Source organism: Sorex fumeus, unplaced genomic scaffold, assembly GCF_029834395.1.
Source record: "Sorex fumeus unplaced genomic scaffold, SorFum_2.1 ptg000051l, whole genome shotgun sequence".
In the NCBI taxonomy this organism is placed as follows: Eukaryota; Metazoa; Chordata; class Mammalia; order Eulipotyphla; family Soricidae; genus Sorex; species Sorex fumeus.
The window spans coordinates 5270644-5387871 of NW_026606108.1; the positions used below are offsets into that span (position 1 = coordinate 5270644).

Below are 117228 nucleotides of genomic sequence, written 5' to 3' on the forward strand. Positions count from 1 at the left end.
GGCCACCAACAGAAGCAAATGCAAACTCTGAATGGACTTGGGTTTCAGTTCAGGCCTGCCTTGCTGGTGGAAACCCCATCGTGAGACACAGTGATTTCAGGGGTGTTCCCGCGCAAGGATCTGAGGATGGGGCTCCGTGGTGTTTCCTGCCTGGATCCAACCCTCAGCATCAAGGGAAGGTGGGGGACGTGCCGGCAGCCACAAGAGGGCATTGAGGGTGTCTCAGAGCACACCTGGGGATGGAGCGCAGCTGCTGGAGGCCAGAGGGGTCCCGATGCCCAGGAGTTGCAGGCACCATTGATTGAATGAGGGTCTGCTCAGGGCCAGACACCCGTGGGTGCCCTGATGGAGTCAGCAGTCTTCCTGCCACTTCTGGATAAAGAGGCTGGAGTTGCTGGTCTGAGGCTCCGGGAGAGAGAAGCTTCTCGCCAGTGCCCTGACAGGCCTGCCAGTCATAGTCCCTGGGGTGCCCGGGGAGCTGCGACTGGGAACCCTGGGCCCCTGCTGGCACTCTTGCCTATGGGCACTAGACCCCTGCTGGGCACCCCCTTTGCCCACGGAGAAACAACTGATGTTATTTCATCTCCATCTGCATGAGGGCTTCGAAAACTCCTGAAACCCCATTGGGGACTGTGAGCTGATTCATTCCATCCATCCCCAGGCCTACTGACCTCAAAGGCAGTAGTGACACCCCCCTCTGCCCCGCTCCCACCATACCGACCCCCAAAGAAACATGTGGTCCTCAAGGGCCATCAGGGAGCGGCAGCCAGTCTCAAACCCCCTCCTGCAGGAAGGCGGCCAGGGTTTACGGATGGGCCCGTGCCAAGGCAGAAAGAAACTGCTCCTGCTCTGGTTGCACCGACCTGGTCCCGGCGTAAATCAATAAGGAAACCCGCGGGAGGAGATTTGATTGAGGACGTTCATTTTGGGAAGCTGGATTTCCTCCCACACTGGAGCCCAGATATTGCCAGGCCCTTCCTCAACAAATGGGAAGTGTAGCCCGAAAGGCCCAGAGCTATTAATAGCAGAGACTCCTATTCTCTCGAAATAAAAAGGCGGATATGTCCTCGTCTCCTCCTGGTCCCGAGGGCTGAGTTGCAGGGATGTCACGACGATGGAAAAATCCTCTGCGCTTGTCCCCGTCATGGCTGCTCTGGGGTCTGTCCGAGAGGCAGGACTATCTCATCCCTCCGGACGGGGCAGCTGGGTCTTCTGGTCCCGGCCCCTTCTCTCCCTATGTGAGTGCTGGGGGCATTGGGAAGGTTCTCAGGAAGTGCTTACTTCTTGGAGGAGGGCTGCCAGGTGATGCTGAGAGTGACAGAAGGTCGCATCTGACCACTGGCCTGTCCGGCACAAACTCACTTGGGCCCAGCAGAGGGCGGGGTCCTGGGGGGGGTGGGGAGGGCTTGTGTGTGCAGCGGGTGCTGCATTCCCTCTGTCGCTTCAGCCAGTGACACCTTGGTCCCCTGCAGGGCAGCAGGGGCTCGGGGACACATGGGCAGAGCTGTGCGACCGAACAGCACGGCTGTCTCCAAACTTGGGCTGGGCATCTGGGCTGGGCCGTGTGTGTGTGTGCCTGAGTGTGTGTGTGTGCTTGTGTGTGTGCGCATCAACACAATAGCCAGGGCAGGGGAGAAGCAGCGGAATGAAGTTCAGCGAAGGAAGGGCTTGTGGGGACGCGGTGCCCAGGACGGCGAGGAGCCCTTGGCCCGAGCGCTGGAGAACAAGGACCTGGCTTGTCCCTGAACAGCTCCCACCTCCATGCGGGGTGAGTCACGCCCGCAGAAAGGATGAATCATGTGGCTTACGAAACCCAGGAGTCCTGAGGAACTGGAAGACCTGGGAAAGCGGGTCCGGGATCCCGGCCCAGCCCCGCCGGCCCTCGCGGTCCTGGCTGAAACCTCCTCGCCCCGCTGTGGGCCCAGGGTGGCCAGTGACACATGCCAGACAGGCCCCATCACCCGCAAAGCGGACTTCGTGGCTTCCCAGCCCAGCGCAGGACTTTTCTCACGTCGGTTTCTGCGCGCCCCTCCCCCCCACCCACTTCTGTATTAAAGGTACAGACTTGCTTTTCCCAGGGGCAGTCGGACTCGAGTTGGATTTCAGTCGGGTCTGCCAGCTACACTCCTCTGCGCCCCTTTTGCTTAGTCCTGGGCTGAGCAGCCCCCAAGTTCTCCAGCAGGTAATTTTCCGCTGGAGTGGCAGCCGCTGCTGGCAAGCGCTGAAGCAGGGGGGCTGGTGCGGTCCCACCTAGGGGCCCCCTGCAGCCCAGAGCCGGATCCGATGCGCAGGCACGAGCCGGGTCGGGTCACCCTCCCGACAGCGCCACGGGGGCAGCTCTGGGACTGCGTGGACCGCTGGGGCAAGGGGCTGGGGCTGGGGGTGGGACCGGGCTGGGCAGGCGACCCTCCTGCCCGAGATCTCGCAGCGCGGCGGGGACAGACAGGCTCGGGGCCCCGCGCGCCCGGGCAGGGCCGGACCCCGCCGAGGGGTCCCGCGTCCAAGTCGGCGGGGCGGCGCGTGGCGCTGCGCCCCGGCGGGCGCGCGTTCCCTCGGGGACCCCGGGGCGTCGCGGCCAGCCTCGGGGAGCGGCCGGCGGCCAGGTGACGGGGGTCCCCGCCGGAGCCCGCCCCCGCCGCCCGGGCGCGGACCCCGGGGCGCCCGGCGCGCGGGCGGGGACGCGCCGGGCCGCCGCCTCCTCCCCGCGGCGCTCTCGGGCGCGGAGCGGCTTTAAAAGGCGGCGGCGGCCCGGCCCCGCGCACTCGCTCGAGCCGCCGCCGCTGCCATGCCCGGGCCCCGGCCGGCCGCGCGCCCCTGGCGCTGGCTGCTGCTGCTGGCGCTGCCCGCCGCCTGCCCCGCGCCGCCGCGCGCCGTCTACACCAACCACTGGGCAGTGCAAGTGCTGGGCGGCCCGGGCGCGGCGGACCGCGTGGCCGCGCAGCACGGCTACCTCAACTTGGGCCAGGTGGGTGCGCGGCGAGGGGCGCGCGGGCCCGGGCGGGGGTCCCCCGCGCGCACCTGCCCCCGCGGAGCCCCGCGCGCCGCCCGCGGTCGCTCCGGGAGACCCTGGGCGCGCGGGGCCGGGCCGGGCGCGGGGGGCGCCGCGCGGGGGTCCAGCTCCCCGGGAGAGGCGCCTCCGGAGTGACCTTGGATCAGTCACTGACCGGGTGTCACTGCTCCGCGCGGCCGGCGGCAGCGTGGACCCCGTGCGCCGGACCCACGTTGGGGGGCTCTGGCGGCGGGTGCCGGGCGGGGGTGGGGACCGAGAGCCCTCCCGGGGCCTGGACGCCCGCTGCTGTCCCGTCGCCTAAGAGGAGCCGCCAGGGCCACCAGGGGGCATAGCTCCAAAGGGACCGGCGACAGCGCGCGCAGGAGACCGGGACGCAGATTGATGGCCCCCCGGAGTGACCGCCGCAGGCGCAAGTGCGTGGTCCCCGGATGGGGGCGCCCCCAGCGCCCCCCTCGCTGCCGGGCGCCTTAAATCCGCCGGTGGCAGCCTTACGGGACTCCAGGGAGGTGTCAGGGAAGGGTCAGCTCGTAATGCCTCCCCGCCCCCCAGGCGGCCGCCTATGGAGCGTGGCCCCTGGGAAAGAAGATCCTGCACACAGCGTGGGCTGGTCTGAGCGCCGGCCGGCGGGTCCTGCTTTGGTATCTCTCAGAACACGGTGGGGGTCTGGATGTGACTCGGGCGGGCCACCGTGCTGTGGCTGGATCCAGGGCACTGCCTGGTTTTCCCAGCTTCACTAGGTAGAGTCCAGGTGGTCCCTGGACACCGCATGGTGTGCTCACTCTAAATACATATTGGGAGGGAGGTGGGCTTCACCGGCGGTGCTCAGGGTTTACTCCTGGCTCTGTGCTCAGGGATCACTCCTGCTGGGGCTGGGGAACCATATGGGATGCCGGGATGGAACCTGGGTGGGCCGTGTGCAAAGCCAGTGCACTGCCCATTGGACTATCTCTCTGGCCCCCACCACCTCCCCTCAATTCCTGTGTGAGGGAGACAGCAATGTGGGGTGCTGGAAACGACCTCCACCACTCACATTTTGGGGTGTTAGGGGAGCCTCCGAGCTGCTGCCTACAGCACAGCCAGGGGGCTCTATACGGCTAGGTGGGTGGCCCTGAGACCTTGGGGACAGGGACCAACAGACGGACTCCTGGGTGGGGACACAGCCCTCTCCAGGGCACAGTGGGAGTGCTTCAGGAACCCCAAACCAGCTTTCCCCGCAGCCCTGCCCCAGCACACTGTGCCTAATGGGATGTGTGTGTGTGTGTGTGTGTGTGTGTGTGTGTGTGTGTGTGTGTGCGCGCTGGCGGCCCCCTGGCCCAGAGCTGCTTTTCCTCTATCTGCAGAGGGTGCGAGGCTCCAAGTGAATCGCGGATATTCTTAGCTTGGGTGTATGGGTCAGAGTGCGGGGGGGGGGGGCATCTGCGCCCGCACCGTGCCAGTGCCCCCCACATGCTGCCCTGCCCTGTCACAAGCTGCAGCCCCGGCAGCCTTCCCCCTTCCAAACTTGTTTCTTTCTGGGGCCCCCAGTCTCGTGCCGTGGCCCATGGGATACCCTGGGGGCCCACAAGGGACCACCTGCTCCCCCTGAAAACACTGTTTTGGAGGGGCGATGATGTTTCACAGGGCCCTGCTTTCCCAGGGGTTCTTGCCGCGCTCCAAGTTCTGGCAGTGCTTAAGGCAGACTCCCAGCTCTGTGCTCGGGGCTCACTCCTGGCTCTGTGCTCAGGGATGACTCCTGCTTCTGTGCTTGGGGCTGACTCCTGGCTCTGTGCTTGGGGCTGACTCCTGGCTCTGTCCTCGAGGATGACTCCTGGCTCTGTATTCAGGGTTGACTCCTGGCTCTGTGCTCGGGGTTCACTCCTGGCTCTGTGCTCGGGGCTCACTCCTGGCTCTGTGCTCGGGGCTCACTCCTGGCTCTGTGCTCGGGGCTGACTCCTGGCTCTGTGCTCGGGGCTCACTGCTGACTCTGTGCTCAGGGATGACTCCTGGCTCTGTGCTTGGGGCTCACTCCTGAATCTGTGCTCAGGGAACACTCCTGGTTCTGTGCTCGGGGCTCACTCCTGGCTCTGTGCTCAGGGCTCACTCCTGGCTCTGTGCTTGGGGCTCACTCTTGGTTCTGTGCTCGGGGCTCACTCCTGACACTGTGCTCAGGGATGACTCCTGCCTCTGTGCTCGGGGCTCACTCCTGGTAGGGCTTGGAGGACCCTCTGCAATGGCAAGGATCCAACCTGGGCCAGTTGCCTGCGTGGCAAGTGGCTTTCCTACCATACTATCTCTCCAGCCCCATTTTTCCTTTCCTGCGACTGACTGTCTGCTTCTGCTTATCTTCCATGGTACAAAGGTAGTGGAGACTGGTGGTTATCGCCTCGGTGGAATCTCTGATCTCATTCAGTGTCTGATAAGGACCCCCAGGGGCCCTCCTGGGGGAGGCTGTCTGTTTTCCAGAACAGGAAGCATGAGCCTCTGGGGCCCTTCATTCCGACATTCATCTTAATACCGGGGGGTTGGGCAAAGGCAGCACGATAATGTTCTCTAAAGAATCCAACTGGAAACCTTGGGAGACTCGCCACAGGCTGGAGGGCACGTCTGTGAGCCAGAGACCCCGGTTCCATCCCCAGCAGCACCCTAAGCACCAAGCTGAGAATAACGGAGAGTTGCTGGGTGTGGGCCCCTCCCCCCAGAACAAAGAACAGCAGTGGAAAATTGGACAGCCCCAGGTCACACCTTGGATTGACTCATTTTAGTTTGGGGGCAACACCTGACAGTGCTCAAGGTTTGCTCCTGGTTCTGTGCTCGGGGTCAGACCTGGCAGGACTTGGAGGACCCTAGGGGATGCCAGGCAGGGAGCCCAGGTCAGCCTGTGCCAGGCAAGCGCCCACCTCACTCTTCTGTCGCTCCAACCTCGGCTTCTTTCATCATTTAATTTAGCTCCCTCCTCTGTCCTCCTCCCACTGACCATTGTCGGCGCCCGTGTTGTCACTCATGTGAGCCTGGCTGGGGTGCCACATACTTTTTTGTTTTGCTGGGGGTCACCCACCAGGTTTCAGATCTCGCTCACTCAGCCGGGGTACCCACGGAGATAGATACTCTTTTGTAAGGTGCTTACTGGGGTGCTTGCCTTTGGGGGGAGGCACAATCCTGGTGATGATGCTCACGGGAGCTGGCGCGAGGTCGAGCTTTCTGGCCAGACTGTCCACAGATCTGTCCCCTGGGGTCAGTGCTGGGAGAGGCCATGTGATTCTGTGATGCCCACACACACAGCAGCTGCAGCCTGGCTGGAAATTGCTTACAGTGCCTGTGAGTCACAGACGACAGGGCTGCCGAGATGGTCCCGAGCCCATGTGAGGCACCGGGAATTCAGACTCACGACCACATGCCTGACAGGCAGCTGTTCTCAGCCCTTTTGTTATTCCCCCAGGCAGGCAGGCCCATGTCACTTTCGACAGATGATATGACTCACTCACAGGGACAAGCCAAGAGAACCTGGAGGCTGCTGCCAACAAATGAGAGTCGGGGCGGCTGTTTGATGAACACAGACACTCAAAGGATGACAGAAATCAGAACTCGCTCTAGCGTAAACCCTATTAGAGACTTATGAATACTTATTTTTTAATGTGACCATTGCAAAGAGAAAATTGTGAAATATTTTATAGAGAACTATGAGGCGGAAGAGTCTGAGTAATGGGGTAACGTCCACTAAGTCCATAGATGGAAACTGAGGGGCACGGGGGTTCCCGACTCAACTGTCAGTTCCGAGCAATTTAGCAGGAATATGAAATCCCACCCACGAATTGTGTGTCTCTCATGGACGAGCCTCATCCCCCGGCACCGGAGGTAGTTCTGAGAAGGAAGGAGTGGTGTGCGTGCTCACAACCATACTGACCAGCCCTTGGCAGTGGCCCAGGGACGTGTCCCCCCCCCCGCCCCCCCCCCCCACCGTGGGATTGGCAGAACCTTGGTCTGTGCTGGAGCTTACGTGTGTGTCAGAGGAACTGGTGGCTCAAGGGTCCTGCATGAGGACCTGGCTGGATTCCTGCCATCCCAGGGTCCCCCAGGGACCACCTTGCAGGAGCAGCCACCACTGAGCATGGCTGAGTGTAGCCCCCAAACAAAATTCATTTCACCCCACGATTTTGTTAAAAAAAATTGCCACGAAATCCACAGTGATGATCGGGTATGACAGTGAGCACGCTCATTAAGAAGCAGGAAGGAGGGGGAAATGTTACCAGTTACCAGGATGATTTATCAGAAAAGAGAGATTCAGACCAGGGAGGAAACTGGGGTCGCAGGAAGGTGGGGAGCTCAGTGACTAGTCAATGGTTATGATCACTGAATGGTTATCATTCAATAATAACTGTTGCTCTGGAATCATTCGGTGAGTGTTGAATGATTCAGCGCTGGCCCCGCTGCAAGGCACTGTGGACCGGCAGGGACCAGCCACAGAATCCTGCTGACCCCCCCAGGTGTCTAGGATGGGGCCAGCGGGTACAGAGCTGAGCAGGGACTTCCCAGGGCTGAGGGCAGGAGTGGGAGTGGCATCGTTCTGTCCACAGCAGAGCGACTGGCAGCCCGTGTCCAGGACAGTGGCTCCCGGGTCCGAGGAAGAAGATCGTGTAGAGATTTTCACAAGGCAGGCGCTCTGCAGCGCTCAGGGAACCTGGGCCACTGGACCCAGCCAGGCGCTGCCCCCCACTCCGGGCCTAGCATGCTTGGGGAAGGACATCCCCTAGGGCGATGCTCTGAGCTTCATCTGGGTGCCAGGCATACGCACGCGGCCTTGGCATCACCCCCACACACCCGGACTCTCCAGGCATTTGTTTGTTGTTATTGTTTCGGTGCTTTTTTATGTTTGGGGCTATGCCTGACCATACCCAGGGCTGACTCCTGGCTCTGTGCTCAGGGATTACTTGTGGGCTTGGGGGACCATATGGGATGCCAGAGATAGAACCTGAGTGATTGCAAGGCACGTGTCTTATCCACCGTACTGTTTCTCTGGCTCTCCCAAGGCATTATAAATTATTTCATTCTTTCCTTCCTTTCTTCCTTCCCTCCCTCCCTCTCTCTCTTCCTTCTTTTTTCCATCTATCCTTCCTTCCTGTCTTTCTTTTTCTCTTTCTTTTCTTCTCTCTCTCTCTCTCTCTCTCTCCCCCCCCCCCTCCTGTCCCTCCACACCCCTCCTCTCTTTGGGGACCACTCCTAGCAATGCTCAGAAGCTATTCTTTGACTCAGTGACTGGGATGTACTGAGGTGCCCAGAATAAACCCCAGGTACCCCTCGTGTGAAGCCTGTGCCCAGCCCTTTGAGCCAACTCCCTGCCCTCACCCATGTCCAGGCTTCCCAGCTGGGCTGATCGTGTCCAGGCAGAGGTAGCAGTGGAGGCCCAGAAGCCTCGGCTGCAGACCCCAGGGTGGGTCCAAGCCAGCCAAGCCCAGGGCCCAGAGCCCCGACTTCTGCCAGGCTCTCCTTTCCTCGCTGGCGCAGAAAAGCCATTTCACTCATGTCAGGTTGATGGCGAGAAGGAGCCTCACACCCAGCCACACACCCTGCTCAGAGCTGCCTCTCATGAACTGCTGTTTATTCCAAAGAATGGGACCAGCGTCCCCGCCCTCTGCATCTTTGTGTGGCCTGGGGAATCGAGGTCATGTTGTGGGTGTCAGAACTGAAGAAAGGCAGGTGGGCTGCTGGGCCCTGAGACCCAAGAGACTTTCGTGGTTTTGAACTTGACCTGAAACAGTGCCCAGCCCGGAGCTCCAGGTGGGCCTGAATCAGCCCCTCGTGGGCACAGGGGACGACGGTGGTTCTACTGCCCGTTCTGAAGCACACGTTCCAGAATGGGCTGGAATGTTCCAGACAGGGTGTCTGTGGCTTTGGGAAACAATCACCCAACTCCAGGCTCTCTCCTGTCAGTCTTCTCTGGAGGCTGTATCCGTTTTTCTGGTTTTTGGTTTATCTCATTTTGGGACCACACCCCGTGATGCTCAGGACTGACTCCTGACTCTGTGCTCAGGGATCACTTCTGGCGAGTTCTGGGGACCATATATGGTGCCAGGGACCAAACCCAGGTTGGTCTCATGCAAGGCAGATGCCCATCTCCACTGTCCTATGGCTTTGGCCCCAAAGCTGTTTCTTTTATACCCATGGCAGCCCCCCAGCGGGGCTGGGAGTGGAGAGAGAGAAAAGCTGGTGGGTGGATGCAGTGGGAGGGCTGGAGGGACAAGGTTTTGGGGGCGCAGCATCTCCTGTCTCCTTGCTCTCCAGCCTGAATGGCCAGTGACAAACGGAAGCTGATAGGGCTTCATTCGCGTGAACTGCTGAGAAGCCACTGGGGCTGTGGGTTGGAGTGGTGTGACTAAAGCGGACTTGAAGTAGCCTAAACTTTGAAAGTAGAACTTTCTAGAACTTAGAAGAACTTTCTAGAATACTCTGGGACTTCTGGAGTCCAGAAGGGTCAGGCCTGAGTGGATGTTTCAGGGGACTGACACATTCTTAGGAAGGGTTTCTCTGAGTGAAACCAAGGCACCAGATGACATAGCGCTGTTGATGGGGGGGTGGGGAACCCCAAAAGCCGTCTCTGATCTCCTGCCCAGTCATGGGTTTGGGATGTCAACAGGACCAAGCAACACTATTCTGTCGAGATCTTTGGGGGCTCTGGACCTCGGTTCAGATTTTGCCTCTAAAAAGTAATTCCTCTGATTCTCTGCCACTGGCCTAGGCAGATTAAGCGATCCCTCCCCCCTTCCCCTTCCTCCAGCTGCCCTGTTCTTGGGGTCTTCCAAGTTATATGGGGTCAGCCTCCTGGCCTTCTCTCACACACAGACATACAGATGCTTACACACACAGATACATACGCACCTATACTCACACGCACATATACTGACACACCAGTACTCATGCAGACACACACATGCACACCAAGATACATACACACCTATCTCTCACACACACACATACAGACACACCTGTACTCACACACACAGAAACACACAGACACACTTGTACTCACACACAGACACACCTGTACTCACACACATATACTGACACTCACATTTACATACACACCTACACACCTGTACTCACATGCACAAACACAGGCATGCACACACATTTTCACACACACATGTAAGTCTACATACATAAATACATACAGACACACAGGCACACATATAGACACGTGGATGATTTTACACAGACACAGAGATACACAGATGAGACATAATCTACACAAACATACACATATACATAGTCATACATAGTCCCATAAACATGCATGCATATACACATTCTCATATACGTATGCATTATATATGTGATCATGATCATACATGCATACACATCCATGTGCATATATATGCTCTCACACATGCTTACACACAGACTTACACATATATGTGTACACACACTTGTACATGCTCCAATCCCCCACTCCCATCCCCACACTTCAGTCAGGAGAGCTCTGAGGTCAGGGGTCAGGGTTCATCCGTCATCCCTCCAGGACTCTGAGCCAAGCCCCCGCCCCCATGTGACCCCAGTGACCCCCAGCACTCCTGTCACCGGGTTCCAGCATGGTTGGCTGAGTCTTGCAGGAAGGGGCTCCAGCCCCCTGAGCTGTTTGGGAGCCACCCCCCACATCTCCCATGGGGTGGGGGGCCTGAGTCATCCTGGTCTCCCTAGAGGCCACTGTGGCCCAGCCAGGGGCACCCCCACTGTCCACACTGTCTCCCACTTCACGGCTGTCTCCTGTCCACTGTCCCCCATGGTCAGTCCCCCAGCGTTCCAGCTCGCTGCAAGCCCCACCCCTGCCCCTGTCTCTTGGTTCCCTGCTTCCGTGCCTGGACCTGGGCTGGGCCCCTGGGGAGCGGGTCTTCAGTCAGCTGGGCCTCCACTCCCATCTCTTAGAGGGCCCCAGCACCCGACCCCCACCTTGGCACCAACCTTGGACCTCTGGGTGGAAACTGTTCCATCCCACTCTTTCTTTCTTTCTCTGGGGGCCACACCCAGTGGGGCTCAGGGCTGACTCCCGGTTCTGCACTCCTGGTGGGGCTCAGGGGACCCGATGTGGTGCCCGGGATCCAACCCAGGGGGCCAGCGTATGCAAGACAGATGCCCACCCCACCATTCTATCCTCCAGCACTGCCTTTGAGCTAAATTCCCTGCTTTGGGGGTCCCAGGTTGCTGACTGCCCTCCCCCATTCACGGTCACACAGATGCTCGTGTCCCCTGCTGGGCCTGCCACACTCTCCCGTTCCACCTCCTGGTCCTTGAGTCTCTGCTCAAGGGTTTTGAAGACAGGGTTGGGGGCAGAGGGGATTCGGGAAGCAGGCGCTGGCAAGAATGGGGATGAATAGCCATCAGCTGTCCAAGCTCCAAGGATGGGCTTGGCCGGTGTTTCCATGGCAACCAGGCCATCAATGAGGCCAGTGTCAGGACCGGGAAGAAACGTCACATTGTCTCCCTGTCGCTGTCGGCTCTGCCAGTGGCTGCAAATGGACCCTGGGGGGCTCCCTCTACTCCGGGGGGAGGGGGAACCTCTTGAATTTCTGAGCCCCCCACAATTACATCCATCATTTTGGGGGTCCTCGGGGGAGTGGGTGAAGCTGTCCTAGCAGAAAAACCACAGCAGCCACAGAGGCTGAGATGAGGCCAGGCTGCCCTCACCGCGGGGCAGATCCAGCCTGGCAGGGGCACAGTGGGGAAAGGGGCCCCAGTTTCCGCATGTCCTCACTTTTCTTTCTAAACTTTGTGCCAATGCCCTTTAGAACGGATCTTATTTATTTTTTTTTTTTGGTGGGCGGTGGAGGGAGTGTTTAAGCCACACCTGGCGTTGCTCAGGGCTTCCTCCTGGCTCTGTGCTCAGGATCCCTCCAGGTGGGGCTCAGGGGACCCTCTGGGGTACTGGGGATTCAACCCTTGTTGGCCGCATGCCAGGCAAAGGCCCTCCCCGCTGTCCTAGTGCTCCAGCCCTCGGGTCTCAGTGTCGCCACCAGAACTGTCCTGAGGCCTTCCCTCTGCATCTGGGGTCTTGTCCGAGATGGGCTGGCCCTCAGCATCCTCCAGGCCTGGCCTGTGGGCCCCTGGGTCTAGGGAGAACAGCCCCTTAGTGGCCCCGTGGCTCCCCAGGTCTGGAAGCAGCTCCTGGCCACCTTCCCAGCACCCAGATGGTGCGGCCGGACCTTGACCCACCGTCCTTGCCCCGCTTCCCAACTGGCCAGCTCCCACACACACCTGCCCTTGGGCCCGGCTCTGCGCAGTGGCCCTCAGCTTCCTGATCTGTCACCTGACGCCTGGCTGCAATTTTAGGATTTTTTCATTTTTTGTTTTGGGGCCACATCCGGCAGTGCTCAGGGTTTCCCCTTGGATCTGCACTCAGGGGTCCCTCCTGGAGGACTCCGGGGACCCTCTGCGGTGCCAGGGAGCAAACCTGGGCCGGCTGCATTCAAGGCCAGCGCCGTACCTGCTCCCTCCTCCCCTGGTAGTGCTCCTGCCCACTCTGGTGCAGTGCTCACCAGGGCACACTTTAGCTGTGATCACACACAGTCTGTCAGCTCAGATCGCGTGCCTTTGGTGATGGAGGTCCCAGGCAGCAGAAGGGGCTGGAGGGTGGGGGTCAGGCTGAGTGTGCCTGGGCAGCCCTGGGAATTAAACCTGGGACGTCGGGACTGCAAGGCATGTGCTTTTCACTCCTGAGCCTGGTTTCTTTTCCTTCATAAAATTGCAAATGTGTTATAGAAAGACTCTTCGTTACTAAGAATGCCGCCCAGGCTGGATAAAGAGGGAAAGCCCCCATGCCCGCTGCCCCCAGAGCCGGCCACCACTGTGTTCCAGACAGACCCGCACACAGAGCAGGCCGTTGATTTGGTCGGGTCACCCTCAGCGTGGGCTCCATTTGTCTGAGGGACACACCCATGGTGCTCAGGCATACTCCTGGCTCAGTGCTCAGTCCTCAGAGGTCCCTCCTGGTGGGACTTGGGGGACCCGATAGGGTGCCAGCGATCAAACCCATGAAGTCTGAGCTCCAGCCTTTGCACGGTCTCTCAGCCCACATGTGCCTTAAGCTCCGTGGATGTATCCGTGGATTTTTCACTGACTGTGATTGTAATTACTCGATAGCTGGGTCTCACCATTCACCTGTTTCTGCCTGTTTGCGGTCTGCGTCGTGGGTTATTTGTTATTTTCTGCATCACGGACATGTCTGTTTCTGTGATCTCACTGGTTCATGCCTCTGCGCACTTGTGTGAGGATTTCCCCAATATACAGAGCAGACGAAACAGCCTGCATGGTGGGTACATGGTGGGGGCAGGTGGGTCGTTCAAGCTGACACAGGTAGCCAAGGCACAGAGAGGGCCAGCACTATGTGCCTGGCCACACAGCATGGCAAGCACTGCTGGTCAGCGCCTGGGCCAGGGTCTGAGTTGGGTGGCCCAGCTCCACGGGTCAGGACCTGCTGAGTCAGGGTGTAGGCAGTCTAGGCTGTATTCTGCCTAGGTGGGTCACTGTCACTGTCTTCCCATTGTTCATCAATTTGCTCCAGCGGGCCCGGTAATGTCTCCATTGTAACAATCTTTACTGTGTTTGGCATATCGAATACGTCACGGGTGGCTTGCCAGGCTTTGCTGTGCGGGCGAGATACTCTCGGTAGCTTGCCGGGCTCTCCGAGAGGGGTGGAGGAATCGAACTCGGGTCGGCCATGTTGGCCGCTTGCAAGGCAAACGCCCTACCCGCTGTGCTATCGCTTCAGCCCACCTAGGTGGGTAGACTCCAGAATTGTGAAGGGGGACTGGCAGAGGTGCATGGAGAGTCTCAGGTGGCACCCTACTTGCCAGTTCTTTGTTTGTTTTGGGCCTGGCAGTTCTCAGGGGTTACTCCTGCCTCTGCGCTCAGGGATTCCCCTAACCATACTCAGGGTCCTGCAGCCGCATGCCTCCTCACTGGCCTGTCCCTCAGGCCCCTGGGCTTGCTTCGTCCAGGATGGCGGTTTCTCCTTCCCTCTCCAGGCACCGGAAGCATGGGTTGAGGCACAGCACCGATCACGACTTGTGCTAAGGGGTCCTGGGCCCTGTGAAACCACAGAGGCCCTGTGTGTACCTCGACATGTTCCACAGGATCATTGGGAGCGAGGACTGATCACCCCCCCATAATGACGAGTCATGTCTTAATAAACAGAAATGGGGGAGCAGGGCAAGAGGCTCTTCTTGAGGGGCGCTCGGGCACCCGGGGACTCCCCCACACTGGTTCCCAGCCAGTCGGGCCGTGGGTTCAATGCGAGTGTCTGAGGGGTGGTGTTTTGAGGGCCCAGTGCTACCAAGGGTCATGTGACTCATCCCGGCAGAGTGGGGGTAGGGGGAGAGGCGGCACTCAGGACCCAAGTGTGCAGGGCCTGCCCCAGCCTCTGTCTGCAACCCAAAGCAACCCACCTGCCTCTCTCCCTTCTTCCCTTCCCGCTTCCTTCATCCCTCCCTTTCCTCCCCTTCCCTTCTCTCCCTTCCCGTCTTCCCTTCCCTCCCCTCCCCTCCCCTCCCCTCCCCTCCCCTCCCCTCCCCTCCCCTCCCCTTCTCTTCCCTTCCTCCCCTTCCCTTCCCTATTTTCTTTGCTTTATTCATTTTAGGCCATACCCAGACTGCTCAGGACTCACTTCTGGCTCTGTGCTCAAGGACCACTCCTGGTGGGCTTGGGGGAATCCCATAGGGCGCGGGGGTCAAATCTGGGTCAGCTGCGTGCAAGGCAAAATATTCTTCCCACCCCTCTCCTCGTGCTATCACTCTGGTCCCAAGGAGGTTCTCTTTCTGGCCAATGGTTTCTTTCCTCAAGCTCGTCCATCCATGCCCAAAGCCGAGCCAGGCCCAGCTTCCCCCCGAGAGACCGCTCAGTCCCCCGCCTGGGTCTCTGGTGCCCGCTGGCCTGGTAGCCTACCGTGGACAGGCTATGGAAACTTGTTCCTCGTGGGCTTGCCAAGGCCATCTGGGCTTTGCTTGTCCCCCACCATCAGACTGCCGATGGAAGGGGTCAGCCCAGGGGAAGCGGTGTGAGCTGAACCAGCACCATGGTGGACGCAGTGTGGGGGGTCCAGCCTCTGGCCCATCTCATCTGCCCATCACCGGGTCGGGCCTCTGAAACCTCTCCCAGGTTCCTATGTGCACACTTGCATAGCAAAGTGGGTCCCGGGTCTTCCTGTGCCAGCAGGCACCGTGCCTCAGTTTCCACTGCTGGTCAAAGGCTCAGACTACCCAGTGCTTCCCTCAGGGTGTGTGGCCCTTCTGCCCCCAAGCCCCACGCTGGCTTCTTCACCATCTGGGACATTGTGTCACCTCTGAGATGTTCTCCCACAAGGATCCCACGGCCGCTGGGTCACTGGCAACATCTCATGCTCATTTCTTCTTGTCAGTGGCGGGTCTCGGTTCCCTGGAGAATGGGAAAGCGGGCGTGATAAATCATTGTCTCTGCAGGACAGTCCCGCGAGGCTGGAAAGAAGCCTTCACTCGAGAACAGTGCAGTTTGGTTTCTGGAAGATTCCAGCACATGCCGGGCCAGTCCAGGCTGGCCTGAAACTTGGTCGGTCTGTAGTGGGTGCCTGTGTGTCTCCCTTCTTTGAAAGCTCAGAGTCTGTGGGAATGACACTTTTAGCACCTGTATGGTTACGTTTTTTTGTTAAAATAATATTTTTAAATGAATCACTGTGCACTACAAAGTTGTAAAGATATTTACAATTGAGTTTCATATATTGTTCCAACACCAATCCCTTCACCAATGCCTACCACCAGTATCCCTGGTTTCCCTCCTGCCCCCTCCCTTGCTTCTGTGGTGGGCACTTTCCCCCTCCCCCATTTTCCTAGTTCCTTTCCTAACTTAACTCCAACCCCTGCCCCAGGCTCGAGCTTCCTGCTGAAACCCAGTTCTCCTACTCTTCATTTCCATTGGCACTGGGCATTTGATATTTGAACCCCCACAGGGTTTCTTTATATCCCATGCATGAGAGAGATCATTGAGTTTGTTCCTTGCCCCTGACTGTTCCCCCCCCCCAACATGATTCTCTCCAGTTACATCCACCTTGCAGCAAATTGCATGACTTTATCTTTTCTTATGGCTGCATAGTATTCCATCGTGTGTATGTACCATAGTTTCTTCATCCAGGCTCTGCTCTTGGGCACTTGGGCTGTTTGAAGATTCTGGCTATTGTATAGAGTGCTGCAGTGGACATAGGTGTGCAGACGTCTCTTCTGCTTTGTGCTTTGGGACTCTTGAGGTGCCTTCCCAGAAATGGAGTTACTGGATCCTCTGGACGCTCAATTCCTAGCTTTTTGAGGAATGTCCAAATTGTCTTCCCAAAAGGCTGGACCGGTGGACATTTCCCCAGCAAGGAATGAAGGTCCTCTTCTGCCTGCATCCTCCCAACCCTGATTGTGGGACTCACATTGAAGGGAGCACTTTGCATCTTGGGAGAGAACGTCTCCTGCGACACTCTGCCTAGGACCCAAATGTAGATTGAAGTATGCAGGGCAATGGTAGGGGACTGGAGCCTCGCTCATGCTGGCATGTCCCAGAGGCAGAGGAGAGAGAGGCAAACACTTTCAACCTTTCCATGCCTGGGCACTGACTCTGGTCCATGGACCAGCTGATAAAAACCACGAACTGGAAAGCGCCAATAACTTTTTGGCAAAGTGGTGGGAAATTTCCATAGATTGGAAGCCCAGCAGTTCAGCCCGACTGTGATCGAGTAATTTTAATGACTCTTGGTGGTCAAATCCACGTGCTATTCTTGAAGCATTGGTGTGTGTCCAGAAATGATCATCAGAAGGTTGGAGCAGTAGTGCCGTGGGGAAGGCGATTCCTGGCATGAAGCTGACCCAGGTGTGATCCCTGGCATCCCTTAGGGTCCCCCAAGCACCACCAGGAGTGATTCCTGAGCACAGGAATAATGCCTGAGCATTGCTGGGTATAGCTCAAAAACAAAACAAAACAAAAGGTTCCTCAGGGCTGGGCACGTAAAGCATGTGCTTGTAAGAGACACAGATTTTTACTCCTGGGGCCCAAGAAAACCCACATAACGGAGATGGCACAGGAGTGAGGCTTACCCAGGTGAGCATGGAGCCAAGGCTCCACCCCTGGCATTGCAGGGCCCCCTGAGCACTACCAGGCACCGCTTGCATCTCACCACATCCTCTGTCAATCCAGAGTGTCATCAGGGGTGGGCCTGGCACCCCAGAGCGCTCCTTGGGAGCACCTCCCCTCCAAACACATAAAAAAGTTCATGATAGAATGTTGGAGAAAAGTTTCAGGATGGCGGTGTGGCTAGGACGAAATGTTTGACCATCTTGGGAGACAGGGTCCCAGGTGTGTTCAGACATGAGGATTAGCAGCTTCAGTGCTTGAGGGGAGACAACGGGACCCTCAGAGGCTGCTCCTCTACACAGTGCATTCTGGGGTCACAGCATGCCCCCTGAGCCCCCTGGCCAGCTGGTGTATCACGGTCTAGGTTTTGGCACCAGGGGGAAGCATCCAGAAAATGGGGGGGCGGGGGGAGCTGGCCTTTCAGCTCCTTCCTGCAGAAGTGAGATGCGCCACAGCCAATCCCTGGGCCGGCTTCTGAGCTGGGGGGACTTGCCTGCTGGTTCCCTGCTTGCTCTGGTCTGCGCTCTCTGGCACCAGCATCCAAGCCAGGGGCCAGTGATAGAGTCTTTAGGCTCTCTTGAGGGATCGAATTAAAGAGGGGGACCGGCAGACAGCCATCCAGGGGGCTGGCTCCCCCACGCGTGAATCCCGCCCACGGGCTCCCCACGGGCTGCCCCAGAGCTGGTGCCACAAAAAGAGAGAGACAGCCGTGGGACTCCTGAGGCGAACCTCTCTCTGGAGAGAAAAAGTTCCTGATCTGCTGGAGCCTTTGCTCCCAGTGGGGGCAGGGAGACGGGAGAAGAATGCAAGCATTATTCTAAGAAACCGCCTTTATTTATAGATTCTCCTAATTCTATTAAAATGAATGCCGGAGGGATATAAAACTTGGACGCCGTCACACATAATAGGAGCGGAGGGCTTCAGGGCCGAGAGGGGCCCCACGCTCAAAGGGGGCCGAGCCGAGCACCCCAAGCGAGAATGGGAAGTTCGTCCTGAAATAAAATCTCCTTGGCGCGCACTCGGCGGTGAAAGTGAATTAAACTAAGGACTTGGTTAGTGGAATCCTTGGAAGGAAACACGAAAATCTTTCATCATGAAAAGGAGAAAGCATTAAGCGGGCTCAAGGGGAAAACCAAGGCAGAGATTACACTAATTACGTTATAAAGACAAATAAGTAAAATGTCATTCTTGTAAAAGAGGAATAAAACTAATTAAGTACCGGGAGTGCCGTAAGAGGAGTTGGCATTGTGAGTTGTATCAAAGGTGCTCAAAGATGGAAATTTTTTGCCTGCCTTGTTTTCCCGGCCCGTCTGGAGCCCTGGCCTCTGTAGCTGCAACGCACAAAGCAAGGGCTGTTTGGTTCCTGAATGGGATCAGATGCAAAATCAGCAGCCGCTGTATTAGACAAGCGAAACCCCAGTGGACACTTGGACCTGAAATGAATGAGGAGTTCTGGAAGTCTGAAGTTTTTTGTTTTGGTTTTGGAGCTATACCCGGCGGTGCTCAGGGGTCACTCCTGGCTCTGCACGCAGGAGTCACTCCTGATGATTCTCAAGCGCCAAATGGGATGCCAGGGATCGAACCCAGGTCGGCCACATGCAAGGCCAGTGCCCTAACTGCTATGCTAGCGCTCCGGTCCCTTGACAAGTAAGAAGCTTTTTTTTATTTTATTGATTTATTCTTTGGTTTTGGAGGGCCGCCACTGAGGACTGACCGGCAGCACCCAGGTCTCTACTTTGCTGCCCTCAGATACGTTCTTTGATCCGGAGAAAATACTTGGTATCACCTGTCGCATGAAGCAGAGTGCTGGAACGGAGGACGGTGCCCTGCGGCCCCTGAGCTAGCCAGCCCCCAACACGACCTCTGTAAAGAGGTGAATCGAGGCAGACTCTGAGCCGGGGTCGGTCGATCCACATGAAGCAGCGGCTCAGGTGGGCCACAGATGCTCCGACTGTTAATGAGGATGATGAAGTGGAGGAAGAAGAGGGTCAGGGAAAGCCAGGTGGCAGCGGACGCAGTGGCCAGGAAGGGTGCGCCACCTCACTGTGGCCGCCTCCCTTGGGGAGGCAGTGCTGGCCGTTAGTGCTTAGCCAGCCTCGGTTTTACTTTCCTCACCGTGAGCCACGGACTGACTTAGCTCTGGGTGGCGGGGCAGGGTGCTCAGGCCACACTAGTCATATGGCCACCGCCACCACTAGGTAGTATGGCAGGCGGCACTGCAAGGACAGACAGTGCAGAGGCTAGAGACTTGGCACCCAGCCTTAGCCCCACAATTCTGTAGTGCAGCTGCCCCGGTGGGCCCAGAGACGCAGCAGCCACTGGCCAGCCCAGTGCAACGCCTCTCTCCGTGTGCCTGGCAGTGCACTGGGGGGATTTTTCTTAGAAAACGCTGCTGCTAAGAACAGCCTGTGCTTGCCTTGGGCGAGCCGACAGCCAGGCCCCCTCACTGTCCCGGCTCCTCCTGGGTGAGTGCCTAGACTCGATAGGGCTGGCTGTGTAGATGCTCGAAACCGATTCTCTGCTCGTGACTAGTGTGGGAAGTAGCTTTTCCCACTTGGCAAGTTATTTAAGTTCTGTCTGTAACTTCTGGCTAAACTGGTGAGTTAACTTTTACGTATTTTTTTTTTTTTTGGTGTGGGAGGGGGACATGCCTGCTGGCGCTCAGGGATTCCATGATTGGTGTCCTGGGGCGTCACGCCCAACAGGTCATACTCAGCTTCCTGCATGCCAAGTGCATGCTTAGCTCACTTTGACATAACTTTACCTATTGGTTTTTTTTTTATTCTTTTTTTAACGCAGGGCAGAGCCTGGCAAGCTCCCCGTGATGTATTCGATATGCCAAACACAGTAACAACAAAGTCTCCAATGGAGACGTTACTGGGCCCGCTCGAGCAAATCGACGATCAACGGGAGGGCCTTTACTTTACTTACTTTACTTTTAATGGTTTATCAGTTACAGTTCACGTTTGACCAGGAATGAGACCCAGGTCGGTCTCATGCAGGGCACATGCCTCACCCCTTCTCATTCTCCCCCTCTCTTGTGCTCTTGTTCTTTATGTATTTTTGGGGGGGCCCTCCTAGCAGCGTTTAGGGGACTGGTACAGTGCTCCGGGTTGAGTTGGGGTTGGCTGCTTGCAAGGTGTTAGCCCTCACACTGTCTCTCATTTGTGGTTTAAAAGTGCAGTATTACCAGGGTTTCTCTATTAAGATTGATATTTGTTAAATATTATATACATATATATGATTTTGGATGGGGTAGAAAATTTTAGCAGGATAACAAAGTTCTAGTCTCACTTGCTAATAGTCTTTGTCGTGTAGATTTTAATGTTTGTTTCTGGGCCTCGCTGGCTGCACGCTGAGTCAGCTCCCATTTGGGAGCTCACGTGTCGTTACCAGGGACTAGGAGGAGCAGAGGATCAAACCCAGGCCTCTCATGTGCAGGAATGTGCAGGCATGTGCAGGGATTTGCAAGGCATGTGCAAGTATGTGCAAGGCATATGCAGGCATGCTCTCTAGCCCTCTGAGCTTCTCTCCAACCCAAATACACCAAGAACAAGGGCTTTCCATGTTGCTTGAATTTTCTCCTGTGACTCCTAGAACCTGTCAGATATGGAATTACATCTATTTCCTTCCTTCCTTCCTTCCTTCCTTCCTTCCTTCCTTCCTTCTTTCCTTCCTTCCTTCTTTCCTTCCTTCCTTCCTTCCTTTCACTTTTTGGGTCACGCCCAGTGATGCTCAGGGCTTATTCCTGGCTCTGCACTCAAGAATCACTTCTGGTGGTGCTGGGGGTGGGGGGGCGTATGGCCTCCCCGTTGTACTATCAGCCAGATCTATTGAATTTCTAATGTCAATAAATACTTTCTAGAATAATTACAGCTTGACCATGGTGGAATTATTTATTTGTTTGGTTGCTTTTATGATTTGAGGCCCACACCCAGTGGTGCTCTTGGCTCTGCACTGAGGGATCACTTCTGGTGGGGCTCAGGGGACCCTCTGGGGGAATCAAATCTGGGTTGGCCGCATGCACAACAAGCGCTTTCCCCACTGTCCTATAGCTCCAGCTCTGTGAAATTTTTTTTCTTCATCTTGAAGCTGGTTTTCTGATACTTGAGCAAGACATTTTTGCTTCTGTATTTGTAAGTAATGTAGATCTCAGCTCTTCCTTCTACTGTCCATGTTCAGTTTTATTTTTGGGGGGGTGGGGGCATACCCCACTGTGCCCAGGGCTTACTTCTGTCTCTGAGGTACATAGTCACTCCTGGTTGTGCTCAGGGGACCATATGGGATGCTGGTAATTAAAACCAGGTTGGCTGCATGCAAGGCAAGTGTCTTATCTGATGTACAATCTCTCCAGCCCCCATGTTCAGTTTTAATAGTAAAGGTAGCCTGTGGGCCAGAATGATAGCACAGAAGGTAAGACACTTGCCTGTTATCCCTGTTATCCTATAGGACCCCCGAGCACTGTCAGGAGTAATCTCTGAGTGCAGAGCCAGGAGTAAGTCCTGAGTACTGCCCTGGTGACCCCAAAACAAGCAAACAAATAGTCCAGACATTCTGACCCTCGTCAAACTGGACTCTCTTGCATTATCTGAGAGTGTCTAGAGGCCAGGATGACCCACACCTTCCCTCACTGATTCTGAATGTGCCTGTGCAGCTGTGTGGTCTTGTCCTGTGTGAAAGAACGAGGAAATGGGTTTAACTAGTGTTTCCATTTCTTCCATGGAAAGCCTAGTCCTGTAAATTTGTCTTTTCCCATTGCTTCCACGCATTATCGTTCTCCAAGGTTCCCATCCCATTGTTTGTGTTCTCAGCTCAGTATCATCTGCATGTTTCCTTATTATCGGTTCTTCCCTGGAGGTTTTGGGCCGCAGACGCTCCAGTTCATTCACTGCCTTTTGTTTCCTTGCCGACCCTGGACCCTGGCTCCGTGGGCGGGTCAACCTGCTAGTCATCTGGAGGGCCGAGCTGGCCTTTGTTCGTTCCCTATACTCTGTGTTTATCTTTCCCCTGACAGAGTTCTGCTCCTAAATTTGTTTTTCCTCTCTTTGGTTTATTCTTCACGTCTTGGACAGTCTCATACCCCTCAGCATTCCTGCTTCTAAGCTCACTGGACACTGACACACGCTTCTAATGATGTAATATTCTCATTCATTCCCTCCAGAGTACTTTCAAATTCCCATTGTGATGTTTTCTCTCACCAAGTTTTTTTTCCTTTTTTCTTTCCTTTTCTTTGGGGGGGATTGGCAGTGGGGGGCACACCCAGGGATGCTCAGGGGCCCCTGCTGAAGCACTGCTCTGGTGACGTTCGGGGGATTATAACGTGCCAAGGATTTAACCCATGCCTCCTCCATGCAAAGCCCGCATGCTTGCCCCTTGAACTGTCTCCTCAGCCCTCACCCACTTATTTTGGGGGCTTTGCACCTGCCAGTACTCCGGGGTGTAGTGCTCGGTGAATGTGAGGTACTGGGGGTCGAACCTGGGGCTTCCACATGTGGAAAGCCTACACCCTGCCCTTTGCACCCTCTCCCTGGCCCCTCGTTTTTTCTTAATTGTAGAGGTTGCCAAGGACCAGTGCAGGACTGGCTGTGGTCCCAGAAACCAACTCACTTCTCGTCCCTTTCTTTGATCCTTCCTCCATGCGTCCTGGTCGGAGAGAAACCGACACGTGTTCCAGTGGAATGAGGGGACCGGGTCACCGCAGTGGAGCCTCTGGGGAAGGGGCTGCAGGGCAGAGGTGGAAGGACCCGTAGCAGTTCGTGTTTTGGCCCAGGGAAGCAATGTCAGAATAGGAGTCAGAGCAGGCAGAGCTGCTCGGGCGTAGTGAGACAGCCGGGTTCGGGCATGGACAAGCTCTCAGAGGGGTCACACGTGCGATCAGAGCCTGCTCAGACAGCCGGTCAGTGTTGGTGTCCATGGCTGGCCCTGGAGCAGAGCTAGAGTCTCTGTGGGGTTTGTTTGTTTTCTTGTTTAGGGGCAACACCCGGCGGTGCTCAGGGCTGACTCCCAGCTCTGTGCTCAGGGATCACTCCTGGCAGGGCTCAGGGGACCCTCTGAGATTCCAGGGATTGAATCTGGGTCAGCCATGTGCAAGGCCAGTACCCTCCCCACCGTCCTAGCACTCTGCTCCCCCCCACCCCAGGTTTCCCTCCGAACGATCACTGCCCCCTGGAAATCGCACAGTGGGAGGTTCTGCATGCTTCCTGTTGGCTGTTCGGGAGCCCTTCGGGGTGCGTGAAAGCAGGGAGGCTGGTTCCACTTTGCCCTGGGACATAGGAAGTGAGGCTTGGGAGGGGCAAACACAGGCTGTCCCGCCCGCAGCAAGGGTTCCCCGAGAATCCTGCCACCCCCCTCAAACCACAGACTAGCCTCCACCTGGCAGCCCTGATGGGGTGTCCCTCGAGTGGGTTGCGGGTGCCGCTGCCCCAGTGCCTTCCTCCTGGTAGACTATGACATTCACATCTGGTCCACCCTCTGGGTTCCGATGTGCTACAGGGGCCAGACTCGAACTGACACAAAACAGGAGTATGCCTCAGTCAGGCAGACCCAGCCTAGCTCAGCTCGGGTAGAGGAGTCCCGGGAGGTGGGGGCCTGCCTGGCGTGAGCGAGGCTCCCTGAGCACTGCCGGGCCTGAGCAGTACCACGGTGCAGGCCCTGAGGATTGAAGCATTTGGTTCCGTTGGCCAAGAACTGTTGGGAGTGGCTGCAGGGTATCTGCAGCCCCCCCGAAAGGAAGCAGGAGGCTGCAGGATGACTCAGGGGCCAGGCGAGTTCAGGTCATGATCGAGGACAGCCAAGGCAGTGGCCCTGCCCCCGCTGCCCGCCATGCTCTGGATTTCCCTGAGGGGAACCCCTGCAAGGGGGAGCACCTGCAGGCAGGCGTGGCTCGTCCTGACAGCATGAGGCCTGTCCTCTGTGCCCGCCACTGGCCACTGGCCGAGGAACTCAGCTCCCCTCTCCACCACACGAGGAATGACCGCCCTCCAGCAGCAGGGGCAGAATAGGGAGGGCTCTTTTCACTAACTTGAGACACTCATGACCTCGTCCATGTTCTCCAGCCCTCCAAGTGACCACAGGGCAGCCATCCCGCCCCCTCCCCCACCGTCTTCAGCCCTGTTTGCTTGTCCCCTAGAGCTCTGTGCTGTGAGCCCCCTCTTGGGCAGTCAGCGGTTTACTCTCTGCCTGTGACTGTCCACTCTGGGATCTGCTCTTGTTCTCATTCACTCTCGCTCCCTCTTGCTTACTTTCTTGCTTGCTCTCTTGCTCACTCTCTGATTTTCTTAGTGGAACATTTTGATTTCCTTATGAAGCACCAAGAAAAACTGGAGGCCCAACAAGGACAAACGATGGGCTCAGAGCACCATGACATCAGGACAGAAGTCAAGCTGAGGCCAGCGGTCTGGTCCACAGCCTTGTGGGGGACGATGCCTTCCAAGGAACCATCATTATCTTTCTAGGAAGATTTCATCTTTTTTGTGTGTGAAATTCCAAGATTTCTCCCCAACAACAACAATAACAACAAAGGTAAAGGTAAAGGCCCTCCCGCTGATCATCGATTTGCTCGAGCGGGCCCAGTAACGTCTCCATTGGAGACTTTGTTGTTACTGTGTCTGGCATATCGAATACTCTCGGTAGCTTGCCGGGCTCTCTGAGAGGGGCGGAGGAATCGAACTCTGGTCGGCCATGTTGGCTGCTTGTAAGGCGAATGCCCTACCCGCTGTGCTATCGCTCCAACAACAATAATAACCATTCACGCTCTAAAATCAGATCTTCGTAAAACTTGGCCCCCTGACAGTCTGCAAGCACGCAGACCTCGAGACCATTGTGGCTGGTGCCCGGAACGTCCTGTCCTTCCTCTGCGTGTCCTTCCTCTGCCGGCTTGGAAGTGCTGCAGTCTGGTCAGACCCTTCCTGTTTGCCTTGCACTCTCTCTCTTTCTCTCTCTCTCTCTCTCTCTCTCTCTCTCTCTCTCTCTCTCTCTCTCTTCCTCCCTCCCTCTCTGTCTCTGTCTCTGTCTGTCTGTCTCTCTCTCATATTCTCTCACTTGCAGTTGCTCTGTTGTGCCAAAGGGGTAACCATCAACAAGGCTGCACATGTCTCCAAGCCTGGCTGCCTGGCTTTGGCACACATCAAAAAGAACAAGAAAAGGTCCCTCCTTTCTTTATTTCGGGAAGAGTCTCTGGTGGTGTTTTGGGCTCTGAGAGTCACGCCTGGCACTGCTCAGCTTGTGGGCAGACCTGATGGTTGGGGGCCAGTAGGGCCCTACCTGAGGGTGCTGGGGAACAAACCCAGGTACTCAGACTCTCTCATCTACTACTAGGACTTCTGAGAGGAGGTGAAGATGAGCCACACCCAGAGGTGCTCTGGAGCAACTCCTGGCTCTGTGCCCAGGAACCCAGCTATGGTGCTGAGGATTCGGTCAGGTTTGTGACCAGAGCGGCACGCCCTGACTTCTGCAGTCCTCAGCCACTGGGGTTCTTTAGGGGAATCTGGACTTGTGCACAAGGAGCAAAGTTACCCTCCCTGGGCACAAAAGGTCAGGGGATACCCCCAAAACTCAGTCATCACATTACCAAGACTTTTTTTTTGCAACATTAAGAGAAATTAATTGCAATGCCTAAAAGCGAGGATGCTGGTGCTTTTATTACCAATTCCTGGGAGGGCAGGCTCGGTTTTCTCATTTTTCTTCCCCTCGCCCATCCTGGCCCCCAGCTCGGCCCTAAATCTCCCCCAGTCTGATCTAATCCTCAGTATCCTCTTGACCTGAACTTGCCAGGGTCAAGCCAGCTTTTCGGGGGAGCTGCCCTTCCATCTGGACGTGCCTGCTGCTTGCTCCCCGGGATGTCGAGCTTCTTCCCAGAGGTTACGCCAGGTGGCATCTGACCCCATGTTGGCCCTGTTTCTGATCATGGGAGTTATGGGGATCGTTGCTTTGTTTGGGTTTGCACTGTTGGTTTCCTGTGTTCCCAGCTTCTGGGAGCCCTGAAGGCCATCCCACCCAACGACACTTTGGATTTATTATCCGCCAAGCCTCTGGACGCAGTTTCCTGCCAGGGTGGTTATGCTAAGTGTCCACGTGGCCTGGTATTTGGCGCCTGGTGCCCTTCAGTCTGTCTCTGTGGCCTGTTTCTGTCTCTGTCACTTTCCACTCAACAGTGCTGTGGTGGCTTCTCTCACGCTTCCCTTGCCCTCCCCCTGGGATCTGTCCTGTTTCCTTTTAATGGAAAATGGTATTTAGAAGCTGAGATATGGGTTTTGTGTTAATTCAATGCAGTTGGGCTATTTCTGTTCCTATACCCGGTCTATTTGTAAGCTGAACATACATGCATAGATGCACACATACACTTACAAATATGTTTACCTGTTCATCCATCTACCCATCCACTCATCATCCATCTGTTCATCCATCCATCAACCCACTCATCTGTCCGTCTGTTCATCCATCTGTTATCTATCTATCCATCCATTCATTTATCTACCTATCTATCCAACCAGTCATCTTTTAATCCAACCATGAATCTATCCATCATCTCTACACCTATCTATCCATCATCCATCTGTCCGTGAATGCCTCTCTGTCCATCTTTCTATCCATACATCTACCTATCCATCTATACAGCCTATTTTCCATCCATCCATCTAACCAACCATCTATCTGCCCTTATATACACCCACTTATTTCATCCTTCCATCTGTCTGAGTACCTATATGTTCATCATCTATCCATGCATCTCACAGAGCATCCACCATTCCACCTGTCTATCCATCTACCCACCCATCCATCCATCCAATCATCTACCTGCCCATCCAACCATATACCCACCCACCCATGCATCCAACCATCCATCCATCCATCCATCCATCCAACCAATCATCCAACCATCCATCAACCAACCATCCATCAACCATCCATCCATTCATCCATCCAATCACCCAATCATCCATGCATCCTCCATCCATCCATCCATCCAACTATACCTCCAACCAATCATCCAACCATCCAATCATCCATCTAATAATCCAACCATCCATCCATCCATCCAACCATCCATCCATCCAACCATCCATTCACACACCCACCCATCCATCCACCCACCCACCTATTGTTTTACTTGCTTTCCTGCCTCTATTGAAATCTCAATTCACATGGAATTCAGTTCCAATCCAACCCCATAGCTGCCTTCTCCTTTCCCCTTCTTCTCTAGGGTTGAGAAACCTGGCAGCCATTATCGTGAGGCTGTCACCTATTTGATCAGTGTCCTGTGGACAAAGGGTTTATACCTCCTCCCTGTGTAGACCCAGAATGAGCTTCACTCCCCCAGGACACTTTCCCCAACATGGATACCTTCCTCATCCTCTCTGCATCTCCCTCAGTCTTCCTCTCCCGAGAGACCAGCTCTATGCCATGTGTGGCGTTAGGACTACACTTTTCCCAAGAAGGAATCTGATGTTTGATTATCCATCAAAATGAAGCAAAAATTTAATGAAGAAGGGGGCTTAGGAAGAGGAGTCTGGTGAAACAGTTCATTTTGGTTATAGAAGTGGGGACAGGAGGGGCTGGAGCGATAGCACAGCAGGCAGAGCATTTGCCTTGCATGCCGCTGACCCAGGTTCGATTCCCAGCATCCCATATGATCCCCTGAGCACCTCTAGGAGTAATTCCTGAGTGCAGAGCCAGGAGTAACCCCTGTGCATTGCTGCGTAGTCCCAAAAGAGAAAAAAAAAGAAGTGAGGACAGGAGAGATAGTACAGGAGGGAAGGCCCTTGCCTTGCATGCAGCTAACCCTGAGTCTATCCCTGGCACCACAGGGGATCCCTTGAACACCACAAGGGGACACTCCTGAGAACAGAACTGGGACTACCCCCTAAATACCACCAGGTGTGGCCCAAATGCAGCCCTCCCCCCGCCCCAAAAAAATCCACTAAGTCATTCCAAGTGAAGTCCCCCAAACTAATGATCATCTCAGATGAGGATTTCGGGTGCCACAAGCCTAGGGTGAAGACCAGGTCTAGAAGTTAACCCCATCCTGCAAAGGCTGATTCAGGGGAGAGAAACTGAGGTGGGCTCCATAGGGATGTCTTTGCAGGAGTTTGTAGGAAGCAGAGCCACTTCATCGCCTGCTCTGGGTGGGTGCTTGCAGAAAAGGCAATTTGAGGAGACTGGAAATTGCGCAACTCTCTAGACTGGGGTCAGCATCATAATTATTACAGTAACAGAAAGTGACTCTGTGTAGATGTGACAGAAATGGGAAGCGGGGGTTGGTTGTGTGTGTGTGTGTTTTCCTAACACTTTACAAAATAACTACAAAGCGGCTCATTCTCCCTTCCTGGACTTCCTTCATTAAAAATCCCAGGTAACCCAGCGCTGACTAAATATAGTCCTGGTCGCCGTCTCTATTTATAACCTTATCCTGGGCGGGAGGCAGCAGAATCCGGGGGTGTTACAGGTCCCAGTTATTATGTTTTCCTGCCGCCGACCACCTGGGATCAATGACATTCTATACCCCGATTCAGGCACCCGTCACTTTTAAATCTAGCCGCTCCCGACCGTGCCAAGGCCTCTGCCGGCTGAGCAGAGGACCGGCTTGCTTCAGCTGTGAGTGGACCCAGATCGGAACATCTGTTTCCAGCCAAGGGCGGGCTTGGGAATGATAAAAAAGCTTCTTTTTAATTTTTCCCTTCCTGGGTCTCAACGCTGCCCATTTCTTTCTGAGACCTTGAATTGTGACAATTTAAGGTTGCTTATCAGCTGTCCCCGAGGCCGGATGTCACTGTCCATCCAGTCCCTGGGGGGTGGGGGTGGGGGTGATAATTCTTGTGGCCAGATCCAAGGAGGCATGGAGCCAACCAACCCCCACACCCTGAAAACCTAATTTGCTGACTTGAGGGCTTTCGGCACAGCACCTGGGGCTGAGGTCACGTCCATGGGCGGGCGGACCTTTGGACGGACGATCACTCCACTGAGGTCAGCTTGGCCGGCGGGCCGGTCATTTGGCTGTGAATCAGCATAATGAGTGAAAGGGGCCTCGCCTTTCCTCAGGACGTGAGGAGCGGCGACCACTTCCTCCCCACCGGGCAGCCAGGGGCCCCACATCTGCTCCTCCTGCAGTTACGGGGAAAACAGGTGGCAGGAGAAGGGCTGTCCTGGAAATGCCCCCTGCCCCTGGCTTCTGTCCCTTTCCTGTTCAGCTCTGCAAGTGGCCGACACCCCCAAGGCCCTCCCGGGACCTGCGTGAAGATCACGGGGCCAGCTGGCTAGTGTGTCCTACTGCCCTGCTGGCCCCACACCCCGGGAGCGGGAGGATTGGGATTTGCACAGCTGGTCTGATCAGGGAATCGGCTTGACTCCACACCTACCAGCTGTGGAGGGAGAAAGCCTGCGCAATGAGATCCAGGTGTGGGCAGATTAGGACCTGGCGAGTCCAGGAGGGCTTCCTGGAGGTTGTGGCCTCCAAGGTGATGGCTCAAACCCGAGTCCGGGTGGGAGTATGTGTGCTGGAATGTTCTGCATCAGGTGGGGCTCTTGCCTGGCATGTGGCTGACCCAGGTTTGATCACTGGCATCCCGCCTGTACCCTGAGCACCGGCAGGAGTGGCCCCTGAGCAAAGAGCCAGGATTGACCCCTGAGCATTGTTGGGTGTGGCCCCCCAAACAGACAGAACTGAATGGGCAGCTGACTTATCTGAAATGGTGAGTGGCATCAGGGCCCTGACTGCTGGCGTCTAGAAGGTAAAGAGGGGAGCTAAGCTGTCCCAGACTGGTGGGGGTGTCTCGTGCAGGCCAAGCCTCCCAGGTACCCCCTCCATCCTCTGGTGGGAGGGCAGTGGGTACAGCCACCCTTGAGAACCAATTCTGAGGGGGCATGTGGAGGGTTCGCAGGCAGATGATGCTTCTGCCCAGGAAGAGGGGCAGATTCAGGGCACAGGGGGCCGTGAGAGTGGCCAGGGTAGGTGACCCCACAGATGTCTGCATTGGCTGTGGCAGTATCGCGGGGGTATGGCCACAGACACAGGGCAGGTCAGCTTCCTGCAGAGAGCCTGCCCTCTGCCGGCTTGGCTGAGTGGCTCCTGGACAAGGCAGTGCTGGGGACCGGACTCAGGGCCTCAAGTGGGTCAGGCACGCATCCTGCCCCTTTGGACTGTCCCCCCCCCCCCCCCCAGGCCCTCATTGTGCTTTTTTGCTAAAATGCAACCTTGAATATGTTCCTCAGCCACTTCCGGCTGCAGTCCCCGCTCTACAACATGAAGTGGGTCATAAGAGCAAGCTCACAGGCAGGTACAGGAATCTTTTTTTTTTTTCCGCTTGTTTGTTTTGCTTTGTTTGGGGGCCACACCTGGCAGTGCTCAGTTTACTCCTGGTTCTGTCCTCAGGGATTGCTCCTGGCGGAGCATGGGAGATGATATGGGATGCCAGGATCGAACCCAGATCAATTCAGCCTCTTGTAGAAACTTTGCAATAAAATTAAACTCCTCCCTTGCCCCCTGGAATGAGGAGGAGGCGCTCAGAAAGCATCTCGTCCCTTCTTCGTGAGCAGGGAGCACCCCATAAAAATTGGGCATCACAGTGACTGAGAGGAGAGGCAGGACGGAAGTTTATCTCCATTTATACTGTCTGCCCGTATATGATTTTCTGTTCTCTTTTTTTCTTTTGTTTTTGTTTCTCTTGTTTTTCAGCAGTGCTCAGGGGTGACTCCTGACTCTGTGCTCAAGGGTCACCCCTGGCAGGCTCAGAGGCTCCAACCCAGGTTGGCCATATGCAAAGCAAGTGCCCTACCCCTGCTGTATTTCTGCTCTGGATCTTTTTCCCCCTTTCTTATTCAGAAATGGGCATCAGGGTGTTTTTGAAGTGCAAACTCACATTTTAAAAACTGCAGATGAAGTTAATTATGGAACTAATCATGGCACACCAGGGAAGTGACACGTGCTGAGAAATACTCCATACCAGCACGGGAGCTACAGACTGGAAGCTTCCACGGTTAATAAAATCACAAAGAAACGAGCTCTCATGCTTCTTGAGGTGAACGTGAGAGTTTTGGCCATTTTACTGTCTTTCGACTATTGGCTTTTTTTAGTTTTCTTTCCAAATAGACTATTGATCACTTGATCACTTGACGTCCCGTTACTCATCGATTTGCTCGAGCGGGTGCCAGTAACATCTCCATTCATCCCTGTTGCGTGCTAGTGTAGCCCAATGGCGTCTGCTCACTCCAGGAACACGAAGAGCCTCAAACCATTTGTTCAGAGTCTTGACGAAGAAGTCTGACCTAATGTAGGCTATTAGGCTGATAAAAAGCAGGAAAGAGGACAATCACTTCCATTGCACTTGGACAAAAATGCAAGCTCCATTTATGTGATTTAGCCTAAAAGGTAAAGGTAAAGGCCCTCCCGTTGATCATCGATTTGCTCGAGCGGGCCCAGTAACGTCTCCATTGGAGACTTTGTTGTTACTGTGTTTGGCATATCGAATACGTCACGGGGAGCTTGCCAGGCTCTGCCGTGCGGGTGAGATACTCTCGGTAGCTTGCTGGGGCTCTCCGAGAGGGGCAGAGGAATCGAACTCGGGTCAGCCATGTTGGCTGCGTGCAAGGCAAACGCCCTACTGCTGTGCTATCGCTCTAGCCCATGATTTAGTCTATCTTATTTTATTTTATGAATTGGAAGGTTGGTGGGGGTCCCACCCAGCAGTGCTCAGGGATTATACCTGGTGGTGCTCTGGGGACTGGATGCAGTGCCTAGGATCAGTCAAATGCAAGATAAGCGCCTTTCCACCCCTTAATAGATGTTTTCTGGGGCTGGAGCAATAGCACAGTGGGTAGGGCATTTGCCTTGCACGCGGCCGACCCGGGTTCGATTCCCAGCATCCCATATGGTCCCCTGAGCACCACCAGGGGTAATTCCTGAGTGCAGAGCCAGGAGTAGCCCCTGTGTAACACCAGGTGTTACCCCCCCCCAAAAAATAGATGTTTTCTTCAGGCTCAAGAGCCCATTGCACAGAAACTTGGCTTCTCACTGACCCTCTGAGGTTTTATTTCTTCCCGGGATCTGACTGAGAATATCCAGCGAGGTCTCCCATGATGTTCTAATGATGAGCCACGTAATAATGTGTGTGCCTATGGACATGTGTGTGTGTGTGTGTGTGTGTGTGTGTGAGAGCCAAGACACCCACACCCTCCCAGGCAGCAGATGGTATGTGTCCTGTGCCCGACTCCTGTGGACGCATGGTGGGAAGAGCCAACAAGGGGCCAAGAAGGAGCATATTGATGTTTTATGTTGTGACGTTAATCCGTGGCAACCACAACACCGCGCCAGGATCAGAGTTGTTGGCGGGGAACAGGTGAGGAACGGAAGGGCTCAGGGCTGAGCAGGACTCAGAGGGCAAGTGGGAACCCCCACTTCTCCTGACAAAGCCAGCAAGAGAGAAGAGGCTCTAGCCCAAGACCAGCGCTTTGGTCATGGGGATGAGGCCACTTGAGGAGGTGTGAGGTTGGGGGTGGGGAACGTTCGGGGAACCCTGAAATGCTAGGGATGGAACCTGGGCTCCTTCGTGCAAAGCCTGCACTCAACCCTTTGAGCCATCTCCCTGGTCATTTCGTTTCATCTCCTTGGCACTTCTGGGAATCATACCCGTAATCATCTCATGTGCAAGCCAAGTGCTCTTCCGCTGAGGCGCATCTTGTGCTCAGAGAGCCTGTACCCAGGCCCTGGCCACACACAGCAGCCCAGGATGGCCTCTGTGGGGCTCTGGTGAGCCCCGACTTGGCATCCGAAGGCAGATGTCGAATGAACAGAAGATGGTTTCTTCCTTAGAAGATGACCATGCATTTCACAGACCGCTAGGCCAAGCCCCACTTCCCATCCATTCGTGTCATTCCCAGTTCTCTTCTACCCAGCCAGACCAGAGGACCCATGATAATCTGACCCCCTCTTTGGTGTCTGGATGCATTTGGGGGTTCAGTGTTGCCAGCAATGTTGTTGGTTTAGAACCAGGAGCCCTCCAGTGGCAAGAGAGATAGTACATCAGGGAGGAAGCATGCTTTGTATGCAGACAACACAAGTTCAATCCCTGGCACCCTGTATGGTTCCCCAAACACCCCGGGAGTAATTTCTGAGTGCAGAACCCCTGAGCATTGATGGGTGTGGCCTCAAAACAAAAATACAAAGAAGAGTCCCTGATTGAGCTTCAGATGCCCCCATCTTCCCATCTGTGCAATGGGTCCCTCCTGTGCTTCCCCTTCCCCACTCTCCGAATCTGAGTCATCGTGGGGGGTGGGAGCAGTCCCTGGAGTCTCCAGAGCTGGTCCTGAGGACCCCCAGCCTGCCCCACTCACCCTCAATCCCCCACATTGGAAGGAGCAGAACTGCGGTTGGTCATTGCTGTGGAAAGCCGACCGGCAGGAGGGACCTGACATTGGAGAGGGAGGGGATATCGGAAAAGCAGGCAGTAACTGTGGGACAGACACCTGTCATTCTGCTGAGGTGATGTGGCCAGGCCTCCTGCTCCTGCCCTAACAGGTAGACCTGTCCCGACCTTTGGCCCATGGAGTCGACCTGCTACTTCTGACTGTTGCTGAGCTCTATGGGCAGGACTGCATCCGGCAGAGGGACAGTATGAGGGAAGGTATGAGGAAAGAATTCTCAAGGGCCATGTGAGACAGGCTCAGTGATCAGTAACCACTCGGGACTGGGTGTCAGTGGCACCTCTACTTCTAATTGGCGTCCATCAGCCCAGGGACTAGGAGGTTCTACTCATCCATGCAACTAGTCAACTGTCCAGACACACTCTATCTAGTCCACCTAATAACATAACAAGTGTAGCTTGTGGGCCAGAGTGTCTTTGTGACGACCAACCACTCAACTCACAGTGAGTGAGTGTGACTGTGTCTCACTAAGTCTTTATTGACACAAACAGGAAGTGGACAGTCCCTGTCAAGCTTTATTGACACAAATGGGAAGTGGACACAGAGCCCCAAAGAATGCAAAGAATCTGACACTATACAGTCCCAACAGTACTCTTCACACCAGCAAAAAGGTGGAAGCAAGTGTCAGTTGACAGAGGGATGCTCATATGCCACACAGTGGAGTATTTCTCAGCCCTGGAAAGAAAGTAGTTTAAGGATGAGCTAGTTTCCCTCAACGCAGATGGATCTACTGTAAGATTCCACTTATGTGAATCCTCTCAGGTGTCAAATTCAGAGACTCAGGAAGTGAAAGTGTGGTTTCCGGAGCTGGGTGGGGGTGGGGGGACTTGAGGGTATCCATGTTTAATCGGGGTAGTTCTGTTTGGGGACAGAGAAAGGTGCATTGTGGCACCAAGTCTTGCTCTGAGAAACGGTTTGAGTCGAGCCTATTTGACCAGACTTTTAAAAAAGAAAATAACAGAACAAACAAAAGGTGGGCCAGGTCTGGTCTGTGGGTCACCGTATGCCAGCTCTTGCTTGGACTCAGTATCTTTTTCACGCAGCCCAGTCCGCAGCTTTGGGCGGGGGGGGGGGGAGGGGCGGCGGTTATCAGAGCTCCACATCTGAGCATCATGTCAGTTCATATCAAGAACCAAGGAGCTGGGGCATCCTGCAGAGTCTCTGTCCACTGGGCTCTGGACATGCTCCTGGGTCCTCTCCCATGAGTCTAAAACCACCTTTCCTCCTTCCCTCTTTCCCTTACCCCTTGGCGATTCCAGTATCAGGCAAATGTTTTGTCCACTGATGATAGCTACCCAGCTATTGTCAGCCTGACTCTGGGCTATGAGGGAGAAATAGGCCAAACTCATTCTCTCAGCTTTTTTTCATGAAGACCTCAAGGTGGGTGGAGACCCACAGAATTGTATTTCTTTACTTATTTGGGGATTTGGGGCCATACCTGGAGGTACTCAGGAGTTATTCCTGGCTTTGCACTCCGGGATCACGCCCAGCAGGGCTTGGGGAACCATATGGGATGTCAGGGTCTAACCTGGGTCGGCAAGCACCTTACCTGCTGTACTGTCTCTCCAGCCCTAGAGTTTTAGATGGACCCTGGAGAAGGGGCTCCTCCGGGGGTAGAACACTGGTTTGTTCAGGCACTGAACTTGGCCTCTCCCCCATTCATCATGCCTTCAGTGCCTGCTGACCTGTTTCTACATGACAGGAGCACCCTGGGACAAGTTTAAGGAGAAATGAGGTTCTTAATTCAGGGACAGAGAGGAATCTGTTAAACCTAGGAAAGGGAGGGAGGTAGGCTGTAGGTGAGTTTCAGTGAGAGGCAGGGTGGGGCAGCAAGGGGCTGGCAGGCTCACACCATACGTACCACCTGCATCTATATGCTTGGGCAAGAACCTGGCCATGGTCCCTCAGGGCTTCATATCCCTCCAGCTCTCTGCCTGGCCCTGTCTGCTCCAGTTGGGGGTCCGGTTTTAATGACAGTTCATAGCTGGGGCAGCTAATGGGGTAGTGAACTGGGGAGCCCCAAGTCCTGCTTCAACATCTCCAACATCATTGTTCTCATAAGGAGTCCAGATTCCTTATTCAGAGGAAGCGAATATCCCCTCCCAAGACAGTGCAACCAGGGGCCCAAGTGACAGTACAACAGGTAAGGCACTGGCCTTGCACGCAGCCGATCCAGGTTCTATCTCCAGCACCCATATGGTCTCTGAAGCACAACCAGGACTAATTCCTGAGTACTGAGCCAGGAGTAAGCCCTGAAAATTGCCAGGGGTGGCCCCAAAATTCCAAAATTTAAAAGAAAAAAGAAGAAAAAAAAAACAGAGCAGTCATGGGTGTGGAAACAGTGGACAAGGATGGAATCAATCTTCCTGATTGCAGGCCAGGACTCCTGGTGACCCCACATCACAGCTCCAAAGGATAGTTCATCATCCATTTACCCTTTTGTCCATCCAACGAGGGAAAAGCAAGTTGCATGGTCCAGTTCCAGGGCAACTTTGCAAGTCCTCTGCAACATTAGGTCTGTCCTCACTGACAAACTCTACTTCCAAGATGGTGGCCAAGTGGCTCCCTCCCAGCACCTGCTTTACAGGAAGCCCGTCCTCCGAGGACTGTGTCCCGACGCCAGGGTCAGCAGCAGCGACGCCCAGTCAGGGCTCCCGGGAGGACTGGCCCATGGTGAAGGCCGCCTCCATCAGCTTCTCAAGCCCGAGCCTCTTCTGACAAACGGCCACTGGCAGAAAACTGGGACACCCGTTTGGGGGCTGCGGGGGGAGCAGTGGGCTGTGATGTTCCCGTCTGACCTTTCCCAACCCGCCAGCAGATGGGTCCATGTGTTGTCCTTGGCTCGCGCGAGAACGAATGTTCATTCTTAGATATTTCAGTTTACCCTAGGGGTGGAAAAGATGAAGTTTGTTTATAAATGAACAGTTCGGTGCAGACCTAGCTAGACACTCACCGAGCTGTATGAGCAGGGAGGGCTGACTCGAAATGAATATTAATCCATGCTGACAACACTTGGCCAGGATTTCCTGGACTTGAAAGGATGTAAACTCATCCCAAGTTTCGGTCACCTGGGTGCTTCTTTGGGAATACTACCTATTTATTTATTTATTTATTTATTTTAAAATTTTTGTTAATTGGGGGATGTTGGGGGCAAAATGTGATGATGCTCGGGAGCTGTCCCCAGTTCGGGGTTGCTTCCAGCGGTGCTGGGGACCAAACGACAGTTGGCAACTTGCGTTGTTTATCCCAAAAGGATGGTTTATCCTCCCATTCCTAAAGTCTGACTAGCCATCACAGCTGCCGTGCAGAATGATAGCCTTGAGGAAATGTCCTATAGGAGCAAATGGCTCTTGGGAAAGGGGGCGATTGGGGAGCAGGGGGCAAGGTGGAGAATTTGGGAGTGAACTGATGATACAGCCTGCTTCTTGTTTTGCAGATCGGGAACCTGGAAGACTACTACCACTTTTATCACAGCAAAACCTTTAAGAGGTCAACTCTGAGTAGCCGAGGCCCACACACATTCCTGAGAATGGACCCCAAGGTACTCATGGCCACTCTGGGCCCGGGAGAGTTTCTGAAGTCAACGGTCATGGGGCCAGAGTGACAGAGCAACAGACAGGGCTTCTGTTTTGCATGCGGCCAATCCAGGTTTGATCCCTGGGACCCCTTCTGATTCCCCAGACCTGCCAGGAGCCATCCTGGAACACTGTGACAGGAGTAATCCCTGAGCACTGCCAAAAAGAACAATTCCTGAAGCCAACACTCTGTTTTGCTTCGTGTCTGGGTCTGTGGCACTGAAGGAGTCAGGACTTTCCTGCCGTGCTTGATTCTTGATTTTCCACCTCTTTTGCGTCAGATAGACAAACGGTAGTGACCAGTCAGACCATACATATGCTCCAAATATTTGAGTCTCCCATCACACTTGAGAACACAAATTCTATTATTAGTAACTTTTGTGGTGGAACAAAACCCAGGGCCTCATGCATGCGAAAACACATGTTCTACCACTGAACCATAGCCCACTGAACCACCGCCCACTGAATCACAGCCCACTGAACCATAGCCCACTGAACCATAGCCCTGGATCAAGAAATAAAATTCTTGGGGCTCAGAGATAGCACAGCAGCAAGGTGCTTGCCTTGGCTGTCAACCCATGTTTGATCCCCGGCACCCCATATGACTCCCCAAGCCCCGCCAGGAGTGATCCCTGAGTGCAGAGCCAATAGTAAGTTCGGAGTATCGCTGGGTGATTCAAATAATCACTGTCCTCCCATTGTTCATCGATTTGCTCGAGCGAGCCCAGTAACATCTCCATCATGAGACTTGTTGTTACTGTGTTTGGCATATCAAATACATCACGGGGAGCTTGCCAGGCTTTGCTGTGTGGGCAAGATACTCTCAGTAGCTTGCCGGGCTCTCCGAGAGGGGCGGAGGGATCGAACTCGGGTCAGCCAAATAAATAATAAGCAAATATGATTTGTAACAAATAAATAATAAACTATACAAGATTCAAATAAATCTCTACAAGAGGGTATAGATTTATTCACAGAAAAAAATGTTGAAGAATCAACAAAAATAGAAATTTCGGTGGTAAATTGGTGAGTCTTACCCAAAGAGGTAAAAGTCTCATCAAGTGAGTATTTTGCTAGTGAAATTAGAGACACGGGGGTAACGGTCTCCAGTGGTGGTCATGACACTGATCCCAGTGGTCACCACACATCAAAAATGTTGAGCAATAAATAGAATTTCCCCCTTAAAAACCTACAGGATGTTTGAGATCCCAGGACACAAAGCTAATTTGAGAAGCTAGCATTTTCAGCTTAATCTAATTCCTATTGATCAGAGGGTTAATTACATTTTCTCTCGGCATAGGCCTGAGATGAATATTTTATAAATGTCACTCAAGGTAAAGTGAAAAACGAAGGAAGGTCAGGTGCACTTCTGTCATCTCACTTGTTCAACAGGTGACTTTAAAAGACCAGCTGGGGGTTGGTGCAGTTGATGGGGCTGGTGGGAAGAGGCGCTGCAAACAGAATGCCCTGTGCCAAAGCAAGCAGTTCTCTGAGAGGAAGCAGTTCTAAGCAGCAAGGAGAAGCCTGCTCAGGCAGAGAACATGGGTGTCACCTCTTGAAAGCAGTGTACCGAATGTTACCTTGGTGTGGCATGTAAGGAACTATTTCAGTTCTTCCCAAAAGACATTTCTCATCAAGTTGCCATGGAGAGCTGGGTTTTTGGTCTGGTTCCGAGACACTCCACTGGCAATCATGGCTTCTGTATTGACTGAGTGAAGGGTGAGTGGGAGAAACTGTTTATCCTTGAGCACTGTTCCCAAAATACCCTTCTCTGGGGCATCACTTTGTGGGTGTTTTGATTTCTAGCACAGGAGGAAGTGGTCCCCTGGGGAGTCAGTGATGCAAGTGAGCTGCGATGATGTAGACACATCTTGTATGTTTCTGAATTCATGTTTAACATGGATGGTCGGGTAGATGGATGGGCCAGTTGGGTGCCAAGGGGAGCATGGATGGGTGGGCCAGCTGGGTGGGTATGTGATTATCTGGTTGGGTGGTTGGGTGGGTCAGTTGGGTATGTGGGCGAGTGCACGCATGGATGGATGGATGTTGGAGTGGATGGGTGGATGAGTAGGTTGTTTGAGTGAATCATACGTAGATGGGTGGATGGCTAGGTGAGTAGGTGGTTGAGTAGATGGTTGGGTAGGTGGATGGGTGAGTGGGTGGGTGAATAGTTGGTTGAGCAGATGGTCAGATCAGTTGGGTGGGTGATGGGATGGACAAACAGTCGGGTGGATAGGTGAGTTGGTTTGGTGGGTGAGTGAGTGGGTAGATGGAGGAATGCTTAGGTGGGCAGGTGGGTGGCAGACAGATGAATGGAAGGGTGGGTGAAGGAAAATGGGTGGGTGGTGCGGCATGGATCAGGGCAAGCAGAGCACATAGACATTGGGCAGTTCTCTGCTCACATACCCAGGCTGATTGTGAAGGAATCCTGGCTCCTGGGAGCTGCAAGTGGGGACTGAGATTCTCTGTGGTCCATTGTCTGTCGAGGTTGGAGAATCTTCTTGGCTAGGAAGGGGGGTCCCTGCAGCTGTCCTCCCAGTTCCCTTTCCTCTCACTACTTGCTGCTTGCCGTATTCTCTCTGGTGATGACAACACACTTGTTCTTCATCTGAAGGCCTTGGGGCCGTGACCTAAGAGCACATCCAGCTCTCCAGCAGGGCCAGGCTGTTTACGGGGTGTGGGGTGGGGGGGTGCCTGTCTCCCTACTCAAGGTCACAATGGGGAGAGAACAAGATGGTGGATTTTTGTGGTCCTTTCCCCCAGGGACTTTAAACATGAAGATGTTTCCCAGGGGCCGGAGAGATAGTCCAGCAGGGTGGAAGTTTGCCTTGCATGCAGACAGCCCAGGTTTGCTCCCCAGCATCCCATATGGTCCCCTGAGCATTGCCAGGAGTAATCCCTGAGTACAGAACCAGGAGTAAGCACTGAACCCTGCCAGGTGTGGTTCAAAAGCAAAAACAAACAAAAAATATGTTTCCTGGGGCTCGAGGAATGGTAAGGCTGGCTGAATCCAGTTCTAGTCCCTAGCAGGGCATGTGGTCCCCTGAGCACAGAGCAAGGAGTGGCCCCTGAGCACGAAGGAAAGAGCCCCCTCTCTCAAAACAAAAAGCCATTTCAGTTTTGAGAATGAAAGCGAAATGGAAATGAACTTAGCCTATATTTGGTTGGGGGCCAGAGCAATAGCACAGCAGGGAGGGCGTTTGCCTTGCACACAGCCACCCCGTGTAGCTTCACACCTTTCAGAGACACTTGGCTGCTCTTCCTTCTGCCAGTGGCCGCTATGGTGCCTGCGGAAGATCATGTGCTGAGGGGCCCATGCCCAGCGGAGCTACTGGGCTTGTTGGCTTTATTGTATTAAAAGGGACCATACCCGTGAGGCTCGGGACCCATGTAATGCTGGAGATTGAACTCAGGGCAGGCGTCTGCTCTGCCCCCTGCAATGCCACCCCCAACTCTGGGCTCCCGCATCTCAGGGGCCTGCAGAGTGCTTCATGCAGTTCTGGCCTAAGGGCAGCCACCTGAGTCCTTGAATGAGACGGGCAACTAGACATTCTCAATGCAAACAATGAGGTTGAGTTTTCTTCAATGCAACCACCAGCAACCCCCTTCCCCCCTCTCCCATCCACGAAGCTTCTTTGTAAGCTCCTGGCCGAGTGGCTCCCAAGAACCGTGCCAGTGGAGAAGAAAGAGGTCAGGTGAGCAGCCGCCAACCCGAGCCCCGTCCATGGGATTGGCTGGTGGTTCCTTGTACTAATTAAACGTTGAGCCCCAGGGAGAGCAAAGAGCCGTGGCAGCCAATTATGAATTCCGGACTGCAATTGGGAGACCTCGGCTTCATCCTTAGCATCTTGGGGCCAGCCAAATCAACTAGCTGCCAGTCGGACTAATGCTTACTTTGCCTAAGCCTTCCCAGTGAAGTACTGGGCGCAGTTGGCTCTACCCTGAAGTCCTTCCGGCCACATCTCTCTTGCTGTGTGTGCAAATGCCTCCTCCTCCTGGTCCCCAAGCATCGCCCACCCCTGGCCCCTGGGCATTTGGAGAATTGTGTCGCTCATAGCATGGAGAAAGTAAAAAAAGATGATGGAGTCTTAACTTTGGCCTAATGCTGGGCCTTTGTTGTATGCCAGTGACCCAACCAGAAATGAAAGTTGGGAGGACTGAGAAGGAAGCGGGTGGCTTTGCAGTTTAACAAGACGGTCTGTCCCATGGCAAGTGCGTGCTTTGATAAGTGCTGGAACTTACAAGCTGCCCCACCTTGCATCAAAGCTGAGATCAGATATATATATAAGGCCCCCAAGAAAACCCAACTGGATCCAAGATGGTTGGGCGGATCCTGAGACTGGCGGGGGGGGGGGGGGGGGGGGGGGCGGTGCGAAGCACACACAGGCTGATTAGGCCGCTTGATTCTTGATGCAGTATGGGAATTGCCTGTTGGTTTTGCTTTCACTCTTAATTACCTTTACTAAGTGTTTTTAACCATCTTTGCAAAAGGCCCTTTTGCTCCAAATGCTTTGTGATCTGCGCTCTCCTGGGGCACAGAGCCTGTGTTTCTCAGCGTGCAGGATTACTTGCTAGTTTTTTGATCTCTCTCTCTCTCTCTCTCTCTCTCTCTCTCTCTCTCTCTCTCTCTCTCTCAAAGCATTTGTTTTTAACAGATGTCTTTGCCAAAAGTCTGGAGAGGGCTCAATGTTACCAGAGCCTCAGCCAATCGCTGAAAGTGCTCACAGATTTCTTTGAAATTACTTGTTGTTGATGGCGTTCCAAGCTGGCTTATCGTCCCATACGCTGGCCCGGGTCTCCCAGGTCCTTAGATTTTAGCATGATGCGGGTGGGGTCCTTTTCTGCTTTTAGTCCTGAGTGATAAAGATGTTTGGAACGGAGCCCTGAGAGGGCCAGGTGCCAGCACTGGGAGCCCCAGGACCAGGGTCTCTTTCCACCTCCGATGCTGGGAAAAGATTGCGAAGGCCCGGAGAGACTTTCTGGTTGGTCAGTGGGGGACTTTGTCCCGCAGTTGCAGGGAAGCTCGGGTTTCCTTCCAACACTGATGCAACGATCTTTCCATTAACCACAGATGGAATGTTATCTGTCAGTTCTGTGTGCTGGGGCCATCCGGACTGCAAACAAACAGAAAGTTCCTGGCAAATGTGGGTGCTGGGACAGGGACTGACCGAATGAGGTTTGGGTGTGGTCAACAGAGGAGTTGTGGGGAGTGAACAGGGCTTACAATTATCTTTTCTTGGCTGGGGGGTGCAGGGGGCTCCCCAGCTGTGCCCTGGGGACCCAGTGGCCGATCCTGGTGACTGACAGTCTGCTGCTGGGCAGCGTGGCTCCTTGTTCTGGTCCAGTGTTGCCTCAAAACCATGCCTGGGGGTGTTCAGGGGCCCTGCAGTCCTGGGGAATGACACTGGGGCCTCGTGCCTTCCAGGCAGGAGCCCCTGACCTCTGGGCATTGCCCAGCTTCTGTCTTGGACATTTTTTAAAGAATTTATTTTTTGATGGGGGCTGGAGTGATAGATAGCACAGCGGGTAGGGCATTTGCCTTGCACATGGCCAACCGAGTTTGATTCCCAACATCTTATATGGTTCCTTGAGCACTGCCAGGAGTAATTCCTGAGTGCAAAGCCAGGAGTAACCCTTGTGCATCGCCAGGTGTTACCCAAAAAGAAAAAAAAAGAATTTCTTTTTTGAAGAATTTGGGTCTCTCCTGGTGTGCTTGTTGGAGGGGGGCACCCTATTTAGTGTGGAGGATCCTACCCAATTCTGCTGCAGGGCTTGCTCCCCGGCCCAGCCCGTGTCTCCTTTTTCAGCTGTTCTAGAAGGATGACAAAGAGAGCTGAGGGGAGCACTTTCAAGCCTTCTCAGGAGCAGGACGCAGAGCTCACCCCTCTCTCTCGGGCCAGCTTCACACAGTGTGCGTCCCTCTAGTTCCATCCAGGACGTGCCACCTTGCATGATTTTGGTTTGGGGATCACTCCTGGTGGGGGCTGGTGGGGGAGAACTCCTTGACTCTGCACTCAGGGACCACTCCTGGTGAGGGCTGGTGGGGGGGAACACAGCGGGTGTCAGGGTCAAACCAGGGTCAGCCCCATGCAAGCCATCAGTTTCACTGCAGTGCTGTCTCTCCAACACCAGGAGATGTTGTGTGCCATATAACAGCTGAGTTTCTTCCTGCCAGGTCAAATGGCTACAACAACAGCAAGTGAAACGCAGGGTGAAGAGACAGGTGCGCAGTGACCCCCAGGCCCTGTATTTCAACGACCCCATATGGTCCAGCATGTGGTACATGGTGAGTAGAGTGGGCTGGCCATCGTCCAGGTGTGTGCCTGCAGTGCGCCATTTCCCCCATCTCTGACCACAGCTCATGTTAGGTGTAAAACCTCAGCCAGAGGGGCCAGAGGGATAGTCCAACAGGGAGAGCACTTGTCTTGCACACAGCTGACCTAGGTTCAACCCTCAGCAACCCATAGTGTCCTCTGAGCCCCGCCAGGAGTGATCCCTGAGCACAGAGCCAGGAGTAACTACTGAGCACTATCAGATGTCCACACACCCCCACCCCCACCAAAAAAAATCCTCAGCTGGATGGAGGGGTGGGATGTTTATCCCAGGTGGTGGGCGTGTGGAGGCCAGTGCTTGTGGCACTGGGATGAAATTGGATGACAGCTGTAGAAGCTTGAAAGCAACTCCCTCCACTTCTGCCATACTGAACCCTGCACAGGAATGAGATCCCTGAAAAATGCAGGCCCTTGTCCAGGTGCAGAAAACATGTGATGTTCAGCACCCCCCCACCCCCACCCCCATGCTTCCTGAAAAAGTGGGGACAGAACATCTCTTCTGGTGACTCTGGGGAAAGTGCTCCTTTCTTTTAGTTTGGTTTCCTTTGGGTGTGGGTCATGCCTGGTGGTGCTTGGGGGTTAATCCCAGCTCAGGGTTCTCTCCCAGCCATGCCAGGGGGCCCAGGGTTCCCACAGCCAGGGGTGTGTGTGTGTCTTTGGTTCCCACAGCACTGTGGTGACAAGCAGAGTCGGTGCCGCTCAGAGATGAACGTGCAGGCGGCATGGAGAAGGGGCTACACGGGGAAGAACGTGGTGGTCACCATCCTGGACGATGGCATCGAGAGGAATCACCCCGATCTGGCCCCGAATTATGTGAGTGGAGCCTGGGGAAGGATGTGGACAGATGTCCCAGATTGTCAGCCACGCCCACCGGGGAATTAACAGCTCAGTAGGCTGTCACCCAGGACTGGCACCCCTGATCTGCCAGGCAGGAGGGAAAGCCGAGAGGGCTGGGAGACAAGCTCCTTCCTGCCATCCAGACCAGGGACAGGGACCCACTATTCTAGGAGCCGTAAAATGAACTCACGCCCTTTAGTGGAGCTGCTGTTGGAACAGAGGGTGGCAACATGGAAGGGACGTGGGTGGGCAAGACATGAGCCCTGGACCCGAGTTCCCTGTGTTTCTGTTCTGACACTGCAGACCTCCAGTGTGTCACTCAGTATATGCCTCAGTACCTCCTTCTGTCCAGTGGGGTTAATAACAGGATTCATCTCACCTGAGGTTACTGTGACAGTGAAATGAGTCTCACAGTGTAAAGAAGCGCTTGGGATCTGAACAGCTGCATGAATGCTTTCCATGTGCCGTGAGTTCACCCTGCTAGGCTGCACTGTCGGATAGACAGTCGGTGACAGTCGGGCTCGGGAGATGGCTCAGAGTCTGGGGTGATGCTTTCCATGCCCAAGGTTCAGAGTTCAATCCTTGGCACTGCGTGGCCCCCTGATGCCAGGGTGGCTCTGGTGGCCCAAGGACCGCTTGATCAGAGTCCAAGCATTCAACCCCCAGCCCAGGTGACCAAGTGCCACCCCCTTTAGCTTGGAAGACCCCAAAAAAGTACAAAGAAATAACTGTTTAAGTCTGGTGTTGGAGCAACACCCGAGATTGCTTCCAGTATTGAAACAGGACAAGAGAGCTGTCATGGAACTTCAGTGGAGATCAATTATAAGTGGAGAAGCAAAGACAAAGACATGCATATTAAAATTACAAAATAAAGGCCATTCAAACTCACTGCTGCCCCTAAGGATGAACCTTAAAGACGGTGAGGCCAAGTCAAATAAGCCAGTCCCCGAAAGGACTGAAGGCCTGAAGACCCCTTTTACAGGGGATTCTCAGAGCCAACAGGGGCCTAGAGACAGGAAGTAGGTAGGCGGAGCTCCTGGGGCAGGAAGTGGGGGGGGGACATAGTTACAGGAATAGGAAGGCGGGGCTTCAGGCAGTGGGCGGCATAGCATAGAGACAAATAGGCCTTGAGGGACAGGAAGCGGGGGCGGGGCCTAGAGGCAGGAAGTAGAGAGGTGGGGCTTCAGGGACAGGAAGTGGGGGCGTGGTGTACAGACCGGAAGTAGGGGTGGGGCTTCAGGGACAGGAAGTGGGGACGTGGGCCAGGGTAGAAGTGGAGACACGTTCAGTTTTGCAAGAGGAAAGTCCTTCGGGGAGTCGGTGGGAGTCACGGTTGCACAAGCCCAAGAATGTGCTCCATGTCATTGATCTGGGCAGTGAGACACGGTTGGGGTCGGTTTGGTTTTGTGGGGGGCCCCACTGTCCCGTACTTACAAACTGACATTTTGGGGGGAACGCAGGCAGGCCGGCCTTTTCCTCTTCTCCGCATGCAGCACGGGAAACACTTGGGAGTGGGCCTTCGGCAGCCAAACTGCCTCCTCCACTCACTGATTCCGTCTCCTAGGATTCTTATGCAAGCTATGATGTCAACGGCAATGATTACGACCCTTCTCCCCGATACGACGCCAGCAATGAAAATAAGTATGTTCTTGGGGCAGGAGCGATACACAGCGGGAGGGTGTTTGGCTTGCATGGAACCAACCCATGTTGGACCCCCGGCATCCCTTGTGGTCCCCAGAGCCCGCCAGGAGTGATGCCTGAGTGCAGAACCAGGAGTAAGCCCTGAGCACCGCGGGGTGTGTCCTCTGACCCCGCCCCCAATACAGTCCTGAAACCTGGGATCCTCCATTGTTTGCCCTTTGAGGTCTGCCCATTTTGTTTTGAGTGGAAGATGACATGCCTTTGTCCTTGGGTGCCCCCTTGCCCTTCACCCCCAGGAGGAGGTGGCTGGAGGACTCCTGTATTGCTGGCTCATCTTGAGTCTTGTCTCCTGAGACTTTTTCCCAGAGGCAATACCCCCTTCCTTTTGGGGTGTTGGAATCAAGGGTGCTGGCATTGCATACCCACCCCTGGGTTCAGTCCTCTGCACCACATGGTCTCCCCAAACACCACTCTGGGGATGCCTGAGCACTGAGCCCTCTAGTCTGCTGGGGTATTTCTGGGAAAGACTTGTGAACTGAACCCCCTTGAGCACTGCTTGGGAACACACATCCCTCCCCACTCCTTGGCTTAAGAATATGCTCAGGGCCAGGAGAGTTGGTAGAACACTTACTCTGTATGTGTGAGGTTCTAAGTCCAGTTCCTGGAATCTTGAAAGAAAGGGGAAAAAAACATGTTCGGGGGGAGGGACGGGGGCAGAACAATAGTACAGTGGGGAGGATGCTTGGATTGCATGCAGCTGACTTGGTTTCAACCCCCAACACCCATAGAGCCCCACCAAGAACTGCAGGAGTGATTCCTGAGTGCAGAGCCAGTAAGTCCTAAGCATCACTGTGTGTGAACCAAGAACTAAAATAAAAACAAATGAAAGCACATGCTCAGTCGGGCCTGGAAACTGGTCCAGTGTGTGAGGCTCTGAGTTTGATCCCTGAGCATGGTGGCTCTGCCGGTCCCCCGTGTCCCACTGCCCTGGCATCTCTGGGTACACAGGCCTAGCTCTCCCAGGAGGGGCCTTACAAAGCAGAGAATACTCATGGGCCAGAGCTGTGGCTCAGGCGCTAAGCACAGGACTTGGGGCTTAAGACCTGGGCTGGTTCCCAGCACTGGAAGACAATATGCAAAATTAAGTGAACTTAGAAAGAAAACGGCCCCACCCACTCCCGGTTGGTCTCACACATCACTACAAATGCGGTTATGTATAAACCCCCCACCTCCCCCAATCACCACAGTGCTGGCAGCTGCACAGGCCTTGGAGTCATTCCTACCGCCTGGCCCTGTGTCTTCCTTCCCTGGGCTGTGCTCGTCCTTCTCGCTGTCTCGTGCCCATTCCTGTGTGTGTCCTGTTCTTCCAGAAACATCTGCTGCTGCTTCCCAGAAGCCCCCCCCCCACACACACACACACTGCACACACTCATGCCAAGGGGCTCCATGGAAATTCAGTTTTCAGGGCCACATCCTTGGGTTCCAGGATGCCCACAGGTGCCATGCCATGTGGCTTGGCCCACCCATGTCCTCCAGTGCCCCCTCCTGGGGCAGCTCCCCCACTCAATGTTCTAAGGTGCCCTTTCTGCTTGCATGCTGGGGCACAGGGCACCTCATTTCTGGCTGCGTGTCCGGGGTCTGAGAATGTCTCAGATGCCCTCATTGATCCTTGAAGAGCCAGGTTGAATCCAAGGCTAAACTGGAAGGTTTGAGCCCTGGATGGCTGGGGGGGGGGGGGGGGGGGGTAGCGGGGGGGGTAGGTGGGTCTGTTTCTTGTCATTTCTTTATTTTTTTTTTTTGTTGTTGAGCTTTGGTTTGGGCGCCACACCCAGAGGTGCTGAGTATTTACTCCTGGCTAGGTGCCCAGGGATCACTCCTGTCGGAGGAACCCTGTGGGGTGCCGGAGATTGAACCTGGGCCGGCTGCTGCAAGGCCAGGGCCCCTCCTCCCCCCACTGTGTTATTGCTCCCGCCCCTGTTCTGTACCGTTTCTAGAGGCGGCTTTTCATATGGGGTGGGGGGGGTCTCCCAAGTTTAGGGAGCTGGTGATGGTACTCTGCTGCCTCATCTGCCTGCTGCCTCAGTACTGGGGGTCACCAGGGTCACCCCAGGGAGCTCGAGGGCACCTGCAGTGCTGGGCATCGAACTCTGGGTACAGGGAACTTCTCACTCCTGCGCGGGGCAAAGGAGAGGATAATCCCTCCTTTGCAAAATCATCACCAGCCATCTCCTGGGGCGGGGCAGGGGCTGCACGGAATGGGCTGTGCTGTCCTAACCCAGTGATGGAGATTCGGTGCGGTGGTCCCCCTGGCCAGAGGACAGCCACGCGTCGGCCCCACCTCCCAGGCAGCATGCTCAATTCTCTCCCGTCCGCTGCAGGCATGGGACCCGCTGCGCTGGCGAGGTGGCCGCCTCGGCCAATAACTCCTACTGCATCGTGGGCATCGCCTACAACGCCAGGATCGGAGGTGAGAGCGGGCAGCCGGGCCTGCGCCGTTCATTTCCCGCCACCTCGTGGGATGCCCAAGCAGCCTTAGGGGACTTCCCCGAGCACCTGGGGACTGACCAGGTGGGCCCGGGGCCACAGGGCCACCCAAGCAGTGTCGGGTCTTTGGATTCTCATTTCAACCTGCCCTCCGGGGAACTGAGAATCATCAGACCCATTTAGGGCCCCCCACCCAGCCAGTTTCCCAGGGCCCAGCCCCCGTACTAGAGTCTCAGTCACCTCCCTGTTGGCTCCCCTCACCGCCAACACCAGCAATCGGGCCTGGGGCTAGAGGTTGGAGGAAGCAGCTCCCCTCTGCCTGGAATGCTGGAGGTTTCATCAGAAAGGCGTCCTCCTGGGGCCGGGGCCAAAGCACAGCAGGGAGGGCACTTGCCTTGCATGTCATTGACCCAGGTTTGATCCTAGGCATCCCATAAGATCCCTGGAGCACTGCCAGGGTTGATTCCCAGTGCAGAGTCAGGTGTAACCCCCGAGCATCACAAGGTGTGACCCAAAAGAAGCAAAAAAGCAAGACAAGACCTCCCCCCCCCCACACACACACACACTTCTTCCTTCTTCTCTTTGTTGGTTTGGTTTGCGTCCAGTGCCGGAGCTGCTGAGGGGCCACTCCTGGCAGTGTTTGGGGGTGGGGAGGAGTATAAGGTTCTGGAGACACTCTTTTTCCTCCTGGTCTCACTTGCTCGCATGACCAGCTCCCAAAAGCCCTGTGGGTTCTGTGCTCCCCAAAGTGCCTCCATGGATTTCTATCACCACCTTTTCTAGAACCTTCCAGATGGCTGACCACTTTTTCTAAAACCTTCTGATTCCCACTCCACTTTTCTTGGGCCCTTGCATCTCAGCTTGCCGCAGGACCATAGTCATGAAGTCCCCTGACATGCCTCCCTCCTCTGGAACATGCCCATTGCCCTGAAGTCCATAGTCTCTGGCCATTTCCTGCTCCCTGGGCTGCATGAGGGAACCTCCTAGAGTTTTGTGCTCCCCACCCCGACCCACGTATCTTGCTCACAGGGGAGATCAGCTCCTCTGGACCCCCCAAAGGAGCAGGGCCTGGCCCAGGGCTCTGGGTTGTGCATCTTCAGTTCCCCTGACTGGGCTATGGTTCTGGTGTCCTGCAAACCTGGCCATGGGACTGCAGGGTGGCAGGACCCGGGGCGTCTGCAGGGAGCACAGCAGGGCCAGAACTGAGCCGCTGACTTGGTCCTGGGCCCTCCTCCCAGCCCCTGTGTCCTGCCTCTCAGTTAGGAGGGGTCCAGACTCACTCACACTTGCCTTCCCAGGACACCTCCCTCCCTCCTGTCTTACATGAGGGGCAGCAGTCACCCCCTCAGTTCCTCTGCTGGAATATTTACTCAAGGAAGTGTTGAAGCTTTAGAAGAAGCGTCCCCACACTTCTCAGGAGCCTCACAAGTTAGAGGGCAGTCTTGCATACTTATCCCTGTGCATGTTAGAAAGCCATCATGCATGCCTATCCCCAGGTATGTTAGAAGCCATCGTGCATGCTTATCTCTATGTATGTTAGAAAGCCTCCATTGTACAGTGGGGAGGATGCCGGCCTTGCATTCAGATGACCCAGGTTCGATCCCCAGCACCTCATATGGTACCCTAAGCACTGCCAGGAATAGTGATTCCTGAGCACAGAATCAGGAATAAGCCCTGAGCACTGCCAGGAATGCCCCTCCTAAAGAAATAAAACCCACCATGCATCCTTATTCTTGCTTTAAACTGTCCAGTAACTTTGAAACCCCATTTTACATTCTCTCTGTCCCCACTCTCTGGCTCACATCCTGTCTGGTTTCAGTTTTCCTTCAGACTTTCCTTTAGGATTTAAAAGAATGTGTTGTTTTACAGGCTGGAGTGGTAGAACAGCAGATAGAGTGCTGGCCTCGCATGTAGCTGACCCGGCTTCAATCTCCTGCACCCCTTACCCACAAGCCCCACCAGGAGTGATCCCTGAGTGCATAGCCAGGAGTCAGCCCTGAGCACCACCAGTGTGGCCCAACCCTCCAAAAAAATGTTTTTAATGTTTATTGATTGGAGTTGCTTTCTGTGTTCATAATTTTGACACCATGCCCCTCCCCCAAAGTCCTGCCTGTCCCCCGCAAACTCAGTTCTGTGGGTTGCTCTCCCTTCCCATGGCCTTTGGCTCTTGGTTGCTCCATGATGTGCCCCTTTTAGGGTCTTGTCTTCAAGTGCAGCGAGGCAGGTGAGAAATGACCCTGGCTCTACCCCATAAAAGGTTTCTGTTTCCTCTTCACTGGCAAGGGAAACCTTGGTGTGCCTGGAGTCCCAGCTTTCGGTTATTTATGTTCACCATTTTGGTGGGGGCTGGGGTGGGCATCCTTGTCACTGCTTGGGGGAGCCATTCCCGTGGTTCTGAGGACTCTGCAGTGCCAGGCACGGAATCGCAGCTCCCACACGCAAAGCCTGGGTGCCAGCTTTCCCCAACTCCTGTCTCAAAGTTTGGAAGATGAAACTCCCCTGTCCTCTGGCACCCACTGTTTCTGAAGATGAGTCTGTTTTCAGCCTCCCGAGCCCCTCAGTATATAGTGGGATTTGTCCCACTCATGTTTTCCAGCTTTTTCCCGTTTGCCTCCGTCCTGTTGCCACTCACGTGGATCAGTACAATTCTCTCACCTGTCCAAGCTGGAGTTTGCAGTGATTCACAGCGGGTGGTTCTCATTTGTCTCCATCACATGTGACATTATGGCTGCCCATATTACTTCAGATATTGACTTCTTCCAAGCCCGTGTCTCCCCCTCCCCGCCCCCGCCACTCACCCGCCTTGGGCACAAATCTCAGCTGGCTCATTTATGAGCCTGTTTCATTTCAGACTCTCAGGCATCCTGCTTAGGAGCCCGGGATCTAGGTCATTTATAGGTGTGTTTGCCTGAGTTTTCTCTCGGCCCTGAGTCACGGGTCCCTACCCCTGCTCTCCTGTCTAGTCATTGTCACTGGATGGTGGATATTGTTTTGTGTGGTTGTTACTTATGTCACCTCTGAACAATGTTCTATTCAGGCAGATAGGCAATACCTTCACAACTTGTAGAGACTTGATGAACCTTTTTGGTTTTTCCTGATGGTTGGTCTCTGATTTGCCTTGAACCTAAGGGGAAAAAAACCCTTTTGATCAAGTTCTTTTATGCCTAAACCATGAACCTTTCTGGAATCTGAGGAAGAGACAGCAGTTCTGGTCCAGACGTCTAACTTGGGAAGACACCACTGCAGAATGACCGCCTTGCCTTGGGCAGTGGCTGAGCTGTCTGTCACTGCAACCCCTCCCCTCAGGGGCTGCCCCGGGCCTCACCCCAGAACATGTCATTGGGGGTAGTCTGGCTCTCTGGAGTCTCTCCCTTCCCCCACTGCAGACTGCATCCCTTGGTTCCTCAGGAGAATAAGACCAGCCACACTTGGCTTGCTTGAATCCTGCTCTCTGTGTCCTGAAAAGGGACGAGGAAAAAGTCACATGGAAATGATCACAGCCAGGATGGATGTCTTTGATAGTAGTGGCGGTGGGGAAGACAAGGGAGTCAGTGCAGCCACACCTGGCGGGACTCGGGGACTCTAAGGAGTGTGGGGGATCAAACCTGGGTTGGCCACACACACGGCAAGTGCCTTACCCACTTTACTATTGTGCTAGACCCTAAATAGTAACTCTTAATCACTAGAGGTTTTTTTTGTTTTATTTATTTTTGCTTTTTGGGTCTCACCCAGCAATGCTCAGGGGTTACTCTTGGCTCTGCACTCAGGAATTACTCCTGGCGGTGGTCGGGGGACCATATGGGATGCTGGGAATTGAACCCGGGTTGGCCGTGTGCAAGGCAAGCGCCCTACCTGCTGTGCTATCGCTCCAGCCCCTTAATCACTAGAGTTTAAGATGAGTTTTAGATGACCAATTGGATCAGTTTTCTCTTACAATTCCTCTGCTCCCCCAAATTTCTTGGTTCTTTGAAGAGCACGTTTTCTCTTTCAGATGAATTTGAGAACCTTCTTGTCAAGTTTCGTGTAAAATCCCAACCGGCCTGCGTGAAATTTGTATCTTAACTCGTGGGTGGGGGGATGGGGAGCTTCCCATCCAGGAATCTGGTCTGTTTCCATTCATGCGTGTCTTCTTTCACACCTTGCAAAAGTTTTATCACTGTCTTTCGTTTTGATCTTACCCATTTCTTCTTGGGTTTCTTACTGGGTTGACTTTCAGCAGCATTCCTCATGGTGGGGGGGGATGGTAACTGAAGTGGACCTAGGAAAGCTATTGATTTCTGTCTCTGGACTTTTGTACCTTGTCACCCTAGTAAACCATTGGAGCAGCTGATTTTCTTTCCTGGATTTTCTAGATGCAAATAACAACTGCCTCTAGAAAGAGGTTTCCATCTTCACAAGGAACTGTCCTTCCCTTTTCCTGTTTTATTTTGTGGTCACTGTCACTGTCACTGTCCTCCCATTGTTCATCGATTTGCTCGAGCGGGCCCAGTAACGTCTCCATTGGAGACTTTGCTGTTACTGTGTTTGGCATACCGAATACATCACGGGTAGCTTGCCAGGCTCTGCCCTGTGGGCGAGATACTCTCGGTAGCTTGCCGGGCTCTCCGAGAGGGGCGGAGGAATCGAATTCGGGTCGGCCATGTTGGCTGCGTGCAAGGCAAATGCCCTACCACAAAATATCAACTACCGAATCGTGTTCTCTCTCACTGTGACTTAGCCAGTGCTGTATCTCATTTAATATCATTTGGGGTTTTTTTGGAGGGGGGGGCGGGAGTCCACCCCCGGGGGTGCTCAGGGCTTACTCCTGGCTTCGTGCTCAGGGATCACTCCTGGTGGGGCTTAGGAGGCCATATGGAGTGCTGGGGATTGAACCCGGGTCGGCTGCATGCAAAGCAGATGCCCTCCCCACTGTCCTATCCCTCCAGCCCCCCTTAATGTCATTTTTGAAGTCTTTCCTAGATCCCTCTGCAGAAATTTTCTCCTTTTCACTTCTGGGGGTTTTATTATGTCCTCAAGCTCTTAGAGGCTTGATCGGGACTGAGTGTTAAGAGTTGACCACGTAACTTTCTAAGGAAGCCTCCCCAGAGCGAGGTGAACTGCGTTGTTTGCCAACTTGCCTGTGGAGTCTGACACAGCCGTTGGCACCCGTGGGACGTGAACTTCTCTCTCCTCGCGGTCCATTCTCCTGGAGGGCGAGTGTTGTCCATCGGCCACCCCACCATCTCCCACAGTCAGCATTCTGATATGGAGTCTGCACTTTGATTTGTAAGACAAACTGAACATCACTTAATTTCACTCGTGATGTTTCGTACCAGTCCTGGAGGAGGAGCCAGGAAGCCGTGCTCCCCCTCAGGGTGCTCCCCCTCCACGCTGTCCCCCAGATACTGCTGTCCTGAATTAATGGCAGGGGCACTGAATCTATTTGACCAGAGCTCTTTTCTTTTTATTGATTTTTTTCCCTCCCCAGGATTTGTTCATCAGTTTGGGGACCACACCCAGCAGTGCTCAGGGCTCACTCCTGGCAGGCTCTGGGGATGCCATGGGGTGCTGGGGACTGAACCCAGGTTAAACGCATCCAAGACAAGTGCTTTTCCAGCTCAGGTCATCCTTTTTGAGAATTCATTCTATTCAGGTTTCATTCTATCTGTAGAATTTTGTTCTGTCCATAGAATTTCATAGAATTCATTCTGTCCATTTATCCTTAAGGACATTTTGTTCATGAAAATTCCCCAGAACAGTTATGCATTTCTAAAGTATTTTAAATATATGACAAATTTAAGATCACAGGCTGGTAATTAGGAAGTACAGCCTCCATATTTACAGTCATAATTGTTTCTCGCCTCACTTGTTGAGCTCCTTTTTGCCTTGATCAGACTAATGGAAAATGTGCTATTTCCTATAAATTTTATTTCCAAATAACTGGATTTGACTCTTTAAAAATTTAGTTCTTTTATTTTGTAATTTGTGGATTTCTTCTTTTCTTTATTGATTCCTTCAGCTTTCAATTTTTTATTATTTTCTTGCCTATAATGCTTCATTTTTTTAATTTGGGGGCTTTGATGTATGCTAATAAGTAAATAAATATTTTATGTATTTCCTTCTCATCACCTCTCTGGGGCTTAATTATACAGTCATTTCTGAATAAATTTGTATCTTAGCTTTGAAATTTCTTTCTCTCTTTCACTCAAGGGATTTAAAAACATTTTCCAAGTGAGTTCGTTTTTTGGCATTCTAATTGTTACTAATTTTTTAATTCATTGCATCTGGATCAAAGACTATTCAGCATAATTTCTGCCCATCAAAATTTGTTGAGAAATTTTTTGTGATCCTAATATATGTTCCTTTTTTGTAACAATTCCAATTAATGTTTGAAGTGTATTTTTATTCTATGCCTATTGAGTGCGTGAAACTATATAAATGAGATCAGAGGATGGAATTAACTCAGAAGTGGCCCACAGTGACGTCGAGTTTCAGACATATGCCGTGTGATTCGCACAAGAGTCTCTTAAAAACTTGAACAGACAACTTACAAGTCGAGAGATTTTTATGTGGAAAGAGGAATCGGGTGTGGCCCTTGCCAGTTCAGTAGCTCTGGGCAGCCTGGGTCCTTACTCATTCACAGGGCAAGTGTCAGCTGGTGTTAGGCTGTGTTTGTCCTTAAAGAGCAAAATCCCCTTTATGACCTGGCTCAGTAACCCAGGCTGTTCCAGCCCTTTCTCTGGCCTACCTGGCGCCAGACCCATTACTCCTGGTCAACTCCCAACGTCTGTTTTGTATAGGTTTCCTTGATGATCAAGGATTCCTCTATTTCTCTTACTACTTAATGTATAACTTGGTCACATGGAGCTTAAAAAAAACCCTGTTTTCATTCTTGCATATATCAGTGGATTCTAGTTGTGAGCATTTGTAAAGGAAGTTTTGCGTGCATCGTCATGAAGCTTTGGGTCTCTAGTTTCTTCAGTTTCTTCTTTTTTTCTTGTACTGTCTTTGTTTTCAGTCATCAGGGTAATACAAACATAATTGATTGGTTGATTGATAAGGCAAGATAATTTTTATAGAAATTTATTTAGGAAGATGTGAGGGGGGAGGGGGGGAGAGAGAGAGAGAGAGAGAGAGAAGTACGAGGGAGTGCAGGCTTCTCCAGAGTGGAAATGAGCAAGCAGACGAGGCCGAAGAAGAAAGGCTTGAAGAGCAAGCCGGCTCACACAAACTTCAGTCCAGGATTTAGTCAGTGAATCACCTCCTCTTCTCTGTCCCAAAACTGGTAGAATAGATGCTAATATCTTTTGATTGTCTGGGGCCAAACCTGGCTGTGGTCAGGGCTTACTCCTGCCTCTGCATTCAGGAAATACTCCTGGCAGTGCTCTGGACACATCTGTGGGATGTGGGGATCAAACCCGGGTCGGCAAGGCAAGCGCCCTCCCCGCTTTACTGTCCTGCAGCCCCAAAACCTTTTATTGTTTAAAATTAAGTCTTGTGTACCTGGAGAGCTCTTCTGGGAAATATTTACTTAACTTACAAATTTATTGTCTGAACAAGCTATAGGGTCATTCAAAAACTTTACTTTGGGGCCGGAGCCATAGCACAGCAGGTAGGACTTTTGCCTTGCATGCGGCCGACCCAGGTTCAATCCCCGGCATCCTGTATGGTCCCCCAAGCACAGCCAAGAGTAATTCCTGAAAACAGAGCCAGGAGTAACCCCTGAGCATTGCTGGGTGTGACCCAAAAAGCAACAACAAAAAAAATTTTTTTAATTTAAAAAAAAGAAAGATCCACTTCACCTTGGCACTTATAGTTTGTTTTTTGTTTTTTGTTTTTTTAATCTAAGCTCTCTAGTATTTTTCTGTTTTCAATTTCAGTTTTTTTTTTGCTCTTATCTTTATCATTTCCATCTTTTCTCTTGCTCTGGGCTTATTTAGCTTTTCTTTCCATAGGATCTTGGAGTGGTTGTTAATTTGCCAAAACTTCTTTTCTAAGGCAAACAGTTGTGCTCTCAGCCCCCCACCCTCCCACCCCCTGAGTCGATAAACAGTGGTCCCCAGATTCTGAAGTGTTTTAACTTTCATTCAGTTGAATTTTTCAATTCCATTTCATTGTAATTGCAAAGAAAATTTCCCCTCCGAGGCTTCCTCTTGGACCTGCAGAGTATTTTGAAATGTGCAAGATCTCCCCGTTTCCTTCCGGACTGCAAGTTTGGTTCCCTTGTGGATAGAGAATGCATTCTCTGGCGTTCAGCTCTTCTAGCCCATACGATGGTTTCTTTGCTGGCCCTTCTGGCTTCTGTCCTTTGGATACTTGACTGGAGACGTCTTGTCCTGCTGCTGGCTGGAGTATCTCCAGGGGAGAAGAGAACCATACTCATTGGCACTTTGGTTTAAACCCCACCTAATATGCTTTCAAATATCCAAGAAGAAGGGCCTGAGAGCACAGTGCAGACGTTGCTTGCCTTGAGTGTAGCCAGCCCGGGTTCTTTCTTGATGCAACTCCTCTGCTCCATACACTGACCCCCACCCCGCCCCCTGCCAGCAGCCCAGGCTGGTCCTTGGAGCAGCCCGCCCAGCCTTGTCATGGTCCACCGTGTTAGCTCCAGGACAGCACAAGCAGCCAGCAGCAGCTCCCTCCCCTCCTGGCCATCATTTGCCACCAAAACAATTTGCCTAAATACTTGTATGTCTCTGGCCCCTTGGGCTCAGTGATCTTTCCTGTTTGATGCTGGGTAGGGGGGGCGGGGGGCGGGTTGGCTGCTGGCCACTGACCTTCCACGTGGATTTTCAGGGAGCCTCGCATGTCGAGAGCTAATATTGGAACAGCAAATGCCAGTGGGCAATACTTTGCCTCTCCATCTCCTTACTTGACAACTTGTCAGCCTGGGGGGGTGTGAGGTCTTGGGCAGGGTGGGATGGTACGGGTAGATGGAGGCTTTGTGAGAACGGGAATCCATCACGCTTCTGTCTCACTCGTCAGTCACACTGTTTCCAGGATGAGGCGCCTGGAGAGAGGTGTCTGGCTTGTGTTTTGACAACATCAGTTTACTGGCCTGCTGGCAAACCCTCCCCTTCTTGCTTTAAGATACAGCATTTCCAGGGCTGTGGAGATTCCAAGGCCCAGAGCGCAGGGGGGCGGTGGGGGGTGTGCTTTCCAGGAGCCCTGAGCTCGATCCCCACAGCCCCCTCCTCGCAAAAAGGACGCTCCCGCGGCGTCTCTGCGGGAGCGTGGGCCCCACTTCTTCCTTGTGTGTGTGTAGGCATTCGCATGCTGGACGGGGATGTGACGGATGTGGTGGAAGCCAAGTCACTGGGCATCAGACCCAACTACATTGACATCTACAGCGCCAGCTGGGGTCCCGACGATGATGGGAAGACGGTGGACGGGCCTGGCCGCCTGGCCAAGCAGGCCTTCGAGTACGGCATCAAAAAGGTAATGGGGCCATAACCTAGCAGTGAGGTTGCTGGCCTCACCTGCGGCCGACCTGGGTTTGATCCTCGGCACCCCATCAGGTCTCCTGAGCACTCCGGAGTGACCCCTGAACGCAGAGCCAGGAGTGAGCCCCGAGCATTGCTGGGTGTGGCCCCCAAATAAAAAACAGAAAAAGGGTGTGAGTGAGTAAGTGAGTGAGCTGGGGCTGGGGGGAGTCTGGGGGGAGTCATCAAGGGTGTGTGTGTGTGAGAGAGAGAGAGAAGTTAAAAAGCACTGGGTGTGGTCTGAAGCAAATCAGATGTAGTAATAGGAAGCAGCACACTCGTTGCATTGCCCCCTTCCTGGCCATACACGTCCACTCCGGTGCGGGCCTAACCAGCCGAACCTCAGACCCAGCTGTGCTAGTGGTGCTGGACTGTGCAGTGACAGGGATGGGCTCTGGGCCGCGCCGGGTCAGTCCTGAGCTTTGCCCCAGGAGCACGTCCCTGGGCAGCTTTGGCAGGTCAGGCTCAGGGTGAGGGCCAGGAGGACGCATGGAACAGCTGCAGGACGTGCCTGGCATGCGGGGGAGGCCCCGCGTGGATCCCCAGTGCCACGCCTGCTGAGCAGGGCTGCAGTGGGACTGTCCCCCCACCCCGCCAGGCCTGGTCCCGTGAGAGGAGTATGGGCTGGGGTCAAGGAGGTTACTGAGCAAAGGCGCGTCTGGCCGCTCACTTGTCAGCCCAGGGCTGTAGGTGTGTGGCACTGGTGGCCCCTGGTCTCTCCCGGGTGGGTCCCTCCTGAAGCTTTCCATCACTGTTTTTTTTTCCTGGGGGTGCTCCAGCCCCTGTAGGAAACTGGGGTCTTGCTGCTCTTCCTGCAGCCCAGTGAGCCGAGACTTTCCTGGTAGAACCTTCCAGGGCTTTAGACCACAGTCGCCCTCTGAGCGCTGTCTCTGTCCCCAGCTGCCCTGAGTGAGGGGTGGGGGGTGGTAGGGGACTGACCCCCACTCTAGGCTCATCCGAGCCATGGCCCTGCATGTTTGCCAGAGAGACCAGGGCAGTGGGTGCGGGGGAGGACAGATGGGAACTGGCCACGGCCCAGGGCAAGGCCCATTTCTGGGTGAGGACGGCTTCTTGGAGCCAAGAGACGGAGCTGTGGTCAGTATGTGGGCGCTCCCGGGTGACCCCTGTAAGCCCAGCCCAGCGCTGAAGGGGAGGCCCCAGGAGCTGGTCCTAGGCTTGCAGATTTCATAGGGAGGCAGAGCGGGGTGTGGGTTGGGGGCCCGGAGGAAGGGCAGGAGATCCAGCCCAGTTTACCATGGGCGTGGTGGGGGGTGATTGCAGGCGGCTCTGGGGGACCCTGGGCTGCTGGCCGTTCTGTGCCCATGGCAGAGTTGGCTGCATGGGTTCCGGGGGCCTTGCCCACGTGGTTCCAGACTGACCACCGCCCCACCCATTCCCTGAGCCACCTCCCCATCCCTCGACCGATTTTTTAAGCCTCCCCAAGAGTCTGACTGTACCACACCTATGTTTAAAACCTGCCTGATGAAGAGCAGAAGGAGAACTCCATCTGTCCCACCTTTCTTCGTCTCCCCAACCTGGCAGGTCCCCAAATCTGCCCCGTAACAGAGCAATCCTGTCTGTGATGGCCTGTGACTCGATGGCCTTGTTGAGTTTATCAGTCTTCCTCCAGCGTCCTTCTGTGGGGTATTTCTCTCTCCCGAGTGCTCCACCCCAACGCCCTTACTGACTCCCCCTTTGTCCCACCTACCTTCCTTCTGCTTCTTGAGCTCAGGCTGCTGACCACAGCAGCCAGCACATTCTCGGGTGGATGCAAAGATCCATCCAAGGCGGCCACAGCGCCCCCTGACAGCCTTAAGGTCTGAGGCAATCACTTCTCGCCCAGAGTAAGATAATTTAGTTCTGAAACGTTTACCCAGACACCCCAGAGGAAGCAAACATAAAAAGCTTCCTTGGGCCCCAGCACTCCAAGAAAACACCTAGAACATTCTGGAACATTCTGGAAGGCTCAGGCATGGCCAGGCAAGCCATTGCCCTTTAAAATATCCTCTACCCTGCCCACTTAGTAGAGCCCTTGGATCTCACTGTGGCTATCAGAGGAAGCATTCAGGGACCGAGAGGTCAAGGTGCTTGACTGGTATGTCCACAGCCCTGACTGGGTTCCTGACACTGTGTGGGGTGATCCCAGGAAGTGATCCTTGAGCAGAGAGCACAGAGCTGGGGGTAGCACCCCCCCCCCCCCCCCCAGAAAAGAATTCCACTGCAGTTTAGCAGCAGATGAGAGAGAATGCTTCCTGCACAGAACCATAACCCTGGGACGGCCTTTGTCCATCTTGCTGTCTGCTGACACCGCAGCCGGGGGGGGGGGGGGGGGGGGGGGGGGGGAGCGGCCCCTGGCAGGGGTGCGTGAAGATTGTTCTCCCTCTGCTGGGGATTTCCTGCTTTTCTCTGTGTTTCTGTGGAATCAGCCCAGGCCGGACTCTGGAAGATTCTGATCCTCAGACACAGGCTGGTACACGAGGCTCGGAGCTGCCTCTGCCTCTCGGGGCTGGCAGGGGAAAGAGGATGCCGCGGGGGCACCAGGAGGCTCCCGGTCATTCGTGCCATTGTTCTCTCGACATATGGACGTTGGCGTGATTCACTGTCCTTAGTCTGCAGCCTGAGATGTCATACCAGAAGCTTCCGTCGTCCTCACTGTCCCATGTCGTCTGCACACGCGCAGCTGTCAACGTGCCGGTCCCAAAGCTAACCTTGCGCCTCTCCGTCTGTCAGTGCTCCGCTCTGCCCTGTTCCTCTCCTGCAATCTCCCGCCACCCCATGGGACTTCCTCTCTGGGAGCTGTGTCACTCAGTGTGGGGAGGCTCTGTCATTTGGCACGAAGATGCGTTGGCAGGGGCTTGGACAGCGCCCTCAGGGAGATCAGAGCCTGCGGGTGCTTCTGAGCTGGAGGAGGAACCCTGCACCCTTGCCAGATGCCAAAACAGGCTCTGATCATGGAGGCGGTTGCTTTCCTGGGCTGAAATGCAAGTCCCTGGCCTGAGGGCTCCTGTCCCGTGCCTCCCTGGAGGAGAAGACCGGGGCAGGGAACGTGCCACCCGCAGGGGCAGCTGAAGCATCGCTGGTCTCACCTGGTCTTTCATGGCAGCGATGCTGGGGATCAAGGCCGGGACCTCCCACCCGCAAGGCCAGCACTCTCCTGCTGGACCACCCACCCCAGCCTCTACCCAGCCAAGGTGTCAGTGTCCGAGGGCAGCTGTTTGTTTCATGTCACCTGCCCGTCTCCTTATTTCCTCCTATCGCCCACAGAGATGAGATCATCCGACATTTGTCTAGCTCCTTCTCACTTTCTTCACTTCGTTTGGTCGCTTGAGGTTCGTTCTATGCTCTTGTAAATGGCAGAATTTCATCTTTTAGGGTAGCTTGGTTTGGTTTGGTTTGGTTTGGTTTGGGGACCACTCCCGGCAGTGCTCAGGGGGCCCCATGGGACCCAGGTCGGTTGTGTGCTGGTTAAGTGCCTGAGCCCCCGCGCTCTTCCTACAGAGCCCCCATACATTCCACTGAGTCTATAGATCACATTTGCTTTCTTTTAATATTCTTTTATTTTCCAAAAAAATACAAAATCTCTTAATATTTTTGAGGGGCCCAGAAGGACAGCCAAGCAGTGCTCAGGGGGGCCCAGGGCCACTCCTATTGATACTCAGACAACTGGACCTGCATTTCAGTGTGTCCCTGAGAGAACATTGCTTCTCAGACCCTGCAGTGCCAGAGGCCGGGCCACTAAGGCCAGCTGGGGGGGGGTGGGGGGGGGGGCAGAGGACACTGCCCAGGGCCAGCAGGGGCACTCCTAGCAGTGTTCAAGGGTCTTAGGGCTGCACCGGGCAATGCTGGGGTAGGGGGTGTGTGGTACTGGGGACAAGCCAGGCCTGGCCCTCTCTGACTGCACCATGTGTCTCTCCCGCTGGGGCTGAGTGAGAGATTGGCCTTGTGTACCCGGAACCCACTGCCACCCCCAGCCCTGTGCGTCCCCAGCATGGCCGGTATGCCCCAAGCTTCAAACTGTCCATCCCTGTTAGCCAGGCAGCCCTGAGAGTGGCCCTCCGGCTCCCAGGACCAGACCTGAGAGGCACCTGCTCCCCCAGGAGACACACACACACACACACACATATACATACACACACACACACACACACACACACACACACACACACACACACCGAGCAGCCACACAGTAGCCCAGGTGCTGTGGGAAGCTTTCAGCACTTCCCTCTATCCCTGGGAAGGAGGCTGACCTCTTCCCCTCCCTCCACAGGGCCGGCAGGGCCTGGGCTCCATTTTCGTCTGGGCGTCAGGGAATGGCGGACGCGAGGGTGACCACTGCGCGTGTGATGGCTACACCAACAGCATCTACACCATCTCGGTGAGCAGCACCACGGAGAATGGCTACAAGCCCTGGTACCTGGAGGAGTGCGCATCCACGCTCGCCACCACCTACAGCAGTGGTGCCTTCTACGAGCGCAAGATCGTGAGTGCTTCCAGCACCCCCAGACCCCTGACTGCTGCCCGGGGAGGTGTGGGGGGGCAGTGCTGCCTCTGCCCCCAGAGCTCGGGGCTGGCGGGGCTGGGGCTAGGGAGAGGGGTCGTGTAGCTGCTTCACCCGCACTGAGCTCGCCCTGTGTTGTGGCCAGCGGCCTCCAGCCTCCCTTCTGCCCTTGCACACAAGCACCACGGCCTCCCCATCTTCCTCCTCTGGGCTCTAAAAATACCACCTAAGGGCGGGGTGTGGCCACCGCCCAGAGCTCCTTTTAGAGCTTTGTGGTCTCCTCCACGTGGCCTCCCCAGCCAGCTTCGTTTCAACATCAAAAGCAGAGTCCCAAGCAAGTCTGGGTCCCCCGCAGAACCTGCTGGAAAGTCAAGCCTTCCAGAGACTTCCTTCCAGGGAAGGGCTTTTCCTGGCACCCCCAGCTCTGCCTTCTGCCTGTGCGGCTCGCTCCAGGAACCTCCGTGGAGTTGCTCTTTCCAAAAGTAGCTCTGTGGGGCCGCGGCCTAGCTCCCGGGGCTGGGGGCCTGCCTCTTCTGCCTGCAGAAGCCTGAGCTTTGATCCTGGCACCACTGTATCCCCTGGGCACTGCTGGGTATGCCCCACCCCACCCACAGCTCCAAAAAGATAAAGAACCTTTGGTTAATATATAGGTGGGATGTATACTACTCCCCCTTCCTTCCGTACAAAAAATAAATACATAGACAGGCTGGGGAGGCCTCGGTTTCAGATGAAACGTGTATCTCTAATGCCGAACACCGAGGTAGTGTTTGGACATTGTCAGGAGTCGGGCTGGTCACCCACCGAGGCGGAGGCCTTTGAAAACTCACAGGCATCTTTTTTCCTTCCTCCCCACTGTGGAGCCGTGGCTTTAAGGAATTATTTGCAAATGTATTTTTGCCCATTTCTGCGGGTGCAGACAGCCTTCCTCTGCGACCCGCCACACTCCCTCCTCCCCCGCGCCTGCCGCCAGCCTGTCCGTGGCCCGGGGCCCAGTTAACGAAGGGATTCATTTGGCTGGTTATTTTCCTTTGCTGCGGGCCCGGCAGCCGGGACTGAATGGCGTCCTGTTCTGCAAGAAGCTGCCTCCTCGGAACAGGGGCTTGGTGGCGGAGGCCGGCTGGCTGCAAGCAGGCACACATGTCATTGTGTACTTTATAACCAAGGGAGTCTCCTTAGGGTGGGGGGCATGTGGCCGTTGCTGGAGCAGGTTTTGCATGTGACTCTCCTGGACGTGCTTTCCCTGCATGATCCTGGTTTCTGTTTAATCCCTGAGCACACCCTTAGGGTCAGAGGGGGCAGAGGCGGGGGTAGGGATCCCTTTTCTTGCAGCCTTCCGTCTCCCTATGAAATCAGAGGGAGCTGGGCTGTCCCGTGGCCCCGAGCTTCAGGGTCCTGGAGCCTCTCCTTCTGTGTTGAGCTGGGCTCGCGGGGAGGGCACCCAGGATCTCCCACATGCTGACCACAGCTCTGTCCCTCAGCTCCAAGAAGCCTTCATCGCCCAGAAACCTGCCTTTCCCCTGTCCTCTGGACATGTGGGGGCCCACCCTGATTGGCCTGCCAGCCTGCTGGGCAGGCCCACAGGGCCTGAGTCCCATCTTGTATAGTGGGGATTCAGTTGCTCTGTGAACCCACATGTGCCAAACTGAGGGTGGTGGCTTGTTCTTTCCATTTCCATGCATATCAGACTGTGGAGGTCATGAGGTGCAGAACCTCCACCCCCAGCGTCCACTGTGCCCAGAATTGGTGTCTCAGGACAGCCTGGGATCTGACTGGTGACTAGGCAGCCATACTGCAGGTCCCAGAGGTGGAGGACAGGGCCCATGAGAATGACCCACAGGTCATTTCACCTTCTGGCTAAAGGCAGATTGGTTCTAACTGCTCCAAAGTCAGGGGGTGAGGTGGGGGCATCGGGAGATTTCAGGGGGAGGGGTCCTTTTCGACTCATTTCAAGTTTCAGCACGTGTTTCTGCAAGCTGTGTCCAAGTGTGGCTTCTATATGCTTCTTTTCTCTACCTGAGCCCCACTGGTCCTGCCCCTAGGGGCTCATCCTTTCTTATGGGGGAGGGGAACAAAGCTGTTGAGTGGGACTACCAGGGAGATGAGTGGGACCCAGGTCACACTGCCTAGAGACCACCTCTTTGTCACTTTCATTTTGTTTGGGAGCCACACCCCACGGAGCTGGAGTTGAAATACAGGGCTTGCGGTGGAGCCCCTGCGCTCTGCACACAGCCCCGCCCCCCAAAAGTTGACTCACCTCTCATCACCCCCTCCACCAGGTGACCACGGATCTGCGTCAGCGTTGCACCGACGGCCACACGGGCACCTCCGTCTCGGCCCCCATGGTGGCTGGCATCATTGCCTTGGCCTTGGAGGCAAAGTAAGTCCCTGTGTGCCCTCCCTGCATCCGCGTTCCAGTTTGATATTGTCCTCGAGTGCATCCACACAATGTGGAATGCACCTTAGTAACCAGCTGTATTGGGGGGGGGGGCTAAGTGTTGCTCACGAGCACCCCTCCACGGGGCCACTCTTGACCTGCCTTCCCCGGTGGCTCAGTGCCACTGTGGGGGTGCTCAGAGAATCCAGGGCTATGGCCAGTGGTGCTCAGGGGACCACGTCGTCCTAGGAATCCAACTCAGGGCCTCGTGGCAATGCTGCTGCTGTGAGCTCCCCATTCGGGAAGCACTTCCCCATCATCCTCTTATGGCCCTCACTGTCCATATCCCAAACTTGGCCATCCAGAATCCCACATCTCTTCACAGCGCCTCTGTGTTGGCCAGCGAATGCTCCCTCACACGCTCCGAGTTCTGGGCTGGATGTCTGTGATGAGAATGCAGGCCAGCTCCAGCATCCTCCAAGGCCTCCATCACTCCCAGGTGTCTCCAGCTGCCTCTGCCCTAAATCTTTACAGGGTCTTTGTACGTGTGACCAGACCTGCTGTAAGGACACCAGCCCTCTGGGCCATCCCGATGCTAGGGGTCCTAAAAACCAAAAAAAAAAAACTCTTTAAAGAGTCTCTCTCCAAATGCATTTGGAGATACTGGGAGTTAGAACTTCCACATAGGTGGGCCAGAGAAAAGTACAGTGGGGAGGGCACTTGACTTGCATGCAGCAGACCCTGGCACTACATATAATCACCAGAACTCTGCCAGGAGAGATCCCTGAATGGAGAGCCAGGAGTAAGCCTGGAGCACCACCAAATGCCCCAAAAACTAAAGAAATAATAATAATAAAAATAGGAGCTGGAATGATAGTACAGCAGGTGGGGTGTTTGCCTTGCATGCGGCCAAGCCGGGTTTGATTCCCAGCATCCCTTATGGTCCCCGAACACCACCAAGAGTAATTCCTGAGTGCAAGCCAGGAGTAACCCCTGAGCATTACTGGGTGTGACCCAAAAAGCAAAATAATAATAATAAAAGAACTTCCACATGTGAATTGGGAGGGGAAGTTGGCCACAACTGATCCCTAGATTTTCTCTGTTCCCGCTCCTTCCCACTCCAGGCCATCCTCCACTCTACTCTCTGTCTCTAGGAACTGCCTTTCCGAGGGAGCAGAGTCCCCCCGAAGTCATACTTTAGATGTTCCAGCTGTCCTTTAGGATCTTGAACTCATTCACTGACAAGCTGGGGCTATCTTATCTGCCAGAAGCCCAAGTAGAGGGACCAGAGAGCACAGTGGTTAAGGCACTTGCCCTTTCCATAGCCAAAAATGGTCTCTGTCATCCTAAAGAGTCCCCAGAGCACCACCAGGAGTGATCCCTGAGCAGAGGCAGGAGGAAGCCTTGAGCACTGTCAAAGTGTGCCTCCTACACCCTCCCCCTCCCCTCAAAATGCTGAAGAATTTAGAGTTGCTAGAGAGTTGTGGGCCAACGGGAGAAAAGAGGTGGCTGCAGAAGGAGCTCAAATGGTAGAACAGCCCCTGCTCTCCTGGGGTGGTCCCTACCCAGAAAAAGAAGGAAAGAAAGGAGCAGAAGGAAGAGAAAAGAAAAAGTACTGTTTGGTTACATGGAGCCACCGTGTCAAAAAGACACATCAGTCCCACAAGATCTGCCTTCCAACAGCCCAGCCATTCATTGTCGATGAGCTGTGAAATGATGCCAAATTCCTGTCTGGGTTGCCTAAAGCCCTTCTAATTAGGCGCATTGGCATGTTGGTTTGCACCGGGCAAAAGAACCTCAAATGCTACTGGTGGTGCAAAGGTACCACAGAGAAAAGGGGTCGATTTTCAGGCCAAAATCTCCAGCGCTGGGCCCCCGAGTCTGTGTTTGAAAAACTCTCCATCAGTTACTGGAGTGGAAAGTGGCGCGCACAGACTCAGCCCTTCATTGTTCTAGACTTTCTTCCCGTACTGGAAAACATGCAAGGAATGTTGTCGGCCGAAACCCAAGAGAAAACAAAGCCCCAGTAGGTCCGGGATTGTTCCGTGACACTTGGCCTGTGGGCACACGGAAACTCTCGATAGCCATCTTCCCCGCCCCTCCGCCCCGGACAGGTGCCAGGCTAGAGGACCGCTCCTGGGGCTGGAGGTAGTGCAGGTGGGTGCAAGTGGGTGCACAAGGCCGGCCGGGGTCCATCCCAGCACCCCCCCCCATTGGTCCCCTGAGCATCGCCGGGTAAGGCCCCAAAGAGAAAAAGGAAATAGCGTTCACTCAAGCCTTTAAACATACAGAGTGGCTCAGGGAAGGAATTCGCCCTCCCAAGGGCACTGCGGCCCTGGGCAGAGGCGGGAGGGCTCTAGAGACCCACAGTGGGCCTGCTGCGCATGCGCGGAGCAGTGTCTTCAGGTTTCCGGGCCTGCTGCGCATGCGTTTGTCCGTGATTTCCGGCTCAGTCCCGCTTCCGGCCTCCTGGTTTGCTTGCTTCCGGTTAGCAACACACGTGCCCCCGGGCTCCCACTACTTGGGTTGTAGGACCCTGACCGCGAAGCTATATTGATTCAGGGGTTGCAGACTGCCCAGGGGGCCAGGGAGAGCCTGTGGACACCGCCAGAATCGGGGTCAGCTGTCGCTTACAGACCCACGCTTGCTGTTCTGTGCAGTCCCAATGTCCTGCGTGGCCGTGGGAAAGTGTCCAGCAGAGCTGGTGGGAAATGCTCATGAGCATCAAGTCGTCCGGTGAATTCTTGTCTCGGGACATAGTCACTGGGAGCCGTTCACAGAGAGCCTGTGGAAGGAAGGACCCCGCCCCCCAAGCTGTGCTGGGCCGGTGGCTTGGCCAGATAGTGAGGGCCCCTAGGTTTGATCCCTAAAACTGCGAAACAAAAAAGGGGGGAAGGTGGAGAGGTGGGAGGGTGCCTGTACTATAGGCAGAGCGATAGTACCACTGGTAGGACATTTACTTTGCATGCAGCCAGTCCAGTTTCCATACCCAGCATCCCATATGTTCCCCCTCCCTTTCCCCCCCCCCCAGCACCACCAGATGGAACTTCTGAGTGCAGAGCCAGGAGTAACCCCTGAGCATCGCTAGTGCGACCCAAAAAGAAAAAAATGGGGGTGGAGCTGGAATTTGGGCACAAGGATGTCACTCAGTGGTAGAGCTCATGCTTTGAGTGGATTCTATTTCCAGCACTGCACACAAAAAAGGCAGGGATACACCAGGTGATGCTCAGCGGTTAGCTCTAGGAATTATATGGGATGCTGGGGATCAAACCTGGGTCAGCTGCATACAAGACAAACTCTGGGCCTGCTATACTACCACTCCAGCCCCGCCCCATGCACAATGTTTTGTTTTGTTTTGGGGCCACACCCTGCGATGTTAAGAGGTTGCTGCTGGTGGGTTCAGGGAGACCATATGGGATGCTGGAGAGCGAACCCTGGTCAGCCTCATGCAAGGCAAACACTACCCACTGTACTTTTGCTTAAGCCTCAAAAAGAAACTTTTTTCAAAGACAAAAGGGGCCAGAGTAGTAGTACTGCGGATAGGGTGTTTGCTTTGCACACAGCAAACCTGGGCTAGTCGAACTGGGTTCACTCCCCGGCATCCCATATGGTCCCCAGGACCACCAGGAGTGAGCCCTGAGCATTGCCAGGTGTGGCCCAAAAACAAAAATGCTGGCCAACAGGGCCGGGTACGTGGTACATTAAAGCCAAGTGCACCTGTGGCTCTCCCTTGGTTGTGTCTTAATTAACCCAAATTGCATCTTTAGCATGTTAGTGTCATAGTTCTGGTAGACTGGGGCTGATAGCGGCCTGTCCTGTCATTACAGCAACCAGTTAACGTGGAGGGACGTCCAGCATCTGCTGGTGAAGACTTCCAGACCAGCCCACTTGAAAGCAAATGATTGGAAAGTCAATGGTGCAGGTTACAAAGGTGTGGTGGGGGTCCCTGTGCGTGGGTGGGTGGGTGGGGACTGCTTCCCTGTTGGGAGGTGGGGGAACTGAGTGAGAGGTCCTCTCTGGATAAACTCCCAGAAACTGGAGCACAGGTATCACATGAGTTCTCAGGAAAAGTCCCCAAATGACCTTGTCAAAGAATAAAAGTCCATATCCAGGAAAAGTTTTAAGAACTTTGCATAGACCGTAAGAATTGCCCAGGGCCTTTGAGGCTGAGGACATGTTCTTCCAGGCTCCACACGTGCCAGCACTCACTGAACGATGCTCTTTCTATCTCCCTCTATGGCTGAAAAATGATTCAGAGGGCTAGAGCATGCGCTTTGCATGTGAGAGCCCAGGGTTTGAACCCTGGTACCACAGAGCCCTCCAGGCACCATCAGAAATGGCTCCCAAACACTGTGACCCCACAATGCAATTTTGCATTTGCTTGTTTGGGACCATACCCAGCCATGCTCGGGACTGACTCCTAGTTCTGCACTCAAGGATCACTCTTGGGGTGCTCGGGGGACCTTGTGGGATACTGGGGGTTGAACCTGGGTCAGCCATGTGCAAGGTGGGCTCTTCCCATTGTGTTTTCCTGCCTGCACAGTTTTTAATTTTTTTTGGTTGCCCAAGTGGTACCCAGGTGGTTGCAAGACCGTGCCCACGATCCTTGACCCATCAATCCTATAGTTCTCGACAAGGGAACCTCTAGAGTGAGGGCGTACCCATACATGGGGCACCCTTGAGATGCTGAGGGTCTCAGGCCTGTCCTGGGGATGCTCGGGAGCCAATGTGATGCCAGGAATCCAGCCCAGGCCAGCACCTGGTGGGTCTGCACCCTCACCACAGTCCTGGCTCCCATCGGCAGTCCAGAGAAACCAATACATAATCATGGAGGTCAGTGAAGGTCATGTGGGTGCCACCCTAGAGTGACTCAGAGCCCCAAGTGCTCCAGAGTTCTGGAACTGGCCCTACTTCATCTGTGAAGTAGTGAGGACATTGACATCCATTCAGGAAATTACTTTTTAACTGAAACGTCTGTGGTCTGCTGCTCCTTCTCTCTCCTGCTCTGAGAACAGTCATGGGTGTAGCCTGGTGCCACCCTGGTACCTGCTGAGACCCCACAGTCCAGCAGGGCGGAGCCTATCAAGCAGAGACTTCCTGCCTGTGAAATGTGGGTCCAGCCCTGGTCCCCAGAGTGCTCCTTTGGCTTGGGTGCCGCTGAGTTCCTAATGCGTCTGTTATATGTGGAACGGGAGCCGCCCCAGCTCGTAGTCGGAGCCTGATTGAGGAGAGATTTGATGCCGTTTCTGCCTCAGTCTCAGCACCCCAGAACCCTCCTCCCTGGCTACAGCAATCAGGGTGGGGCTGGCTCTCAGGTACACACAGGACCCCACGCCTCGTGGGACACCTGGAGAATTCTTGGGGAAAGAGTGTGGGAGAAGACAGAGGCCAGGGACTTGCCTTGTGGTCTGATCGCACCTGCAGGATCCTGAACCCAGGATGTCAGGCTCCTCCCGTTTTCTGCTTCAAGATTCAGGGAAGTCGGTTGAGGCCAGAGCAATAGGACAGCAGATGAAACCCGAGTTTGATCCCAGGCACCCCTTAGGGTGCCCCGAGCACCACCAGGTGTAATCCCTGAACACTGCCCAAGTGTGCCCCAGAAAACAAGATTTGTCGAGCCAAAATGCCCAACAGATTCCTTGTTTTCAGAGGGTGGAGGGTTTGTGGCCCCCAGAGCCACATGTGGCGATGCTCTGGAGCCCAGCCCAGCCTTGTGGGGGATGCACCTGAGGCATTATGCGTGCCAGGCTGGCTCTCTGGTCCAAGGGGCAGTTGGCCCCATCCCAAGTCCGAGCTGCATGGAGGTAGTTTCTCGCAAGGAAGGTTCTTGGCCCTCTCAGCACACTCGGCCTCTGCCTCAGCACAGCTGCAGTCCTACACTGGCGTTTCCTTGAGAGAGAAAAGCGGCAGCAAGGGCAGGAGAGCTGGCCTCAGGCATGGGGAGCGGTCCCAGCACTCCCAGCTCTGGAGCGAGCCTGGCCAGCCCGAGGGCCACCCACTGCAGGCAGCAGCCTTCCCGGCCAGGTCTGAAGGCCCTGTCTTTCCAGTCAGCCATCTTTACGGATTTGGTTTGGTGGACGCGGAGGGCCTGGTGATGGAGGCGAAGAAGTGGAAGGCGGTGCCCGCGCAGCACATGTGTGTGGTGGCCACAGACAAGAGGTCCAGGTGAGCCCCTGAGTTTGCACCTCTCTCAGCCCGGAGGCCTTGGTGGAGGAGAGCATGCAGCCAAGAAGCCCTTTGGTGCACATGTGTCTAGGCGAGTCTGCGTGTCATTGTGTTTGTGTGTGCGTGTGCATGTGTCAGTGACTGTGTGCGTGTTCATGCATGCATGTGTGCATGTGTGTGCATGTGTGAATGCATTTGTGCAATGTGAGTGTGTGGGTCTGCATGTGCATGCATGTATGTTTGTGTATGTATGCAAATAGGTGTGTGCATGTGTGTGCATGCATGTATGTGTGTGTGTGTGCATATGTGTGTCCGCTTTTGCTCCTCTAGAGTACAGAGCCAGGAACGGGAGTTCTCACTGCTCTCTTTTCTTTCTTGAAGCTCCCACACAGTGCTTTGCTAGACCAGGTGATTCAGTGCCAGACTCAGCCCTTGTGTGTGCAAACTCCATGCCGTTGGCCCTGCATCATCTCCCAGCCCCTTGTGATTTGCCGGTTTCCTTCTTTCTTCCCTTAGTTGATGTGTCCAGTGGAGATATGGGTCTTGTACCGCTGGGCTAGGCTCTCGGTCCTCTGCTCTCTAGGTCACACTCCCATCGCCCGGGGCTCCTGCACACACTGGTCATTGTGTTCACCAGAGTGCTCCCCTCGTTCTCACTCTCTATGCTCCAGCTCTGCTCAGGGCTGCACTCAGGAACTACCTCTCCTGACGGGCTCTGGGTACCCTGTGGGGTGCCAGGGATCGAACCTGTGTCGGTCCTATGCAAGGCAAGTGCCAGACCTGCAGAACTGTCTCTCCAGCCCTGGCCCAAATCTCTTAACTTGGCATCTGTGCTGTTTTTTATCTTTGTTTAATTTTTTTGTGGGGGGCACACCCAAAGGTGCCCAAGGGATCCCTAGTCTTGGGTGTGGCAGGCTGTCAGATGGGATGGAGGTAGTGGGTTCTCTCTTCTCTCTGCCCTTCAGGCCTGGGCTTGCTTGTGCCATTGACTGAACATTCTGGCCCAGGACACCGGGTGTGGGGCCCCTGGGAGCCCGGGTGGCCCCCCCGGGTGGCCAAGTGACCACAGTGCCGCGAGCCCTGCCCTCCCATCTCCCACCAGGCAGCTCCTGAACGGAGCATTCTTCTCCGGCCAGAAGCCTCTTGCAGTGGTGCCGGGGTGGCGCGGGGTTATTTTTATTTATGTTTTATTTTGTGTTTTAAGCGTGAGCTTGGCCAGTCTAGACAGCATTGGTTGGGGAACCAGCCGGAACGTACAGAGCGACATTGTTCCTGCCCTTTGAGGGAAGAAAGGGCCTGGCAGTCCCTGCTGGGGCCAGAATCGCACCTCTGTTCCGATGGGAAATCGTCTACACAGACAGAGCTCTCCCTCCAGACGTCTCACAGCCCTACTGAGGTGGCCCAGGGACAGGGACAGAGAGGCAGAGGGACAGAAACACAGAGACAGGCGGAGACATAGACAGAGACAAACACACAGAGAGCCAGAGAGACAGTGCAGAGACGAAGGTGCTGACCTTGCGTGTGGCCAGCCCAGAGTCCCCCCCAGCATCCCATAGGGCGGGCGCCCCTCACCCCACCAGGAGTGATCCCTGCGTGCAGAGCCAGGAGTGATCATTTTATTCTCTCATTTCACATTGGGGGGAAAAAAGCTCCCGATTTAAACATTGTGTATTAAAACACTTTATAGCCCAATTAATCATGGAGCGGCCCATTCTAAACGCATATACTCAATGAGCCTTTTTTCCCCCTTAGTTAAATTCTATTTGCAGCCTAAAGTGATGTGCTATGGCTCCATAATCAAAAGTCGTCACGTCGATGGGAAGTTCCTTACGGGTGCTGGCATGAAAAGAAAGTACACAGACTCTGTCTAACCCCGACCAACGGATCACTGCAAGAGCCTTCCTTCCAGGACAGATCTCAGCAGTGCTGAGATCACAGGGGCCGGTGGCGCTGCCACACAGGGCACGTGCCTCCCCCAGCCCAGTCGCATCTCTGGGTGACCCCAGGTCCCGCCCCACTCGCCTCCCACCTAGGCTTTGAGTGCCCAGGGGCGGGTGGGTCAGTGGTAGACTTTTGGTCTTTCATCCTCACATCTTGCACTTGGTCTCGTATCGCCCTCCCCCACCCACTCCCCAGACAAGACCCATGTCTAGGACTGACGTGGTGTCTGCTCCATCTAGGGAACGTTCTAGAATGTTCTGGTGGAAGTGACTTGTGAATAACTGGAGCCAGGCGCTTGTCATCGATGTCGTCCAAGGGGGAAAGTGCCTGGAGTCTGTGTAGTAATGCCCATCCGTTCCCGTCTCTGCGGAAAGGGCAGTTCAGGAGCTGGCCAGGGTGCGGGGCCCACGCCTGCTTCATGGGAGCTGTGTGGTCTCGGGCAGCGTTCTCGACCTCCCTGTGGGTGCAGGGGGTCAGTGCTTAGAAATTTCCCAGTGTGCTGCTCACTCAGGAATGTTCCTGCTGGTATCACATGTCTTGTGACACATCAGTTCGAAGCCACCCTTTGTTTTTGTGGGTGTTCTGAAGCCCCCGTCAGTGTCGGGGCCTCTCCTGGTGGCACTTGCCCCACTGCACAGCTCCGTGCTTAGAGGCTCTGGTGCTGGGGGGCTGAGCATGCCCATCATGCCACCCAGCCCTTCAGCGGCCTCCCCGACCCCCAGGAACAATCTTTGGTTTTTCTTTTTGTTTGGGGCCACACCCAGCAGGGTTCAGGGGTGACTCCTGGCTCTGTGCCCAGGATTTATTACTGTTGGCCTTGTGGGGTAGGTGGGCTCTGCAGGGTGCTGTTGGAATTAGATCCAGGTGGGCCCTGTGCAAAGTGCCCTACCCACTGAACTATCAGGCCCTCAAGACCATAGTCTTTGAACCGGAGCAGTGGCTTTCCAGAAAGCTCTAGATGGGGCGGTGCTTTTGGGCACTGCTGGAACTTTCCCAGGGAGGCCCTCTCGGTCTCTGCAGGGGTGCAGCCTGCAGGGTGGGGGTCAGGGGTCTGGGTGCCCCCCTCCTGCGCCCCGTGAGCCCCAAGCCTGAGACCCTACCTCCGCCTCATGTAGGAGCATCCCCGTGGGCCAGACGCTGCGCACCACGGTCCAGACGGCAGCCTGCGCCGACCGCTCAGACCAGCGTGTGGCCTTCCTGGAGCATGTGGTGGTGCGCGCCTCCATCTCGCACCCGCGCCGCGGGGACCTGCAGATCCACCTCATCTCCCCATCGGGCACCAGGTCCCAACTGCTGGGCAAGAGGTACGTCCAGCGGGGGTCTGGGGGAGGGCCCTGCGCCAGCGAGCCCAGACCCCCCGTGCTGGGTACCAGTCTGGGTACCAACCTGGCCGTCTGCTCGATCGGGTCCGGAAAGGCGGCCGCTGCCGCTGCCGTGTGAACGCCCAGCCCTTTCCCGGCCTCTCAGGACCCCACCCCGGGGGGCGGGGGGACCGGGGCTAGGGAGGCGGCGCCTGGAGGCAGTGACTCTGCAGCTCACCCCGGACTCTGTGCCCCAGGAGTCGCGCGGGACCAAAGGACAGCCCGAGGCCTCCTGCGGGCAGCACCCCATGCGTCCTCCCAGCAGGGGTGCTAGGGGCAGCACCCACCTTGGCCAGGCGGCTCCTGGGCACGGAGCACTGTGAGCATCACGGAGGGGGGCCTTGGAGCAAGATCCTCTCCGAGGTCGAGGAGAGGGGGCGCACCCCCATTCCCTCCCCTCCCTCTCACCCCCACCCACTTTCTCCTTTCCTCTTCTCCCTTTCCTCACCCCTTCTCTCTTCCTCCTTCCTTTCTCCTCTTCCTCCGCCCCCCCCACCTCTCCTCTCCCCTCCTGAGCCACCAACCCTGTTGTTGATGGTGGCCCTGGTGTGGATGTGGACAGGATATGTTGCTGTGCCGGGGGTGCAAAGAGTCCAGCGCCCACAGACCCCAACATTGCAACGTCTTCTTGGGGGACCCCTAGAGGGACCCAGTCTCGGTCAGCTTTCGGCCACGAGGCCGGGCTCTGGAGGCTGTTGCTGGGTGGAGGGAGCAAGGACAGAAGTGCTGGGAGAGACCCCCCGCACCACCACTGGCTATGAGGGAAGGCAGGGCTACTCCACGCCCTGGCCAGGACCTCCTGGGGCATGTGCCTTTGCCTTCCTGCCCCCTACCATTCTGGAGACCCACAGGTCCCAGCGCAGAGGCCACAGCACGCGGGCTCTGAGCCCTCACCTCCTGCCTGTGTGGTGAGGAGGGGCCTCGCCGCCCCCCACCCCCTCACCCCGGCCGGCCTCCCGTTGCAGATTGCTGGATCTTTCCAACGAGGGCTTCACCAACTGGGACTTCATGACGGTGCACTGCTGGGGGGAGAAGGCCGAGGGGGAGTGGACCCTGGAGATCCGGGACCAGCTGTCCCAAGTGCGCCACCCAGACAAGCAAGGTCAGTGGCGCAGCCCTCGCCCAGGACTTTCTCCCCACTTTTCTGTTCTTCCTTTTTTTTTTTTCTTTTTCAGTGCCAGGGATCCAGCCAGGCATGGCTTTACCCCTGGCCAGCTTCCTCTTCATTTCCCCCTCTGTGAACCGGAGATGTCTTGGGGCGGTGATTCTTTGTCTAGGGGTCTTCCACAGAGATACTGTTCCCCCCACCCCATGAGGTCCGCAGTGCTGCTGGTATCGTGTTGGGTTGAGTGGCGTCTCCATCATTCACAGCCCACGCCACTGCCTCATCACTTCCACGGGACACCTCCCCTCCCCCGTGCCACCCCATCCCCACTTCCTGCCCTTGTGGCTTTCCCTGTTGAGTGTTTCTCATATGTGGGGCCACGTCTCGTGGGCAGGGAACACATCTCCACATCCATTCGAGAAGGCGCCCTGTTCCGTCGCATCAGCATGCCGTGCTGTTTGGGCCTTCGTCCATCGTGGACAATCAGTCGTCTCCACATAATGGCCCACGTGTAGGAGCCGCCATTGGATACTCGCGTCTCAAACGGTTCTGTTCCTCTCAGCCCAGGAGGAAGTTGGCGCAGAGAGGGGGGCTGGTTTGACTTTGTGCGGCAACTGGGCCTTTGACATTCCTGCCACCAACGTACGAGGGTTTCCACCTCCCCACGTCTTTGCCAGCATTTGATCTCTTTTCTCTCTCTTTTTGAGCTCTAACCCTCCTCCTGGGCATGAGGTTGTGGCGCTTTGTGGTCTGAGTTGGCATCTCCCTTGCAGTGATGCCAGGCCATCGGGGCATCTTCTGTGGAGAGCCTGCTCATCCCGTCTTTTGCCGTTTTTCAGTGGCGTTGTTTCGGATCAGAGTGATAGTACAGCAAGAAGGGCGCTTGTCTTGCACGCAGCTGACTTGGGTTAGTCCCCAGCACCTCTTAGGGATCCCTGAGCCCAGCACAGAACCAGGAGTAACCCCTGAGCACTGTTGGCCGTGCTACTCCTCCCCCAACCCCCCCAAAAAAATGTTTTAACTATTCTGAGACCTTTGCTCTTCTACACAGATTATAGAAATGGACATTGTGGGGAGTGGGGGTGCGGGCCTGGGCCACAGATTACAGTGCTCCGGAGAGGAGCTGGGGGCTGAGGTTGGCGGGAGGTGCAGCTAGCTCTTTAACCCCAGCGCGGGATTCCACGTGGGTCTCGTGGGGAGTGTCTCTGTCCTCTCGTGATGTTTATTGAAGTCCTGCTGCCCTGCAGTTTCATATGTGCCTCGTTATAAATCAGCATCTTAGTCGACGCTGTGAGTCTCCACTCCGTCTGGGTCTGCAGCGTCCAGCTTTATTCCATTAAGTTTTCCAATCCATGGACGTGCATGTCTTCCCCATTATTTCGGACTTTTTCTGTTCTTTCCACAGTGGTTTGTCGTTGTCTCTCTGCATGTATTTCTTGGAGTCAGTCTGTTCCTAAGCACTTTGTTCTTTTCACGCTATTATAAACTAAAAGGGGCTTTTGCATTTTCTTTGCCTATTATTTCCCTGGTAATTTTTGCACCCTTTCTTTTTTTGGGGTGGGGGGAGATGGGGGACACATCTGGCGATGCTTACAGCTGACGCCTGGCTCTGCATTCAGGAATTACTCCTGGCAGGGCTCAGAGAACCCTGTGGGATGCTGGGGGTTAGACCCAGCTCAGCCTCATGGGAAGGCCAGCACCCACTCTGCTGTGCTCTCATGCCCCCTTTCTTAACTCTTCTTTTTGTTACTATTTATTGGTCTAACCCATCCTTTGGGCCTGGAGAGAAAAGTGGAACCATCGATCAGCCCTCCCCTGCCATACACACATCACACACACACACACACACACACACACACACACACACACACACACACCCCTCAGGGAAGTTGCAGCATCCAGAACATTTAGGGTGGGCACAGGTGAGATGGGGAGCCGGACATGGGGTAACTCACTCTGCTCACAACCTGCCCTGTGCGGCATGGCGCCCGGTCCACGCACAGTGGTGCATTCTGGCAGGCAGGAGCTGACCTCCCATCAGCATCGCGGTCTGGCAAAGGCCACCGGGACCACAGGGGTTTCCACATTGCAGTCCGTGAGACTGCTTGTCCACCAGATCCCCCCGGGAGGTCCAGGCAGCTTGCAGGCACTAGGTCCCAGCCAGCCTTGGGGCAAGAAATGGTGCTGCAGACAGAGACACCATGTTCCCAGGAGGGCGCAGGCTGGGCCATGGGCATGGCAGATGCCTCACCCTGTCCTGCCTCTCCAGCCAGGGCCTCTTTCCTTTGGTGTAAGTGGACCAAGGGACTGGCTCTCAGTGTACAGCCAGGACTCAGGAACAGTGCTCTGCCCTCTGCCTCCTTCTCTCACACCTCCCCGTGAAACAGCGCCCCCCAGGCAGAGCCTTGCCCACGTCCAGGACCAGACAGCATAACCCTCTCGTTTTATGATCTAGAGGTCCACTCAGGGTAATAATCTAATCACCTTCTGTTTACCTGCTTGTTGACAGACCAGACTATTTTCCTGACTGCGCCCTGTGAATGAGGGGAAGGTCATCGTTTGATTTTGCAGTGGATTGAAGGAAATCTTTATTCATTTTTTTAGTCAAGGGGGAAAATTAAAAGTTAGTTTAAACAGAAAATGAGATCCAAAACCCAGGGCCTGGAGGGAGAGCTCCGTGAGCTGAGCACATGCTCTGCATGGCCCCAGGCCTGGGTCCAATCCCCAGCACTGCTTGGTAACACTGAGCATCACAGGGAGTGATCCCCAAGCACAGAGCCAGGCCCCCAAGCACCACCTGGTGTGTCCCCCAATCACACAAAGCCAATAAAGCCAGGACCTCTGACTGTCTGGATCCCACCATCCATGGTTGAATAGAGGCCAATAGTACCTTACAGGGTGGCAGAGCCTTAATATGTAAAGAGTGCTTGCAAGCAAATGACTACGCAAGCAGCCCCTAGGAAAAAATATGCCAAAGAGCCTAAAGAGACAATTTGTAAGAAAGGTCTGGCATGAGTAGAAGCTGTGGCACTATGTGGCATATCCTTGACTCGGTGCTCTGGCACCAGCCCTGGGGCTTGCAGATGGTCCCCTAGTCACCCATGGGGTGGAAGCGCCTGAGTGAGTGCAGGGCCCTACCATGCCCCACTGGGAGAGATCCTGAATCATCTTGGCCCCCTAGGGTCTGTAGAAGCATCCTGCAGGGACGGACCTTCCCAGCATGCACTGGTGTAGGGCAGCTGCTTCTGGAAGGTTCAAAGCCTATGGGGCAGCACTCTCCCTCCACACCTTCAATAGAGAAGAAGCTGCTCCAGGGCCAGGGAACTCGGGACCCCCGAGGGCAGGGCTGCAGTGTGAGGTGCAGGTCCAGTTGTCTCCAGCCTCGGGGCTCCAGGAATGGCCATGGGAAGCGCCTTCCTGTTCCCAAGCCGGCAGGCAGAGTGCCTCAGTCCAGGCAGAAGGAGCAAGGGCTGCTCCCCGCCACACTCCGTGGCTCTCCTTGAAGCTCAGCCCAGGACACCCACCTCCAGCTCTAAACACCCTGGTCCTACTTCCCTCCCACAGACCCAGGTGTAGACGCTGGCCCACCGCCTGAGGTGCCCAGGGAAAGTGCCTGGATGTCAGCCCGGCCGGCAGGCTCAGCGAGTCGGGAAGGGCAGGACCACAGGCCAGAGGCTGCCTTGCGCCAAGACGGGCAAAACCTGGCCACCCTGACAGGGAGTGGATGGCACTGGTGTCTTCTGCTGAGTCCCTGGCCGGCCTGGACATTGGTCCTCTCTCAGCCTTCGTTGCACCCCTGGGCTGTGGGGGGCGAGCAGAGACCCTGTCCAGGGGGTGAGGTCCTTGCTTTGCATGCCACAAACGCAGCTCAGTACCAGCATGGTGTATGGTCCTCCTGAGCCCCACCAGGAGTAAGCCCCGAGCACAGAGCCAGGAGTCCCCTCAGATCCACCAGGAGTGACCCCTGAGCACAGAGCCAGGAGTCCCCTCAGATCCACCAGGAGTGACCCCTGAGCACAGAGCCAGGAGTCCCCTCAGATCCACCAGGAGTGACCCCTGAGCACAGAGCCAAGAGTTACCTGAGCACCACCAAGTGTAGGCATAAGATTTTTTAAGTGAGAGCTTGGTATTCCTGTGTATGTATGTATGTACATAAATGTCCACACACGGGAGTGCACAGAACAGCTTTACTGAAATATAACTCATGTGCCCAGGATCCCCCGATGTGTTCCGGCCGATTGGTGTCTGTCTGTCTGTCTGTCTCTGTCTCTCTCCCCCTCTCTCCCTTTCTCTCCCTCTTTCTCTGTTTCTTTCTCTCCCTCCCTCCCTCCCTGTCCACCTATGCACCTGGCCCTGGTAACTTTGAAGCTCGCAGCCCTGGACTCGGAATTCAGTTCCATGGGAATGAGAAACCGAGCCTGTTTCTCTCTTCTCCACCCCGGCTTCTCTTTGTCTACTGGGTTTCAAGGAAAGAATTTCTCCTGCTTGTTTTAAATACGGGCCCCGGGTGAAGAAATAGATTTTTTCATTGTTGGGAGCCTGTTTCCTGGCCAGAGCAAGCCCCAGGAATGCAAAGTATTAGCTTAATCTGACAACCCCCCTCCCCCGTGACCTGCTGTGTGTCGCCTACAGAAGCCCCCTGGAAGCATCTCGGTCCAGCGCTGAGTGCCAGGAACAAAACCTCCGCTCCCACTGCTGCTTCCGGGGGCCCACTCGGAAGCCTCCATCCTCACTTTCCGGAACTCTTTGTGTTGCAAAGCATCATCCTGTTTGCTCCGTGCGAATCCAGTGCATGGCGGGGAAGCCGGGGACATTCTGGAGGGTGACAGGAAATCCAGCGGCAGCGCCATGAGCCGTGGTCAGCCTTGGTCTCTCACGGTGCACCTGTCCCATGATGGGCCATGCCATGGGCATCTGAGTCTCAGCCTATGGATCAACTGTTCTTTCTTTCTTTTTTCTTTTTTTTTTTTCTTTTTGAGTCACACCCGGCGATTCACGGGGATTACTCCTGGCTCTGCACTCAGAAATTACCCTTGGCGGTACTCAGGGAACCATATGGGATGCTGGGAATTGAACCCGCTTCGGCCGCATGCAACGCAAACGTCCTACCCACTGTGTTATTGTTCCTTCTTTGAGAGTTCCAGGAGCCATGGCGGGGAGCCCAGGAGACAGAGCCGGGACTCTTGGAGCCTGTCAGGGGCCCGTGGGGCATGGTGGGTCGGAGCCGTGCACCTTGTTCTTTCTTCGTGGCTTCCAGAGCAGGCCTGCGGGAAACCGTCCTCCTCGGCGCCAGTGCTGGGGCCTACGGCCTGGCGCTCTGGCCCCAGGGTGGGCCCTGGACGTGCCTCCTTCCATCTCAGCCTTCCTCCTTCCCCCCAGCTCCTTCTCTCCCTCCTCCTCCGATGCCCCCTCATCCCCCTCCTCCTCCTCTTTGCCGACCTCCTTCCCTTCCTGCTGCCTCTCCTCTGCCCTGTTCCATCTGCCTGTCCCATCCTCCTCCTCCTCGTCCCCCTCCTTCCCATCCCACTCTGCCCCACCCTCTTCCCCACTCCTCCAGGCTCCCGTTTGAAGGTGCCTTTGCAGACCTGTCACTCTCCTGCCTTAAGCGTTGCTCATCGCTTCATCCCTGTAATGACCACCTGGCAGTCGGGTAGGGCAGGTGTTCAGGTACTCGCCCATCGCTGACCCAGGATTGATCCTCAGCACTGAAGCTGGTCCCCTGAGCCCACCAGGAGTAAGCCCCGAGCACAGAGCTGGGAGTGAGCCCTGAGCACAGAACCAGGAGTGACCCCCAAGCACAGAGCCAGGATTGAGCCCCGAGCACAGAGATAGGAGTGATCCCTGAGCACAGAGCCAGTAGTGATCCCCGAGCACGGAGACAGGAGTGAGCCCCGAGCATAGAGCTGGGAGTCAGTCCCGAGGACCAGCGGGTGTGGCCCCAAAATGACAGAGAGCAGATGTCTCTCTGGTGTGGCTCGAAGGTGCTGCTGGCCGTGTGTGGCCCTCATGTCCCACCTCAGGCGGGGGCGGGCGGCTACGGGCCTCCGTGAGTCTCGGTGTGTGTCTTGCAGGGAAGCTGCGCGAGTGGAGCCTCATCCTGTATGGCACGGCCGAGCACCCCTACAACACCTTCAGCACCCACCAGTCCCGCTCGCGGATGCTGGAGTTGGCCACCCCTGAGCTGGATGCCCCCAAGGCTGTGCCGGCCCACACCGAGGGGCCCGAGGATGAGGAGGAGTACACAGGTGAGGGTGGGGACCCTCGAGAGCTGTCAGCAGCACCAGCTGGCTCCGCAGGGAAACCGAGGCAGGAGGCCTCTCGGGTCCATCTCACCGGCCACTCCTGACTCAAGTCCATCCACACTGGTGCGCCCCTGGCTGGAAATGGGGAAGGGACCAGGATGGTGGGCTGGGGTGCGGCTTGCCCAAGGACCCCCAGGCCTCGCAAATGCTGGAAGCGCCCTCATGTCCAGCTGGCTCTCTTTCGGCTTTGGTTTCTGGGCACACCCAGCGGTGCTCAGGACTGACTCCTACCGCTGTGCTCAGGGATCACTCCTGGACAACATGGGGATTGAATGGAGGTTGGCTGTGTATCTTCCAGACTAGGCACTGGGGTTCTATTTGTTTGTTACCTTTTGGGCCAGAGGGATGGTCCGGCTGGGGGAGCCATATGTGTGAGCGCTGGGGTCCCAACTCAGTGTGACCGCGTACACAGCAAGCGCCCACCCCACTGTCCTGTCTCTCCGGCCCCGTCTTTAGTTTTTATACTGGGAACTGGGCACTTCTGACCAATACTTGAGCGCTGGTCCCTCCCCTGCAAGCCTGGTCAGGCAGGTTCCCTGGTCCATTATTTCAGCAACTTGATCAGTGCGGGATGCTCCCAAGAGTGTGGAGGCTCTGAGCTTCCAAAAAGGGGGGAAAGTAAAATTTCACCTAGGTGCAGCAAGGATGAATTACGGCTGGTTCCGTATTAAATTTCTTCTTCCCTTCCTATAAGATGGAGCATTGAATTATGTATAGACTAATTTTCTGTTTCTCCTATAATTTATAAACTGTGGCAAGGTTCAGTAATTATTCATAAACGACTTTCTCTTTTCCTTCCTTCTCTCCTACCAACCTTCCTTCCTTCCTTCCTTTTACAACCTTCCTCCCTCCCTTCCATTCTCCCTTCCTCCCTTCCTTTCTTCTTCTCCCCTCCTTCTTCCTCCCTTCCTCCCTTCCTTGAGGATACCTTAGGGCTCCAAGTAGTCCCAGCTTCATAGCGGTGGGGCCCAAGGAAGGCCCTGAACCCTCCTCAGGCTGGGGGGTCAGAAAGATCCTGCTGGGAATTAGGGTTCCAAGAACAACAGGAGCTTTGGGAGCCCAGCTTGGTGTGGGGGGCTTCAGGGTGCCATCAGGGAGCAGTGGGGAGGGGCGAGGGCCCAGCATCTGCCCCACCCTGGTCAGGGCTGGCCAGGGTCTGCAGAGGCCCCTGGTACTGGCTGGGACAGGCCCTGCAGGGCCGAGGCACAGCCCACAGACTGGGTGGGGGGGGGGGGCTGTGCTCTGGGGTCTCCTGCAGAACCCTGGGGCCTGGTGTGCAGAAGGGAGCAGGGGTGGGCAGCTGAGCACCACCACGATGAGTTCCCTGGGCCCGAGCAGAGCTACATCACACCCAGATGCTAAGGGGGACAGACCCAGGAGTGTCCAGGAGTGACTCCCAAGCTCCCTGGGGAGGCCCCACAAAATCTGATGCAACCACAGTCCCCACACATAGCCGGGGTGGGGCTCTCGCTGAGCCCCTCGAGAGGGAAGGGCCTGGAAGGGGGAGGTGTGCTGGGGCCGGACATCCCCAAATGCCTTCCTCCCCACCACTTCCCCAGTTCCTTGGGCCCCGAGTTAGCCAGGGGCAGTGAGACTGCAGGGATGGAAGTGAAGGGACGGGGCAGGGGAGGACGCCGCCGCGGGCTGAGCTCAGCTCACCCCACCCCGCGGACATGAGGTCAGCGACCCACCCGGGGCCCCCAGGGGCAGCCGCACCCCATGATCGCATGGAAAATTCATCTGTGCCCCCCCACACACATGGTGGGGGTGCCCCCTTGGCCCATCTGCTATGGAGGGCCGTCCCAGGCTGTCTCTGACGCAGGGAGTGACCCCAGGGAGGGCTGCCGACCACCCGCCCAGCCCCCTCTCCACACTGCCCCTCCACCCACCCCTCTGTCCAGGCACACATAAGCGTAGGTGCCCATCTTTCCTGGGCCCGCTGTCCACAGGCTGATCATCTCCCTGTGCCCTGCCGGGACTCTCAGGCCCTTGTCCCTGGAGCCCGAGCCAGGCCCAGCTCTCCCTTGGACACGTGGGTGCCCCACCCTCACCGATCCCTGCCTCTCGGGAACCCGCACTGGGCAGGCCAGCCCTGGGCCCGCAAGAGGCCCCCTCCGTGACCCTGCGGCGGGGTCGGGGGGGTGTCTTGAAGGTGCATGTCACCCGGAGTGCGGCGACAAAGGCTGTGACGGCCCCGGCGCTGACCAGTGCTTCAGCTGCGTCCACTTCAGCCTGGGCAGTGCCAAGAGCAGCAGGTAAGAAGCTGGAGCTCCAGCCTTCTCCACCGCCTCCCCCACGCCCCCGGGCCCAGCATTTGCCTGAGGCTCCATGCTCTGGAATGTTCCAGGGTGGCCACACAGCTTGTGACCAGGCGGGGTGGGGCCGGTGGCGCCCGTGTTTCTACTGGCTTTCACTTGACACATACGAGTTGCGTGGGCCTGGAGGGGCCGATTCTGTCCTTAAAATTCCAGGGGTCACACATGGGGAGATGGGGCACCCACCCATACCCCTCTCATATGGGGAGCGAGGCTGTAGGACTGTAACTCTGTCCCCTGAACAGGGCAGAGACCAGGGCCCCTCCCCACTTCAGGCTACATTCCCCAAAGGTACCATCAGAAGGGTGGATGGTGCTGTGACAGAAAGTTCCAGAATTCAAGTACAGAGGGCTGGAGCAATAGGACGGCAGAGAGGGCATTTGCCTTGCACAAGGCAGACCTGGGTTCAATCCCTGGCACCCCACAGGGTCCCCAAGTACCACCAGGAGTCATCCCTGAGCACTGCTGATGGTCACCCCCAAACAAACAGTAACAGAAATCGGGTGCAGTAAGCCTTGAACCAAGCCGATCAGAATGGCCTGGGTCCACAGAGACCAGATTCGTCTCTGCCCCTGGGTTCTGCCACAGAGAGCCCTGGTGCTCCAAACCCCAAGGCGCTGAACTTCAGAACCAAACCTCACCTCACTGAGCCCTGGAACCAAACCCCACAGTGCTGAGCGCCAGAACCAAACCCCACAGTGCTAACCCCAGAACCAGACCCATAAACACTGGTCTACGGCCTGCCAGCAGCCCTGTAAGCATGGATGGAGTGTGTGGGCAGAGAGCCCTGAGTGTGAACCCAGTGACCCAGAGCCAATGAGCAGTGCACCCGAGACTCTGGGCCCCGAGCACTGACCCTCCCACGCAAGGAGCAGAGCTGGCTAGTACTTTGGGGGTCCACCGTGAATCAAACCCCTGGACGGCACCACCATCTGGGGGCTGCCAGGGTCTCTCCCCAGGCCACTCTCCCTTTGGCCATTTCGCCCTCTTGAGCCCAGCTCCTCTGTTCCTCCCGCAGGAAGTGTGTCAGCGCGTGTCCCTCCGGGTACTTTGGGGACACAGCGGCCAGGCGCTGCCGCCGGTGCCACCGGGGCTGTGAGAGCTGCCTGGGCAGGAGCCCAACCCAGTGTCTGTCCTGCCGCCGCGGCTTCTACCACCACCAGGAGCTGAGCGCCTGCGTCACACTCTGTCCCGCTGGCTTCTACGCGGACGAGAGTAAGTGACAGGAGGAGAGGAGCTGACCCCAGCCCCAGCCCGGGGACCGAGGGAGCCATGGGTGGGGCAAGGACAGAGCAAGTATGGGGAGAAAGTGCGCTGGCAGGGACACAGCAGAGGCCCAGAGGGACAGTGAGAGAGAGACACACAGAGGGAGACAGGCAGGGAGACAGAGAGAACCCCCTCAGCAGAGTCTTGGGGGTCTTCCTTGTGGGTCTCGGGGCTGTCGGGAGGGGAGTGTCTGCTTTCTGTCTATGAGTTCCTTCTGGGAGGGGGGGAAGCGGGAGGCAGGCGTGTTACTAGTTCCAGAACAGGAGGGAGATGAATATAGATTCCTGAAAGAGATTCAGGAGAAAAGGATGGGTTGGATATAAACTCTCCGGAGCCCATGAGAAGGGGTGAGGGGCATATAACCTTCTGGAGCCCGTCAGGAGAGAGGGTGAGATGTGTGAGTGCCCCTGGGTGGCTGCAGCTGGTCGGCCCTAGGAACTGCGGGCAGTGGGGCCCTGGGTTCCCAGCACAGCTGATGGTGTAGGCAGGGACAGTCTCAGCCTGGCGGGCACTTAAGTTGTAGGGATTCTTTTGTGGGGGGTGTTGCTAGGCCACATCAGTAAGTGCCCATCTATAGGGGGTGCGAGCCTGGGCTCCTCATGCGGAACCTGGACCCCAGTGTCCTGGGCTCGCCCCTCGGGGACCTCTCAGTTTGCTGGGATTCCCTCCAGGATTCTTTTTCTCTCCTCTCCTCCAGGTCAGAAAAACTGCCTTAAGTGCCACCCAAGCTGTAAAAAGTGTGTCGATGAACCAGAAAAATGCACCGTGTGCCAGGAAGGGTTCAGGTAAGCCGCCCATGCCAGTGAGGGCAGAGAGCAGGCAGGGGGCGGGCTGGGTACCACAGCACTGGCCTCACATGTATGCACCCCTGGGTCCCACCCCCACACCAGAAAATGGTAATAAAAAAGAATGACATGGGGCTGGAGCAATAGCACAGCGGGGAGGGCGTTTGCTTTGCATGCAGCCGACCCGGGTTCGATTCTCAGCATCCAGACCAGGATTCCCCCAGGGCTGGAGAGACAGTGCAGCAGGCTGGGCACTGTCCCCCAAGCACCACCAGGAGTAATTCCTGAGTACAGAGCCAGGAGTAACCCCTGAGCATCACCAGGTGGGACCCAAAAAGCCAAAAAAAAAGTGACATTGGAGGCAGAAAATAAAGCACTGGGGCAGGGCTTAGTCCCCAAATGACCATAGCAGGCTTTGTTCCATTCTCGCCACCACCAATGGGCCTCCGAGCACCACCATGAAGGATCCCAGCGCACGGAGCCGGGTGTAAGCCCTGAGCACTGCTGAGTGTGGCCCAAATCCCCCCTCCCCACAAAAAAAAGAGAAAAGGTGACTCAGGAAAGCTACCTCACGTCAGCCCTGTCGAGACACCAAGAGGCCATGAGCTCGGTGCGTGACCACATCTCCATGCACAGACTCGGTGCCCAGGATGCTTCCCCAGCTCACAGTCCCTTCCGCTGATACCCCATCTCCTCTTCACCGTGGCTTCCAGTCAGCAGAGCTGGGGAGCCTTGAGGTATCTCCACGGGCAACTGCTGCAGACCGGGTCGGCGTGGGCCACGCCAGCCACAGAGCCCTGGCCCGTGCTGCGTAAGGGAGGGAGTGTGCAGGGCTGCGGGGAGGCCTCACTGACCCCATCCTCCAGTGCTCTGGGCTCTCAGTATCCCAGAGTCTGCAGCTGAGCAATGCTCGACTGCAGGACCCAAGGAATGACTGGGACCCAAGTTCATTCACGCTGCTTGAGACCCTCTGCGCCTTGCTTAGCCCCCAAACGACCAGACCCCCTGGAACCAGCGTGTCCCAGTTCACAGAGAGGCATCGTAGCCACAGAGATAAGTCAGCCTGCCCTGGGTCAGGCTTCACAGCTGAGAAGTGGCAGACTATTCTAGAACACTCTTGAATTCCTGCCCTCCTCTGCCACTGTCCAGGGGGAGCACAGGTGCCCTTGGGGGTGCGGAGCACCAGCCCTGAGCAGGCCTGTTGCTTCTCGTTGCTACTTTCTGTTCACGTTCACTGGACACTTGAGCAAGGGGTAGGCCAGAGCCCATCTGGGTTTCAGCCTTGGCCACCCCGTAGCTGCAGAAATGCCAGGGGGCAGGGGGGACCAGAGCCAGGGAGACCCAGCCAGCATGTCTCCAGGGGTACCACATGTGCTCCATTGGGTTCCCGCTGGGACACCAGGAAGAGCGGGACAGTGGAGGAGGGGGCCAGGATGGGGGGCTGCTCGGAGGAGGATGCTCTGCTGCCAGGTCCCGGGGACCCGTCCTGCAGGCCTCCAACTGGCTTCAGGACAAGTGGCACCTGCCACATCGGCTCCCTCCTGAGAGGCGCCGGTCGCTGGATCCGGGCGTTGGATGGACGAGGTGCTCTAGCCCTGTGGCTCCTGTTCCAGCCTGGCGAGGGGCAGCTGCATTCCCGACTGTGAGCCCGGCACCTACTTCGACTCGGAGCAGATCAGGTGTGGGGAGTGTCATGCCACTTGCCAGAGCTGCGTGGGTGAGTCGCCCCCGCGTGCAGGGCGGGCTCCATGGGTGGGTCCCCTGGCCCATGGTCTGACTCTCCTGATACCCAGAAAGCCCTGGGGGCTTTAGGGCTTCTGGAGTGCCCTAGATGAAGACCAGGGCCCTCCCAGGGCTGGAGAGACAGTGCAGCGGGCTGGGCACTGGTCTTGATGTGCAACTTCTGTTCAGTCCCCGGCACCACAGATGGCCCCCTGAACACGAATTATGGCCCCTAAGCACAGAGCCAGGAGCCAGCCCTGAGCCCTGCCAGCTGTGTGCCCCTGGCTCCCCCAAAACTGACCAACAGTCTCCCCACATTCCCAAGATAGGAGGAGGGAACGATAGGAAATGGAGATTTTAAGTTTTATGGGTCTGGAAAGGTTGCAGAGGGGGCCGAGGCGATAATAAAGCGGGGAGGGCTTGCCTTGTAAGCCGCTGCCCCAGGTCCAGCACCCCATGTGGTCCCCCAAACCCGCCAGGAGTGGTCTCTGAGCACTCAGCCAGGAGTTAGCCCTGAGCACCGCTGGGTGTGGTCCCCAAATAGGAGGAACAACAACAACAACAGCAACAAAATAAAGTGTTGGTGGGGGGGGATGTGATGATGGTTGAATATGGGGAGTGTTATGTGATAACTACATTTCACCTCAAACTCGGGGGGGCCTTTCAAGCACTCAGGGGCCATGAGATCCAGCACCCAGACCCTGCTGTGCCATGCCGTGGGGGCACAGAGGTACTAGGGGAGGGGCCAGGACCATACTCAGCGGCGTGAGGAATCAAACTCACAGCCCTTTGGACCAGCGCCCAAGGCCTTCAGCTGGCTTGTTGAGTGACAAACAGAAACCCCCCTACGGGGCAGTCTGGGGTCTCCGGCACGAGATGGGGCAGCTGGGCGGTGGAAGACCCACGACTCAGGCAGCTGTGAGTGGAAGCCGGTCCTGGGGGCGGGGGTGTTTTGGAGAAGCTCCCTCACACTTACTCCGAACACTTCCTCCAAGAGGAAAAGATCCCCATCAACAACTTTATGTGTAGCGTAATTTCCCCGCAACGATCATAACGCAGATGTCTGCCAGGCGCGGTTTTTATGCAGAAGAGCAAAACAGGCATTTCGTTTTATTGGGTGCCGCAGTGCAGTGAGCCATGAGAAGTGTTATGAGTTTGTGGGCTCAGCCACCAAGCGGGGGGCGCTGCCTCCCCCCTGCACCAGAGTCTCCTGCAGAAACCCAGGTTGGATTTTTACCCGCAGGATCTACTTGGAAACTGTTTGATAGGGGCCAGAGCCATGGGACAGAGGGGAGAGTGCTTGCTTTGCACATGGCCGACCTGGCTTCAACTCCATGGGGTCCCCTGAGCACCACCAGGAGTGAGCTCTGAGCATTGATTGCCAGATGTGGCCCCAAAACAAAAACTGCTCGATTTCTTGAAAACACGGGTTGGCCACATAGAACCCATGTGGATGTCCAGTGTCACTGAGGGACGCGCCAAGGCTCCCCCTTTTGGGGGGGCCACCGCCCCAAGAAGCAAGTGGGGGGGAGGGCTGCACACCCAGAGTGCTCCTGACTGTGGGCAGCCGTGCCCTCCTGGCGGCCAGCCCTGGGGCTTCCTCTGAGCCCACCTGAGCGCAGATTGACTCAGGAGCACCTTGCATGTCCGTCCCAGCCGCGCCCTCGCTCCTTGCAGCCGTGGGGTTCCGAGCTTCCATCCCTACACTGCCGCATGCAAACTGCCTCTCGCGAGCAGCTGTGGCGCCCTCGACTCTCTGCCGTTCTTTCTAAGCTCTGGCGTCCACGTGTCCGGCCCTGGCACAGCCAGGAGGGACCCCAGTTCCCTGCTCTGGTCCCACAGCCACCTGCAGAGCCATGCTGGGATCACGGCGCATCTGTTCTCAGTTCTGGCTCTTGCCTGCCCCCTGGTGGCCCAGCCGCAGGCCACGGTAAAAGGTCCATGATGCCCGCTGACACGTCGCCCCCCCTCCCCAGACATATTTGATGGGAGAGTATTTGATGGGAGGGATGGTAAGGATAGACCTCTCCTCTGCCCAGGTCCACGTGGCTGGTTTGTCCCTGTCACCGACTAGGACCTCCCCGTGGGACAGCCAGCAGGACGTATGCCACATCACCAGGTGTTGCCTGGACACCCGAGGGGCAGCTCTGCCCCCAGGGCACACTGTCCAAGGGGCATAAGAGGAATTAGCAGATCAGAGCCCGGGAGCTCAGGGGCCAGGTGCAGCCCTGCATGCAGGAACCAGGTGCATTCTCCACCCATAGGGGCCCCCTGCCCTTATTTTATTTTCTTTGGGTTTTGTACCGCACCCGGCAATGCTCAGGGCTTACTCCTGGCTCTGCACTCAGGAATCACTCCTGGCAGTGCTTGGGGGATCCCATGGGCTTCCGGGGATCAAACCCAGATCGGCCACATGCTAGGCAAGCGCCCTCCCTCCCCGCTGTGCTGTCGCTCCGGCCCTTCTGGGGCTCCTTGGGACATCGGAGGGGATGGAGACAGCGCTCACTGAGCTGGGAATGAATGAATGAGCAGTCAGACAGGACAGCACAGCGTCTCCGTCCTTCAGCAGTGCTCCCAGGGAGCACTGGAGTTGAGTGCCCTGGGGTGGGGCCTGTCTGCTCACACACAGGTCGGTTTCCTGGGAGGGAGATGCTGAGTCAAGCTTGTTTTCTTGTCCTGAGGCACACGTTCAGGAACCTCTGTTCTCGTGCCTCCGTCTGACCAGGGGTCGAACTCGGGGCTTCATCTCCCAGGCCGCCCCCCTGTCACCGAGTCGCACCCCTAGCTCGCCTCTGTTTTCTCTGGGCACATTTCCGTGCTTGGGGCCACACGCAGCAGGCTCACCCATGAGGGGGGACCACGGCTGGGGTGTGGGCGGGGCAGTCCCGCATTCCAGGAGGGGCAGAAGGGGGGCCCGTGCAGGTAGGTGGGCACCGGGCAGCCTGCGGCAGTGCGGGGTGGGGACACCCAGGGGCTCCCTGACCTCTGCTCCCCCCACAGGGCCCAGCCGCGAGGAGTGCATCCACTGCGCCAAGGACTTCCACTTCCAGGACTGGGAGTGCGTGCCGGCCTGCGCCTCCGGCTTCTTCCCCGAGGAGATGCCCGGCCTGCCCCACAAAGTGTGCCGGAGGTGGGCGCCGCTCCCCTCTGATCCAGGAAATCCCCTTGGCGGGGCCCTTTCCTGGGGTCTGCAGAGGAGTGGGGCGGTGCAGGGGAGCGAAGCTGGACCAAAGGCCAGAGCGCGGTGCCTGGCATGGAGCCAACTCGGGTTCCAGCCCCGGCACCCCATAGGGCCCCCCAAAGCCCCGTCAGGAGGGATCCCTGAACACGGAGCCAGGAGTCAGCCCCGAGCATGGCCTGGTGTGACCCCAGAAAAAACGAATCCCCCACTGACGGCAGAGGGCGCCCTGCTGATGGTTCGAGGAATTAAGGACTGAGGAAGCACTGACTTAGATACCGGAGGGTTCTGCTTGGAAATCTCCTTCAAGGAGAGGCCTGAACATCAGGCACAGGGCCGACACAGGTTTGATCCCGGCATCCCATATGGTCCCCGGAGTGACCCCTGAGCACAGAGCCAGGAGTCAGCCATGAGTACAGAGCTGGGAGTCAGCCTTGAGCTCTTCCCGTGTGGCTCAGCAACAAAGTCCGCAATAACAGCAAGGTAAACAGCTCAGGGTCTGTGTCAAGGAGGAGGGAGCACTGGCAAGGCGCCCCCTCCGCCCTGACCTGCCCCCTCAGGGAGAAGCAGGCCCCCCCCCCAGGGCAGGCGTTCCCCCAGAGCAGCTCAGGCGTCGGCTCGTCCTGCCCGTCCCCCAGAACGGCTTAGACCTGGGTCATGCTGTCCCAATGAGACCTGGCCGGGACCACACCGGGCTGCAGCCTCGTGTGGACAGGGTGGGGAGCGCGGGTTGGGGGCTTTGAGGATGCTCCTGGCCCCCTCAGCAGCCGCCCTCATGTCTCCCCAGGTGCGATGAGAACTGTCTGAGCTGCGAAGGCTCCAGCCGGAACTGCAGCAGATGCGCACCCGGCTTCACGCAGCTGGGCTCGTCCTGCGTCACCAACCACACCTGCAGCAACGGTGAGCCCGGGACGGACACAAGGCTGGGAGCCAGGGCGGGGTTGGGGACTGTCCCGGGCCAGCACAGGGCCAGGATGGGCTGTGGCTGTCGGGGGCCAGCACGAGGTCCCCAGGAAGGCTGCGTGCACAGGACTGGGTGCAGGCTGACTGGGGGGGCCTTGGCTCCACGTGTTGTCCCGAGCATCACGGGGGTGGCCTCCAAGCCAGAAATAAGGCCAGACTCAGTCCAAGTCCCTGCGGGCCCGACACCCCTCACTTTTCTCCCTGGCACTGTGGGGTGTGGGGAAGGGGCCTGCCCGCCGTGGGAGCCCAGGAGAATGGGGGGGGGAGGGTTGGAACCGAGCTTGAGTGGGGGCCCACTCCCTGCGGCACCGGGGTTGGAACTCGGTTCGCGTGTCCCGTGCATGCCTGAGCTTCTGCCCCGCGTCCAGGCCGGGGCCCTGACCTCATCTGCGCTTTTCCCGCACAGCTGACGAGACCTTCTGCGAGATGGTGAAATCCAACCGGCTCTGCGGGCGGAAGCTCTTCATCCAGTTCTGCTGCCGCACCTGCCTCCTGGCGGGCTAGGGGCGCCCCCACCCCACCCCGCCCCGCCGGGCTCAGGACCAGAGGCCAGTGTGGGCAGCTGCACCTGACCCCCAGGAACAGGACTCCCCACCTCGTGACTCAGTGGTGGGCCTGAGGGGGGCGTGTTTCGGAAACCGCAATCACCTCTTCAGAGTCAGCTTGCTCAGTCCATCCTTCTGGCAAATTCCGACCTACAACTGGAGGCCTCGGGAAGCCACCTGGGGGGTCAGCTCTGGGCCACTGCGGGCTCACTGCGCTTCCAGACCAAAGCAGGGAGGACTGGCGCTCGGCCAGGCTCCCAGCCCTGTCTCCCGGCCAGTCTCGCCAGGCCCACGGGCCGTGTGGGCACAGTGTAGACGAAGTTGACTTGGGGGCCGGGAGGTGTGACCCCTGGGCTGCTGCCTCTGTCTCCAGAACCAGCTTCTGCAGCAACGGCAGCGACAGCCAGAAAGGCCTCGAGCATCCCTGTATGTAGACGCCGAGTCTCGGGGGCCCAGATCCCCACCCCAGGAGACGGTGCTTCCTGAGCTGGGGCCCCAGGAGGCGAGGCGTCCCAACCACACCCCACCCCAGGACCCTGATGCCAGTTTCCTCTTTCCCAGCTTTCAACCCGGCCCAGGGCAGACACTCACCCGCCCATGGTGCCCCATTTTCCCGAACTGACTTTCCAAATCCGTTCTGGCCTCTGATCATTATTTTCAAGCTGGGTCTCCAGGGCCTGCACATCTCCTGAGCTGGCGGCACGGTTGCGCTTCTTTCTGCCAGACCGGAAGGCGTTTTGGAAGCCACGTGTCCTCGTCTGTTCCGAGGTCCAGTTCATCTCTTTTTACTGACATGCACGGAGCCGCCCGTTCCACTCCCTACAGTAGGGGAGGGGGACATTTGCCTTAAATTTTTTCCAGCTCCTTCTCCTTTTGGTCCTGCTGCTTCCCCCACCCCCTCCCCTTATGAACTGTAACACATGCCTTGTCCCAGGGGGCTGGGGCACCCGGGAGTAAACCCAGCTGTTGTTTATTGAATCCACAATTCTGAGACAGACATCAAGCAAATACCACATTAACCCTAAATTAATAAAAAGTTGAAACTTCCTTCTCATGGCCACGGTCAGCCTTGGCCTTGCAGGCATGCTCCAGGACCCAGGAGTGTGTGAAACAGCCCCCCACCATTTGGGGGAGAGTCTCTGGGCTCAAGCTGAGTCCCTCTTCATGCCACAAAAGCCTGGTTGGGAGCGGGGGAGCCGCCAGCAAACTTAGCTTCAACTTAGCATGCAGGAGACCCAGGCTCCTTCCCCAGCACTGCCAGGAGCCATCCCCGAGCACTGACCAATGAGTCTTCCAGGGAGGGAGGCCAGAAGCCTTGCATGCAGCCAAACTGGGTTCAAGCCGCGCATCTCTTAAGGCCCCCTGAGTCCCATCAGGAGTGATCCCTGAGCGCAGAGCACCCACCTCAGGGCCTGGGGCCCGTTTCCCAGCTCCCCTCTACCCCACACCACCTGCACTATGTAATGGCCACACAGAGGTGAGCCCCTAGCTCCTGGACCTGAGCCTTCAGGAGCCAGAATAACTAGAGAACAGCTGTGGTCAAAGATCATGGACTGGGCTAGAGATACAGTACAGCCGGGAGGGTGTTTGAGTTGTCTGTGTCTGACCTGAATTGGATCTGAGCACCTCGAGCCCTGCCTGGAGCGATCCTTGAGCACAGAGCCAGGAGCACCTGCCCGGCGTCGACCAAACAAGAGAAAGAAAATAAACATACACCTTAGGATGGGTAACTCAGGAGCTTAGCATGCGATAATATTCACGTAGATTTTGTCTACCAGAAGACATTTGACCATGTGTGGAGACTTGGGGACCAGACTGATATCTAGCTAGGTAGAAGTCAAAAACTGTGGTAAACATCCTGTAACACATGGGACTGCCCCCACAAAGAACTCTGTCCCCAAAAGCCAACAGGGTTGAGGGTGAGAAACACTGGACTAAAGGAAGAAGAAGTAAAGGTGGTTCACGGCTTCCCAGAGAATGAATGAAACTGCCCATGGTTGGATTTCTGATCATCCCTGTGAAGAAAGCAAACTGTACTACCTTTTACTATTGCAGGGGGAGAGGGCACATCTGATGGTGTTTGGGGCTGCGCCTGGCTCTGCGGTCACTCCTGACAGAGCTCAGGGTTCAGTATGCAGTGCCAGGGTTGGACTCTGGCAGTCCTGCATGCAAAGTCCATTTTCAGCCCACTGTGTCATCTCACCAACCCATTTCAGGTGTTTTTTTTTTAATTGAAGGGGGTAGTTGTTTCGGTTTTGAGGCCACACGCAGCTTACTCCTGGCTTTGCGCTCATGGATCACCCCTGGTGAGTTGGGGGTATCATATAGGGTGCCCAGGATCAAACCCGGGTCATCCAAGCGCGACACGCACACACACACACACACACACACACACACACACACACACACACACACTTGAAACCAGAGCTGGTCTAAGAGCGCCGCCTATTGATCATTCGTAGAATTGTGACGTTGAGCAAAGCGTCTATGCACTTGGGGCTGAAAACAATGGAAACTCTTAGGACTGCTAGAATGCATCAATAACTTCATTTTCTTAGACTGTTGGACATTTATCTATCAAGGAATGATAGCAGCACCTTGATCCCAGCATTTGATTCCTGGTTCATGAAAATCCATAGCTCCTTATACATGGGAGAAACATGGGCCTTGAGTATCAGATCCAGGAAACTCGGGAACACAGAGCAAAGGGAGCAAGCCCAAAAGCTGCAGAAGGGCTGGGTAAGTGGTAAGATATACTGGGGGGAGCGCGGGCGGGGTCTACACCGCGGGGGAAGGAAATAAGCCGTTGCTAGCTGCATCCGCTGGGGGTCCCAGGCACAGCAGCGCCACAGAAACGAGGCGTGACGCGTGTCGCCGGAGCGCATGCAGGCCAAAGGCCGTCTCCGGAAGCTGGGCGTGCGGCTGCCTGCAAAGCCCACCCTTTCTGCGGCGGGAGGGGCGCTCTGCGGGGCCTTCAGTAGTTGCCCTGTGGCCCCTGGGGCCTTTGTGCCTCTTCTGCAGGTGGAAGCAGGGGTAACGCGAACTTGCCGCGTGCTCGGCGCGCTAGGTCGGGCTCAGAGGCCCGGCCCGGCGACACCGGCTTCTGCCCCGCAGATCGCGCCGGGCACCAGCAGCAAACGCCGGAGCCCAGGGCGCGCACGCGCACTCGCACTCGCACTCGCACCGCGGGCGGGCGTGGCTGCTCGATCGCTCCGGCCCGAGCGGCGCAGCTGCGCGCGCAGACGCCGGAGCGATTGGCGCTGCCTGGCGGCGGGGCGCGGGGCACGCCGGGAAAGGCGACGCGGCGCGGGGCACGCCGGGACGGCGGCGGGGGCGGGGCGCGGGGCACGGCGCGGGGCACGCCGGGAAAGGCGACGCGGCGCGGGGCACGCCGGGACGGCGGCCGGGCAGGGCGGGAGGGCGCGCGGCGGCGGCGGCGGCGGCGGCGGCGGCAGCGGCGGCCGTCGGGCGCGGGGCGGCAGGATGGTGAAGCTGACGGCGGAGCTGATCGAGCAGGCGGCGCAGTACACCAACGCCGTGCGCGACCGCGAGCTGGACCTCCGGGGTGAGGCCCGGACGCGGGCGGGCGGGGCGCGCCGGGCCGCGTGCGCTCGGGCTCGGCCCCCGCGCTAACGGCCTCAGCCCGGCTCCTTCCCGCCGGGACCGGGGCTGCCCTGTGCACGGCCCGCCAGGTGCTCGGGCCCGGGCCCCGCGCTGCCGACCGCAGCCCGGCTCCTTCCCGCCGGGACCGGAACCGCGGCTGCCCCGTGCACGGCCCCGCCGGGCGCTCGGGCCGCGCGCGCTCCCGCCCCCTCTTGGTTCGCTGCGCCCGGGACCACCGGGCATCCCGGGAGCGGCACGTCGGTTGCTGGTGGTGGCCTGAGGCTTACAGCCGCCCCGGGGCGCACGGTTTCGACCAAGACGATGCTTAATGGTATTGGCACCGGTGTTTCCAGAGTCGGTGCAGCCTGATCCGGGGGTGGCGCTTGCTTTGATTGTGTCCCTTCCCATTCGGAATTGGCTGAGCTCGTTGTTTTTTTTTTATTGTTGTTATTATTATAATTGATCCTCCCTCTCCAGACATGACCCGGAATCACTGGCATAAATCGCTTTGCCAGGAGGGTTGCCATTGTCTGGAACCCGGAGCTGGGTAAATCAGTAGGGGGCTGCCCAGTTTTCTGGAGGCAGTCCTGGAAGGTTCTCGGAGATAACAGAAGCAGAGCGATTGGTCCAGCGTAGGGTCAGGATTTGGACGCTACCCCTAGGCTGGGTGCATTGTTAATTTCTGCACGTTCCAGGGCTCTGAGGCTCCTGGGAAGTTGGGGATGTCTGGAGCCCTCGTTCTGTTGGGACTGGTCAGCAGCATCTTCACGGTGTCTACATTTAGAACATCAGGTCACATGTCTGGACTGGGAGGGTGTTGATGTGGCCTGGGGTGAGGTGGGTCCTTTGTGAATGAATGAAAAACAGAGTCGTTCCCCCCACCCCCACCCCGCAAAGTCCTACTAATGGTACGGTGCAATTACACTGAGTTCTGTGGTTTCTTTCTTATTTCCCCTTACTGTTTACAGGCTATAAAATTCCCGTCATTGAGAATCTGGGTGCTACCTTAGACCAGTTTGATGCCATTGATTTTTCTGACAATGAAATCAGGAAGCTGGATGGTTTTCCTCTCTTGAGAAGACTGAAGACATTGTTAGTGAACAACAATAGGATATGGTAAGTGTCTGCTTGTGCAAAGTGCCTGAAAATGTGGTCGCACCTGCTGCCAGCATCTTTCTTAAAAGGAGAGGTGAGGGCCAGAGAGACAGAACAGTGGGGAGGGCTGGCCAGGATTGGATCCCCGGCATCCTGTATAGTCCCCTGAGCATCTCACAGGTGTGGTCCTAAAACGAAGTAAAATATGGGAATTTAGGAAGTGACAGCCAGGCACCAACTTTGCTCTGGGCTAATCTTCCTGGTTAGTCCTTTCTGGGACTAGAGAAGTAGTTCAGGGGTTAAGGCACTTGCTATGCGCACAGCTGACTGATTTCATTGTCAGCACCTCCAGGAACCAGCCCTGAGCTGATTGCCGCCCCCCCCCCCCCCCCCACACACACACACATGCACACACAAACATCTTGTTCATTTAGAGTGTTTTGTGTTGGTTCATACCCGTGGTGCTCAGGAATTACTCTGGATCTACACTCAGGAATTACCCCCTGGCAATGCTGAGGGGCCCGCATGGGATGCTGGATTGAACGTGGGTCCATGGAGTGCAAAGCAAGTTCCCTGCTCTCTGTGCTAGCACTCCAGCCCCGCATTTGTTTAGATAGAAAGAAGAACAGCGCTTTGTACAGAGTTTGGTTTCTTCAACAGTAGTGTATTAAACGATCGTAAAAGGGGCCAGAGAGATAGTACAGGGATGCCGGCGTGTACTTTGTACAAGCCACGCCTGGTTCGATGCTGGCCCAAAAGGATCCCTGAGCACTGCCACCCCAGATCCCCTGCTCACTGCACGTGCACTGTGACCAAGAGCTTCATGTTTGCATTTCAGCCGCATCGGCGAGGGCCTTGATCAGGCACTGCCCTGTCTCACGGAACTCATTCTCACCAACAACAGCCTCGTGGAACTGGTAAGTAGACTGGGGGCATAAGTGGGCTCAGACACAAAAGTCCATCTGCAAGTCTGGGATTCAGCTCCTTGTCTGTTGCCTGTCTCTCCTGGACGCTGTATAGACTCAGCTTTGAGGACCTGTCTCACATACCTTTTCTTTGTTGCTCACATTTTGACTTCTGGGGTTTCTTTTATTTGGTGGAAGGTGGTGTTGGGCCACACCTGACAGTCCCCTGAGCACTGCTGGGCATGGCCCAAAAAACAAACATGAAGGTGACCATGGCCAGTAGCACCCCTGTACTGGTGTTCACCCAGCATGTGCTTCTGTGTCCCTCACAGGGTGACCTGGACCCCTTGGCGACTCTGAAGTCACTGACCTACCTAAGGTAAGCAGGTTCGGGGGGCCAAGCCTCAAGGCCAGTGGTGAGACAGAGTCCCCCTCCCACACCAACTCCTTCCGGGGAGCACGGCCTCTGCTTGGAGCGTGGCTCTCTGTGGGCCCCCTCGGCCACCGGTTGTCCCTCCTCCCCAGCATTCTGCGGAACCCCGTCACCAACAAGAAGCACTATCGCCTCTATGTCATCTACAAGGTCCCACAGGTCCGCGTCCTCGACTTCCAGAAGGTGAAGCTCAAAGTGAGTCGCGGCAACTGCACGGGTTTGGGGGGTGGGGGGGCGCATTGGGCTGGCTGATGAAGACTGTGTGGTGCTGTGGGGGCTTGTGGGGACTGGGAGCCCGCCTTGGGGTGCAACCCCCACCCAGAGGAAGAGCTCGCCCTTCCCACAGGGCATCCCGGTGCACTGGGAGAGGCTGTGTTTGGTTTTTGACCGCCTCCTTTCCTTGCAAACTTCTGCTGGAAACTAGGAGGAGAAGAGTTAAGGGGGGGGGGCTCAGAGCAATGGGACAGTGGGGAGGGCATTACACACGTCAGACCTGGGTTCATTCCCTGGCATCCCACATGGTTTCTCAAGCATCACCAGGAGTAATTCCTGAGTATAGAGTCACGAAAAACCTCTAAGCATTGCAGGGTGTGGCCCAAAAAGGAAGAAAGAAACCAATTTTTTCCAGAGGAAGAGGTGTTTTTAAATAGAAGCTGAAGGAGAAATTGGGAGCTTTCCCCGGGGCATTCATTCAGAGAAAGCCAGGCCCTGGGGCTCCTGTCCACTGGAGATCAGATCTGGAGAAGTACCTGGTAGGTCCTGCAAAGCACCTGCCTGGCCTGAAACCAGAGTTCCCTCCCTCCCTCCTGCAAGAGGGAGACTGGGGAGATGCCTCACCCCAAGTTCAGGCCCCTGTCCCCAAACACTACCCCTCTGTGGACTCCAGCCCTGCAAGGCCCAGCAGCTCTGCTTTCTCTGTCCTGGTACTAAGCTGACTAGCCTGCTTAGCCAAGTACCACTGGGGTTGACCCCTGGGCCCCCTGAACATTGCTCGGGAGGTATGCGCCCCCATCCCCCAATTAAAAGAATATGAAGGAACTTGGCTTCCTGGGCTTTTGCCAGCCCTGGTGTGTGTTCTGAGGAATGCATCTAAATGCACGTGCTTTTCCGGTTTCCATTAACTCTGTGTGTGGTGTCGCTGTAGGAGCGTCAGGAAGCAGAGAAAATGTTCAAGGGCAAACGGGGTGCTCAGCTTGCAAAGGATATTGCCAGGAGGAGCAAAACGTAAGAGCCGGGTATCTGACCTCACTCCGCTTCCCCTTCAGAAACACTCTGCCGGGCGCCTGGCCGCCGGCACAGCCTACCCGCCACGCCCGAGCCAGCACCATGGGCCCTGGCATGACCCTCGGCAGGCCTACCCAACAGCAGAGCGGGCACGCCGCGGCTCCAGCCCCATGCCGAGCCTGTCGAGCTTGCCGCTGGCAGAGGCCCTGGGTGGTGTTTCTGAAGGAGAGGCCGCCTGTATCAGTTTGTTAACAAAGATGAGATACTACACTGGTCACCTCGCTTTCAAGTCTTGAAAGTAGAGGAGAAGCGATTGCCCTGGACCTAGTGTCACAGCCGTGGCCTTCTCCCTTCCCAGGTTTAACCCGGGTGCTGGTCTGCCAACGGACAAGAAGAAAGGGGGTCCCTCTCCAGGGGACGTGGAAGCAATTAAGGTAACCAGGAGTTGCCGGGGCTCAGGTTACACTTGCTCGGGAAGCCCAGCACCGAGCCTGTGGCTGTTAGAATCCCTGCTTCTTCAGGAAAGTCAGCAGGACGGACTTGGGTACTGGCTCAGCGCCACCCTCACAGCGTAGCCACTTGACTCCTTTTCCGCAGAGGGAAGCTCAGGGGCCCCATGCGTCGACTTGGCCTGACTGCTCACACTCTGGTGACCAGTAGGCGTCCATATCCTCATTTGGCTGTGGCCCCTGGTCAGGCCTTGGTGTCACCGGCCAGCCAGGCCAACAGTTTACTGTCAAGCAAGAGACCTTCAGCTCTGGGCTTCAGGGTGGGTTTCACTTGGTGCCCCGGCTGGGGAAGCCTCAGGGTCCTCCTGACTGCATCCGTGACTGGCCACCGTCTTCCTCCCTACAGAACGCCATCGCCAACGCGTCAACCTTGGCTGAGGTGGAGCGGCTGAAGGGCTTGTTGCAGGCCGGACAGATCCCTGGCAGGGAGCGCCGAGCAGGTCAGGGGGACACCACCTTGATTTTGTCTGTTCCAGATCAGCCTGGGCTCCAGAGTGACCCCTAAACATTGGAGACCCGGAACCCAGTAGTCCGCACAAGTCTGCCTGGTGCCTTCACACCATATTACTGCACATGCCCGAACCCCCTGGAGTGTGCTCTGTGATGGAAGAGTTAGTTAGAACAGTGTTCCCTCCTAGAATGGGGGGTGGGGGGAAGGCTACAAGAGCCAAAGAGAACCTTGCCTTGCCCCAAGTAAAGCAGAGCCGCGTGGCCTCTGCTGTCATCTGTAAGTGGCTGCATCCTCTGCTGTCTGCCTGTGGTTGGAGCAGGCTGCGTCCCATCCACCCCTCTATCCCCACAGCCATTTCTTCCTGTGCGAGAGCGAGACAGTACCCTGGGCTGGAAGCCGGGGGTCGCTGGGTCAGGCTTCCTGGTTCCCACTGACAGTTGTTGCTGAGGATTCATTCCTGTGACTCGGGCCAGCTTGCTGTTGGACTGTGCGTCAAATGCTGGGCATGTCAACGGCCCTTCCATGCCTGCCCCTCGCCAATCTCATCCACATGTGGCTGAGGGGCTCTGCCCAGACTGGCACTCAGAAATAGGGCCCCAGAGGAACTGAGGGGATACTAGCCTAGGCCAGCACTGCGGCCAGCGGGCAGGGCTCGGGTGACACTGAGAATTGATTGCTTTTTTCATCAGAAGGACGCATGGCCCTGGGAAGTTCGGGTGGTCAGGGGGTACGTGCTGGTCCCATGGCCCTGGCCAAGACACAGCTCAGAGGCTGTTTGTTTCCTCTGTCCTAAGCCTCTGCACACCGTCGCAGAATGCAGACCCATTGCGGAGCTGTGGGCCTGGCCGCGGGTCAGGCAGGACCCTGTGGAATACTGTTTGATAGTCAGGGTGAGGGGGTGTGGGGGCGCATGTTTCAAGGATCGCCCACTGTCCCTCGTTCTCAAGGGTAGATTTCGGGATGTCAGGTAGTGGGTGCGGGCTGGAAAGCAGAGAGGGAACACGGGCCCAGGCACGTCATTCTGGGGTTTGATCTGGCCCGATCCCGAGCACCACAGTTCTCTGAGCACAGAGCACTCCAGGGGTGGTGCCTGAGCAATGCTAGATGTGCCTCCAACACACGAAGAAAGGCTGGAATTCTTTCCCAAGACCACGGCTTTATCCACATCCTGGGGCTTTGCAACTTCTCTGAGGAAATCAGGGCTGATGTTTGTAGAGAGGCTTAGATTGAAAAAATTTAACACGATGGGTAATGATGAAAACACATCACTAAGGGTTAGGTGCCCCTTCTCTTACTGCCCACGGAGCACTTGAATCACAAGAAAAAACTCTGAAGGCCTGAGAGAGCACAGTGGGAGGGCAGTGCCCTGCACGTGGCTGGCCCAGGCTCTATCCCCAGCACCCTATGTGGTCCCCCAAGCCCCTCCAGGAGTGACCCCTGAGCAGAGCCAGCACCGCAGCTGGATGTATCCCCCAAATCAACATTTGTGAGGGCCGTTGGTGAAGGCCTCGTTCCCTTAGGGCAAAGGGTTCTTGCCGATGGCAGGCACCACATGACCCCAGGTTTTGTGTTCTCCTTAGGCCCTGCCGACGACGGTGAGGAGGAGATGGAGGAAGACACGGCAGCAAATGGATCGTGAGGTGCCTCGGCTGTAGTGCTTCCAGGCGTGCCGAGCAGTCCGAGAGTCTTGCTAGAGGCTCGGACTGTTGGGCGTGGCATGGTTTTGGAAGAGGATTTTGAAACCTAAATGTCATTTCCGTCCTCTCCACGGGGTCAGAGGACACTGGGCGGTGACATGTCCTGGGGTGCAAGGACATGATCCAGCTGGGGGGTGGGGGGGTTAGGCCTGGTCCTGTGTGAGACATTTGATGTTTAGATTCTTAATAAAAGTGAAAATGATCCCAAAGCTGCCTGTGGTGAGCACTAAGAACGGTTGTTGCTGGCGTGTTCTGTTCTACGTGAGGGGTAACAGGTACTTGATGGGGGCTTTGGGTGGAGGTCGGGGTGACGGCGCTGTGGCCTCGGCTTTGTCAGGGGAGCCCCAGGTTCCATCAGCACCTCATGGTTCCTCGAGTGCCACCAGGTTTGGCTCCAGAAAACAAAGCGTTGCCTCCAGAGGTGGCCCCAAGATAACACTAAAATACTAATGCAAGAAATCCCTGTCACTGACATGGGCTTTGGGATCAAGATAATAGCTCTGGGCTGGAGCAATAGTGTTGCAGGCAGCACTTGCCTCGTATGTGACCAGCCCTGGTTTGATCGCTGGTATCACATACGGCACCCCAGTTTCTGCCAGCCAGGAGTAAGTCCTGAGCACCACAGGGTGTGACCCCAAAACAATATTGCTACCTGGATGTAGGATGCAAAGGAAGAGCTTGGGGGCCTTGTTGGGTGTCTAAGAATGTTTGGCCTTGAGAGGAGTTCTTGGGTTACATGTCTGAGAAGTGCTGGAGTTGCCATCTCTGATCTTGACTTTAGTGATACGGTGACCTGTTCCTGCCTAGACCATCCTGGACCCTCTGAGCTCTGCTTGGCCCTAGGAAATAGGGCAGGGAAAGGGCTCAAAGCTGGTGCAAAGGTGCTCTGAGCTCCAGCCCTGGCACTGCAACTTCTGCCAAGGACTGAGCACAACTGGCTGGGGCCCCCAGAGCCGAAAATATCAAGTGGGCAGTGCTAGGAGCAAGGACGAAGGAAATGAGGCTCACATTCTAAGTGGATACAGTTCCTTCTGCTTGCTTGCCACAGCTGGAGAATTGTGCCCCAACCACCTGGCATCAGCTGCAAGAGGGTGGTTGTGATAAGCGATGATTCATTGTGGCTGCTCCTTCAGTCCACCATGGTCATGACAGGGAGTGACACATGTTCCGTATGCCCTGTTTTTGCAAATAATACCTGAGCAGCTTCATTAAAACTGCCTTTGCTGAATGTGACTCGCTTAAAGTCACATTAAAGTTGGAGAGATGGTACACTCGGGAAGGCGTTTGTCCTGTATGTGGCCAACCCCAGCTCACTTCCCAGCACTGCATGTGGCCCCTTGATCACTGCCAGGAGTCACGCCTGAACATAGAGTAAGCCCTCAGCACTGCCGGGTGTGGCCCAACCCAAGGAAAAGCTAATGAGATTCAGGTGGGGTTTCATAAGCAGTTGGGGGGCGGGGGGACACTCATACCAGTTCACTAAGCATTCAGTGTGAGGGTCTGAGAATGGGCTGCTGCAGAGTGCGGAGCCTTCCCAGCTGGTGGTGCTTGGGGCCCCGAGGCCACCACCTTATGGCATGTTGGAAATTCAGCAGGGTCAGTTTAGGCATAAGCCTAAACCCTGATTATCTCTCTGGTCCCTGGTGATTTGTGTGTGTGCAGGGGGTGGACCCAGAGCCTCAGACTTTCAGGCAGGCGCTTGGCCACTGAGCCACTTCCCAGGCCAGTACACCCAAATTAGAGGGCCAATGATAACTCCAGGAATGGGCGGCTCAAAGGCTGGGAGGCCCAATCTGGTCCAATATGAAGCACCCGAAATATGCACAGTGTAAGTAACCAAGCCATCTGACTGGTTCATCCGTCAGATTTTCTATCAAGACATTGAAAGCAGAGGTCTTGCGATATTCACCAGGCTGACTATTACCTTCTAGAACAAAGCTCTTGCAAGAAGTCAGCAACTGAAAGAATGTGGGGATGACACCAGAGCTATAATACAGTGGGGAAGATGCCCTGCACCTGAGCAATCTGTGATTCGTCCTCTGCACCCTATAGTGTCTCCTGACCCCCCAGGAGACAGAAGTTGGTTTCAATGAAAGCCTGGCTACCCCCACCATTTGTTCATTGGACAGAGATAAGACACACCACAGTAGTTCCTTTTCTTTCCTGTTGACAGTCTTCAATCACTTGAAGGTGAAGGATCTCACCGTGAGGGATGGAGGCTAGAGCGGGAGGGAGGGAGAACAAAGAAAGGGTTTTTGCATGAGGATCCCCATCCACCAGATTCACAGTGGATTCAGAGCATTCTTTATTTTTTGTTTTGGTCTTTTGGGGTCACACCCGGTGATGCTCAGGGTTTACCCCTGGAATCCTGGCTGTGCTTGGGGCTCCACATTGGGTGCCAGGGATCGATCCCGGATCTGCCGCCCGACCCGCCGTGCCACGGCTCTAAACAGGAGTTCAGGAGGGGAAAGAACTATATGCGGGCTTCCTTAGCTTTGCTTGTTTTGTGGGCCGCAGCCCGTTGTGCTCAAAGCTTAACTGCTGGCAGGCTCGGGGACCCTATAGGGTGTCAGGGATGGAACCCGGGTCTGCCCCATGCGAGGCAAGCGCCCTCCCGGCTATTCTGCGCCCGCTGTCCCATGGCCCCAGTCCCTGGACTTAGGTTGTGACAAATCTTTGACACCTGGGCTGCAAATTTCAATGCGTGACCGGGAGTCACGCAGCAGCTGGGCCCTGTTGCCCAGGGCCAGGATATGAACATAAACCCGTTTGCAGGTGGCCGCCGGGGCCCAGCCCTTTGTGCCCACAGTCAAAGGAACTCGCCAGGAGGTCAGCCAATCCTCCCGGAGCTTGGCCGGAGGGACGCGGCCAGCCGCCCGGCGCGTGGCCACGCCCCCCGCCGGGCTGGGCGTGGCCACGCCCCTTTGGGCCGCGCCCCTTCCGCGGCCTCCCCGCGATTGGCCGGCCGGCGAGCCGGGCCGCGCCGCGATTGGCCGAGGCGCCGCCTGGCGCGTCACGTGAGGGAGGGGCGAGCCGGAAGCGGGCGAGGGCGCTGACGCGGCGGGGCGCGCGCCGGGCGGCCATGGAGGCGGACGGGGAGCAGCTGGGCGCGCGGCCGGCGCTGGAGAGCGAGGGGCTGCGCGTCCTGCACGTCACGGGTGGGTGCGAGGGCGGGCGAGTGGCCGCGGGCCCGCGCCGGCGCCATGCTCGGTGGGTCGTCGTCGTCCGCGGCGGCGCCGGGCCCAGGCGGGGGCGGCCAGGCGGGCCCGGGGCCTGCACTCGCTGGCCGGGACCCCCGGTGGTTGGGGCCGCGCGGCCGGGGGCGCCCGGGGCAGGCGGGGACCCACCCTGGCAGCCGGGAGGGGCGGCGCCCGCGCGGGGGGCTTCTCTGGCGGGTTTGCATCTCCGGGGGAAGCGGGGTTCGCGCTGGACAGCTCCGTCCCTCTCTGCAGTAGGCTCCCTGCTGGCCACCTACGGCTGGTACATGGTGGTCGCCTGCGTCCTGCTCTACGCGCTCGTCCAGAAACTCTCCACGCGACTGCGGAGCCTGCGACAGACACGGCTGGACCGAGCGGCTGCCGAAGTGGGTCAGTGCCCGCCCTGGGGACCCCAGCCGACCCCCCCACGCCCACCCCGGCTCCCTTTACAGAAAAGGCGCTGTCGGTTAGGGGGAAGGAAGGAGCGCTCTCCCCCTCTCCTCTCCACCCCCCCACCGCCAACCCCCCACTAGCCACATCATCACCATCACCATCATCATCATCATCATCATCATTATTCTTTGCTTGTTTCTGCCCCCCTCCGGGGTCACTCGAGGGAATATGCGGTGCTGCGGGTTGAACCCAGGGCGCCTGCACTTAGCCCCTTACACTATTTACCTGGCTCGCCCCGGCTTTTTCACTTAGTTGAGCATGGAGGGGGGGTGTTTTCTGAGGGGCCCCGCCCAACAAGCTTACTGGCTCTGTGCCCAGGGATCACTCCTAGTGGTGTTTAAGGTATCTACAGCATTCAGTATCGACTGCATTTTGTAGGGGGGCTTGATCTGGGGTAAGCTGGGGGCAAGGTAGGCACTGAACCCCTCCCTGTGCTCTCTCTCCAGCGCTGCTCTTCTTTCAGACAGAAAATTCCAGGCCAGAGCAATGGCACCTGCTGTACTCCCGCCCTAGCCATCATCCATCTTGGTGCTTGCTAGTGCTTTCTAGGATGAAATACCTAAGGCAGGGCCAGAGAGATAGTGCTGTGGGGAGGGAGCTTGCCTTCCCCGCAGCCAACCCGAGTTCAATCCTCATATCCCATATGATCCCCCAAACACCTCCAGGAGTGATTCCTGAGCACAGACAGAGCCAGGAGTAATCCCCCAGAGTGGCTGGCTATGCCCCCCCCCCAAAAAAAACTAAAAAGCTATGAAAAAATCTTACCCCATTTTCTTTTTGTTTCTGGGTCTCACCGAGCAGTGTCAGGGATTACTTCCTGGGCAGTGCTCAGAGTTCACTCCCAGTGGAGATGCTGAGGATGGAATCTCACGCCCCTCCCTCCACATCCCACATGCACATGCCTGGCCTTCTCTGGAGCCCTGTCCCAGCCCTGATCTCTTCCTCTGTGGTACAGGTCTGGTCACAAAGCGAAGGGTAATGAGTCAGAAAAGTTTGTTTGGCCAGAGCAGTAGTACCCAGGTGAGGCACTTGCCTTGTACATGGCCAACCGGGATTCAATTCCTGGCATCCCAGAGTCTCCCTGGGTCCTGCAGGCAGTGATCCCTGAGCACTGTGAAACAAAAAACCAGAAAGGTTTTTTTCCAGTTGCCTCCTAGATCTCTTCCCTGACAGGTGGGTGTCAGGAAGGAGGCTTGTCTCTGTCCCAGAGCGGTCCCGGGTGCTCACTGGGGCACTGGGCCGGAAGGCGCAGAGTCCGTCTGTGACTGGGGTCTCTGTGATAATGTCGACCCCCGAGGCTCCCAGCTCCTGGACCTGATGTCCATCCCTGCCTCCTTCCCAACGCCTTAGAACCAGATGTAGTGGTGAAGCGACAGGAGGCTTTGGCCGCTGCTCGTCTGAGGATGCAGGAAGAATTAAACGCTCAAGTGGAAAAGCATAAAGAAAAACTGAAGCAGGTACCCACTGGTTTGGGTTTGAATACGTGGCCTTGGGAGTTCAAAAGGGTTGTATTTGTGTGTGTGTGTGTGCGTGCGCGCGCGTGTGTGTGCATGTGTGCATGTATGTGCTTGGACATGTACGTATGCATGTGTATGTGCTTAGATGTGTGTGTGCGCGCATGTGTGTCTGTGTTTCTATGTGTGTTCGTGTGGTGTGTGTGTACATCTGTCTGTACCTATGTGTGTGTGCTAGGAGAGCAGGTCTGTGCCCATGAGAGAGGCCTCCCGCCACATACCCACTGCAGGACATGTGTGCTCCCCCTCCCCCACCCCCAGGTCCCCTGTGAAGGACATGCAGGAGAGCATCAGAGCCGGGTTACACAGAAGTGGGTGTTTTGGGGACCAGTGTGATAGGACAGTGGGGAGGGCACTTACTTGCCTTGCACGTGCCCTGACCCACATTTGATCCCCAGCACCCCATATGGCCCCCTGAGCACCACCAGGAGTAATTCCTGAGTGCAGTCAGGAGTAACCCTAAGCATGGCCAGGTGGGTGACCCCTCCCACCCGCACCCAAAAAGTTGAGTGGTTCCCCATGGTAAGAGCTTCAGCTCATATGCGGGAGGCGGGGCATGGCCAGTGCCATGTGACTGCATATGCCTGCTCTCCTTGGGCCCGGCCGCCGCCTTGGTCCTGAGCTGCGGGCGATTGGTTTGCAGCTGGAGGAGGAGAAGAGGCGGCAGAAAATCGAGCTGTGGGACCGCATGCAGGAGGGGCGGAGCTCCCGGGCCAGCACCAGGAGGCCTCAGGTGACCGCGGCGGGGCCGGGACTGGGCTTGGGGCCTGGGAGGTGGTACACGGGCCGTGTCCCCAGCGCCTCTGTGTGTGACCCTCACCCTCCCCCAGGACGAAGACAACCCTGGGCCTTCAGCGGCTTCAGCGCCCCCAAAACGCAAACCGGACCGGAAGCCCCTACGGGCCAGCGGTGAGTAGCAGGCAGGAAGGCCATGGCCTCGTCTTCGGGAGAGCATGCGGCCACCGCGTCCCAAGTTCAGCATTGCGACTTGTCAGAGCAGGGTAGCAACTCAGACCCCTGCCTTCAGGCCAGTAGGAGAAGGCCGGACTGGCCAGCTGGGATGACCCTCGGGCCCGGTCACCGGGATGCCTGGCCCAGCAGACTTGTTCTTAGTGGCACTTGTGGGGTTCCTGAGGGGTCTTGAGCAGTGAGGGGCGTCTCTCTGGCCACCATGTTTATCCCACACAGGAAGCAGGTGCCTGGACACAGTGTGGCTGTGGCCAGGAGTCACAGAGTGGAGCTGCCAGAACCGGGCATGCCCCACATGTGGTGAGGGGGGTTTCACACACACACAGCCCCCCCCCACATACATAGGGCGCCCCAGTATGGTGGGGGGTGTTTCATATGCACATGAGCACACACGTGCGCGCACACACACGGGGCGCCTTGCTCCAGTGTTGTTGAACACGCATCAGGCAGGCGTCCAGTCAGTCCCCTGGACTCTCGGTGCCCCAGCTTGGCTGTTGAGGGGTTGGGAGAGCCACATCGCACCCTGGCAGTGCTCTGGGGCCCAGGCGGTGCTGGGGAACCAGCAGGTCAGAACCGCACCTCGCAGGCACCTTGACCCCTGTGCTGTCTCTGGCTCCGCGCTTTGATGGAGCGGGGGGGGGGGCCACCCCTGGGCCACACCTGTGCCCGGGCTCACTTCTGTCCATTCCAGGGGTTGAGTGGGCTTAGCCGCCTGTGGGGGGGCAGCACCCTGTGCTCTGTCCCCGCCCCCAGTTCAGTTTCTGTGATGTGAAGACCCCTTTCATGAGAGGACATGACTCATGAACCCCAGCACCACAGTGTGTGAAGCCGCATCCCCGCATCCCTGCGTCCGGTGCCCAGACGCTGCTCCCGAGAGGGGTCCCTATAGAGGTGTCCGTGGCAGCAGAGACCAAGACTCGAGAGCAGCTGGAGCTCACCCTGAGATCAGGGTGGCTGGTTCTTGCGCGTCAGGGCAAGGCCCGCAAGCATTGCTGGATGGGCTCGAACGCCCCCAATTCTCTGGTCTTTTCTCTTTCCCTAGGTTACAACCCGCTGTCCGGCGAAGGTGGGGGCTCCTGTAGCTGGCGGCCAGGACGCAGGGGCCCGTCGTCGGGGGGATGAGGCTAAGACTCCGGTCAGCGTCGCCAGGACGCTGGCCGCCCTCGCCCTCCGCAGGTGCCTTACACGTGCTTTTCACAGCGACTCACCACAGGGAGTGGACACACCCTGCACCTCGTGGGACTCCAGTCAGCAGTGGGGGCAGCACCAACCTTCCCCCCCCCCCACTGCGGCGACGGCCCACTTGGGGCCAGGGGCTGTTGCTGGTTGGGAGGTGGACGCCTCGGACTGGCCTCGGCTCTGCAGCGGGTGGAAGATCTGGATCCAGAAGCTCCCTCCCCCGGCCCAAGCGCCTGCCGCTGCCGGGGGCCCGTCTCTGTGAGAGGTGACGAATGACGTCGTCCTCGGAAATGGTGTGCCACCAGCGAGGACCACCGATGAAGACACTCCTGGGCGCCCTGCCTGTTCGTGTGTCCTGTCCCCGCTCGGGAGAGCCTGCGCGCGGCAAACCAGCAGCATCCCAGACAGGGCAAAGGCCACTTTGGGTCTATTAAATGGCAGGAAATCTCTTTGCCGACTTAGGTTTGTCTCAGGCATTCACGACCTCCCTCATCGCTGTCTCCAGGAAGGAGCAGAGACCCCGCCGCCTTTTCTTCCCCAGGGTGGGCCTTGGGGTGCATCCAAGGTGTTGGACACTGGGAGTCGAGTTACTGATTTCAAAATCCAGACCCGGAGTAGGAGCCCTAGTACAGCTGGAAAGGCCCTTGCCTTGTATGTGGCCCTGGCCCCAAGCACCGCCAGGAGTCATTCCTGAATGCAGAGCCAGGAGTGAGCCCTGAGCCTTGCCGGGTGTGACCCAAACACAAAAACAAACACCCAAGCCTGGGATGAGAAAGATAGTAGGGCAATTCCGGCACTTACCGTGACACGACTGACCTGGGTTCAAGCCCCAGGTACCACATATGGTTCCCTGACCACTGCCAAGGGTGATCCCCGAGCACAGCCCTGGGCCCAGGATGACCCAAACAATAAAACCCAGACACTCATGTCAAGGGGTGCTGAAGACGGATGGTGGGGCGGGGGAGGCCTGACTGGGTCCCTCAGCCTGAGGGTCAGTGGGGTCCCTGGGCCACAAGGAGCTCCTTCACCTCATCACACCTCAGGTAACTCCAGCAGCCCTGGGGCTGGGTGCTCCTGTGGAGCCGCTGGGTCAGTGGTTCCCGCTGTGGGGTCTGGACCCTGAGGACCAAGTACAGTTGCAGGCGTGAGTCAGGCCAGTGGCTGCCTGGGGACCCCAGCCCTCTTCTGCTGTCCCCAGTGCTGCCCTGAGCGAGCAGGAGCCTTGTCAAAGAAAATCAGATGGGGGCGGGTGGGTCAGGGTAGGTCACCCAGGGGGATGAGGCTGGGTGGGTCGCCCAGCAATGCTCAGGAGTGGCCCTTGGCAGTGCTCAGGACCTCTGCAGGGGTAAAACCAGGGGCAGCAAGATCCAAGGCAACCTGCACCGCGCCTCGTGCTGCCTCCCTGTCCCGTAATGGCTGTTACCTGCCTTGCACACATTCCCACCCGGATTCCGTCTCTGGCAGCCCATGTGGTCCTGCCAGGAATGATCGCTGCCTTGTGTACGGAGCCTTGCCCGGTGTGGCTGGCCTGAGCACTGGTGGGTGTGACTGAAATGGGAAAGTAAAGCAAAGCATCTGTGCCTGGGGTTTAAGAATAGTTCAGGGTGGCTGGAGCGATAGCACAGCGGGGAGGGCGTTTGCCTTGCACGCGGCCGACCCGGTTCGATTCCCAGCATCCCATGTGGTCCCCTGAGCACCGCCAGGAGTAATGTGATTGAGTGCAGAGCCAGGAGTAACCCCTGTGCATTGCCAGGTTGACCCAAAAAGAAAAAAAAATAGTCCAGGGATAAGACCTTCCTGGCATAAAGCAGCCCCAGTTCAAACCTTGACACCACAATATCCCACAAGCAGCACCAGAGGCCAATCCAGAGCACAGAGCTAAGAGCAGCAGCACTGCTGAAACCAAACAGACTCCCAAAGAAACCTCTCAATGTCCCGAATAGTGGTCCCAATGCTCACTCTTTTCAAGCAGATTCCCTCCTGCCCACCCTAGCACCCTTTCCTGCTACTCTCGCAAACTCCTGGGGTACCTGGAGATCCCTGCAGAGCCGCTACCTGCTGCTTTGCATGTATTTTAATTTACGTTGAAAAGGAGCGCTTGTTTGCCTTTATGTGTGGATATAGAGATTCTAGATTCCATGTCTTACGTAGAAAGGTTTTCATCACCCTGAGCGTCTCCCATAGGCTGTATTTTGCTTGTTTAAATCATTGATACATCTGGAATGGACTTTGGAATGGGCAGTCACCGGCACCAGGTTCCACACATGCGCCGAGTATCACCCAATTTTTATTAACTCTGAAAACAGGTTCTGTTTTATTTTAAATTAACACCTTCACGGAGCAGCAACATTTAGTGACCGCCAGGGGGCACTGTTGTCCCATGGTCCAGCCTGTCCTTAACCCTGGTGGTCAAGAGCTGAAACACAGGTTAAAAAGGTGATTTTCTCTGTGGAGGGGAAGAGGCACAAGCTCCAGTGATTGTCGATGTTCCCAAAAAGAACAGAGTCAAGCAGAGAAATCAAATCTGAAAAATTCCAGACACTTTGCTTTTGTTTGGGGAACACTCCTGGCGGTACTCAGGGCCGACTCCGGGCTCTGCACTCGGGGACCCCTCCTGGCTTGTTAAGGGGAGTATATGGGGTACTGGAGGGCAAATTCAGGTCGATCCATGGAAGGCAAGCTGTTAGACCATCGTCCCAACCCCAAGTCGGGGCATGTGGACAATTTGCAAAATCTCAGTCCTGTTCCCGTGCTCGAAGACGTGTGCAGTGAGATGTGAAGGAAACAGCAGTTTGACTCCAGCTCTGAAATTTTCATTTTAGGGGCCACACCTGGTCGTGCTCTGAACTTACACGGGATGGGGATCGGGACTCAGGGCTCAAGCTGTGGCCTCCCACATGCAAAAGATGCCCTTGGCTCTCTCTGACCACTCGATTTTCATCCTCCCACTGAGAGACTGACAGACAATACTGGGGGCAGTGCTGATTCTTTCAGGGCTGCTTGACCACGACAGCCCTTGCCAGAGGCCGAGTTGGCCACATCACTCAGGTTCCCACGGGTTTAGCCAGAGCAGCTGGACGGAGTGAACTGTGGGGTCCCCCAAGTGCAACTGAATCGAGTGAGCCGTAGGGTCCTTCTGATGCTCAGCTGATGCTCAGCGCCGCCCATGTGGGAAATTCTTACTGGCACATCCACACAGGCAGGTTCAAGTTTCCCTTGGGAACGGAACTCCCATCTTCCTTTTTGGTGGGAAGGCTGGTTTGCGTCACACCCGCTGGTGCTCTAGGGCTGTTTCTGGCTCTGTGCTCAGGAGTGACCCCTGGCAGTACTTGGGGGCCTTTACGCAGTGCCAGGGATACAGGGCAGGGTTTACGGGAAGCAAGTCAAGGGCTGTAACCCCGTCCTATCTCCCCAGCCTCTCACATTTCCCTCTTAGCCACCTCATTTATGTTAGCACCTTCCCCAAGACGTTTCATTTTCACTTCTTATGAATGTGTTTCATTTTTTAAAAGTCCTCTCCCCCGCAAAAAAAAAAAAAATTAGCAAAGACCCCAGGACATGGCTCAGTGCACTGAGCTCAATCTTTGGGAGGCCCCGGATTGGATCCCCATCATTGCATGAGGCCCCCAACACTTCTAGGAACAGCCCTAAGCACAGAGCTGGAGGAGCTCCCCCAGTGACACCAGGCCTGCCTTCAACAGCAGAACCAAAACCAACATCAGCAACCGGATCCTCAGTTCCCTCCCTGGGCAAATCCAGGTCGACCCATGCAGGGCAAGCTCTTTCTGACCGTTCACCCTCAGTTTCACCCCTTTTTTCCCCATGGTAGGCAAACTCAGGAATCTGAGGGGATGGAGAACATTCCCTAAGCCTGTCGGTACTTGGGGTGGGAGGCAGCCAGGACCACCACCAGCTGGTCTGGGGGAGAGGTGTGTGCCATGCTGGGGGCCAAATTCAGGGCCTCGCATACTGAGCTCACACTAGGGCCTTCCTGGAGGTGCACAGCCTCTGGCCTCTGACAGAGTCAGTCCTGTTTATATGCCCATGCCCCCTTCAGGGTCCCCTGGGGCCTAAGTTTTGACCATCACAGTGTGGCAGAGAAGTCTTTTGATCAGAGGTGCCATTCTCTCCCCGGCCAGGTGCTGCATTGAAGTGAGTCGGGTAGAGCTCGGGACACAAACCCCGGGGACTTCCAGGACCCGGGGCCTGAGCAGGACCACCAGCTGGGTCCTAGCGCTGAGCCCACACAGGCCGAGGGTCTGTGGGAGTAGCCCCCGGCCCTGAGTATCCCAGAGGAAAGGCATTAAAGTTTGCAATCCTTAAAAAATCTATTCTGGGGCTGGAGCAATAATATAGCAGGCAGGTGCTTGCATTGCATGTGACTAGCCCAGGCTGGATCCCCAGAACCCTATAGGGTCCCCCAAGCCCAGCCAGAAGTGATCCCTGAGCACAGAGTCAGGAATAACCCTGAGCACCACTGGGTGTGGCCCCCCAAACAAAATCATTTGCGTGTTCAGGGTCCCCCCTGGCAGTACTCGGGGGATTGAGCCAGAGCTGGTCATGTATGAGACCAATACCTTCCCCCCCCCCCACCCTCGTCCTCTTTCTCTAGCACAGTTTGCAATTTAGACAAAACTGACCCTCCCTGGCACGGAAGGGCGTGCCCTCCCCTCCCTGGGTCCCCAAGCCTCTCTCTCTCTCCCGGGTCCCCAACACAACTGCCGGTGTCATTTTGAACTCCCACACAGGCGTCCACTGCCGGGCTGGAAAAACAACACTTATCAGGGCCAGCCGGAGCAGGACAGCCTATTCCCAGGCCCAGGAACAGCAGAGCCGGGCCACAGCGGTGGGTTTGTGGCTTCTGGTGCTGCCTGATCTCTAGGGACCAGAGTCAGCTACCTCGATTCATCCCTTAAGCCTGAAGCTGCCTGCACCCCCTAATTCCCGCCAGCTGCTTAGTGGGGTTTCCCTGAAATGAGAGAGCTGGAGGGTGCGGGAGAGGTGAAGCTACTTGCCCTGTCCATAGCTGCATCCGGGCCAGGAATCCCAGCTGAGAACACAGTGAAAATAGCCCTGATCACCTCCAGGCACCACCACGAACCACTTCTGAGCACTGAGCCAGGAGCAGCGCCAGGCATTGTTGATTGGGCTTAAGAACCTAAAAGGAATGTGCGCCCCACATTTGCAGTATGCCCATGAGGAGCCACCACAGCGTGTCGAACCCCCATTGGCGAAGACACAGGCGGGCTGAACAGCTCTGGGGGCTGGGGCGGGGGTGGGGGACCCTTGCTTGCCACCCGCGGGGCCGGAAGCTTTGTCTTGTGCAAGCTCTCAGCTGTGGAGGCTTCAGCATTGCTCTGCGGATGAATGTCATTTCTTGGCAACGGACGGGAAAGGCAAACTTGTCTGCTACACGGGGATTAAGTTTTCGCCATGCAGTAAACCGTCTCCAGCCTGTGCAGAGACGTTTATCTCCGGGAGACTATGCAGGCCGTTTCCCAAGAGTCAGGCGCTGGCGGAAGTCGGCATGTGCCAGTGAGATTACATCCCCTCTGGGCAGCAGAGCTGCGCTCAATTTCTTCTCTGTCTGTCTCTCTCTTTTGTGTGAGACAGACACCCATTCGGTATCTAACTGAAGAATGCCCCATACTGATAAGCTCACTGAGGCAAGGTGAAGAACATTCTAGAACCACCAAGATTGGTGGCAGCCGTGCCTGGGAGCCAGACCATAGCCCCAATCACTGGCCCTTTCCTGCATCTGGCTGGAAGTGCTGCAAAGAGAAGGAAATTGAAACCTCGTGAAGAATAAAGCTGAATTTTAGGGGTGCTTAGACACTAAGTGGTGATATTCCTAAGTGATCATTTCAGACTTTCTTCTTCCCGGGCAATGCATGGTGCCTTCTGAAAGGAGGGATTATGAAAACTTGCCTTCTTGGCATGGGCTGTCTTAAAAGAGGCATTTCTCAAGGGTTTTATTTGGTGGGGGGAACGACCCCCACTTTTTCAGTGGGGGGCCCTGTTGGAGGCGTCTGGGAATGGGTCTTTACAGAAATCAGTCTGAGAGTCTGACAGTTGTTCAAGGCCGGCTGACCACAAACAAGCCAGCGTTTCCAAGAACTCGCTGCAAATTATATGAAACGCTAGACCTGTAACAGGCTCTCAATGTATTAACGGCCGAAAAGGGAAAAAAAAAAACACGAGAAAGACGAGAAAGAGTATTGGAACAGAGTCACGGTGTATGAGGAGACAGCGAGCGGGAGAGACAGGCAGGGGTGAAACTGAGTCACCACAGGTCAGGAGAAGGCACAGGAGGGGGTGGGTGATGTGGCTGGGGGTTGGGGGTGGGGGCAGAAACCAGGACTCAGGAACCAGGAGACTGAGGAAGACCAAGACCAGGAGGTGCCAGAGGGTCCCAGAGGACCTTGCGGTGGGAAAGAACAATCCTTTTTGCCCCTCCAGCCTGTCCCCTCCCTTGTCAGGTGCACCTTTACCAGTCCCCATCATTAGGTGACAGTACCTTGGGGTGTCCCTGCAGGCTAACTGGGACTCCAGCAGTGCTTGTGGGATGGGGTCAAATTGAAAGCCTCACATCCTCCTCTCGCTCCAGACTGCCCTCCATCCTGGCCCCCAGACCCGCCTAGCCCTTTGGGGTGAGCAGAGACTGTGCCTCTGGAGCCAGGTGAAGCCCTGACATCCCCAACTTCTACAGGCCTTGGGCCTCCCGTCTCCCCTGCCCGCCCAGCCTGAGCATGTGCCCTGTCTCTGGAAGGAGCTCCTCTGCCCACTTCTCCTGGCATGGCTGCTCCAAACAGTCTTGTGCGCTCTGAAGGACATCCTGTCTCTGGGAGAAAGAAAGGCAAGTATCCCCTGGATGTGCTGGGGAGACAGAGGAGGAGGGGGAGCCGGGGGCCAGGACCTGAAGACTCACCCTCAAAACGCCCGTTCCCCACCCCACAGAGACGTTCAAAGCAAGGGGGAAACCACTAAGATCAGGACTGGAGAGAGGATATTGGGATTAAGGTGCTTGCTCTGGTTCCACCCTGAGCATCAAAGCGTCCAGGAACGAAGCCTGAGCACAGAACCAGGAGAGCCCAACCCCAGCACTACTGGGTGTGGCCCATCTACCACTCCCCCCAAAAAGACACAGCTGGAATCACAGTGCGCCTGGCAGTAGAACGTCAGTGCCTGGTGCAGATCACTGAGAACCTAGCAGTGAATGTGGGATGGTGCGTGGCACATGTGTGCATGGGTGATTTCTGACTCTCCCCTTAGACGCTTTCCTGGGATTCACAGATGTCTCTCCTACATTTTCCCCAAGGCCCCAGCTGGAATGCTGGCTCTGGGCACTGGTCGTTTCTGCTGTCAGAAATCTCAGGAGTTTGCAGGGCAAATGGGTATTGAACTGTTTTTGACATGAACTGCCAAGCGGTCAACGGAAGTGCTTATCCACAGGGAATAAACCCCCGTGAGCACCATTCCACCCCAGAAATGGCGCCTGCCATCCACAGCTTCGCACTTTGTGTAATAATATCTCAATCATTTGGTTATAGTAACTCTGGCCATAGTAACTCTAATTGCCAGGCTACCCCCCGCCCCCCAAACACGCTTACTTGTGTCTCTGATTCTCCT

General features: G+C 56.2%; 3 protein-coding genes across 3 annotated transcripts; all 3 read left to right on the plus strand.

Moving 5' to 3' along the window:
* Positions 1-2752: 2752 nt before the first annotated feature.
* PCSK6 (proprotein convertase subtilisin/kexin type 6) lies at positions 2753-93417 on the plus strand. The gene is made up of 21 exons (XM_056124360.1): positions 2753-2965; positions 36960-37064; positions 43271-43381; positions 44097-44240; positions 45829-45905; positions 48284-48372; positions 57634-57806; positions 62118-62330; positions 64625-64725; positions 68550-68653; positions 70770-70887; positions 73944-74132; positions 75155-75291; positions 81366-81539; positions 83749-83851; positions 84930-85126; positions 85875-85962; positions 87576-87679; positions 90685-90814; positions 91650-91762; positions 92232-93417. The coding sequence occupies exons 1-21, from the start codon at positions 2786-2788 to the stop codon at positions 92327-92329; spliced, it is 2748 nt and encodes a 915-aa protein (XP_055980335.1). The 5' UTR covers positions 2753-2785; the 3' UTR covers positions 92330-93417.
* A 2377-nt stretch (positions 93418-95794) lies between these two features.
* On the plus strand, positions 95795-102396 carry SNRPA1 (small nuclear ribonucleoprotein polypeptide A'). Its single transcript, XM_056124572.1, has 9 exons — positions 95795-95935; positions 96942-97089; positions 97907-97985; positions 98306-98352; positions 98499-98601; positions 99551-99630; positions 99989-100064; positions 100486-100579; positions 102171-102396. The coding sequence occupies exons 1-9, from the start codon at positions 95854-95856 to the stop codon at positions 102227-102229; spliced, it is 768 nt and encodes a 255-aa protein (XP_055980547.1). The 5' UTR covers positions 95795-95853; the 3' UTR covers positions 102230-102396.
* Positions 102397-105321: 2925 nt separating this feature from the next.
* On the plus strand, positions 105322-110021 carry SELENOS (selenoprotein S). The gene is made up of 6 exons (XM_056124586.1): positions 105322-105445; positions 105740-105874; positions 107288-107394; positions 108095-108184; positions 108282-108360; positions 109463-110021. The coding sequence occupies exons 1-6, from the start codon at positions 105370-105372 to the stop codon at positions 109540-109542; spliced, it is 567 nt and encodes a 188-aa protein (XP_055980561.1). The 5' UTR covers positions 105322-105369; the 3' UTR covers positions 109543-110021.
* Positions 110022-117228: the final 7207 nt, after the last annotated feature.

Coding starts and splice junctions, on each gene's coding strand:
- PCSK6 (XM_056124360.1), top strand. CDS start 2,786: ATGCCCGGGCCCCGGCCGGCCGCGCGCCCCTGGCGCTGGCTGCTGCTG. Junction 2,966..36,959: donor GCTACCTCAACTTGGGCCAG/GTGGGTGCGCGG, acceptor CTTGTTTTGCAG/ATCGGGAACCTGGAAGACTA. Junction 45,906..48,283: donor GACGCCAGCAATGAAAATAA/GTATGTTCTTGG, acceptor CGTCCGCTGCAG/GCATGGGACCCGCTGCGCTG.
- SNRPA1 (XM_056124572.1), top strand. CDS start 95,854: ATGGTGAAGCTGACGGCGGAGCTGATCGAGCAGGCGGCGCAGTACACC. Junction 99,631..99,988: donor ATTGCCAGGAGGAGCAAAAC/GTAAGAGCCGGG, acceptor CTCCCTTCCCAG/GTTTAACCCGGGTGCTGGTC. Junction 100,065..100,485: donor GGGACGTGGAAGCAATTAAG/GTAACCAGGAGT, acceptor TCCTCCCTACAG/AACGCCATCGCCAACGCGTC.
- SELENOS (XM_056124586.1), top strand. CDS start 105,370: ATGGAGGCGGACGGGGAGCAGCTGGGCGCGCGGCCGGCGCTGGAGAGC. Junction 105,875..107,287: donor CCGAGCGGCTGCCGAAGTGG/GTCAGTGCCCGC, acceptor CCAACGCCTTAG/AACCAGATGTAGTGGTGAAG. Junction 107,395..108,094: donor ATAAAGAAAAACTGAAGCAG/GTACCCACTGGT, acceptor ATTGGTTTGCAG/CTGGAGGAGGAGAAGAGGCG.